The sequence below is a fragment of the Protomyctophum parallelum genome (assembly GCF_964188405.1).
Source record: "Protomyctophum parallelum genome assembly, chromosome: 10".
Classification (NCBI taxonomy): domain Eukaryota; kingdom Metazoa; phylum Chordata; class Actinopteri; order Myctophiformes; family Myctophidae; genus Protomyctophum; species Protomyctophum parallelum.
The window spans coordinates 3,790,797-3,934,975 of record NC_139704.1 but is presented as its reverse complement, the minus strand read 5'-3'; the positions used below and the strand labels follow the sequence as shown (position 1 = coordinate 3,934,975).

Below are 144,179 nucleotides of genomic sequence, written 5' to 3'. Positions count from 1 at the left end.
TTCAGATGGGGGTCCCTGGTACAACACATGTTCAGATGGGGGTCCCTGGTACAACACATGTTCAGATGGGGGTCCCTGGTACAACACATGTTCAGATGGGGGTCCCTGGTACAACACATGTTCAGATGGGGGTCCCTGGTACAACACATGTTCAGATGGGGGTCCCTGGTACAACACATGTTCAGATGGGGGGTCCCTGGTACAACACATGTTCAGATGGGGGTCCCTGGTACAACACATGTTCAGATGGGGGTCCCTGGTACAACACATGTTCAGATGGGGGTCCCTGGTACAACACATGTTCAGATGGGGGGTCCCTGGTACAACACATGTTCAGATGGGGGTCCCTGGTACAACACATGTTCAGATGGGGGTCCCTGGTACAACACATGTTCAGATGGGGGTCCCTGGTACAACACATGTTCAGATGGGGGTCCCTGGTACAACACATGTTCAGATGGGGGTCCCTGGTACAACACATGTTCAGATGGGGGTCCCTGGTACAACACATGTTCAGATGGGGGTCCCTGGTACAACACATGTTCAGATGGGGGTCCCTGGTACACACATGTTCAGATGGGGGTCCCTGGTACAACACATGTTCAGATGGGGGTCCCTGGTACACACATGTTCAGATGGGGGTCCCTGGTACAACACATGTTCAGATGGGGGGTCCCTGGTACAACACATGTTCAGATGGGGGTCCCTGGTACAACACATGTTCAGATGGGGGTCCCTGGTACAACACATGTTCAGATGGGGGTCCCTGGTACACACATGTTCAGATGGGGGTCCCTGGTACAACACATGTTCAGATGGGGGGTCCCTGGTACAACACATGTTCAGATGGGGGTCCCTGGTACAACACATGTTCAGATGGGGGTCCCTGGTACACACATGTTCAGACCTTGCCCTGGCTGGAGCATCACGCGGCACGCCCCACTGCCCCCCCCCCTCCTCCTCCTCCTCCTCCTCCTCCTCCGGCCTCCCTGGTCGCAGTGATGTCCACCTCTCCACCACCAACATTAGATAGTCCAGGAGATGTTTTGTCCTGCCCTGCTTTAGTGTGTGCAACAAGAAGGCATTGTACATTGCCATCTGAAACAGGCAGAGCATAATGCCTTCATCGATCGAGATGTTCTTCTCTGGGGTGCAGCAAGACTGAAACCGGGCCAGTCCCACACACACAATGTCAACGTCAATAGAACTGTTCTATTGCATTATTTATTTTCTATATTTATTATAATTTTATGTTTGTAAGAAAAAAAGAAATAAAACTTGCACTTTTCCAATCCGAGATACATCTCATGTCTATTTTTACACTATTCTGAGGTTAATGTTCTGACTAAGCGAGATTAAACTGTGATTTACTCTGTAACGGTAGATGGTAAGAACCCAATTTCTTTTTTTATAATACAGTATAAATTCAAGTCTATATTTTGATACATATCATAGGCACCAAGTCATATCAAAACAATGTCCTTCGATGTGTTTTTTATCAAAACTGTGTTTCTTCATAACAGGTTTTTGAGATACATGAATGAATAGACTAGGGTACTGGTAAAACTATATAAACATGGTATATATCAAAATGTGCGTTAGAATGTCAACTTTTATCAAAAGAAAACTTTGAGTTTCTATCGTCTTCCAGTTCAAGGCTATTCGCAGTTTTAGCTGGATTGGTCAGTTTGGTCATGACTGACCATGCTATTTATAGATGGCAAAATATCTACAGTGGTACATGTGGGAAACTTTTTATTTTTTTTATTATTGAACTAGACAACTCACCCTTTAAAATTAGATATGTCATATGTATGTGCTCCCTGTAGAAAAACAGTTATTAGGAAAATAAAACTTAAAACAGCCATAACTTTTTTTGTTGTCCTAGAAACACCATAAATGCAGGCTCTTTTTAAATGGCTTCCAACACAAAAACTAAACATTGTAACAACTCCGTTCATTTCTTTCCTTTAAGCAGACAAGTCAAGCTTTCTCTGAAGGTCTTTTATTGTCGCACAGTCACAACAGAGAATTTTCAATAAATCATTCAAGATCATTCAACATAGAGAAGTCTAACAACAAAGGGATTTGACTTGAAACCCTGAAAGATTTAAGCATAAGAAGAAGAGCATCATCAGTGCCCCTCCCCTTTCTATATGCAAATTGCAAGGGGTCCATTTCATGTTGCACATTATTAAGGAGGTTATTTAAGATAATGCGCTCCAAGCTTTTTATTAACAATGTTGTCAAGGCAACTGGCCGATAGTCGTTAAGGACTTTGGGATTGGACATTTTCGGCACTGGAACTATAAGCGAGGTCTTCCACGCTTTTGGTACATAGTGTGTATCTAGAGATACCTGGAACATGTGTCTCAGTACAGGGCTGAGCTGCTCCCTACACTCCTTAAGCACATAACCCCTTATCCCATCAGTACAGGGCTGAGCTGTTCCCTACACTCCTTAAGCACATAACCCCTTATCCCATCAGTACAGGGCTGAGCTGTTCCCTACACTCCTTAAGCACATAACCCCTTATCCCATCAGTACAGGGCTGAGCTGTTCCCTACACTCCTTAAGCACATAACCCCTTATCCCATCAGTACAGGGCTGAGCTGTTCCCTACACTCCTTAAGCACATAACCCCTTATCCCATCAGTACAGGGCTGAGCTGCTCCCTACACTCCTTAAGCACATAACCCCTTATCCCATCAGTACAGGGCTGAGCTGCTCCCTACACTCCTTAAGCACATAACCCCTTATCCCATCGGGACCCGGTGCTTTGCGTGGGTTCATTCTATTGAGGGTTCTATACGCACCTCCTCCTCTGTAATAGTGATCGACTCACTACTGCTGAACTGTTCCCTTAACAGATTGTGACATTAAAAAAAAAGTTTTGGAATTGTTCTTGTTTTTTTTAGGTTTTCTAATCTCAATTGCACCCAAAAAACATGAACTTTTAACATTCATTAGCTTTTCTGTGATCTGGGGTTTTCTGGCTCAAACAGGTGCTCTGATTTGCCGACAGTAAGTGACATCACTAACTGCAAATCCCATATATGTCAATGGGATTTGCCAGCAGATGTCACTGTTTCACTGTGTTGCCTGTTTTCATTGTAGCTCAAAAGGCCCAAAAAAACCCAAAGAAAACTTCAGACCACAGAAAATCCACTGAATGTTCAAAGTTCAGGTTTTTTGGGTGTAATTGAGGTCATAAAAACCTAAAATAAAAAATAAAAATAAATGAAAATGAAAATGAATGTCATATAACCTTCAACAGATTGCGTTCAGTGGAACAATCTGAAGTATCAAATCTGCCATAAAAGGTATTTAGCTCATTGGCAAAAGACATATCATCACTAGTGTTGATGACCTCTTTCTTTTCCTTTGTATACAAACCCCTTCCAGGCTTGACGTACGTTGGTATCCCTCATTTGACTCTCAATTTTAAGTTTGTAGTTATGTTTACATTCACTAGTAATCAGTTTGATCTCTTTCTGAACGAGTTTCACTTGAACTAGATCCCCTTGTTCAAAAGCACGTTTTTTTCCCTATATAATACTTCTTTCATTTCCTTATTCATCCACGGTTTGTCATTTGGAAACACTTTCATGCGTTTGGATGGTATAACGCTATTTATACAAAACTGTATGTATTGCGTTACAACAGAGTTAAGTTCATCAAGATCAGCACATGTGTCATTAAACATGTCCCATAGAGTGCAATCAAAACACCCCTTAACCCATTCTGAACGGGAACCCCTTTTGGTGTTAGCATCATGCTATGCTTTAGCTATTGAAAAACAGCAGATTTACAAGCTCGTAGCACGCCACCGAGTGGCGCGCTACGAGCTTGTAGGTCTGCTATTTTTGAAGAATCGAAGAACGACTGACATTTTTAGAATCTGATCTCAGGTCAGAATGGGTTCATCAGACCAGTGTGTGTGTGTCCGGTGGAAACCTCGTATGAATCTGATCTCAGGTCAGAATGGGGTTAATCAGACCAGTGTGTGTGTCCCAGTGGAAACCTCGTATGAATCTGATCTCAGGTCAGAATGGGGTTAATCAGACCAGTGTGTGTGTGTCCAGTGGAAACCTCGTATGAATCTGATCTCAGGTCAGAATGGGGTTAATCAGACCAGTGTGTGTCCCAGTGGAAACCTCGTATGAATCTGATCTCAGGTCAGAATGGGGTTAATCAGACCAGTGTGTGTGTCCCAGTGGAAACCTCGTATGAATCTGATCTCAGGTCAGAATGGGGTTAATCAGACCAGTGTGTGTGTCCAGTGGAAACCTCGTATGAATCTGATCTCAGGTCAGAATGGGGTTAATCAGACCAGTGTGTGTCCCAGTGGAAACCTCGTATGAATCTGATCTCAGGTCAGAATGGGGTTAATCAGACCAGTGTGTGTGTGTCCAGTGGAAACCTCGTATGAATCTGATCTCAGGTCAGAATGGGGTTAATCAGACCAGTGTGTGTCCAGTGGAAACCTCGTATGAATCTGATCTCAGGTTAGAATGGGGTTAATCAGACCAGTGTGTGTCCCAGTGGAAACCTCGTATGAATCTGATCTCAGGTCAGAATGGGGTTAATCAGACCAGTGTGTGTGTGTCCAGTGGAAACCTCGTATGAATCTGATCTCAGGTCAGAATGGGGTTAATCAGACCAGTGTGTGTCCAGTGGAAACCTCGTATGAATCTGATCTCAGGTCAGAATGGGGTTAATCAGACCAGTGTGTGTCCAGTGGAAACCTCGTATGGATCTGATCTCAGGTCAGAATGGGGTTAATCAGACCAGTGTGTGTGTCCCAGTGGAAACCTCGTATGAATCTGATCTCAGGTCAGAATGGGGTTAATCAGACCAGTGTGTGTCCAGTGGAAACCTCGTATGAATCTGATCTCAGGTCAGAATGGTTTAATCAGACCAGTGTGTGTGTCCAGTGGAAACCTCGTCTGAATCTGATCTCAGGTCAGAATGGGGTTAATCAGACCAGTGTGTGTGTCCAGTGGAAACCTCGTATGAATCTGATCTCAGGTCAGAATGGGGTTAATCAGACCAGTGTGTGTGTCCAGTGGAAACCTGGTATGAACCTGATCTCAGGTCAGAATGGGTTAAGACAGTGAAGTGACTCCTCACTCCACTTTAGAATGTCTTTCACTTCTTTGAGTCTCCGTTTGTAACGTGGGACCAGGTGGGCTGCGTTATGACCGGAGCTCCCGAGCTCCACTTTAGGGTCCTTTATGTTTCCTTTATGTTGGGTGGCTACCGTACGCGTCCTTTATGTTTCCTTAACCCATTCTGACCTGAGATCAGATTCATACGAGGTTTCCGCCGGACACACACTGGTCTGATGAACCCATTCTGACCTGAGATCAGATTCTAAAAATGTCAGTCGCTCTTCGATTTTTCAAAAATAGCAGACCTACAAGCTCGTATCGCGCCACTCGGTGGCGCGCTATGAGCTTGTAGATCTGCTATTTTTCAATAGCTAAATCATAACATGATGCTGACACCAAAATGGGTGCCCGGTCAGAATGGGTTAATGTTGGGTGGCTACCGTACGCCTCCTTTATGTTTCCTTAATGTTGGGTGGCTACCGTACGCCTCCTTTATGTTTCCTTAATGTTCAGTGGCTACCGTACGCCTCCTTTATGTTTCCTTAATGTTCAGTGGCTACCGTACGCCTCCTTTATGTTTCCTTAATGTTCAGTGGCTACCGTACGCCTCCTTTATGTTTCCTTAATGTTCAGTGGCTACCGTACGCCTCCTTTATGTTTCCTTAATGTTGGGTGGCTACCGTACGCCTCCTTTATGTTTCCTTAATGTTGGGTGGCTACCGTACGCCTCCTTTATGTTTCCTTAATGTTCGGTGGCTACCGTACGCCTCCTTTATGTTTCCTTAATGTTCAGTGGCTACCGTACGCCTCCTTTATGTTTCCTTAATGTTCAGTGGCTACCGTACGCCTCCTTTATGTTTCCTTAATGTTCAGTGGCTACCGTACGCCTCCTTTATGTTTCCTTAATGTTGGGTGGCTACCGTACGCCTCCTTTATGTTTCCTTAATGTTCAGTGGCTACCGTACGCCTCCTTTATGTTTCCTTAATGTTCAGTGGCTACCGTACGCCTCCTTTATGTTTCCTTAATGTTCGGTGGCTACCGTACGCCTCCTTTATGTTTCCTTAATGTTCAGTGGCTACCGTACGCCTCCTTTATGTTTCCTTAATGTTGGGTGGCTACCGTACGCCTCCTTTATGTTTCCTTAATGTTCAGTGGCTACCGTACGCCTCCTTTATGTTTCCTTAATGTTCAGTGGCTACCGTACGCCTCCTTTATGTTTCCTTAATGTTCAGTGGCTACCGTACGCCTCCTTTATGTTTCCTTAATGTTCAGTGGCTACCGTACGCCTCCTTTATGTTTCCTTAATGTTGGGTGGCTACCGTACGCCTCCTTTATGTTTCCTTAATGTTGGGTGGCTACCGTACGCCTCCTTTATGTTTCCTTAATGTTCGGTGGCTACCGTACGCCTCCTTTATGTTTCCTTAATGTTCAGTGGCTACCGTACGCCTCCTTTATGTTTCCTTAATGTTCAGTGGCTACCGTACGCCTCCTTTATGTTTCCTTAATGTTCAGTGGCTACCGTACGCCTCCTTTATGTTTCCTTAATGTTCAGTGGCTACCGTACGCCTCCTTTATGTTTCCTTAATGTTCAGTGGCTACCGTACGCCTCCTTTATGTTTCCTTAATGTTCAGTGGCTACCGTACGCCTCCTTTATGTTTCCTTAATGTTCAGTGGCTACCGTACGCCTCCTTTATGTTTCCTTAATGTTCAGTGGCTACCGTACGCCTCCTTTATGTTTCCTTAATGTTCAGTGGCTACCGTACGCCTCCTTTATGTTTCCTTAATGTTCAGTGGCTACCGTACGCCTCCTTTATGTTTCCTTAATGTTCAGTGGCTACCGTACGCGTCCTTTATGTTTCCAAAGCATAAATCAAGAGTCTTTTCACGTCTTGTTGGGCATGTCACGTATTGGTAGAAATTGGGCAGTGTCTGTTTAAGGGGACATCCGTTGAAGTCCCCCAGTATGAACTTGGGCGAGTCAGGAGAGATATTCTCCTGTTTGGATATTGTCTCATATATCATGACATCATCATGATGACCATGATGTCACATGTGGAGTAACCATGGCGACCTGATGTGACCGTCGCATAGAGACTCTATCTCTGCTCACACAGAAACGCTGAGGAGCCATACGACATCAACCTGAACCCAACACATAGCGGTTCAGTGGACGTGGTCTGGAAGGTGTGCAGGTGGGTCAGAGTGTCCTCTGAGGACACCTCATAGAAGGACAGAGTCCCAGTGGGACGGTCCACATACAGTGCTACTCTGAAGACCCCGTTGGAGCGTCCAGGGGGGACAGGGAGGAGAGTCACCTTCCCATTGTGGATGACAAAGTAACAGTTATTATCACACCCCAGACTCCAGGACATGACACAGCGTCCAAGCTGACAGTCATCACCATCTCCTTTCCTGCTGATTCTTCTGTCAGTCCCTGCTATCAGAACCCTTCCACTGCACTCTACCTCAGAGTAGCAGCGTTCGCTCACACTCTCTGCACTCAGAACCTGACGCCGGAAATCAAACCTCTGAGGATGATCAGGATACTGATGACTCTGTCCCTCCACCCATGTGACCTTCCTGTTGTCCTCAGACAGAGTGAGGGCACAGTGTGCTGTGTTTGTGTCTAGAGTGAGACGCTGGGAATCTGATGAGAAAACAACACAGTAAACATTAAATACATTATTCACTGACTGACTTACTGACTGACTGACACACACACACACACACACACGAAGATGTGCACGGGTGCACGCACGTACACACACACACACACACACACACACAAATATGTGCACGGACACATGCACGTACACACACACACACACACACACACAAAAGATGTGCACAGGCACACGCGCGTAGATGCACGTACACACACACACATGAAGATGTGCACAGGCACACGCACTCACTCGAAGATGTGCACAGGCACATGCACGTACACACACACATATGCACGTTGTGGCGTCTCACCACGGTACCACCAGACCAGTGTTGTTTTCGTCGACTAAAATTAAGACGAAAAATGTTCGTCGACTACCTTTTTCCACTGACAAAAACAAATGGAAACTAAATGAAAACTAAGCTATGATGACTAAAACTAAGACTAAATATACTGACAATTTCGTCGACAAATAAAAACTAGACTAAAATGTTAGGAAGGGACTAGTGGACAAGAGATCCAGTATAAGTCATTTTACACTTGGTTGCATGCTGAAAGTGTAAAAACACAGCATCAAGACCCGCCAAAATATATTTTAGTCGACTAAAACTAGACTGACACTAAGACATTCCAGGTGACTAAAATGTGACTAAAACTAAATGAAGTTTCAGTCCAAAGACTATGACTAAAACTAAAATAGAAATCTGCTGCCAAAAACAACACTGCACCAGACTAATGGGCGCCAAACACCGGCCTCGCCGACGGACGTGTCATAGATCCTGCACGTACACACACACGCCTAATGCACGTACACACACACAGTCACACACACATGAAGATGTGCACAGGCACACGCACGTACACACACACAGTCACACACACATGAAGATGTGCACAGGCACACGCACGTACACACACAGTCACACACACATGAAGATGTGCACAGGCACACGCACGTACACACACACACACACACACACACACATGAAGATGTGCACAGGCGTGCGCGCACACACACACACACACACACACACACACACACACAAAGATGTGCACAGGCAAACGCACATACACACGAAGATGTGCACGGGCACGTACACACACAGACATGAAGATGTGCACACACGCACGTACACACACACACATGAAGATGTGCACAGGCACACGCACGTACATGCACGTACACGCACAAATATGAGCACGGACAGATATGATTATTATGGGGGGTCCCCACAGGCAGGCAGGCAGGCAGGCAGGCAGGCAGGCAGGCAGGCAGGCAGGCAGGCAGGCAGGCAGGCAGACAGACAGACAGACAGACAGACAGACAGACAGACACTCACATCTTGAAAGGAGTCGAGGATTAATCCAGTGATCTATCCAGTGTTCTCCTCCATGATTCACACTGTAGGAAGAAATGATGAAACATTTATATTACCATTGAATGATACAGAGAGTATGAACATGCATCACTTCATTAAGACTCTTCAGCTCACATTCACCATTAAACATTTATTGAATAAAGCAGTGGTTCTCAACCAGTGGTCCGGGGACCACGAGTGGTCCTTAACCCATTTAGACCTGAGATCACATTCTAAAAATGTCTTCTAAGTTCTACATCCTGACAGTTTTCTGAAAAAGCTATGTTTCTATGTCAGTCGTTTGATTTTTCAAAAATAGCAGACCTACAAGCTCGTAGCGCGCCACTCGGTGGCGCGCTATGAGCTTGAAGATCTGCTATTTTTCAATAGCTAAAGCATAGCATGACGCTAACACCAAAAGGGCGCGAACCCCTTTTGGTGTTAAGCATTATGTTATACTTTAGCTATTGAAAAATAGCAGATCTACGAGCTTGTAGATCTTCTATCTTTGAAAAATCGTGAAAATGTGGTGCAAATCTTTGAATATATAATCTTTCAGAGCGAACGTTTTTAACTCAAATCTTTGCTTCAGTGGCCAATTTCATATACTTTTTGGGGTACTTGATATGAAATAGTTTGAGCACCACTGATATACTGTAGAAATATAGGTTTTTCAGAAAACTGTCATGAGTTACAAGACATTTTCTTAATTTCGACGTCAGGCCTAAATGGGTTAAGGGGGCTCCAGGTGGTCCAATCCAATCCACTTTAATTATGAAGCACATTTGTATACAACAAGGTTGAAACAAAGTGCTGTACACAAAGAAATACTAAAATATCAAAGAAAAAACAGTACATAAACAGGGCAACATAAGGACACAATGCAGTGGAAGCAGCAACTCTTAATCAGTATGTTCAAATGCCAAGGAGTACAAGTGAGTTTTCAGACGTGATTTAAACACAGACAAGGACTGAGAAGCTCTGCCATGAGGTGGAAGTTCATTCCACAGTGTAGACGCTACAACGGGAAATGACCTATTCCCCCCCGGGCGGGATTTCAGCTTTGATTTAGGGATCTTGAGAAGTGACTGGTCAGTCGACCTCAGGGCCCTTGTCGATACTTTGGGAGCTACAAGTTCCTATATATAGACTGGTGCCAACTAAATGATGGAGAGTTGGTAACAAAGTGGACCCTTACAGATCTTTAACTCTAGAGACCCTCCCGGGTGCATTTGGTTTCATTTTACGCTCTCAAGAGTTAAATTACTGTTAAACATCTGCATTAAGTCTGTCAAGAACCCACAGAATTATCTGTATTTGGCTGCGGACCCCCATCTGAAAATATGTTGTTTTAGGGATACCACAGAAGCAAAGATTTGAGTGAAAATGTTCGATCTGAAATAATATATATTCAAAGATTTTGCGCCGCATTCTAATGATTTTTAAATAGCTCATATAGTGCGGCACTCAGTGCAGCGCTATGAGCTTGTAGATCTGCTATTTTTCAATAGGTAAAGTATAACATAATGCTTAAAACACCAACAGGGATACTTTTAATTGGTTTCATATTTGTAAAGCCCACACACAGACGTACACAGTGTTCAATAGCACTGATGTATTGCAGAAAAAAGAAAAACAGAGATAGGTTTGCATCCGACATACTAAAATATGTACACCCAAAACTGCTGAGTCAATCTAAGGTCGCCTTCACACCAGAAAGCTTTACTGCGATTAAAACCAATCCTGATGCATTGTCGGGAAGTGCGCTTCGTTTGGCAGGTGTGAAGCCTCATTCGAATCCTAATCAAAGAACCGCATTCTACTCCGCCAAAAAACAGGGGTTTCTCTTTGCTTCCAATCGGACTTGATTTCGATTCGGTGCAGGTGGGAATGCAATCACATCAAATAAAGGAAATGAAGCAGACAATGTGGCGGATGAATGAGGAGTAAAGTTGGAGACGGAGAAGGGATATTTTACGCAGCGAGATGTCCCGTTACCGTGAATAGACGTGATCGAATGAGGAGGCCGAAAATATGGTCAGATGAGCACATTAAGGAAACACATAAAAACACTGCAGTGTACAGAGTAGTCAGTCAGTCAGAGTAGTCAGTCAGCCAGCCAGCCAGCCAGCCAGCCAGCCAGCCAGCCAGGAGGGCTGTCACTGTGTGCGGGGATCCAAGTGCTGGAGACTTTCTTCATCTTGTTTAAATGTAAATACTGCAAAATTAAACACATGCTTAAGCATGATCTATAAACTGTATAGCTAACATGGCATGTGCAGAGTAGCATACTAATTTAATATGATGATCGGATAGCCTAATCTATAAGTACAGATTGTAAACTAATTAAGGATCACTTTGCGCCATCTCCATGTGCCTCGGCCATGTGCCCGCAAAATAACAGTCAGTTTGTGGCGCGCGCACACGCACGCACGCACGCACGCACGCACACACACACACACACACAGACAGTTAGTCCATTCCCGACGACTTCTCTGCCCATTCGCAGCGACTCTACCAGGGTTATTTAATCCATTAATAAAATGTGCCCAGCGATTTATAAACACGGAGCACTTTTACCGACGGACCGGATGTTGCTGTAGCAGCTAAATGTAGCCAAAACACTCTAAACACGATTCTATCGCGACTAGCGACTGGACAGCGGGGGCCCGTCTAACACATAATCTTTTCTTAGAATTAGACGGAATGATTTAGATCGCTAGTTAGAGTATGTTGCGCAACATAGAGGATTGCGCAACAAGCGCTCCTAGGCTGTAGAGCACTCAGTGCAGCGCTATGAGCTTGTAGATCTGCTATTTTTCAATAGGTAAAGTATAACATAATGCTTAAAACACCAACAGGGATACTTTTAATTGGTTTCATATTTGTAAAGCCCACACACAGACGTACACAGTGTTCAATAGCACTGATGTATTGCAGAAAAAAGAAAAACAGAGATAGGTTTGCATCCGACATACTAAAATATGTACACCCAAAACTGATGAGTCAATCTAAGGTCGCCTTCACACCAGAAAGCTTTACTGCGATTAAAACCAATCCTGATGCATCGTCGGGAAGTGCGCTTCGTTTGGCAGGTGTGAAGCCTCATTCGAATCCTAATCAAAGAACCGCATTCTACTCCGCCAAAAAACAGGGGTTTCTCTTTGCTTCCAATCAGACTTGATTTCGATTCGGTGCAGGTGGGAATGCAATCACATCAAATAAAGGAAATGAAGCAGACAATGTGGCGGATGAATGAGGAGTAAAGTTGGAGACGGAGAAGGGATATTTTACGCAGCGAGATGTCCCGTTACCGTGAATAGACGTGATCGAATGAGGAGGCCGAAAATATGGTCAGATGAGCACATTAAGGAAACACATAAAAACACTGCAGTGTACAGAGTAGTCAGTCAGTCAGAGTAGTCAGTCAGCCAGCCAGCCAGCCAGCCAGCCAGCCAGCCAGCCAGCCAGCCAGCCAGGAGGGCTGTCACTGTGTGCGGGGATCCAAGTGCTGGAGACTTTCTTCATCTTGTTTAAATGTAAATACTGCAAAATTAAACACATGCTTAAGCATGATCTATAAACTGTATAGCTAACATGGCATGTGCAGAGTAGCATACTAATTTAATATGATGATCGGATAGCCTAATCTATAAGTACAGATTGTAAACTAATTAAGGATCACTTTGCGCCATCTCCATGTGCCTCGGCCATGTGCCCGCAAAATAACAGTCAGTTTGTGGCGCGCGCACACGCACGCACGCACGCACGCACGCACACACACACACAGACAGTTAGTCCATTCCCGACGACTTCTCTGCCCATTCGCAGCGACTCTACCAGGGTTATTTAATCCATTAATAAAATGTGCCCAGCGATTTATAAGCACGGAGCACTTTTAACGACGGACCGGATGTTGCTGTAGCAGCTAAATGTAGCCAAAACACTCTAAACACGATTCTATCGCGACTAGCGACTGGACAGCGGGGGCCCGTCTAACACATAATCTTTTCTTAGAATTAGACGGAATGATTTAGATCGCGAGTTAGAGTATGTTGCGCAAAATAGAGGATTGCGCAACAAGCGCTCCTAGGCTGTAGAGCGATGCGACCGGTTTTGAGATCATTAATCTCTGTCGTTTTTATCAATCTCCGTCTCAAGTACCAGGACGGAGATCTCCGTCATGACTGATTGGAGCAGAGTGGATTCAGAGGCGGAGCTACTTGGCCAGTAGAAAACAGCAACATGCATGTGTCTCAGACTCTCAAACTCTCTTTCAAACTTCACCGTGCATTGCGTAAATCTCACGTTAATTAAATTAACGTCGTTAAAAGGAATTTGTGTTGACGCACGATTAACATGTTAACTTTGACAGCCTTAGTAAAAATAAAATAAAAACGTATTTTAAACCAAGATGGATGGACACAGTCCAAGTCGACTCACTTGACAGTCTCCAGTCCAGCAGAGAGCAGCGTCTGCTCAGCATCTCCTCCTGGGTGGTTACGGCTGAGGTCCACATGCTTCAGATGGGAGGAGGGGTTGAGGGCTACAGCTGAAGCCAGAGAAGAACAGCCTTTCTCTGTGATCGCACAGCCTGACAACCTGCAGAGATATCCACACTTTAACAAACTGCTGTTGATGCTCCAGTACAGAGAAAACTCTATTTACCTCAGAGTCTGCAGTACAGATCCACACAGAATAAAACTCTATTTACCTCAGTCTGCAGTACAGATCCACACAGAATAAAACTCTATTTACCTCAGAGTCTGCAGTACAGATCCACGCAGAATAAAACTCTATTTACCTCAGAGTCTGCAGTACAGATCCACGCAGAATAAAACTCTATTTACCTCAGAGTCTGCAGTACAGATCCACACAGAATAAAACTCTATTTACCTCAGAGTCTGCAGTACAGATCCACACAGAATAAAACTCTATTTACCTCAGAGTCTGCAGTACAGATCCACACAGAATAATTTACCTCAGAGTCTGTAGGTGACAATGTGGACTCTTCACTCCGGCACATAGAAGCTCAATTCCAGAGTCCTGCAGGTTGTTCAAAGTCAGGTCTAATTCTCTCAAATGGGAAGGATTGGAGGCGAGAGCCGAGGCCAGAACTTCACAGCTTCTCTCCGACAACCAGCAGTTCTTCAGACTAAATGAAGAATACAACCAGATGAGAGGGGGGGGGGGGGGGAGAGAAAGAAAGAAAAAAGAGAGAGAGAGAGAGAGAGAGAGAGAGAGAGAGAGAGAGAGAGAGAGAGAGATTTTAAGACGAATAAAATACATATTCCTGCCATACAATTTCCGTTGGCAGCATAAGTTTTCCACGTAAAACCTTCTCTCCCACTGGGTTTTTAGATATTGATCCAAAGTTCATGTTTAGAACGTTTTGTGCATTTTGATCAAACTGTCGGGGGCTGACCAGCCTGCGCCGGGGCTTACTGACATCTAGTTACGCCCCTGATACCAATTAAGAATTAACATTGATATAAATATCATTCAAAACTAGGGGATGACACTCTGACAGAACACATTCAACCACTCATAGTGTCATCAGAGGTGTTTAGTGTTTTAATCCATTCTGACCTGAGATCAGATTCTAAAAATGTCTTCTACATCCAGACAGTTTTCTGAAAAAGCTATGTTTCTATGTCAGTGGTTCTTCGATTTTTCAAAACTAGCAGACCTACAAGTTCATAGCGCGCCACAATGAGTGCGCGCTATGAGCTTGTAGATCTGCTATTTTTCAATAGTTAAAGCATAACATAATGCTAACACCAAAAGGGGTTCCCGCCCAAAATGGGTTAAATGTAGTATCTCAGCATAAAGACTACATACATTAGTCACTGTATCTTATCAATATTAAGGTCAGTGTGAGTTACCATGATATCAAACCTTATCCACACTTCAAATAAAGTACCACCTCCATAATAACTGCATTATAATCACTTACTATAACAGAATGTAACCAAATAAAAATGGTAAATTAATCTGACCTGAGAATCTCCAGACAACAGTTTGGGCTCTTCAGTGCGGCACAGATGAGATCCACTCCGGAATCCTTCAAGACGTTTCCACTCAAGTCCAGTTCCTTCAAATGGGACGGATTGGAGCTGAGAGCTGAAGCCACAACTTCAATGTGTTCCTTCTCGAGGTCACAGCCAGCAAGTCTGTAATTACAGATTAAATGTAAAATCAGAGATGATCAAAACAGAACAGACCACGTTCACTGTCAAAGAGGTTCCCTGTGGAGCTGTCTGAAATGTGTGTGTGTTTGGATACTTTTCTGGCCAATATATAAGCAAATAAGAGGCATATTGAATTTATATGTGCTCATACATTTCCACTGTTTATTTGATTGGAATACAAACAATAAATAATGAAAATAACAACTCGCTGCTGTTGCTCCACTCTGACAGTGAAGTGAAGAAATGTTCTGTCAACAGATGAACAGCCTGTACGACCACATGACATTTGTTAAATATTTTGGTTTGCTTAACAAAGTCCTCTGTGAACGCTAAGCAGACCTAATGCAAACATTTGGTCCTTGATCCAGACCTTGTAAGCAAACGTTAGGTGTGAAAGGCACCTAAAAGATCTTCAATCTAGTTCTTCAGACATTAGCAGGATGTCAGTAAGAACAGAGAAGTGGAAGATAGATGGAAATCGTGGAACTTACATTTAAATGTATTAAGTAACGTGTAAACGTAATGACCAAGCGCATTGTTTAAAAGACCATCCTCTGTACACCCCTTCACTAATGGTACGGTCCATTTCTCATTTGGTATAGTCTGTTTTCATTGTAGAATAACTAATGAGGACACTGGTAAATAAACACACACACACACACACACACACACACACACACACACACACACACACACACACACACAATGAATGAATCATTCATTCATTCATAAATATGAAGTGAGTCTCACTGAACTGAAATAATGTTCTCATTTGTCATAATGACAATGTGTACATGTGTTTATTTTTATTTTGAATGAATGAATGAAAGCTGCTCTAACATGATTATATTCTTATAAGTACTAACCTGGCCGTTTTGCAGTTCCTCACAGCTGGGACCAGTCTCCGTTGCCCCTCCTGTGATGTGTTGTATTTCTGCACGTCCAACTCTTCCAGAACGTCCTCTGACATCTGCAACATGGAGGCCAGAGCTGAACACTGAGGCACAGAGAGTGTCTTCCCTGATCTGCTCTCTGACTCCAGGTACTGTTGGATCCCCCGACTGACTGACGGGTCGTTCATCTCCATCAGACAGTGGAAGATGTTGATACATCTGTCAGGAGAGGCATCATCATCATCCATCTCCTTCAGGTTGTCGATGGCTCTCTGGATCTCCTCTGGACGGTTCTCTGTCTGACCCAGAAGACCTCCTAAAGGACTGGACTGCAGTGAGAGACCATGAAGGAAACGGACAAAGAGGTCCAGGTGACCACTCTCACTCTTCAGGGTTTTCTTCATAACAGCCTTCAGGAAGTCAGACAGGGAAATGTCACTGTTGTCACCATCATCTTCCAGGAATGTCTTCAGGACCTCCGTGTTCTTCTGTGTGAAACAGTGGAACATGTAGACTGCAGCCAGAAACTCCTGGATGCTCAGATGAACGAAGCAGTAGACCGTTTGTTTGAAGTACAAGGCGTCTTCTTTGAAGAAGGTTGTGCAAAAGCCCGATATCAAGTCCTTGATCACATCAAGACCACACGCTTTCAGGTCTTTCTCATCGAAAATTATTCGTCCTTTGTCCAGTTGGACAAACGCCAGCTTTCCCAGCTTCAGAAGAACGTCTCCTGCATCCTTTATGAGCTTCTCTTTGTCTTCATCGTTTAGTGTAGGATCCTTCATCTTCTCCCGCAGTGTCTCACCCATCAGGAAGTGGCAGAACAGCTCAACCAGGGTTTTGGGCAGCTTTGTCATCCCCGTGTTCTGCACAACGGTAGCAAGGATCCAACAGAAGACTGGGATTTCACACATGGTGTGGAGCATCTTTGATTTCTGGATGTGTGAGAAGATTGAGCTGGCCTGGTTCTCATCACTGATGCTCTTCGTGAAGAACTTCTGGAAGAAGTCCTTCTTCTGGTCATCTTCAATGAAGCCTCGTACTTCTGTCATCCTGTTAACAAACGCCTTAGGAATCTGTTTGACTGCTGCAGGTCGTGAGGTTATCCAGATGCGAGCAGAGGGGAGCAGCTCTCCCTTGATGAGGTTTACAAGCAGATGTTCCACTGGGTATGAATCCATCACATTCACGAGGCCAAAATCTGTTTTGAAATCGAACTGGAAATTTTCTTCATCATATCCATCCATAACAATCATGACTTTGAAGGGGCTCTTGTTGTAGCTTACTGACTTCTGCAACACCTTGAAGATGTCATTAAGAACTTCTTCCTCAATGAATCTGGTTTCCTTGATGCAGTGGTGAATTAGCTGTGCCAAAGTAAATTTCTTTCCCTTGAGCAGATTTAACTGGCGGAACTTGAGTGGGAACACGAGGTGTGGACCTTGGCTGAAACGTTTCTTGGCCCAGTCAGACAGATACTTTTGTACGAGGAACGTTTTGCCAATTCCTGCACAGCCAGTGGTCAGTGCTGATCTGATCTGATCTCTTCCAGAAGGGTCTTCGTGAATTTCTTCAGGTTGGATTTGTGGTCCTGGCTTCTTCATCTCCATCTGTCTGACCTCATGGTGGCTGTGGATTTCTGTGTCTTTGATGTCTAGATTGTGGAGCGGGATGAAGACCGTTTCAACCTCAACCTCAGACTCTGTGCCCAATTTGACAAAAGTACTGCAGCTACTGCTCATGTTGTCCTTAAGCAGGTCTTCATAGTAAGTAATGGGACGCCCTGATGTTTCCACCAACGGACCTGAGAGAGAGAGAGAGAGAGAGAGAGAGATATATATAGAGAATGTGTACCTGTTACCAATAACAGAAATGGAGTTGGAACAACAGATGTTCAGGAGGCGGAGGAACACACCTCCACGCCATCCTCCGCCCTCCACACCGATCTACCCAAGCCTACTTATACCCGCCCCAGACAACCCAGCATCCTCTCTGCTTTTGGTATCCCGCCACCATCCCCATCACCACCACAGGACCAGCAGCATCTCCACTCTCCTCCATCTCTCCTCCCTTCCTCACAGTTCCCACGGGGGGATCACGCCTCCACTTGTACCGCGGGCTGACCGCCACACGACCCCCTCCCCAAAGACACCCCCCGGAACCCACGCCCCGCTACCCCCACTCTCCTCCTCATCATGTCATTCCTTCATTCAATAAAACCTTTAAACCTTCCACAATGGTGTGTTCATTCCAGTGAATAGAACATTTTCCACTGTCATTGTGGACTAGTTATGACAATATAGAGATGACAACTTAAGCCCAACACACACCGGCTCCGTCCGACGTGGCGCGACGCGTTGCCGCTAGGCATGTGGAAAATAATCGATACGTATCGATTCATCGATTATGACGTGCGCGATGCGAGTGAATCGGTTCATTCACTGTGTATCGGTAAAATTGACGGGTGAAATCTCGATGCATCGTTCGCGGAGTGCTTGCATCGGTAAAATCCGTTTGTTGCACCGTTTTTTCATGGTAAATTTCACCCTATCCTGTGTTTCCGAGGCGCATTGAACGTACAATCAGAAAAGGAAGACAAAAAAAAGGTCTCTCGCAGCGCACACAGTCAGTGAACAGAAGCTACCGTACGACGGTGCAGTCAGAGTAGAAACGTTGAGACAACAAACAGACTCAGACTATAAAGAGCACCCGCGACTAACAGAAGTGAGCCCCACGCATTAAACAAGAGGCACCACCTTTACTCTTTAGCTTTATAAAATAGCTGTCCGAGTAGCTTTGTCCGTCGATCAGTTGACTTTTCACTGCTGCGTGCTGGACTGCTCGTAATGAATCTGATCCACACTCCACAGCTGTGCTTGCTGATTATCCGACGCAAATCTGCGTTGCGATCATCATCAATTTGTAATTAAAGAAAGCTTCTGCAGTCTTCACACACGTGTAAAACAACAACAACGCCACAGCAGGGTGTACTGCTTGCGTTTAAAGTCGTTTACAACTTTCCACTGTCCAGCTTTCCCCTGCTGTTCTCTGGGATAGAAGCCTTATTTATATTCTGCAGCAAGACGGTGTCGCACGCCTAAAATTGCAGATCCACAAGCTCACAGCGGGGCGTGGATGAGACGCGTTGTGAGCTTGTACATCTGCTATGTATTTATAACGTTAATAATACATGCAGGCCAGGGTCTTCAATGTTTTTCAGGTCAAGCCAAGGACCACTTAGCTGAGAGTGAGAGATCAAGTAGGGACCCCCACTATACATAGGCAATTATATTATAAAACTGTTGCAGATTAAACTAGACATAGACTTGTTTGACAGCACTACGAGTGTGACCTGTGATTTTTTTGTTTGTTTATTTGTTTCTTTTCTATTTATATGTTGGTAACATTAATTGATGAACGATAGGCTATTACATTTTAATCTCTTGAACCCTCTATACTCAAAACCTCAAATTGACCTTTGAGATATAATAATTATACTATAGCCTATGATTATTAGTAATCTAACAATTCCACAATAACCAGCAGAGAGCAGACCCTTTGTTTACTTACAGAATTCTATAAGTTGGGTTGTTTGAGATGCAGAGCTATAATACTAACCTACAGTAAAATAAATTGCTTTGAATTTAAATGTAATGCATTTTTACATGTTTTGGGAAATTAATAGAGCTTTAATATAAATCCTTTCTATTGTGATGAATCGCCATCAAATCGCATCGTATCGGTAGAGGGGTGAATCGCATCGTATCGCATTGATTTGAACTAAATGGTTATCGCATCGCATCGGGAAGAGGGAGAATCGTATCGCATCGTATCGCCAGGGGATTCCATGTATCTCTAATTTATCGTATCGCTGGCAGTGCATCGAGATGCGTATCGAATCGTGAGATGAGACGAGATTCACATGCCTAGTTGCCGCGCAGCGCTGCCTGGAAAATAGAACTGGTTCTATCGGCGCGTCAGGCGAGGCGCCAGCGCGCGTCGGACGCCACCGGTGTGCAATATGGGTTTTTTTGGGCCCAATGACAGCGCCACAACAGGCCATTATATGAACTTTCAGGAAGTCCCGATTTCCTTAGTGGCTTCACAGAATATCTGTCTGACTGCCCCCCTGGTTGGGACGCTCGTGTTGCAGTCTCTCACAGGCACAGATCGACTTTTTACGGGGACAGGTTTTAGTTGGGTCGGTCGATCCCTGTGGGAGACGGCAGCACGTATTGTTCTAGTGCCTGGAGAATGGACAGGCATAGCAGCGAGTAGCTCTGGTTCATAGCCCACCTCCTGTCCCTTATTATCGTAAAGTCGGGTAGTGTACACTGTTTATCCCATGTGTCTGACTCTGTGTTGACTGTGTACGTCGCCTCGGCTAAAAACACAAGGGAAGCCTGTCTTATGTTTCGCCGTACGACCTGTTGCATCAGCATGCTAAAGAAAATAGCTGATCTGCAAGCTCACAATGTCGCCTCGGCAACACGTTGTGAGCTAGTAGTCTATTTTCAGCACGCGTAAAAATGGAGGACGAGACGTTCAGAAACCTTTGCCTTCACAGTACACAAGCTGGCTGTCACAAGTTGAAAAGAGATGTGGCCCATATGACAAGACATCATCAAAATGGAAAACGATTAGGCCTACAGATTCAGTGGCATTTCACATTGCATGGGTGGAGGAAGAGTGGGCACCTAAACGTTAAATTGGCTATTTTTTTTAAAGAGTTAATTTGGACGTATTGTAAACGTTTTCACTTGTTTAATCCCAAAGGGGATTTATCTTTCTTTGTTTAAAAGGATCCCTGGTCAGACAAATATGCCTTAAAACACTATACTTGCCCTCTATATCTAAAAAATAAAAACACCTTAAATATGTTTTATTTCTTTCATAAATAGAGAATCTTAGGAACTGCTCCTGTCCAAGTTGAGGATGTCATATGACATACTGTATGTCCATGTGTGGTCCAGCCCCAGGGAATGTATGGAATGCACATGCTAATAAAAAAGTATTTAAATATTGCTTTGATGCTCATATTATTCTTAGGCAGTATTAAGTTGTTTTATTAGCATATGCATTCCATAGGGCTGGACTAGCTCTGGTCCATAGCCTTACTGCTTCTGTCTGCGCAGGGCAGATAGAAGCAGTAAGGCTATGGACCAGAGCTAGGGCTGGACCACACATGGACATATCATCAACCTGCGATGGGTGCAGAAAGATTCTCTCTTTATGAAAGAAATAAAATGTTGATGGTGTTTTAAAATAAAAAATGTATTCATAGAGGGCAAGTATAATGTTTTAAGGCACATGTCTTATTAGCCAGGGATCCTTAAGGTTTGGAATTTATTCCAATAGGAAAATTCACATCGAAATCGAAATCGAGGTTTCAGAGAAAATAATCTAGGTTATTTTTTTAGGCAAAGTCGTGCAGCCCTAACAGATGGTATTAGTAGTAGTAAATGGAGGCTATAAACACAGTGTACAGATGGTATTAGTAGTAGTAAATGGAGGCTATAAACACAGTGTACAGGACTATTCTCAGAGGCTCTCTCTATGATTGCTGGCAATTAATCCTTCTACTAAACAGTTAGGAATCCTGTTTGGCAGCGCTCTCTCGTCTTGCCTTCTCTTCTAAAGCTGAGATGTGAGACAGTGATTGGTCAGAGTGGAGACACATCATCATATTGGGTCTGTGTGTGTGTGTGTGTGTGTGTGTGTGTTACATTAGACATTAAGATAAACTTTTCATGCTTTCAATGAATTATGCAGTCAAACGAAGTAGACGTTACATCCACCTGGCACAACAAATACAATTAACCACCTTTTCTTTACTTTCTTACCTGGCAGCGCAGCAGAAGGGTTCCATTCCTTGAGTTGTGGATACGTGTCGAGAATCTCTGGATCTTTGAGAAGTGTAAGGAACTGAGATGATGTTCCCTCTCCTCCACTAATCACTGTATCAATAAGCTCAATACAAACATCTTCTGGCTGCGCTATATTCTTCAGTCTTAAATAAACTCTGGCATCAATAATTCCCTCACACTGAGCATGCTGTAGAATGTGGAGATCTGATCTGAGCCACTTGATCAGTTCCACCTTGTTGGCCACCAATATGTCCACAGAGCCCTATAGAAATGAGTAGCAGGTATTATTATTTTCAATATGCAAATTAATTGTATTAATGAACCTTATTTTGAGCTGCTATTTGCCAGTAAACCAACCTGTAGAGGATCTACGTGAGAGGAAGCCATGGTCTTCTCTGGATGAGGCACAGCTGTTGAACAAAGAAGAAATGTAACCTTTTCTCATTGGAGGGAGTGTAAACTCCACCTCATTGGACAGAACTCACTGGTCCTCATTCACAACGGCGTGTACGCTCATAACGTGACGCTACATGAGCGGAGCGTGAGAGGACAGGCATTTACGTGGATTCTCACATTGCGTGGGAATTCATGGCCATCTCCGTGAACTTGACGGTGACGTTGGTTGGTCGGAAACTCTGCACATAGCTACGCCAGCTCTCATGGTAGTGTAAAGGCCATACGCTTGCGTAGAAGGCTTTAGTCTATAGCGATCATTGCTATAGAGTGTGTTCATTAACAGTGTTAAATAGCTCTATATTGTGACAGTAATCATTGCTATAGAGTGTGTTCAGTAACATTGTTAAATAGCTCTATATTGTGACAGTAACCATTGCTATAGAGTGTGTGTTCAGTAACAGTGTTAAATAGCTCTATATTGTGACAGTAATCATTGCTATAGTGTGTGTTCAGTAACAGGGTTAAATAGCTCTATATTGTGACAGTAATCATTGATATAGAGTGTGTGTTCAGTAACAGTCTTAAATAGCTCTATATTGTGACAGTAATCATTGCTTTAGAGAACAACATGACACATTGCAATGTGTTGAGCTTGTAAATCTGCTATTTGTGTATAATGTTCTCCTCAGAATAGGGAAGCTGAGGTTCAAATGGTTAATCAGTTTATTGAAGACTTCTATTCATAGTTTCAGCTCACCTTCAGCTTTAGAGACTCCTCCACTTGTTGACGTTGAACTTGACATTGTTGGGTCAGCGCCTGTAGCTTCAGGCTGGTCTGATGTCACAGCTACTGTTGAGTTAGAAAAGACAACAGCATTGTATAAGAAACCTGCTGTTACCAGGCAGTAATTAACTATTATCTGGCTATTAAACTGATGTTAAGTTATTACATTAATCTTTAGCAAGGTAATGAACTGTTATTGCAGCAGGGAAGAATGTACTAGTAGGTCAAGCGAGTACTCAAGTTCAAATGTTTCCAGAAAGCAAACATTATATTTGATTATTTCCTTGCTGTCTAACCACAATCTCCCCTTTGAAGTGTCTAAACACATGCCTTAGATGAGCGCACAATCTCCCCTTTGAAGTGTCTAAACACATGCACTAGATGAGCACACAATCTCCCCTTTGAAGTGTCTAAACACATGCACAAGATGAGCGCACAATCTCCCCTTTGAAGTGTCTAAACACATGCACAAGATGAGCACACAATCTCCCCTTTGAAGTGTCTAAACACATGCACTAGATGAGCACACAATCTCCCCTTTGAAGTGTCTAAACACATGCACTAGATGAGCGCACAATCTCCCCTTTGAACCATCTCTCATGTAAGACACTACAAATAATTCCTCCTTTGGCCAGGGATAGACCGTATGAGGTTCACCTACCTTTGGCCATGTGTGGGAACCTGTGCAGTAGATCATTCCTGTGGATCTTCTTCAGAACATTCACCATGATCTGAGGAGCATGACCGGGGTAGCTCAACACCATCAGATGAGCGATGCCCTTCTTGTTGTTCTTCTCAAGGAAGCACTGTGGGATTGGAACGTCTGGGGTTGGAAGCGGTGGGAGAGGAACGAGGCCTTCAAAGATATCAGGGAGAGGAACGAGGCCTTCAAAGATATCAGGGTGTTGCAAGTGAACCTTGAAGTCCTCGAACTCCCTGGCTTTCAGCTCCTTCAGAGTCTTCAAGATGTGTTCCTCAAGTAAATCCATGGATGGTTCCTGGGGCAAACGGAGAGAGGATGTTAACATCTCAGCTTTGTTCTCTAAAGCCGTGTTCACGATGAAAGACACAATAATCATATTTCTAGTCACTTGAATGGAGTTCATTCAATCACTGCACATGCTATGGGAACAGTACGGAATTCACACAGGGTGACGTGTCTAGTGCGGTAGTATAGTAGCATAGATAGTGCATAGTTTGTAGATGGTGCATGTAGCATGCTGCTTTCTGCTTGCTACTCTCTGCCGCCGCCAGCTAGCCACCCCCCCCCCCCCCCCCCCCAGTGTGAGCAGAGTGTGTAAGTCTCCTCCTGCTGGTACTTAGCCTCTCCACCACCAAGACTCCTGTAGTGCCCCCCCGAGGGCCCCGCATGGTAACTTAACTGGGTCTCTGAGACGCGGCGTATAGGCCCACCATTGCGTGGACATGCCCTGACGCCCGTCAACCCTGGTCAAAGACCAAGGACCGGGCAGCCTCTGACCACGGTGAACAGTACCAGGACCTTACAACGCGTTGAAGTCTGGCGACGATGGGGTTCTGGTGACGGGAGCAGGTGCGAATGACCTGGAAGCTCCTAGCTAAGAACCCTGCACGTCAGCAACACAGGATATGGGTCGCTAACAGAACCCTGCACGTCAGCAACACAGGATATGGGTCGCTAACAGAACCCTGCACGTCAGCAACACAGGATATGGGTCGCTAACAGAACCCTGCACGTCAGCAACACAGGTTATGGGTCGCTAACAGCGTGGATTGAGAAAAGCTGTTTTCGGGCAGACCCCTGTGTGCTTGAGCAGCCCTATTTAAGGGCCACACTGCTCACCCCAAGTGGGGAAGGGCCTAGAAAAGGTGGCCTAAAAATTGTCCACTCAACATTGCCTGGAAAGGATACTGCATCTATCGGGCCGTTCCGTTACCGCGGTCGAATTAAAAAACAAAACAGGAAATCATTAAAACTGGCAACATGGAATGTAAGGACTCTCCTGGACTCGTATGGCAGCTCTGACAGACCTCATAGGAGAACAGCTCTGACAGACCTCATAGGAGAACAGCTCTGACAGACCTCATAGGAGAACAGCTCTGACAGACCTCATAGGAGAACAGCTCTGACAGACCTCATAGGAGAACAGCTCTGACAGACCTCATAGGAGAACAGCTCTGACAGACCTCATAGGAGAACAGCTCAGTGCATTATGCACCAGCCCTGCCATCCCAGAGTGAGGTCAAGGATTCCTTCTACCAGTCACTGGACGAGCCTCTTCGTCGGATCCCCAACAACGACAAGATCTTCTTGCTCTGGGATCTTAATGCCAGAGTGGGACAGAACAGCAGGATAGTGATTGGTCCAGAGTGGGACAGAACAGCAGGATAGTGATTGGTCCAGAGTGGGACAGAACAGCAGGATAGTGATTGGTCCAGAGTGGGACAGAACAGCAGGATAGTGATTGGCAGTGATTGGCAGGCATGGAGTTGGCCAGGTTAATGCAAATGGGATGAGATTACTAATAGGGGATTCACACTGAGACGGACTGAATCCGTTTCATTGGAACCGTTTCCGAATACGGTTGCCTGGTCCCCAATGGCCATGATTCACATTGCCCGAGATTCAACAGCGCACCCGGGTACACTTGCATAACACACTTTAATCCTCCTGATGACGCTGTGCTTGATGGCTGGCGCGCACGGACACTGACCATCAACTGTGCGACAAATAAATCCAGACACACTGAATTGCATTGCCTCTTTGGCTTTTTGCCGTCATACTACTTCACTGTCAGCCTGCCTGCTATTCACTGTGTCAGTCAGTTCTGTGCTCCAGTGTATTAGTTTGCTATGGATTCTACTTTAGCATTATTATTATTTTTGTTTTACTTTGGAAACTGTGCGAAGCAAAGCCCAAGAGCCACGTGTAGTCCGCAGAATAAGATCAGCGCGGTGCTGCGCGTATAAGCAGATTCAACAGGAGAAGGGCGGCGTTGAGAAATGCGCTGGTGTTACGCATCGTGCAGCGGCTGTGTTTTTTTTGTTGACGCTTGGCTCGTCGACAAGAGATTATGTCACGTTCTTTAGGTACGCATGCATTCACATTGGAACGATCCGTATCTGAATACAGAGACCCAGAGACCCTCCCCCCATGCGGTCCCAGGGACGGTTGGGCGATCCGCTCCCGGGAACGGTACGCGAATAACACTACCACAACATCTGCCAAGTGGTCCCGAGTGCGCACCCGGGACCATAGTGTGAATCCCCTATTAGTCTCTGCTCTGAACATAACCTGACGATAACCAACACCATCTTCCAGCAGAAGACTAAGTATAAGACTTCATGGATGCACCCTCGTTCCAAACACTGGCACCTGATAGATTATATCATAGTGAGGCGTAGTCAGTGTTGTACCCAAACACGTTCAAAAAACGCTCACGAACTCGTTCATATTGTGGGTGAACGTGAACTGAACATACTGTATTTCTGTTTGATGAACGTCATTGTGAACACGTTCATTTCTGGCGTGTGTGAAGTTAACTGTGAACGTCACTTTTTCACGTTCAACTTTCGTTCCAGAGTGAGTGTTTCAATAGAGGCTTCCAGGCGAAATCCCCGGCATTAAAAAAACCCTAAACATGCCTTAATATTTAGCGGAAAACCCACCAATAAGTCCCTATCCGACACAAATTAACTAATCTTTCTCAGCCGTCACTGGAGCGCGCATCTAGCTACTGCATGATGATCATGCACGCTGACAGACAGCACGCTGACAGACAGCACGCTGACAGACAGCACGCAGACAGACAGCACGCAGACAGACAGCACGCTGACAGACAGCAGACACGGTTCCAAATCCTAACACAAACACTGAGGAAACCTGTTGTTGTTTGATTAAACATAATGTGCCACGAAAAATTGCTTAGTTGGTTATTATCGCGTCGAGGAAGTACGTGTCCATAATATCGCCACGAACGGCCAACAAAAGACATCTCTCTTCCACAGTGAATGAAGCGCAGTGATGCCCGATTTATTCTTCGTCGTACAATCATGTGTTCCGTGCTGAAAATAGCTGATATACAAGCTCACAACGCGTCGCGTCCGCCGTCCGGACACGTTGTGAGCTTGTAGATCAGCTATTTTCAGCATGCGGAGATGCAGACTCTGAGAACATTCAGAAACTTTTGCCTTCACAATAAAAGCATGCACGTTGTCACTTTATTAATCCCAAAGGCCTTCATTTGGAATAAAGTCTGCGGTTTTATATGGCTATGGGCTGTGGCAATAATAATAATAAAACTAAATAAAACTATAATAGTTATTTTTTGGAACGATGAACTTTAGTTCAATTTTTTTAATGATGAACTATGAACGGAACTAGTTCATTTAAAAAACAAATGAACTGTGAACTGAAATAGTTCCTAAAAAGAAAAACGTTGGAGGATGACCGTAACACAGATAGATTTCATAATCTTCATACATTTATTTGACATTGTAATGTATCAGCAAAATATTTAGGTAAAATATAACAACTTCAGATACAATAATGCAATATTTGATTAACAACTGATCTCTCTCTCTTCACCACCAATACTAATGGCTGCAGTCTTCGTCGTTCTTACAGTGAGTTTCTACAATGTATTTAAACCCTAACTTCAGTTAGTTTGGAGAGTAAATAAACAGACCTTGTGACGACTCCATCCCCGTGATCCGCACCTCCCCATCTTGATGTCGTCCTTGCTGCTTCTTCTGCTTCTTCTTCTGCTGCTGCTTCACGCTGACAGACGACAACAACAACAACAACACTTAAAGCGCAAATAAGATGCATTTTAAAACTGCTTTTAATATTTAATATCATATTGTCCATGTCCCTCAAAGTTATTTCTAATGGTTTGAGCCTCAATCTTTCTGGACTTTGAAAGCAGTTTTAGCTGCAGTACCACAATGTCCTGAGGTGGTGGGGGTGCTGATATGCAGATTATTTAATATTTGAGTCATTATAATACTGACGCTAGATCAAAACAGGCTTGTTTCCATTCCATGGCAGCTTGGGAAATCAACAATGGCCGACATTGTGAACAGAAAATGCAAATTTGGAACTGAAGACTGAAGAAGAGGAGGAATTATACAAAGTAGGGTGACATTAATGACATCACGATGAGACCAAAATCAGTTGAGCTGTTCCTGAGAGCAATTTCCATTAAAGCACCTGATATGATATGAAAGCCTGATTGTTCAAAATTGGTTATTTGTGGGGAGAGAAAACACACATGGGAGCGCCAAAAACACAAAATAAATTGAAAAGGTAGAATGTTATGTTATAGGTCCTTTAACTGTGTTCATGCACAGCAGTGGTTTTCAACCCTTTTCACATGAAGGCCCGTCAGTAAATGACAATTGAAAACCAAATGGTGGTCCGTGTCTCAAATTCCGACTAAATTTTAGTCTAAATTTGAGACACGGACCACCATTTGATGAGATTTAGACCCAAAACAAAAATATGCTCTGTTTTTGTTGGATACGATTTCTTACAATCTGTACAATTCTTAACAGTGTTAAATAGCTCTATATTGTGACAGTAATCATTGCTATATAGTTTGTGTTCAGTAACAGTGTTAAATAGCTCTATATATTGTGAAAAACACTGGTCTAGACATAGCATAGAGGAGACTGAGGAAAGTAAACCTTTCTCCTCAGATCCTGGGGAATTTCTACCGCTGCGCCATCGAGAGCATCCTCACGTACTGCACCACGGTCTGGTACGGAAACTGTACAGCCTCTGACCGGGTGGTGAAAACTGCCCAACGCATCACCGGAACATCTCTCCCTGTCATTAAGACTATCTATGACAGTCGGTGCCTGAGGAAGGCCCATAACATCATAAAGGACCCCTCTCACCCCAACCACAGTCTGTTTGCCCTCCTCCCCTCTGGGAGATGTTTTAGGAGCCTTGCCTCCAAGTCCAGCAGACTTAGGAACAGCTTCTTCCCCTCCACTGTCATCTACCTAAACTCCTCATCCACTCCTCTCCCTCCTCCCCCCAACCCCTCCACTGTCCTCTACCTAAACTCCTCATCCACTCCTCTCCCTCCTCCCCCCAACCCATCCACTGTCATCTACCTAAACTCCTCATCCACTCCTTTCCCTCCTCCCCCCAACCCATCCACTGTCATCTCTCTGACAGACTCGCTGTAAACCCTGGACCAGGGCTTACAGCGAGTCTCTCTCTGACAGACTCACTGTAAACCCTGGTCCAGGGCTTACAGCGAGTCTCTCTCTGACAGACTCACTGTAAACACTGGACCAGGGCTTATAGCGAGTCTCTCTCTGGCAGACTCACTGTAAACCCTGGACCTGGGCTAGTATATAAAACAGCACTTGAAAAGAACCGGTACTATGGTAAAAGCATTGGAGATGTTATTAAGTTTCTCTGTGTTAACGAGTTGGGGCTCCGTGGAACAAAAGAAACCTTATACCACACTCACCACAGCGATGCTGATGATGATCATGATGACATTGCTTCTGGTCTTTTTTTATTATTATTTTAGTACACCTTAGCAAAGGATAAGAAGCTAGCTGCTATTGCTAAGAGCATGAATAACAATGCTACAGTACATACACATCTAAGGGTATTCAAAATGAAATAATTGCAACATTAGCCAGCATGGTTCTTGCAGAGATCCAGACAAAATATTCAAAAGCTGACTCTGCAGGATTATTTGTACTATATATATATATATATATATATATATATATATATATATATTGTACTTTTACTCACACTATTTATTTGAAAACTTTAGTTACTAGTTACTTTGTAGATTTGGATTATTATTACAAAACATACATTACCCACTTCAGCCCTATATACATTTTGGGCATTTGAAAATAGCCAATCTACAACCTCACCATGTGTCACGGTGCGACGGATTGTGAGCTTGTAGATTAGCTATTTTCAAAAGATTATTATACATCTGGAAAGGGGACATTCTGCACAATTAGTAGGCCTACTGTAAGTACATTTTGAAGCCAATACTTTTGTATTTTTTCTTAAGTACATTTTGAATTCCACACTTTTAGTTCTAACAGAATATTTATATGTTGCAGTATTGCTACTTTTACTTAAAGCTGCTATAAGCAATACTACGGGGTTAAAGTGAGGTTTGGGGCTACCCCAGCATGATCTTCCTGGAATTGGAACAGACTACGCAACTCTGAAAAGGGAACTTATGTTGTGCAAACGAAACAGACCTGCATGCCACTGTGTCGAAACACATGAAAACATACGAGAAAGCATTTCCTGTGTTGCACCAGTTGTCCCAAGCCCGGGTCAATGCAGAGGGTAGTGTCAGGAAGGGCAATTGGGTTAGCATACCGTTGGTCAAAGAAGGAGAAGAAGATGATAGCATAGTTTTCTATGCATTTCGGGGGGTTCTGTCTGCCCACCTTAGTGGGGCTGGCTAAATCCGGCCCTGGTGTATGTGTGTGTGTGTGTGTGTGTGTGTGTGTGTGTGTGTGTGTGTGTGTGTGTGTGTGTGTGTGTGTGAAACTGAGTATGCACATGCCCCCCCCCTACACACACATTTTACACCGAGTGGACACGCCCCCACCCAACAAGCACACACACACACACACACACACACACACACTTTACACCGAGTGGACACGCCTCCCCCCAACAAGCACACACACACTCACACACACACACATACACACACACACACACACACACACACACACACACACACACACACACACACACACACACACACACACACACACACACACACACACACACACACACACACACACACACACACACACACACACATTCTCTCACTCTAAAGGCTGTGAACCTGCCTCAGTGAATCAAACTGTAATGCAGAACAAAAAGGGAAATAAAACATATCCGACTCAAACTTGCATGAGCTCAGTTTGGCTTTTCTGGCCTTTATCAGTTGATCTAAACCAGGGCTACTCAACTTAAGATGGCTCAGGGGCCACTCAGCAAAATACCACAAGTCCAAGGGCCGCAAGCCCAAATAATGTTGGTCCTAGAAATGTAGGAAACACACAGAAAACGGACTACATTTCCATCTAGGAAAGGCCAAACCTCATTGAACAAAATTATTGTCATGACATGGAATGATTATTAATAAAATTAAGTTACAAAATGAGGCTTTTATTCTCAAAATGTGATGAGAACATGAACAGACTACTGTTGCAAATAAATCAAATACCAGAGATAACCAAGAGGCCAATACTACTGAAATTAATAAGTCATATCACAGTCTCATGCACTGGTAGCCTACAAATAATAACATACCTATAAATTACAGTTTGGGAAACAAACATGTTTCCTACTTAATGGGTTCAGGCTCTCTGGATATAATGACTCCAAATCAAGAATCAGGCTTCATTCACCAAATGTGAACTAGTAACAGTGCAACAATGTAATAAGTGCAATAAGTCATTGGCTGATTGGCTTCAGTCAGTGGCTCACACACAACAGAGAATCATGAATATCTTCCAGTGACATTCAGTCACACTTTTCTTTACTAATTACTGCCTACAAATTAAAACGAATAGTTTCATAAATCTTTGTGAACAAAGTAGAAATGCAAATTTGGAACTGAAGACTGAAGAAGAGGAGGAATTATACAAAGTAGGGTGACATTAATGACATCACGATGAGACCAAAATCAGTTGAGCTGTTCCTGAGAGCAATTTCCATTAAAGCACCTGATATGATATGAAAGCCTGATTGTTCAAAATTGGTTATTTGTGGGGAGAGAAAACACATATGGGAGCCCCAAAAACACAAAATAAATTGAAAAAGTAGAATGTTATGTTATAGGTCCTTTAACTGTGTTCATGCACAGCAGTGGTTTTCAACCCTTTTCACATGAAGGCCCGTCAGTAAATGACAATTGAAAACCAAATGGTGGTCCGTGTCTCAAATTCCGACTACATTTTAGTCGAAATTTGAGACACGGACCACCATTTGATGAGATTTAGACCCAAAACAAAAATATGCTCTGTTTTTGTTGGATACGATTTCTTACAATCTGTACAATTCTTAACAGTGTTAAATAGCTCTATATTGTGACAGTAATCATTGCTATATAGTTTGTGTTCAGTAACAGTGTTAAATAGCTCTATATATTGTGAAAAACACTGGTCTAGACATAGCATAGAGGAGACTGAGGAAAGTAAACCTTTCTCCTCAGATCCTGGGGAATTTCTACCGCTGCGCCATCGAGAGCATCCTCACGTACTGCACCACGGTCTGGTACGGAAACTGTACAGCCTCTGACCGGGTGGTGAAAACTGCCCAACGCATCACCGGAACATCTCTCCCTGTCATTAAGACTATCTATGACAGTCGGTGCCTGAGGAAGGCCCATAACATCATAAAGGACCCCTCTCACCCCAACCACAGTCTGTTTGCCCTCCTCCCCTCTGGGAGACGTTTTAGGAGCCTTGCCTCCAAGTCCAGCAGACTTAGGAACAGCTTCTTCCCCTCCACTGTCATCTACCTAAACTCCTCATCCACTCCTTTCCCTCCTCCCCCCAACCCAGACACATCCTAGTCTATAGCACTATGTGGACTCATGCGATATGGCCACTGGACTCGTGGAATATGGTCTCTGGACCTTAGTTTAGCACTCTGTGCATTGGGCCACGTGCAATAAGGGCTATGTGCAATATGGACAGAACATGTTTTCTTCTTATTTATTACTTATTTAAATGACTACTGCTCAGTTCATTACTACTGTACCTACTATACCTCCTTGCTGACATGTTTGCAGCATTGGTGTGCTGTACTTTTACTGTAGGCCTACATTGACAATAAATTGAATCTCATCTCTCATCTCAGCATTGTAGAGTGTATATATACTTATAGTTTAATTGATATTCTACTGTTAGACAGCTGTTAGGTTCTTATACCTATATTGATCCTAGATGACTATTTCTACGTATTTTCTAATTACCATGTGTTGGTCTTGCTTACTGTAAATCGTTCTGGATTAAGAGCGGCTGATAAATGACTACATTATAAATTGTAGCTTCCATTAAATGATAAATGACTACATTATAAATTGTAGTTTCCATTAAATGATAAATAACTACATTATAAGTTGTAGTTTCCATTAAATAGTGTCAAAGCTAACCAAGTGGTCGCTCTACTGCTGAAACACTACAGCAGGCAAAAACAAGGGGTGTAGTTTTACACTGTGTTCAATAGATGGTGCACATGGACCACATTTAGTCATGCCTGGTACCGCACACGACCTAAAACACACAACTAAACCCAACCTTAACCTATGTCTAACCAATGACTAGTCTAAACTAAGTATGCACCCCTCACGCAGAGACATGTATCCAGCCACAATGATAATTATACAGACTGCAGCGACCTGGTCCAGAGAGGCGACCGGGGCGACAGTTGATACTATGCTGGTAGGTAAAATAGCCCTGGTCCATACAGCGAGTCTCTCTCTGACAGACTCACTGTAAACCCTGGACCAGGGCTTACAGCGAGTCTCTCTCTGACAGACTCACTGTAAACCCTGGTCCAGGGCTTACAGCGAGTCTCTCTCTGACAGACTCACTGTAAACCCTGGACCAGGGCTTACAGCGAGTCTCTCTCTGACAGACTCACTGTAAACCCTGGACCAGGGCTTACAGCGAGTCTCTCTGACAGACTCACTGTAAACCCTGGACCAGGGCTTACAGCGAGTCTCTCTGACAGACTCACTGTAAACCCTGGACCAGGGCTTACAGCGAGTCTCTCTGACAGACTCACTGTAAACCCTGGTCCAGGGCTTACAGCGAGTCTCTCTCTGACAGACTCGCTGTAAACCCTGGACCAGGGCTTACAGCGAGTCTCTCTCTGACAGACTCGCTGTAAACCCTGGACCAGGGCTTACAGCGAGTCTCTCTCTGACAGACTCACTGTAAACCCTGGTCCAGGGCTTACAGCGAGTCTCTCTCTGACAGACTCGCTGTAAACCCTGGACCAGGGCTTACAGCGAGTCTCTCTCTGACAGACTCGCTGTAAACCCTGGACCAGGGCTTACAGCGAGTCTCTCTCTGACAGACTCACTGTAACCCTGGTCCAGGGCTAGTATGTAAAACAGCACTTGAAAAGAAACGGTACTATGGTAAAAGCATTTGAGATGTTATTAAGTTTCTCTGTGTTAACGAGTTGGGGCTCCGTGGAACAAAAGAAACCTTATACCACACTCACCACAGCGATGCTGATGATGATCATGATGACATTGCTTCTGGTCTTTTTTTATTATTATTTTAGTACACCTTAGCAAAGGATAAGAAGCTAGCTGCTATTGCTAAGAGCATGAATAACAATGCTACAGTACATACACATCTAAGGGTATTCAAAATGAAATAATTGCAACATTAGCCAGCATGGTTCTTGCAGAGATCCAGACAAAATATTCAAAAGCTGACTCTGCAGGATTATTTGTACTATATATATATATATATATATTGTACTTTTACTCACACTATTTATTTGAAAACTTTAGTTACTAGTTACTTTGTAGATTTGGATTATTATTACAAAACACACATTACCCACTTCAGCCCTATATACATTTATATATACATTACCCACTTCAGCCCTATATACATTTTGGGCATTTGAAAATAGCCAATCTACAACCTCACCATGTGTCACGGTGCGACGGATTGTGAGCTTGTAGATTAGCTATTTTCAAAAGATTATTATACATCTGGAAAGGGGACATTCTGCACAATGAGTAGGCCTACTGTAAGTACATTTTGAAGCCAATACTTTTGTATTTTTTCTTAAGTACATTTTGAATTCCACACTTTTAGTTCTAACAGAATATTTATATGTTGCAGTATTGCTACTTTTACTTAAAGCAGCTAGAAGCAATAATACGGGGTCAAAGTGAGGTTTGGGGCTACCCCAGCATGCTCTTCCTGGAACTGGAACAGACTACGCAACTCTGAAAAGGGAACTTATGTTGTGCAAACTAAACAGACCTGGGGCCCGTTCCACGAAACTTGGATCAGAGATTAAGCCGGGCTTTAACACATATCCTGGCTTAATATATCCTGGATCAGTGATTAACCGGTGTCATGAAAGCTGGTTGATCTTGCCAGATTAACTTAACCAGTTAACCTGGATATGTTGAGGCTTGATTCGGTTTCATGAAAGTGATGCTACATTAGTTACCATGGAAACTAATGCTTTGGACTTAGCCTGCTCCGGGACCAGGCTAACAGCCAGGTTTAACCTAATCCTGATGTCTTTACTGTTCATTAAGCAGTCAAACTGATCACAAACCAATGATGTTTTCCAGATTTATTCAATTATTATGGGTTTATGTTGCCTTATTTGTATTGGTCTGCATTAAAGGACTAATTTAAGCACTATATAAAATCAAATAACCAAAATATATAGGCTGCACAACATCATGACAGCTTGTGAGCTTGTAGATCAGCTGCTTTTGGTGAATGTTCCCCATGAATAGGTTTGCTGTCGTGCAAGTGCACGGTTAAGAAGAATTATTATATTATATTATTATTTTATTTTTTTGTTAAAGTGAAAACCACTAAATATTACCATTACTCATTGTTTTACAACATATCACCATTGTAACGTTTCACCCACTACTAGTCCTACATACTTACACCTAGAAACCCCATTCAAACCTATTTAGGTTTATCTTACGGTGGACATGTGTGCCTGAAAAGGAATCTTTGAAATGTTTCATAGTTTTAGAAATATGGTGCTTTCAAATTTGAGACATTTATAGGCAGATAGTGGCACTTCAAAAAATCACTTTCACCTAGACGGTAACGGTAGCCACGCCCCTCAGAACATACGCGACTTTATGGTCATTATTTTAATTAATGGGACCATCATTTTCCAAAAAATATTATGACATTAGAAATGAGACTTTAAACTAGTGACTGGAAGAAGAAAGTATTCATGACCATGTTTATTAAGGTAATACAGTCTAGGTGAAGTTGGGCCAAAATACATGGGCCTCTATGGAGCTATGGGGCTTTTTGGGTCCAGTCCAGCGCCATTATATGAACTACCGATTTCAAATGAGGCTTCACGAAATATCTGACTGACTGCCCCCCTGGTGGAGACACATGCTTAGGGGTGTCACTACCGTGACGCAGACAACGGGGCCCATGACGCCTGAGGGCACACCCAGGTCGGGAGAAAAAAAAAAAAGAGGTGGCAAATTTTAAAAATAAAAATAAATAAAGAGGCGGCCGGGCCCCTTAACAATATATTGTTAACTGAGGTTGATTTTACGTCGCAAACCATTGTAGAAAAATACAATCACGATTTAACCTGTGAATTCCCCATTCAACGTGTATCATTCCGTGAGTGCCTGAGAGACGGCATTTCAAACGTGAAGACCATCCGAGAGCTCACAAAACTGCTTATTGTGGAGAACAGCAGCATTAGTGCTAGTTTTGGCGAAGTCTGCACTGTATTGCTGCTTTTCATAACCATTCCAGTCATCAGCCGAACGTTCATTCTCAAAATTAAAGCTGATCAAAAGTTATCTGAGTACAATGGGACAGGGTCGGCTCAGTGGACTTGCCACTCTGTCCATCGAGAATACCCATGCACGCCAGCTGGATGTGAAGGACCTGATAGATGATTTTGCAGAGAGAAAATCCCGGAAGGTTCACCTATAAGGTAATCAGAGCGCAGAGGCAGAGCCTCTTTATTTAATTACATAATTGCTGTCTAATTTTCGTGGTGCGCCATCACCATATTTTTATAGCTCAACTTCACCTCTTTTTTTTCTCTCTTTTTTTCTCCTCTCAACCCGCTGTCCAAGGTGCTAATTCAAGTGGCCTGCTGCCTGTGCGTGGTCTTCAAACGAAGCTTTTCATATGGAGATATGGAGATTTCATATGGACATTGTTGTGTTGGAAATGGAATGTTGCTGCATTTTACATGGAGGACTTGAGCATAACTAATTGTGCATGGGCGCATACAGCGCGCTGCCGCTGCTGCGCAACAACTGTCCATTCTGCCCATTAGGCCTAAAAAAAACAACTTTGGTTTCCGATTGGCTGTCATTTTTGGGCTGAGTAGGTAGGGAATTTATTTTATTTTATTTTTTTATTTTTCGTGGGAAGGATGGGTAGCAAGGAATTTATTTCATTTTATTTTTTATTTTTATTTATTTTTCGTGGGAAGGATGGGTAGCAAGGATTTTTTTTTTCCTACGGCAATGATGGATAGGCTTCTTTTTTAATAACTTCAATATTTGCCTGAAATACCATCTTTTAAATAATGAATGGTTCAAGTACACATAACACTGTATGCCTACAGCTAAAAATGTGAAAACTTTGAATAGAATGTCCACACACTGGTTGAATACTTTAGAGTTTTAATTCAACTCCAAACCAAAGTAAAGTGCTGCATCACTCACATACCAAAAATAAATACAAATGTAAAAAAAAATCTTCAAGTAATAAAGCTGAAACATGAACTTGTGTTTTGAAGCAGAGAGCTACTGGCTATCCCTGGATCAAACAAATTAACTTAAACCAACCAATGGCATGAGGAGTTGGAAAACCAAGAATACTGACTGGTGAATGAATTATACCAGGATTTGAAAATAATAAAACATTTTACCCCAGGGTATGAGATGAGCTCAATTCAGAATGAGGAGCTTTAACAATTAAGTCCATTCTAAATACTGATATACAGTATGCAAGTGAATAGTGTTAGAACGGTGGTTGGTCAAACAGATTAGAACGGTGGTTGTTGAACTTGCTACCGCTGTCTGGCCCCTGGTTTGCGAACCAAATTAATTCCTTAGTGTTCAGCATCAAAGTATATAACTTAAGTTAACTTATACCTTTAATAGAATAAACACTGTCTTCAAATGCAGTGAAATATAGTTGAACCAGCAACATGTCAGCCTATACAGCCTTCATCAGGCTATGTTTATATTTAAGACGATTAAAATATTAAATGTTTGTGACATTTTCTTCAAAAGATCAGGACTAAAAATAAATCCTTAAAACACCAAGATTAAATATGAATCCTCCTCTTATTGCATTAATTCCATATTTTTCCATTAAGAGCCACAATCCAAGTTCCATTCAATTCCATTCAAAGTAGCTTTTTGAGAAAACACACACTTGCATTGACAAGGAAACACACGCTTGCATTGACACACACACACACACACACACACACACACACACACACACACACACACACACACACACACACACACACACACACACACACACACACACACACACACGGTTATAATAGTTTTGGTTTTTTTATTATAGTTTAGTTTTAGTTAGTTTTGACATATTTTTTTCTAATTCAGTTAGTTTAGTTTTAGAGCGGGTTTGCTAGTTTTTATTTTGGTGAAAATGCTTAGTTTTAGTTTTAGTTTAATTTAGTTATAGTTTGTTTGTTTTTCGTACGTAAAACTTGCTTGAAAAATGAGGACATTAATGGAATGAATTTAAAAGGATTATATTATAAATATCCGAAAGGCATAAATATATATATAAATAAATATATAAAACTAATGGTGTTTTGTCTATAATTTCAGTTAGTTTTGAAGACACACAATAAATACAGTTTCAGTTTAGTTATCGTTTTTTCATTTATTTTTAGTTTTTATTAGTTTCAGTTAACTAAAATGTTTTTTAATTCTAGTTTTTTTGTTAGTTTTAGTTAACTATTATAACATTGACACACACACACACACACACACACACACACACACACACACAGTCTCTCACTCTAAAGGCTGTGAACCTGCCTCAGTGAATCAAACTGTAATGCAGAACAAAAAGGGAAATAAAACATATCCGACTCAAACTTGCATGAGCTCAGTTTGGCTTTTCTGGCCTTTATCAGTTGATCTAAACCAGGGCTACTCAACTTAAGATGGCTCAGGGGCCACTCAGCAAAATACCACAAGTCCAAGGGCCGCAAGCCCAAATAATGTTGGTCCTAAAAATTTAGGAAACACACAGAAAACGGACTACATTTCCATCTAGGAAAGGCCAAACCTCATTGAACAAAATTATTGTCATGACATGGAATGATTATTAATAAAATTAAGTTACAAAATGAGGCTTTTATTCTCAAAATGTGATGAGAACATGAACAGACTACTGTTGCAAATAAATCAAATATCAGAGATAACCAAGAGGCCAATACTACTGAAATTAATAAGTCATATCACAGTCTCATGCACTGGTAGCCTACACATAATAACATACCTATAAATTACAGTTTGGGAAACAAACATGTTTCCTACTTAATGGGTTCAGGCTCTCTGGATATAATGACTCCAAATCAAGAATCAGGCTTCATTCACCAAATGTGAATTAGTAACAGTGCAACAATGTAATAAGTGCAATAAGTCATTGGCTGATTGGCTTCAGTCAGTGGCTCACACACACAACAGAGAATCATGAATATCTTCCAGTGACATTAATTCACACTTTTCTTTACTAATTACTGCCTACAAATTAAAACGAATAGTTTCATAAATCAGGTTTGATTTGGGCGACATCTGTTAAAGAGGAGGCAGGAGAGAGACGACATACATCGGGGACGGTAAACAGTGAACGCCACAACTACGTGACGAGATAGCCCTGAAACATGACTGTCATGATAAGCAACTACAGCCTGTTTTACGCGGTCGCTACATTAACAACCAAAACGTATATATAAACATCCCGATTTCAAATATAAAGTACTCACAATTTGTCCCACGGGTGTTAATTAGTTGCTGCCCAGCGATTAGCATCGCTGCATCCCGCGTTGTTTAATGAAAAGCATTTTTATCCGAGCTCCCCGGCTACTTTTTTCAAACTGGGTTCGTTTGGGAAACCCACAGTTGCACACCGGGAGCGCACTCGCCTATTAGTCTGTATTGGCAGGGCGGTCAGCGTACCTATATCGAACACACCGAGTGCCACACTCCTCCCGACCGATAGGGGCGCGTAGTTGAAAGCCAATGGCAAAATAACAGCTCGGATAAAAAAAATGCTTTTCATTAAACAACGCGGGACGCACGTTTACATTTAAATCTAAACTCTCCCTCTGCGGGGACCACATTATTATCTGTTTACATTTAAATCGGGTTTAATTCCCGTTTATTTATTGAATTGATATTAGCCAGAAGCGTTTGCGTATGCACCATTAACGTGATCTCCAATAGATCCCATGCGCTGCAGTCAGTCCACTACGCGCATTCAAATCCAAATCAATCATCAATATGATCAAACATAGCAGTGATCAATATGATCAAACATAGCAGTGATCAATATGATCAAACATAGCAGTGATCAATATGATCAAACATAGCAGTGATCAATGTGATCAAACATAGCAGTGATCAATATGATGGTGAGGTTTGGGGCTACCCCAGCATGCTCTTCCTGGAACTGGAACAGACTACGCAACTCTGAAAAGGGAACTTATGTTGTGCAAACGAAACAGACCTGCATGCCACTGTGTCGAAACACATGAAGACATACGAGAAAGCATTTCCTGTGTTGCAGCAGTTGTCCCAAGCCCGGGTCAATGCAGAGGGTAGTGTCAGGAAGGGCAATTGGGTTAGCATACTGTTGGTCAAAGAAGGAGAAGATGATGATAGCATAGTTTTCTATGCATTTCGGGGGGTTCTGTCTGCCCACCTTAGTGGGGCTGGCTAAATCCGGCCCTGGTGTGTGTGTGTGTGTGTGTGTGTGTGTGTGTGTGTGTGTGTGTGTGTGTGTGTGTGTGTGTGTGTGTGTGTGTGTGTGTGTGAAACTGAGTATGCACATGCCCCCCCCCCCCTACACACACATTTTACACCGAGTGGACACGCCCCCACCCAACAAGCACACACACACACACACACACACACACACACACACACACACACACACACACACTTTACACCGAGTGGACACGCCTCCCCCCAACAAGCGCACACACACACACACACAGTCTCTCACTCTAAAGGCTGTGAACCTGCCTCAGTGAATCAAACTGTAATGCAGAACAAAAAGGGAAATAAAACATATCTGACTCAAACTTGCATGAGCTCAGTTTGGCTTTTCTGGCCTTTATCAGTTGATCTAAACCAGGGCTACTCAACTTAAGATGGCTCAGGGGCCACTCAGCAAAATACCACAAGTCCAAGGGCCGCAAGCCCAAATAATGTTGGTCCTAAAAATGTAGGAAACACACAGAAAACGGACTACATGTCCATCTAGGAAAGGCCAAACCTCATTGAACAAAATTATTGTCATGACATGGAATGATTATTAATAAAATTAAGTTACAAAATGAGGCTTTTATTCTCAAAATGTGATGAGAACATGAACAGACTACTGTTGCAAATAAATCAAATATCAGAGATAACCAAGAGGCCAATACTACTGAAATTAATAAGTCATGTCACAGTATCATGGACTGGTAGCCTACAAATAATAACATACCTATAAATTACAGTTTGGGAAACAAACATGTTTCCTACTTAATGGGTTCAGGCTCTCTGGATATAATGACTCCAAATCAAGAATCAGGCTTCATTCACCAAATGTGAACTAGTAACAGTGCAACAATGTAATAAGTGCAATAAGTCATTGGCTGATTGGCTTCAGTCAGTGGCTCACACACACAACAGAGAATCATGAATATCTTCCAGTGACATTCAGTCACACTTTTCTTTACTAATTACTGCCTACAAATTAAAACGAATAGTTTCATAAATCAGGTTTGATTTGGGCGACATCTGTTAAAGAGGAGGCAGGAGAGAGACGACATACATCGGGGACGGTAAACAGTGAACGCCACAACTACGTGACGAGATAGCCCTGAAACATGACTGTCATGATAAGCAACTACAGCCTGTTTTACGCGGTCGCTACATTAACAACCAAAACGTATATATAAACATTCCGATTTCAAAGATAAAGTACTCACAATTTGTCCCGCGGGTGTTAGTTAGTTGCTGCCCAGCGATTAGCATCGCTGCATCCCGCGTTCTTTAATAAAAAGCATTTTTATCCGAGCTCCCCGGCTACTTTTTTCAAACTGGGTTCGTTTGGGAAACCCGGGAGCGCACTCGCCTATTAGTCTGTATTGACAGGGCGGTCAGCGTGCCTATATCGAACACACTCCTCCCGACCGATAGGGGCGCGTAGTTGAAAGCCAATGGCAAAATAACACCTCGGATACAAATGCTTTTCATTAAACAACGCGGGATGCAGCGATGCTAATCGCTGGTGCAGCTACTAACTAACACCCGTGGGACAAATTGTGACTACTTTATATTTGAAATCGGAATGTTTATATATACGTTTTGGTTGTAAATATAGCGATCGCGTAAAACAGGCTGTAGTTGCGCCTTGACTCATGAACCATGGCTACGTGACGAGAGAGAGAGAGAGAGATAGAAGGAGAGAGAGAGAGAGAGGGAGAGAGTGAGAGAGAGAGAAGGAGAGGGAGAGAGTGAGAGATTTCTTACTTAATGTGAAATTTGAATCTGCATTTTCGCCACTGCTCCTCCAGTCATGCATGGGTCTGGTCGATGAAAGCGTTGCGCTGGTTTTACTTCATAATTCCCATTTGCACTTTCTCATCCAGGTAGATCCGAATCAAGCCAGGAGGATGTTCTTTGCACAAGAAGCACAAAACAAGCTGCTTTCTGTCCGCGCCCGTAACTAGCACTTCCTCATGATGTGTGGTTTACCCGTGCCGAACGCCAGCCGATATACAAGTGCACAACGCGCCGTGGATACATGCTGCAGCGGTGCTTGTGGACTTGTAGATCGACAACACGGCCACTTTTTGTCAGCAGGAAGAACAAACGGCTCAGCAGCGCTGTGGTTTAGAAACGCTAGAAATGACGTTTACTTGGTCAGTAGGCCTACAACGGACCACAATACAAACAATGTGTTGTTTATTAGCAAAACCTCTGTTAATCAATCAATCAATCAATCAATCAATCAACCATAGGTTGATGTGTGATACATTATTCAGTTTTGAAATCAAAAGGTGAGGAAACTCCTTGACACATTTTTTTATTGCACTTTTGTTTTGTTTAACCACTTTTACGATATTAAATGTCTACTGTATGTACAGTCCTCTCATATAGAGCGTCACAGCCCCGCCCCCTCTAGAGAGACCCGGAAAATAAATCCCCGTAAAATGTTCCTCGTAGACTTTTCAGAAACTCTTTATTTAAAGACGTTTTTACGCCGCGGACAAAGACAACTCTTGTCGTGACAAATCATGACAATAAACACAATGAACAAAGAATTAGAAAGTAGAAAGAAAACGGCAGGTTTATACAACACTTTTGTTTGTTGTTTTTCTTCTTTGTAATTCTTTGTTTGGTCTAATAAATATTGTGTTTGTTGTCATGATTTGTCACGATTCGAGTTGGCTTCGTACGGCGCTTAAAAGGTCTTTAACCCATTTTGGGCTAACACCTTTTTGGTGTTAGCATCATGTCACGCTTTAGCTATTGAAAAATAGCAGATCTACAAGCTCATAGCGCGCCACCGAGTGGCGCGCTACGAGCTTGTAGGGTCTGACATAGAAACATGGCTTTTTCAGAAAACTGTCAGGATGTAGAAGACATTTTTAGAATCTGATCTCAGGTCAAAATGGGTTAAATAAATACGTTTTGAAATGTCTATGAGGAAAAATGCATTGGGATTCATTTCCTGGGCCTGGCGTCGTCATGAAAGGGGGCGGGACTGGGCCTGGCGTCGTCATGAAAGGGGGCGGGACTGGGCCTGGCGTCGTCATGAAAGGGGGCGGGACTGGGCCTGGCGTCGTCATGAAAGGGGGCGGGACTGGGCATGGCGTCGTCATGAAAGGGGGCGGGACTGGGCCTGGCGTCGTCATGAAAGGGGCGGGACTGGGCATGGCGTCGTCATGAAAGGGGGCGGGACTGGGCATGGCGTCGTCATGAAAGGGGGCGGGACTGGGCCTGGCGTCGTCATGAAAGGGGGCGGGACTGGGCCTGGCGTCGTCATGAAAGGGGGCGGGACTGGGCCTGGCGTCGTCATGAAAGGGGGCGGGACTGGGCCTGGCGTCGTCATGAAAGGGGGCGGGACTGGGCCTGGAGTCGTCATGAAAGGGGGCGGGACTGGGCCTGGCGTCGTCATGAAAGGGGGCGGGACTGGGCCTGGCGTCGTCATGAAAGGGGGCGGGACTGCAACGCTCTATAGAAGAGGAACAAATTAAACTAAATGACATGTAAACAAGTAATCAACGTAAAGTAAAGATGCTCATGAATATTCATGTCTCTCTCTGGTCCATTCTAAATATTTAACCCATTCTGGGGCGGGAACCCCTTTTGGTGTTTGAAGCATGTTATACTTTAGCTATTGAAAAAAAAGCAGAGCTACAAGCTCATAGCGCGGCACTCGGTGCCGCGCTACGAGCTTGTAGGTCTGCTTTTTTTTAGACAAATCGTGAAAGTGTGGAACAAATCTTTGAATATTATTCTTTCACAGTGAACGTTTTTAACTCATATCTTTTCTTCTGGGGGGGGGGGGGGCCTGGAAGAACATATTTTCAGATGGGGGGGTTGGCGGTTTGGGGGTCCTTGACATGGAAATGTTTCAGAACCACTGATATAGAAACACGAGGGCTTTTCAAAAAGCTGTCAGGATTTAGAAAGACATTTGTAGAATCTGGTCAGTCCTAAATGGACCCAGACCCACCAATGTTTGTTTTGTCGACTAAAACCCAAGACGGAAAATGTTTCGTCAACTACCGGAAACTACATGGAAACTAAATGAAAACTAAGCTATGAGGAGTAAAACTAATTAAGGGCCGATTCATACTCCTATTTTAGAGCCGAATAAAATACAATGTGACGTCATTTGGCTCTGTAGAGACTACAACGTGACGCCATTTGGCTCTGTAGAGACTACAATGTGACGTCATTTGGCTCTGTAGAGCCTACAATGTGACATCATTTGGCTCTGTAGAGCCTACAATGTGACATCATTTGGCTCTGTAGAGCCTACAATGTGACGTCATTTGGCTCTGTAGAGACTACAATGTGACGTCATTTGGCTCTGTAGAGCAGTGTCTCTCAACCTTTTTTGTCCCGGGGCACACTTTTCATAGCCTAAAAATCTCGGGGCACACCTAGATATATGGTGTGTGTATATACTGTATATATGTACCGGTGTATGTATGTATATATATATATATATATATATATATATATATATATATATATATATATGAACCCAATATACTTTTAAAAACACACATGACAGCACTCGTCAAATAACTTTAAAGAGAAAGAAAAGGACAGACAGTGCCTCAGTTTCACCAATTTATTTTTGAAAACTCATACAAAATGTAGCACACACATGTTCAATTTGTCAATGCAAAGTAATACTTCTAAATAAAAAAAGGAGTTGTAAAAACAAGAACAAAAATCTTTTGCCACAATACAATGGTCTTAAACTTGAGCACTTTTGTACAAAGAAAATCGTAAAAAGTAATTGATAAAAAGAAAAGTAAATATCTTTGACAAGTTCTGTCTTAGTGTGAACCTTGAGCTTGTTTTCCTGAACAAAGAGTTTTTATCCTGGCTGAGACGCTGGACAAACAGACACGGAGCTCCTCATCAACTGCTCTCAGTCTCTCTCTGCGTTTGTTTTTTATGCAAGTCAGGCTTGAAAAGCTAAGCTCACACAGGTAGGTTGTGGAAAAGGGGAGCAGCACTGACATTGCGCTGGCTGTGATGGCTGGATATTCTTTGCCAACAGCCAACCAAAACCTGTCCAGACTTAGTTCTTTGAATTTCTTTTTGTATTGATAGTTCCCCCGTATTTCCAATAACTGCTCTTGCTCCAGCATTGGGCTGTTCTCATTTTCCGCGTCCAATGGGTCATGGACCCAGTCAAAGTCTTCGGTGGAAACTGGGGGTTAATAAATTGCAAATTTTTCCTCGAGAGTTTCCAGATGCTCAGAAATGACCCCACACAATTCACGATTGTTTTTGTATCCAGCGTTGCTGCAAGGAAACATTTCTAGCTTGCCCTTGCCCACAGCACGCCGCCACCAGGCGAGTTTGTCCCGAAATATTTTCAGTGTTGCCGTGCTTGTAAGAATGTTCTCATTTCGCCCTTGCATTTTCCTGTTCAGTTCATTCAGATGGATAAAGATATCCGCCATGTATGCTAGTCTTGCACACCAGTACTCATTTGGAAACAGTTCGGCAAATTTGGATTCCTCTGCAGACAGAAAGCACTTTAATTCCTCCCTCAGTTCATATACACGCGACAAAACTTTTCCCCTGGAAAGCCATCGAACCTCGGTGTGCAAAAGCAGAGTTTGATGTTCCGCCTCCATTTCCTCGCACAGTGTGGCGAACAGCCTGCTTTTCAGTGGTCTTGCTTTAATATAGTTAACGACGCTTACTGCATTTTCCAACAGAACTAACAGGTCTTTTGGTAAAGTCTTTGCAACCAGCGCCTCGCGGTGTAAAAAACAGTGTGTAGCCATGACGTCAGGATTAATCTCTTTCACTCGGCTAACAAATCCCTTGTATCGCCCGGTCATAGCTGCAGCTCCATCAGTGCACACACTGACACAGTCTTCCCAGTTTAAATTCCATTTCGCCAAATATTCAGATGTCAGATGGCTATAGCACATGGTCAAAAATGATGAAAAACAAGGATAATCTTTTTTTGCAAAAATTCAAAAAACGATGGGCTATAACCCATGTTTATTTTTCTTCATTTTTTAAAAATCCTGAAAAATTATGAAAAACGGCGTGCTATAGTATGCCGTACGGTATGGGCTATAGCCCATGGTCAAAAATGATGAAAAACAAGGATAATCTTTTTTTGCAAAAAATCAAAAAATGATGGGCTATAACCCATGTTTGTTTTTTTTTTGTTTTTTTTTTCAAATCCTTAAAAACGATTAAAAAACGGCGTGTATAGTATGCCGTACGGTATGGGCTATAGCCCATGGTCAAAAATGATGAAAAACAAGGATAATTTTTTTTTTTTAATTCAAAAAACGATGGGCTATAACCCATGTTTGTTTCAAATCCTCAAAAATGATTTAAAAAAAACGGCGTGCTATAGTATGCCATACGGTATGGACTATAGTCCATGGTCAAAAATGATGAAAAACGAGGATAATTTTGTATTTCAAAAATTCAAAAAACGATGGGCTATAACCCATGTTTTTTAATTCTTTCATTTTTTTCAAATCCTCAAAAATGATGAAAAACTGCGTGCTATAGTATGCCGTACGATATGGGCTATAGCCCATGGTCAAAAATTAAAAAAACGAGGTTAAAGAAGAAAATTAAAAAATTAAAAAAACGATGGGCTATAACCCTTTTTTTTTTTTTTTTTTTTAATCCTCAAAAATGATTAAAAAAAACGGCGTGTATAGTATGCCGTACGGTATAGCCCATGGTCAAAAATGATGAAAAACTAGGATAATTTATCTTTTTTCAAAAATTCAAAAAATGATGGGCTATAACCCATGTTTTCTTTTCTTCTTTTTTTTTAAATCTAGAAAAATTATGAAAAACGGCGTGCTATAGTATGCCGTACGGTATGGGCTATAGCCCATGGTCAAAAATGATGAAAAACAAGGATAATCTTTTTTTGCAAAAATTCAAAAAACGATGGGCTATAACCCATGTTTTTTATTTTTTCATTTTTGGTCATTAAAAATTAAAAAAACGATGGGCTATAACCCATGTTTTTTTTTTTTTTCATTTTTTTCAAATCCTCAAAAATGATGAAAAACGGCTTGCTATAGTATGCCGTACGATATGGGCTATAGCCCATGGTCAAAAATGATGATAAACGAGGATTAAAAAAAAATCTAAAATTCCAAAAACGATGGGCTATATAACCCATGTTTTTTTTTTTTTTCATTTTTTTCAAATCCTCAAAAATTATGAAAAGCGGCGTGCTATAGTATGCCGTACGGTATGGGCTATAGCCCATGGTCAAAAATGATGAAAAACAAGGATAATTTTCTTTTTTGCAAAAATTCAAAAAACGATGGGCTATAACCCATGTTTTTTTTTCTTCATTTTTTTTAAAATCTAGAAAAATTATGAAAAACGGCGTGCTATAGTATGCCGTACGGTATGGGCTATAGCCCATGGTCAAAAATGATGAAAAACAAGGATAATCTTTTTTTGCAAAAATTCAAAAAACGATGGGCTATAACCCATGTTTTTTATTTTTTCATTTTTGGTCATTAAAAATTAAAAAAACGATGGGCTATAACCCATGTTTTTTTTTTTTTTCATTTTTTTCAAATCCTCAAAAATGATGAAAAACGGCTTGCTATAGTATGCCGTACGATATGGGCTATAGCCCATGGTCAAAAATGATGATAAACGAGGATTAAAAAAAAATCTAAAATTCCAAAAACGATGGGCTATATAACCCATGTTTTTTTTTTTTTTTCATTTTTTTCAAATCCTCAAAAATTATGAAAAGCGGCGTGCTATAGTATGCCGTACGGTATGGGCTATAGCCCATGGTCAAAAATGATGAAAAACAAGGATAATTTTCTTTTTTGCAAAAATTCAAAAAACGCTGGGCTATAACCCATGTTTTTTTTTTGTTTTTTTTTTTTCAAATCCTCAAAAATGATGAAAAACGGCTTGCTATAGTATGCCGTACGATATGGGCTATAGCCCATGGTCAAAAATGATGATAAACGAGGATTAAAAAAAAATCTAAAATTCCAAAAACGATGGGCTATATAACCCATGTTTTTTTTTTTTTTCATTTTTTTCAAATCCTCAAAAATTATGAAAAGCGGCGTGCTATAGTATGCCGTACGGTATGGGCTATAGCCCATGGTCAAAAATGATGAAAAACAAGGATAATTTTCTTTTTTGCAAAAATTCAAAAAACGATGGGCTATAACCCATGTTTTCTTTTCTTTATTTTTTTTAAATCTAGAAAAATTATGAAAAACGGCGTGCTATAGTATGCCGTACGGTATGGGCTATAGCCCATGGTCAAAAATGATGAAAAACAAGGATAATCTTTTTTTGCAAAAATTCAAAAAACGATGGGCTATAACCCATGTTTTTTATTTTTTCATTTTTGGTCATTAAAAATTAAAAAAACGATGGGCTATAACCCATGTTTTTTTTTTTTTTCATTTTTTTCAAATCCTCAAAAATGATGAAAAACGGCTTGCTATAGTATGCCGTACGATATGGGCTATAGCCCATGGTCAAAAATGATGATAAACGAGGATTAAAAAAAAATCTAAAATTCCAAAAACGATGGGCTATATAACCCATGTTTTTTTTTTTTTTCATTTTTTTCAAATCCTCAAAAATTATGAAAAGCGGCGTGCTATAGTATGCCGTACGGTATGGGCTATAGCCCATGGTCAAAAATGATGAAAAACAAGGATAATTTTCTTTTTTGCAAAAATTCAAAAAACGATGGGCTATAACCCATGTTTTTTTTTCTTCATTTTTTTTAAAATCTAGAAAAATTATGAAAAACGGCGTGCTATAGTATGCCGTACGGTATGGGCTATAGCCCATGGTCAAAAATGATGAAAAACAAGGATAATCTTTTTTTGCAAAAATTCAAAAAACGATGGGCTATAACCCATGTTTTTTATTTTTTCATTTTTGGTCATTAAAAATTAAAAAAACGATGGGCTATAACCCATGTTTTTTTTTTTTTTCATTTTTTTCAAATCCTCAAAAATGATGAAAAACGGCTTGCTATAGTATGCCGTACGATATGGGCTATAGCCCATGGTCAAAAATGATGATAAACGAGGATTAAAAAAAAATCTAAAATTCCAAAAACGATGGGCTATATAACCCATGTTTTGTTTTTTTTTCATTTTTTTCAAATCCTCAAAAATTATGAAAAGCGGCGTGCTATAGTATGCCGTACGGTATGGGCTATAGCCCATGGTCAAAAATGATGAAAAACAAGGATAATTTTCTTTTTTGCAAAAATTCAAAAAACGCTGGGCTATAACCCATGTTTTTTTTTTTTTTTTTTTTTTTCAAATCCTCAAAAATGATGAAAAACGGCTTGCTATAGTATGCCGTACGATATGGGCTATAGCCCATGGTCAAAAATGATGATAAACGAGGATTAAAAAAAAATCTAAAATTCCAAAAACGATGGGCTATATAACCCATGTTTTTTTTTTTTTTCATTTTTTTCAAATCCTCAAAAATTATGAAAAGCGGCGTGCTATAGTATGCCGTACGGTATGGGCTATAGCCCATGGTCAAAAATGATGAAAAACAAGGATAATTTTCTTTTTTGCAAAAATTCAAAAAACGATGGGCTATAACCCATGTTTTCTTTTCTTTATTTTTTTTAAATCTAGAAAAATTATGAAAAACGGCGTGCTATAGTATGCCGTACGGTATGGGCTATAGCCCATGGTCAAAAATGATGAAAAACAAGGATAATCTTTTTTTGCAAAAATTCAAAAAACGATGGGCTATAACCCATGTTTTTTATTTTTTCATTTTTGGTCATTAAAAATTAAAAAAACGATGGGCTATAACCCATGTTTTTTTTTTTTTTCATTTTTTTCAAATCCTCAAAAATGATGAAAAACGGCTTGCTATAGTATGCCGTACGATATGGGCTATAGCCCATGGTCAAAAATGATGATAAACGAGGATTAAAAAAAAATCTAAAATTCCAAAAACGATGGGCTATATAACCCATGTTTTTTATTTTTTTCATTTTTTTCAAATCCTCAAAAATTATGAAAAGCGGCGTGCTATAGTATGCCGTACGGTATGGGCTATAGCCCATGGTCAAAAATGATGAAAAACAAGGATAATTTTCTTTTTTGCAAAAATTCAAAAAACGCTGGGCTATAACCCATGTTTTCTTTTTTTTTTTTTTTTTTCAAATCCTCAAAAATGATGAAAAACGGCTTGCTATACTATGCCGTACGATATGGGCTATAGCCCACGGTCCAAAATGATGAAAAACAAGGATAATTTTTTTTTTTTAATTCAAAAAACGATGGGCTATAACCCATGTTTGTTTCAAATCCTCAAAAATGATTTAAAAAAAACGGCGTGCTATAGTATGCCATACGGTATGGACTATAGTCCATGGTCAAAAATGATGAAAAACGAGGATAATTTTGTATTTCAAAAATTCAAAAAACGATGGGCTATAACCCATGTTTTTTCATTTTTTCATTTTTTTCAAATCCTCAAAAATGATGAAAAACTGCGTGCTATAGTATGCCGTACGATATGGGCTATAGCCCATGGTCAAAAATTAAAAAAACGAGGTTAAAGAAGAAAAATTAAAAAATTAAAAAAACGATGGGCTATAACCCTTTTTTTTTTTTTTTTTTTTAATCCTCAAAAATGATTAAAAAAAACGGCGTGTATAGTATGCCGTACGGTATAGCCCATGGTCAAAAATGATGAAAAACTAGGATAATTTATCTTTTTTCAAAAATTCAAAAAATGATGGGCTATAACCCATGTTTTCTTTTCTTCATTTTTTTAAAATCTAGAAAAATGATGAAAAACTGCGTGCTATAGTATGCCATACTGTATGGGCTATAGCCCATGGTCAAAAATGATGAAAAACAAGGATAATTTTTTTTTTTTAATTAAAAAAACGATGGGCTATAACCCATGTTTTTTTTTCTTCATTTTTTTCAAATCCTGAAAAATTATGAAAAACGGCGTGCTATAGTATGCCGTACGGTATGGGCTATAGCCCATGGTCAAAAATGATGAAAAACAAGGATAATCTTTTTTTGCAAAAATTCAAAAAACGATGGGCTATAACCCATGTTTTTTTTTTTTTTTTTTTTTTTAATCCTCAAAAATGATGAAAAACGGCGTGCTATAGTATGCCGTACGGCATGGGCTCATGGTCAGAAATGATGAAAAACAAGGATTTTTTTTTGCACAAATTCAAAAAATGATGGGCTATAACCCATGTTTTTTTTGTTTTTTTCATTTTTTTCAAATCCTCAAAAATGATGAAAAACTGCGCGCTATAGTATGCCGTACGATATGGGCTATAGTCCATGGTCAAAAATTATGAAAAACGAGTTTAAAAAAGAAAATTTAAAAATTTAAAGAACGATGGGCCATGTTTTTTTTATTTTTTTCATTTTTTTCAAATCCTCAAAAATGATGAAAAACGGCTTGCTATAGTATGCCGTACGATATGGGCTATAGCCAAAATGATGAAAAACGAGGATTTTTTTTTTTTATTCAAAAAACGATGGGCTATAACCCATGTTTGTTTCAAATCCTCAAAAATGATTAAAAAAACGGCGTGCTATAGTATGCCGTACGGTATGGGCTATAGCCCATGGTCCAAAATGATGAAAAACGAGGTTAAAAAAAAATTCAAAAATTCAAAAAACGATGGGCTATAACCCATGTTTGTTTCAAATCCTCAAAAATGATTAAAAAAAAACGGCGTGCTATAGTATGCCATACGGTATGGACTATAGTCCATGGTCAAAAATGATGAAAAACGAGGATAATTTTGTATTTCAAAAATTCAAAAAACGATGGGCTATAACCCATGTTTTTTCATTTTTTCATTTTTTTCAAATCCTCAAAAATGATGAAAAACTGCGTGCTATAGTATGTCGTACGATATGGGCTATAGCCCATGGTCAAAAATTAAAAAAACGAGGTTAAAAAAGAAAATTAAATTAAATTAATTTTTTTTTTTCAAATCCTCAAAAATGATTAAAAAAAACTGCGTGTATAGTATGCCGTACGGTATAGCCCATGGTCAAAAATGATGAAAAACTAGGATAATTTATTTTTTTCAAAAATTCAAAAAATGATGGGCTATAACCCATGTTTTCTTTTCTTCATTTTTTTAAAATCTAGAAAAATTATGAAAAACGGCGTGCTATAGTATGCCGTACGGTATGGGCTATAGCCCATGGTCAAAAATGATGAAAAACAAGGATAATCTTTTTTTGCAAAAATTCAAAAAACGATGGGCTATAACCCATGTTTTTTATTTTTTCATTTTTGGTCATTAAAAATTAAAAAAACGATGGGCTATAACCCATGTTTTTTTATTTTTTCATTTTTTTCAAATCCTCAAAAATGATGAAAAACGGCTTGCTATAGTATGCCGTACGATATGGGCTATAGCCCATGGTCAAAAATGATGATAAACGAGGATTAAAAAAAAATCTAAAATTCCAAAAACGATGGGCTATATAACCCATGTTTTTTTTGTTTTTTTTTTTTTCCTCAAAAATGATGAAAAACGGCTTGCTATACTATGCCGTACGATATGGGCTATAGCCCACGGTCCAAAATGATGAAAAACAAGGATTAAAAAAAATTCAAAAATTCAAAAAACGATATAACCCATGTTTTGTTGTTTTTTTTGTTTTTTTTTAAATCCTCAAAAAGGATGAAAAACGGTTTGCTATAGTATGCCGTACGATATGGACTATAGTCCATGGTCAAAAATGATGAAAAACGAGGATAATTTTTTTTTTCAAAAAATCAAAAAACGATGGGCTATAACCCATGTTTTTTTTTCCCATTTTTTTCAAATCCTCAAAAATGATGAAAAACGGCGTGCTATATGCCGTACGGTATGGGCTATAGCCCATGGTCAAAAATGATGAAAAACAAGAATATTTTATTTTTGCAAAAATTAAAAAAACGATGAGCTATAACCCATGTTTTTGTTAAAATCCTCAAAAATGATGAAAAACTGCGTGCTATAGTATGCCGTACTGTATGGGCTATAGCCCATGGTCAAAAATGATGAAAAACCAGGATTAAAAAAAATCAAAAATTCAAAAAACGATGGGCTATAACCCATCGTTTTTTTGAATTTTAGATTTTTTTTCAAATCCTCAAAAATGATGAAAAACGGCGTGCTATAGTATGCCGTACGATATGGGCTATTAGACGAGCGTCTAAAAATGGGATAGAAAACGTCTAAAAATAGACGTCTAAAACACGTCTATAGTAGCGGCTCCATTTTAAACCTAAAGCCCCGCCTACTGTATCCGGTTCTGTTGATCCACGTCTTTGGAAAGTTCGTCGGTGATTAGTTGTTCCGTCATAGTGAATCTCATCCGCTGCAGCAGTGTGTGGCGTGGATTTTGCACCATGCGTGCGCACACACACGCACGCACACACGCACGCACGCACGCACACACACACACACACACACACACACACACACACACACACACACACACACACACACACAGAGGCGAGTAGAAGTAGGCAGCCTGCATGCACTCAAAAACTTTTTAGATATATAAACATAGCCTACTCTGTTGTAAAGTATAGGAAGTAATAAATAAATAGACAGACAGACAGACAGACAGACAGACAGACAGACAGACAGACAGACAGACAGACAGACAGACAGACAGACAGATCTAGAATGGTTTGGACATAATACAGCAAATTAATGATATATGTGTTAAAAAAGAGGGAAGTCTGCACACAGGCTCAGATCCATATAGTGTTTCATTTAATTATCACAGGCTCAGATCCATACAGTGTTTTATTTAATTATCACAGGCTCAGATCCATATAGTGTTTCATTTATTAACACACAGGCTCAGATCCATATAGTGTTTCATTTATTAACACACAGGCTCAGATCCATATAGTGTTTCATTTATTTACACACAGGCTCAGATCCATATAGTGTTTCATTTATTAACACACAGGCTCAGATCCATATAGTGTTTCATTTATTAACACACAGGCTCAGATCCATATAGTGTTTCATTTAATTATCACAGGCTCAGATCCATACAGTGTTTCATTTATTTACACACAGGCTCAGATCCATATAGTGTTTCATTTAATTATCACAGGCTCAGATCCATACAGTGTTTCATTTCATTATCACAGGCTCAGATCCATATAGTGTTTCATTTATTTACACACAGGCTCAGATCCATACAGTGTTTCATTTATTTACACACAGGCTCAGATCCATACAGTGTTTCATTTATTTACACACAGGCTCAGATCCATACAGTGTTTCATTTCATTATCACAGGCTCAGATCCATACAGTGTTTCATTTCATTATCACAGGCTCAGATCCATATAGTGTTTCATTTAATTATCACAGGCTCAGATCCATACAGTGTTTCATTTCATTATCACAGGCTCAGATCCATACAGTGTTTCATTTCATTATCACAGGCTCAGATCCATATAGTGTTTCATTTAATTATCACAGGCTCAGATCCATATAGTGTTTCATTTAATTATCACAGGCTCAGATCCATATAGTGTTTCATTTAATTATCACAGGCTCAGATCCATACAGTGTTTCATTTATTTACACACAGGCTCAGATCCATATAGTGTTTCATTTAATTATCACAGGCTCAGATCCATACAGTGTTTCATTTATTTACACACAGGCTCAGATCCATATAGTGTTTCATTTATCACAGGCTCAGATCCATATAGTGTTTCATTTAATTATCACAGGCTCAGATCCATATAGTGTTTCATTTCATTATCACAGGCTCAGATCCATACAGTGTTTCATTTCATTATCACAGGCTCAGATCCATACAGTGTTTCATTTATTTACACACAGGCTCAGATCCATATATTGTTTCATTTATTTACACACAGGCTCAGATCCATACAGTGTTTCATTTAATTATCACAGGCTCAGATCCATACAGTGTTTCATTTAATTATCACAGGCTCAGATCCATACAGTGTTTCATTTAATTATCACAGGCTCAGATCCATATAGTGTTTCATTTATTTATCACACAGGCTCAGATCCATACAGTGTTTCATTTATTTATCACACAGGCTCAGATTCATATAGTGTTTCATTTAATTATCACAGGCTCAGATCCATACAGTGTTTCATTTATTTATCACACAGGCTCAGATCCATATAGTGTTTCATTTATTTATCACACAGGCTCAGATCCATATAGTGTTTCATTTATTTACACACAGGCTCAGATCCATACAGTGTTTCATTTAATTATCACAGGCTCAGATCCATACAGTGTTTCATTTATTTATCACACAGGCTCAGATCCATACAGTGTTTCATTTATTTACACACAGGCTCAGATCCATACAGTGTTTCATTTATTTACACACAGGCTCAGATCCATATAGTGTTTCATTTAATTATCACAGGCTCAGATCCATACAGTGTTTCATTTATTTACACACAGGCTCAGATCCATATAGTGTTTCATTTATCACAGGCTCAGATCCATATAGTGTTTCATTTAATTATCACAGGCTCAGATCCATACAGTGTTTCATTTATTTATCACAGGCTCAGATCCATACAGTGTTTCATTTAATTATCACAGGCTCAGATCCATACAGTGTTTCATTTAATTATCACAGGCTCAGATCCATACAGTGTTTCATTTAATTATCACAGGCTCAGATTCATATAGTGTTTCATTTATTTACACACAGGCTCAGATCCATATAGTGTTTCATTTAATTATCACAGGCTCAGATCCATACAGTGTTTCATTTAATTATCACAGGCTCAGATTCATATAGTGTTTCATTTAATTATCACAGGCTCAGATCCATATAGTGTTTCATTTAATTATCACAGGCTCAGATCCATACAGTGTTTCATTTAATTATCACAGGCTCAGATTCATATAGTGTTTCATTTATTTACACACAGGCTCAGATCCATACAGTGTTTCATTTAATTATCACAGGCTCAGATCCATACAGTGTTTCATTTAATTATCACAGGCTCAGATTCATATAGTGTTTCATTTAATTATCACAGGCTCAGATCCATATAGTGTTTCATTTAATTATCACAGGCTCAGATCCATACAGTGTTTCATTTAATTATCACAGGCTCAGATTCATATAGTGTTTCATTTATTTACACACAGGCTCAGATCCATACAGTGTTTCATTTAATTATCACAGGCTCAGATCCATACAGTGTTTCATTTAATTATCACAGGCTCAGATCCATACAGTGTTTCATTTAATTATCACAGGCTCAGATCCATATAGTGTTTCATTTAATTATCACAGGCTCAGATCCATACAGTGTTTCATTTAATTATCACAGGCTCAGATCCATATAGTGTTTCATTTATTTACACACAGGCTCAGATCCATATAGTGTTTCATTTATTTACACACAGGCTCAGATCCATATAGTGTTTCATTTATTTACACACAGGCTCAGATCCATACAGTGTTTCATTTAATTATCACAGGCTCAGATCCATATAGTGTTTCATTTAATTATCACAGGCTCAGATCCATACAGTGTTTCATTTAATTATCACAGGCTCAGATCCATACAGTGTTTCATTTAATTATCACAGGCTCAGATCCATACAGTGTTTCATTTAATTATCACAGGCTCAGATCCATATCCGGGCGCTTTTATCTTCTTCTTTATTCAAAGTAAAGTTTCAGAGTAAAGACCAGAGTGGGATTTTAACCCACAACGTCTGGATCATGTAGACAGCCACTTAACACATTGCACTACCAGGTTGTCTGTGAGCTGTCATGGCTTCTCCACTGTATTATCTGATTAACATCCATGATAACACTTAAAAGCACTAAAGACACATTTGATGCACAGCAAACAGCATTCAAATGCTCTGTACACGATCCCAAGGCCCCATTTGAAAAGTAACACCGAGAAGAGCAACTTACAACTTCAAATCAAAGTGAGCTCAGTGGCACCCTTCTTAACCCATTCTGAACGGGCACCCATTTTGGTGTTGGCATCATGTTATGCTTTAGCTATTGAAAAATAGCAGATCTACAAGCTCATATCGCGCCACCGAGTGGCGCGATACGAGCTTGTAGGTCTGCTATTTTTGAAAAATCGAAGAGCGACTGACATTTTTAGAATCTGATCTCAGGTCAGAATGGGTTCATCAGACCAGTGTGTGTCCAGTGGAAACCTCGTATAGAATCTGATCTCAGGTCAGAATGGGTTAAGATGACGTCCATGTGAGCCAGAGGTTGTGAGTTCAAATCCAGCTGAGTTCCTCCTACTTTCACTATGCAGCACGTTTTGGAGAAGAACACAAGAAAGAGATGGAAAGCTGAGGAGACCCTCAGAGAGCATGGTGGCACTCTGGGATAAGCTGCTGTCTATATGTGAGCCACAGGTTGTGGGTTCAAGTTCAGCCTATAAGCCTCGGACGGCATATTATAGCATGCTTTTTTCATCCTTTTTGAGGATTTTAAATAAAATGTGAAATTTGAAGAGCTGCCCTGGTCTTATCTCCATACACGGGGGGTTCCAGGATCGAGATAGTCGATGATGTCAGACCTGAGTATGTCGATCTGGCGATGTCGGGATGAATAGGACAGTTATCTCCGTATATGGGGATTTTGGCATCCTGAACACGGTCTATAGCTCGTGGTGGTATGCGTTCATGACTATTTGGGACACCCTGACCTATATAGTACAACCAGTTTCAGTTTAACACACAGTCACATTAGTTGTCAACGTGTAGTGCAGTGCATTTCCAAAACCTTGCCTGGGATGTGGTACTATGATGAGATCCAACTGGTTTTGGCTCCACGGATTGGCCAAACTTTGCGTGACATACGACATTTCTTCCGCTAAAGCAAAATAAGTAAGTTGCAGCGACCACAATATTACTACATTCATTTATTTAAACTAACTCCTGAGAGAGATCTTGCCCTCTGGTTTTTAGGAAAACGATGGCACACATCACCATAAACCAGTACCTCCAACAGATCTCTGAGGCCATCGACAACCGAGACGGCTCCGCCTGTGCCGAGCTGCTGTCGTTCAAACATGCGCACGTCGCTAACTCGCGCCTGCAGCTGGCCAGTCCGGAGGAGAAATGCCAGCAGGTCCTCGAACCTCCGTACGACGAGATGGTGGCGGCTCACCTCAAGTGTGCGTACGCCGCGGCCAACCGTGACTTCGTGGAAGCCTACGCCTTCCAGAGCCTGGTGGTTCAGTCCTTCCTGAAGGCCTTTCAGTCTCACAAAGAGGAGAACTGGGCCCTGGCCGTGATGTTCGCGGTGACCCTTGACCTGCGGGTGTTTGCCAACAACGCGGAGCAGCACCTGCGGAGGGAGGAGAAGGGCCAGCCGGGGGACATGCAGGAGAAAGCTGCCGAGCAGCTGCTGAGCTGCTTCAGGGTGTGCGCCAGCGACAACCGCGCCGGCATCGACGACTCCAAGAAGTGGGGCATGATGTTTCTCATCAACCAGCTGTTCAAGATCTACTTCAAGATCAACAAGATCAAACTGTGCATGCCTCTGGTCAGGGCCATCGACGGCTCCAACCTGAAGAACGAGTACAGCATGGCCCAGAGGGTCACCTTCAAGTACTACGTTGGGCGCAAGGCCACGATCGACAGTGACCTGGAGCTGGCCGACGAGTGCCTCTCGTTCTCCTTCCGCCACTGCCACCGCTCCAGCCAGAAGAACAAACGCATGATCCTCCTCTACCTGCTGCCCGTTAAGATGCTGCTGGGTCACATGCCGTCTCAGCAGCTGCTCGGGAAGTACGACCTCATGCAGTTCTCGGACGTCACCAAGGCCGTGAGCGAGGGCAACCTGCTGCTGCTGAACCAAGCCCTGGCCAAACACCACACCTTCTTCATCCGCTGCGGCATCTTCCTCACCCTGGAGAAGCTCAAGATAATCACCTACAGGAACCTCTTCAAGAAGCTCAACCTGCTGCTGAAGACACACCAGCTTCCTCTGGACGTGTTCCTGGTGGCGCTGAAGATGATGGGGGTGGAGGACGTTGACATTGATGAGGTGCAGAGCATACTGGCTAACCTCATCTACATGGGGCACATCAAGGGTTACATCTCCCATCAGCACCAGAAGCTTGTCGTCAGCAAACAGAACCCCTTCCCCTCTCTGTCATCTATGTGTGGCTAGTGATTCAGAGCCCCTTCCCCTCTCTGTCATCTATGTGTGGCTAGTGATTCAGAACCCCTTCCCCTCTCTGTCATCTATGTGTGGCTAGTGATTCAGAGCCCCTTCCCCTCTCTGTCATCTATGTGTGGCTAGTGATTCAGAGCCCCTTCCCCTCTCTGTCATCTATGTGTGGCTAGTGATTCAGAACCCCTTCCCCTCTCTGTCATCTATGTGTGGCTAGTGATTCAGAACCCCTTCCCCTCTCTGTCATCTATGTGTGGCTAGTGATTCAGAACCCCTTCCCCTCTCTGTCATCTATGTGTGGCTAGTGATTCAGAGCCCCTTCCCCTCTCTGTCATCTATGTGTGGCTAGTGATTCAGAACCCCTTCCCCTCTCTGTCATCTATGTGTGGCTAGTGATTCAGAGCCCCTTCCCCTCTCTGTCATCTATGTGTGGCTAGTGATTCAGAGCCCCTTCCCCTCTCTGTCATCTATGTGTGGCTAGTGATTCTCCCAACCGTCCATGTTTTCATTTGTACAGTCAGAAATAGATGTGTAAGGATCCATTTGGACCACTGTGGGACAGGGCATAATGCTTATTGTGCTTATTACTCCTGTCAGTTTGCATACATACATTAAATTAAATTGTCATAGTGTTGTTGCACAGTGCACACATGCATACAACCCTCTTATTTCCAGCTCTTTTCAGGTCGTGACCCCCAATATAATCATATTTGAACTGGGGCCCTCCCCCATCCTGACCGGCACTAATATAGGGGTTGGGGCATTTAATGTTGTTTAACTAAACATAAATATTGTCGCACATTGTTAGAGTAAACTCCTGTGAGACACCTATGGTAACATCATTCTACAGGCCACAGGTTTCTGCGTCACACTGCCATGCTTCGCTCCTCTCTGCTTCCATCTGGTGCTGTTGAACAGGAGTAACTTCCACTGATATTTATGACATATATATTATATAGCTTCTTTTTTAAATTATATTATTTTAATTATATGAACAAATGTCTTGCAATGCCTTAAATTATCATTTCAACAAGTTGAGAACCAATACCTAGGCAAAAACTTCTCTGTCATCTACTATCCCCTAAACTATAGCCTACATTACCCACAACTCCACTAGACATACAAACAACAAACTAATTTAGGTTACAAAGCTGTAAGTATTTAACTTTAAAACACATTTTAACATCTACTCTGGCTTTTGTGTGAGAGTTAAGTTGTTTGCGTTGTTTGGTTCAATATTGACACATTTTATATTAATTTGATCAGGCATCTATTGACATTATCAACCCAATAGGCAGTAAGTGTCCTTCGGTCTTAAAATGAACATTAGCAGCATTCTGAATATAGATATGGAAATGTTGCCTTAAGGAATCACAATAATTCCAAACGGACTTGTGATGCAGCTATGTTTATAAAGTGGCGGAGCAAACCTCCAAGTACTGTGCTGTGGCTTTTCATTGAATGATAGAGAAAATATAAACCTACAGTCATGTTCTATGACAGTCATTTAAATAGTATAGGATATTGTGAAAACATAGCCATGAGTTGAAGTTCAAATATGACTTCAAATAAAAGAGGGTTTCACTTTAAAACACACTTGTGGAGTCTTTTGTGGTGAACCCCAGACCATATTTAAGTTAGTTGATTCAATATTTAGATAGTTAATTTGACAGCCCCCTCCCATATAAGCCCATTCTACTTCAAAGTCCATGTTAACCATGTTAGATTAGTTTAAAACACACATCTGGTAGGAAAGGATTGACACTTAAATTTAAATGAAAACAATCACACTTGTGTGAATTGATGTTCAACACCCCACAGGGTGTATAGAGGGTATGCGCCTGCTTAAAGTGAATTTGTACATTGAGTGGCAAAGCAACATGCAAAGTGAGTTTAACGAATGAAATCAGATAGGACTTTTATGTTTCGATGTCTGGGCCGTCAAGGCCAGAAAGTAGTTTTTTGCCACCCATTAGGTATTCCTGCATAACTTCCGGGTTTGGTGATGTCACACGCATACCCTCTATTTGGGTGTACAGTAGATCTATTATATTGACCTTGATGTCACGTGACATCATTTGCCATTGATTTGGCCTAAATGTTTGTACAAAATTCATCATAAAAGGTCCATCTAGACTTGGCCACATGACGTCATGGGCAGAACACACAAAGCCAGACGTTGGAGGGGCGCTGGCGCCACTCAAGCAAAATAAAAATCACACTCATATGAAGTGTTGACCGTCCACTGTATTCATATGTCTCACGTTGTCAATGTTTGTTTAAATGCTGCTCTAAACAAAGAGCAGTGTAATGTAATGTCATTTCATTGGAGGGGCACATGAAGGGCCTTAGAAGGCTAATAATGTACCAAAAGGGTTTTCAATGAGTCTGACTGGACTGTGACATGGTTAACATGGACTTTATGAACTTCTTACAGTAGGGGGGGCCTTTTCTGATCAAATGAAAATCAATGCAGTAGCTTTAACCTTTTAACAAATGCTTATTTTTTTTATCAGATAATATCACTTCAGCAAATTCAGCAGCTCTAAACATGCATTTTAAAATGATAGTACATCTACTGTACTGACATACTCACTTGAATGAATGACTTGCTTCAAGTCTATGAAAGGATGAGTAGGCTATGCCTACATGTTTACTACAATGTTACAATGGATGGACGTCAATGGGGCTGTGATTGCGCTGTGACCTTGCCCAAATTTGGAGTCACATGTGGGATACAGTCTGCCATAGATGACTGACCACATCTATTTAGTCTGGCCACATGGAGTCTGAACAGCAGACACATTCTAGATGGCAAACTTCATTACTGGATATCTCTGCTGTCGGGGAAAAACCACCAAAAAACTAATATTTTGAAAACTGCAATACTGCCTCATCAAAGATGTTATTGTGACATTATATATATTGTATGTGAGATATTGTATATGTTTTTTTTTTCATGTTTTATGTTTTTCTCTCTTCTGTTTGTTTCTCTGTCCATTTTATGTCCCCCCCACTCTCCCCGGGGATAGGCACAATACGCCATTGGTCTCTACAAAATAAAATAAAACACCACAAAATGAATACCGTACATGTAATGTAATGTAATGTTGTTGTTTTCTTTGTTGGCCAAAATATAACTGAACTGAACTGAAGAGAGGTGGTGGAGTTATAGTTGCTTTAGCAGAAAGCAGACAGTTTGAGGGTCCGATGGATTAAGAGGTTTTGTCCAAAGTGTTTTTTAATACTTTTCATTGGTTTAATATATTTTTTAAACACAAACAGACGTAAAGGGTGTTCAAGAACATTGATTTATGGAGGGGAAAAAACTCAAAAATGGTATTAGGAGGTTTCCTCCTGACAGCGACGATATGATTTACTGGCACAGAATTGACCCATTCTGTAGCTAATGCTCCCTTATATAGTCTCAGTGCAGATTACTGTGATGAACGAGCATTAGATTGTGCCAGAAAATGATATCCACTAGTAGAAGGTGCAGTCGTCTGTCCATAAACACCACTGCCACCTTGAGGTCTACTGCATGGCTGGATTGCCAAGGAATGAACTGCACCTTCACTCATGTAGGGGAGAGAACAGGCACGTTGATCAAAATAACAATTATTCTACATTCTCTAATTGTGTAAACTTCTTGTAAATTAACTAATTAAGTAATGCAGACGCATTAATCTTTTTTTGTCTTTATTTAGGGTAGTAGCTGAGTTCTCATTTTCAGCAATGCCCTGCACATAGAAACACAGACACACACACACACACACACACACTAAAACCTGGGAGCTGATTATTACAACCTCAGTCTTATTATACTGTAGGCCACTAAGCAGCTCCACTGGAGCAGTTGGGGGTTCAGTGCCTTGCTCAAGGGCACGTAGGCGCTGTTGGGTGAGTGATGACCATTCACTTCCCGACCCAGATTTTCCTGCCCATCCTGGGGAATCTAACCAGCAACCTTTCGGCAACAACGGCGCTCCACTAACCCTTAGGCTACCGCTGCCCCAAAATATATAGCTAGGGACCACCTGGAACCTCCTCAAGGCCCACTCACTGTTGGCCCCCGGACCACTGGTTGAAAACCACTGCCCTACAGATATTACTGGGGATCCCATGACCATGCTCTCTGTCTAGCACCACCCTCCGATTAAATATCCTACCGGTATAAACTTTGCTCATAATCTCATAATACAATGGGAACAATACAGGATGAATCCAACTACTTTGGTGACGCCATTCAATTTTCCTTGTGAAACGTTTTGTTTACATTTACAATGTATTAATCTGTAATGTTCAAATCCCCCCTGCAGCGAGAGTGCAATACTTTGTTAGTTTGATGGCAATGTCAGTCAGTTGAAACTTTCTGTAGTACCATATTGTGCCGAATATAAGAAGACTCTGAAAACGACCCCCATTTTTAAATTCATTTGTGGAAAACAAAACATTGAATGTCAAATAATTATACGACCCTGTTTTTTGGGATATTTCCATTGGAAAGAAAGTCTTACATTCAGGCCAATAGGGTACAACATCCTGACATTAATTTCATTGATGTTAGATTATAAATTGTGCATTTTGAATGGTTTCTTAACTTCTTATATTATGGCACTTATTGGGAGAAGATATAGGACCTAGTATCATGTTACATACCGTATTGTGCCAAATATAAAACAACACCCATTTTTTCAAAAATAATTTGTGGAAAAAGAACAGTGTAGTTTGTCGATTACTTTTGAAGTAGTAATGGTCTTTTACATTGAGAAGGTTTAAATGCTTAAATTGTCTCTTCACTGTCATCTGGGGATCCGCTCCAATTACAGGTTGAGAACCACTGGCATATTAGGGTATAATCTTTTTTCATTCAAAACATGTCATTCAAAACATGTCATTCATTCGTGAAACAGTTTGGCATTATTTCAGTCAAGGGAATGAGAATCTCAGCTAATGGTCAAGAGAAAGAAAAATACCACAAGATGGCGCACTTCATCTAGAAGCTTTATTGGTAATTGTTTATAGTTCACAATGCATTCCACAAACACTTCTCCCAGTAGGGAGTTTTTATCATCACAATTGAAGTATGAAGTATCATTCACAATTACTTGCATAACAAACAAATGCTTTAAAGTTTCCCAAGTTACATCATTTTGCAGCTTTTTAGATAGATTGGGTCCACAGACAGTATGGTTACTTTTTTTTTTCTTTCTATCCCTCCCAGCCCCATTTCTTTTTTTTTTATATGTTTAGTTTTTTATATATTTCATTATGTCATATGTTTGTAAACATGGTCATTCCTCTTTAGAATATTTCCAACTAGGCAGCTGCAATGGATGAATGAAATGACAACAGGTGTAATAATAAATGTACTTGTATTGTAATTGTACTGGCAAACGCTGTTTACTAGCTAGATACTCAAAAGCGATGAACTGCTTATGGTATAGTCCCGTCCCACCCCCCCCCCCCCCCCGTCCCACCCCCCCACCCCATTCCCCTAACGCTTAATTTATTGTCCATCGTATATGGTGTTGTGTGCCGTAAAATAGTCAATCTAGAAGCTCAAAACCCGTCCGCGCTGCGAGCTTCTGGATCGGCTATTTCACGGCACGCGACAGCCATGCGCGACGAGGTATAAACCAGGCTTTAAGAGTCAAAGACGGCTCCCCACAAAGGAGTCGTAGAAATAGTCATTCGTCAAGTTGAGGACCGCTGCACACTCTCAAAGAGACACGGAAGAGAAAAAAATGGCTAGAAAGCTTTTGTGACACTACACAGTCAATCAGTAAAATCACAAATACCACTAACTTAAGAATTATACCGGAGGAAAAAGGGAGAAAAGAAAAAACAATCCCCACAAAAAGTCCCAATCCCCTCCGCACCGACCCCGCTCACAAAAATAAGGTGAAACCAACAAAGAAAAAAACAAATCTTTCAATTGGCTAAACTGCTTGTTGGGCGAGGTAAAACCCTTGAAAGCCAGCCCCAGCTCAAAGAAATACTTCACTTCCCAGAGTGCATCTGGGCAAGGGGAATCAAGCTTTTAAAAAATACTTTGAGACTACTTTGTGAAAGCTCGATATGGGCGAGATGGGGTGGTGCTGCGTGGTGGTGGGGGGGGGGGGCTGGGACTTGAAAAATACATAAAATCTCTTGCTGCATCAAAGTGAAGGGCACAATATCAGCTGTGAGCTGGGGTTTTAAAAAATAAAAACATAAGTACTAGAAACTCAAAAGCCCAGGGGTTGTTGTTTTTTTTTTTTTCAAACTCCAGAGAACACAATCAGGAATTCTGAACTGGAAAAGTGTTTTTCTGTTTTTATTTATTGACAAAACGTGATACCATTGAGGGTCTCTCGCACAACACTAGAGCACCCTTCACCTCGCGCCTGACCTTCCTTCAAAAATGTCGCCGTGATGGCAGCATAGTCTTCAACCCTCACTCCCTCCCTCCGTTCGCCAGTCGTCATCTTCCCAGGACTTCCAGAAAACCTACTTGCGGACGTCGTTTCACTCGGCTTTGCGTTTCAGTCCAGGTACCTTGTCCTGAACCCTGCAGAGGACACCACAACCCAAGGTTACAACTACAATCTGACCAAAAGCTCCACACGACTGCAAACGCATTTTAATACAATAAATGCTATTTGAACCGATAAATAATACCCTACTTTCAATACAATTTTGGTGAATTTACCATATTACCCAGTAAGATCTGTATATAAATGTGAATATTACAGTACACAGATATTATTAAATATGTATGAAAGATACTTACGTCCCAACAATATCTTTAACCTTGTTGTTGACCAAAGCCAGGTAGTGGTCGATTTGTACCTGCACACAGAGTTATTGGTGGGGTTTAAAACAGAGTTATAATAAAGAACACAGCACAGTGACAGCAAAACCGTAGTTACATGTCGCTTGCCGACAAGGTCAGTTGCCTTTTCGGCAAGCGACATCGTTGTGCGACGGCCTATTAACCCTTGGCCTACAATTCACGGAAAAAACTGAATTAATCGAAAAATCTAAACCTCCCGTTAACGGAAAAAACGGAATGACAATCAATATCAGTTATCACAGGGTCAAAAGAGCAAAAAATATTATTTTTTCGCTAATATCACTAATGTTGGATGTAATTTACCAAAAAACGGCCGAAATCCGCGTGATCGTGCGCTATCGTGCACGCGCGCCGTCTCCATGTGCGTCGCTGTAAAAAATGTGATATTTTGCGATCTTTTGGGGTTGATTTGAGGTTAATTTGACTTAGTTATGAAAAATATAGCATTAGCTTAGCAATCCGGACCAGCCAAGCTATTGACTAGGGTCAAAATACTACAGGATGTTGTTGATCGTTCAACCGGAAGTGACTTAGGAAGATCCGTCTATTTTAGCCAAAATCAGCATGATGGTGCTTTCCCGCCATCTGGTGGCGAATCGAGAGAATACATTTGCAATGAATGAAGAAAATAAAACATCTCTTCAATCCGCCAGATCTTTCTTGTATGTTAAAACGATGAATTAAAAATATGCCAATTTGTTACCCAAACAAAAAAATTGGGACTGGCATTCCAAGGGTTAAGCTGTACAAATTAACTGAGACATACAGAGCAAAAAGTCTGACTCATGCGATACTGCTGTTGCATTGTGGGTATTGCAGTCCTACCTGGTGTTTTTCATAGACTGTCGGAAGGCTGAACGCTCCAACCAGAACTGTGGAAAAAAATAGATTTGACAGTTAATTTTCCTTATCTGGAGATGGTCGCCGTCTAAAAGAGGCCTAAGAGAATGCGAGCAAAAGTCTCAACATGTCAGTCTACCGAAATACAGTAAAAGGTACCCCAAGGAAATGAGTGCTGGTGATTTGTCTGTTAATGATCCAATCAAGCTTATTCCTTACCCAGAATAATAAGAGTGAGTCCGTTGAACAAGGCACCAATGTAGGTCAGAATCCACATTAGCACAGCAAACTGGAGAGAGAGAGAGATGGGGGGGGGTTGAGACATGACATTATCAAAGAGGAACACACATACAATGCCATCTCATCTTTACTTAAGTTCTATCAGTACAACAAGCAAACTCAATTCAAAGACTTTTCTTTACCTATCCCAAAGGGAGCCAGGTAAAATAAGAAGCAGTGCCACCATGGGAACCTTTGTGCCTGGTGGGGTGAGCAGCAGCGCTTCCCACAGCGCCAAATATTGATTTGTGCTCAACATCAGCTGGAAGCTGGAAGAAGAAGCTAATGTGGCAGCTGTGCTTTTTTTTTTTACCCATTCTGACCTGAGATCAGATTCATACGAGGTTTCCACTGGACACACACTGGTCTGATTAACCCATTCTGACCTGAGATCAGATTCTAAAAATGTCAGTCGTTCTTCGATTTTTTTCAAAAATAGCAGACCTACAAGCTCGTATCGCGCCACTCGGTGGCGCGATATGAGCTTGTAGATCTGCTATTTTTCAATAGCTAAAGCATGACATGATGCCGACACCAAAATGGGTGCCCGGTCAGAATGGGTTAAAGAAGGATGAAACCCTACAGTGATTTTTAAGTTTTTGGTTTTTCCATTTCAGTTTAAAAACCAGACCAGGGTAAAACATGCCAGGTTGATTTTTGTAGTACCCCCGTGATGTAAACGACACGAGCAAGGCAGCCAATCAAATTAATAGGTGCGTTAAGATTTAATTTGTGTCAAAAGGGCATTGACAATACTCTTGACTGACATCTACACTTGCACAGTGGCTCAGCCATAGTTCTGGGGACACCTCAATCTAACACACAAACACATTATTGATTGATTGTAATTAGCTGCCGCTGTGTTGCCGAATGGCCTGCTGTGTATTTAATCTGCTGTAGTTTTTTTTTTTCCTGGTGGAAAGCAAACTACAAAATCAGCCAAGTCATGCCCATTAAATCTTTAAGCAAGTTACAGCAAATAAAGCAACAATCCAGGTGTTTGTTTTTTTCAATATTATTCCCAGGGCATGTGGAGAGAGATGACGTGATATAGCGCAGAGAAACGGGAGTCGGAGTTGAACTTGGTCACAAGGATCCATGTGGTCACAAGGAGCTACTAGCTTTTTAAATAGTGAATTATGAACGGTCAATTACTGCATTCTGCCGTTCAGAAATAACAATGTCTGCCTTCAGGCTACAGTGTTCATGTTGTTATGGAAACAGTTCTAATCTCAGAATCAAATGGTACCATTTATTTTAACGAGGCGTGTAAGCCAATAATAAAAACATCACTTTTGAAGTTGGTATGGTGTGTCAAATTGTTGATTTAATTTGCAAGTATGCGTTTGTAAAGTATAGCTGACACGTAGTGGTTTCCAAACGTTTTAGCCCGTGACCCAAAAGAGAAATTAAGACATTCGTCCCGGAAGCCAACTATAGTGAAATTAGGTGATCTACAAGCTCGCGTTTGTAGATCGGCTAATTTCACTACTTCTTAAACATTACAATTTTCTAATGAATTTCTTTGATTTGTATTTTATATTTTCATGAAATTACAGGGAGAAAAAAAATCAGATTTTGATTTAATTTCATGAAATATTTAGCTTTTTTTAAATGTTTTGAAATAACTAAAAACTAAATGTACGAAAGAAAAGAATAAGGGACCCATAAAAATGTGTCCGCGACCCACAAATGTGTCCCAACCCAGTGTTGGGGAACCAGTGACATACAATCGTACGTCATTGCAAAATGTCTTTTAACAACGTTCATCTGAATAGAAATAAAGTATCCAAGTGCATTTAATCAAGTACTGCGTTTACATTTTTCGATACTTTGTACTTCTACTCCACTGCAGCAGGGCAAATATAACTTTTATGTGCATTTTTTTTAATACAGGGCCTTTACTTGAAACAGCATTTTACTACTTTTACTAGTACATAAATCAGAGTTCTTCTTCCTCCACTGAACTATCCTCAAGTGAACTTCTATAAAAACCTCACTAATCCATCTATCTATATATATACTGTACTTTCTATAATGAGGAGACTTGATGAGAGCCACCAGTCCATCCCTCTCTCTCCAATACAAACACACATTAATAGCAGGAACAGCTCAGTCACAGTGGCTGTGGGTTATTAATAATGCATTTCATAACAGTGTTGTAACTCAAGATATTAGTCTGTTAAAATGCAGACCCTCAATGGCACTATTGTGCTGTCCATAAGCATATTGATTGGTTAATACAATCAATAGAGCCTATATGCAGGAAGATTTATCAATCAAGATAGTGTAAATTTTAAATTTTAAACATTTGACCCCAGTGGGTGCCGTTTTGTCAAGGTTGATCATATCCAAAATTAAAACCAGACACAAGAAATGATGAATGAACGAGCTTGTCTGTCAACGAAGCACACTCTCTGCTGGCAGTAGCCAGTGTCGTACCAAGACTGGCAACCTAGTATCGAAAAATTAAACCAACACAGCAGTATATCTTTTGCAAAGTATGTGGGGTTGATGTTTTTTTTAACAAGCGATTCACAAGCAATTCACTTAACCTAATTAGACCCGTGGCCAAAATCCCGACCCATGGTATTCATAAAAACATCAATGGGAAATGGAAACTGTACCAATATGGCAACATTATGGTACAAAACATTATTTAAGACTGAGTGAGGGTTTCATTCATCACTTTGAAACAATAAAAAGTATCAACAAGAGCTTGGGACTAAATAACTAAATGGGAACACAGGTTGCTGACAAACTACTGGTTTTTGGACATACAAAATGCACAAGTACATCTCCCTTAATTATTGCTACACAAGGTGACTTGAATCCTTGTCTTTTGCCCAGCGGTCCTGTGGGCCCAGGATGCTGGGTGGTAGTAGAAGTGTTGACAGGAGTGCAATGACCTCAACAGCTGCACTCCTCTAAAAGGTCAGCCACACAGGCACACCCAACATCATTAGACTCCACCCACCAGCACCCCTAACCCCGCCTCTACCGGCGCCCCTCCCGTCCCGGCTTCACCAGAGCTGAACGGCATGTCTCCAAAATGTACGGGTGCTTTTTTCAGAGCACCTTGCATCCTTTTTTTGGATTAAACGTACAACCTGTTATTCAATGCAATCCGTCTAAACTGTCACAGCCACAGATAAGATATTCAAGGACATACGGCTGGCCATTTCAAACTCTTTTGGAATATGAGATCTCATGGTCATCTTGGTGTGATGTAATTCACGGCTTCACATGGGGTGACTACTCTACTGTAAAAAAATAAAAAAAGAAAACATTTTGGGGGGTGAAGTATATCTTTAAAAGCAGCACCAAATCAAATTAGATTTAGTGGTGAGAGAGAAATCTGAAAGCGTTTACAAACTTTTTCATTTCAAGAACCCTGCAGGTTGATATGCATTTAGGCCATGGGCCCCCATTTGATGTGATTATTTCTCTTGGACCTCAATATACACGGTAAAATCCTCAGTGTTATGTAACCGACAGTGTATGAATGGAACCAAATGAACCCGTAAGGCATGGGTCCATTTGTTTCCACTCATCAGAGTTACAGAACCGTTAACGGTCCGTCCATTCCATTTAGTTCCTAATAAGCACCTGGAACCTTCCCAAGGACCCCTGGGGGTACTTTAAGAACCACTGCAATAATCTACATGAAAGCCTCCTGGCTGTGCGATGGCACATGCTCTATCAGCGCTATGGCAACCAGTGGGAATAGCAGCTCCACTGCTGCAGCTCCCTGTATTCATGCCTCTCCAATAAGAGTCTGGCCTACTCCAGCCATATGTACCAAAACGCAGTTTGAAGTCCTTGGACAAAGCTCTCCTAATCATGCTTTTGGATTTAGAGCTCTGACTCTCTGGAATGCCCTTTCCCCCCCTATGGTGTTATGTGTACTTTTGAAAGGTGCTATATAAATAAAGCATTATTATTATTATTATTATTAAATCAAAGTGGTTGTGTCAGAAGGGATAATGCATTCAAACCCAGTATAGGAGATACTACTGGGTCAGATATTACTCGACTACAGTGAAAGTTTTATTGGTCATATTTGTACTTCAGCGAGTTCTCACCTTAATGGAGTCCACCAGGTCTTCTACCAGGAAGAGACGTCTCAGCTCCCCTACCAGCTTGTTGAATCTCTCCAGGCCAATATCACCGTACTTATGAACCAGCTCATCTGACAGAGCTACGTCCATCTCCAGGTACTGCCTGCAAGACAAACATTATACCGTACAATGAACCAGCTCATCTGACAGATGTGTGTATGTCCAGGTACTGCCTGCAGGACACGCAAACATTATACCGTACAATAATAGCCATGCAAAGTCAGGCCCGATACCAATGTTTGACCACATGAACCTAGTGTCCCAGGTGAGGAGATCAAAGGCCGCGTCAACTCAAGCATTATGTACAAAACAAAATCCACTTTGGAACCCACTACTCCATGCATCCATCGCTGGGCAGAATTGCATCCATATCGTGATGAGACTAGAGATCATTGTGAGCTTGTACTAGTAGATCTGCTATTTTTGGAAAATGCGAAGGAAAAATAAATACATATATTTATAGCCACGGTAACAATATTGATATTGTATATACAGTATAGTCTCATTTGATTTTGTGCATATTGCCCAGCTCTCCCTCCATTCATCCATCCATGGGAGTCTGGAGTTTATCCCGTTTACAGTCTCGACTTATCAGAGAAACTTCATCCACTTTTCAAAGTTCAAACTAGACAGAGACGTTAACATCAGCTGTACAGTGTACAGGCTACAGGAGCCATTGAACACATGCATCTGTTAAATGTCTCCAGTGCCAACATGCAGCTCAGGAACACATGAAGGGTAGGTGAACTCGGCACTTGGCAGAGATGTTAACGGACACGCCTACACCTTCCATCCATGCCAATGGAGCCCACTGAACTAAAGATCATGAGATGTGAAACCTGATACAGTCAGTGTGTGTGTAGAGAATATGCGACGGTCAGGAGTAACGTAGACAGGTGTCATGTGCCTCTGGTACAGGATATCGATGACGCATACGTTAACATGAGGAAGCGTTTAGCATGGAGGAAATGAGACTGTGTGTCATTTGACCACCGGTCGGTGGTCGAGGCTGCAGGCCCCACCCCCGGAGAACATGCACCCACAATATCCTGCCATAATCTACTGTAATACTGTATGCTATATTCTAAAAGTCAAGTGCAACATATGTGGTTGCACTTGCATAATGTGGTTGCAAGTGTCATTGAAACATTACATTTATTAACAATTAAAATATGAAACCCTTTCCCCCCCCCCCCTATAATGACATGGCCAAAACAGGTTTAAAGTGGTTCACCTCAACCACAGAGGTCAGGGATATCAATGTCAATGCGAATTACGAAATCCCTCAGTCCTTTAAAGGACCTTAACACTAGAGCGCAGTGCGCACATTTAATCAGCTTAGCGCCATGACTTTCTGAGCTCAGTCTCCCGAGCTGGCTAATCTTGAACTGGGACCTACTGACCCTAAACGTGTTGCAGATTGGCCTGGCTGAGAGCCAAAACCTCAGAAGGCTCAGTTGGGTTTTTTTTTTTTTTAACGGAGGGAAGTCAACTGTGCACCGGAGACACCGGCACACAGCGGGCCGTACAGTTACAGTTATATGCATGGATATGCATGGATTACAACTCTGCAGAAGGCTCTAGACGGGTGCTACACCAGAATGTTACGTGTAGTGCTCAGCATTAGCAAGAGTACACATGTTACCAACGAGAATCTGTATGCCGGAATATTCAGGGTGAGCAACAACATAGCAGCCAGGAGAATGAGACTCGCAGGACACTGACAAAGACACCAAGAGCTCCCCAGCCAGCAAACTGGTGCTGTGGGAACCAACACATGGGCACCGGTCACCAGGACGTCCCATATTAACATATGTGGATGTACTCAAGAAAGACGCAGGAGCGTAAAGCACCAACGAGCTGGCCGGATGTATGGAGAAGCGGGATGACTGGAAGCGACGATGGAAGGCTCGTCTGAGGACGACCTAGAGAGATTAAAGCTAAATAAAACCTCACCACTGAACAAAATGTATGGCCACGTCCTATTGTGGGATTTGTAAGAAGGAGCCTGCCACACTAGCGCCGTTTCCTAGACAACAACATAATTATGTAAAATGACGATGTTCTACTATAAATATTGTTCCTGCCGTTCATGGGGCGACTGTGGCTCAGGAGGTAGAGCAGGTCGTCCAATGATCCATGGGTCGGCGGTTCGAATCCCGGCTCCTCCTGTCTACATGTCGAAGTGTCCTTGGGCAAGACACTGAACCCCAAATTGCTCCCGATGTGCTGGTTGGTACCTTGCATGGCTTCCGCCGCAATCGGTGTATGAATGGGTGAATGTAATGCACAATCTATGTAAAGCGCCTTGGATAAAGGCGCTATATAAATGCACCATTTACCATTTACCATGTATCCAACCAAGTTAATGAATCAGACTGAGGCTCTGGAATTTAATTTCACAAATGAAAAGTAGACGATCTACAAGCCGACGCAAATGACTGATATAGTGCAAAATACTGACCAGTTAAAACCCATTCTAACCTGAGATCAGATTCATACGAGGTTTCCACTGGACACACACTGGTCTGATGAACCCATTCTGACCTGAGATCAGATTCTAGAAATGTCAGTCGTTCTTCGATTATTCAAAAATAGCAGACCTACAAGCTCATATCGCGCCACCTAGTGGCGCGATATGAGCTTGTAGATCTGCTATTTTTCAATAGCTAAAGCACGACATGATGCCAACACCAAAATGGGTGCCCGGTCAGAATGGGTTAAAGGAGAATTCCATACTAGAAGGCTTTCTTACCTTTATTTGTAGTCGTTACGTACCCACCAAAGAGGTCCAGGTGTTATTTTGCGCAAAAGTACATTATTGGCTATTTCCGCAAATATATGGGGGGGTTGGGTTTTTGTGCTAATTCGCTTATTACCATCTAAATAAGTAGTAAAGTGTGCCACTTGGGATACTATTTATTTACATTATGAAGAGAGGCTATATACCGTAATTTCCGGACTATAAGCCGCGGCTTTTTACCCATGATTTGAACCCTGCGGCTTATACAACGGTGCGGCTAATCTATGGATTTTTACAGCTAACGCAGAGCCATCTCAGGCTTTGAGCTAACGTAGCTGCGGCTTATAGTCCGGTGCGGCTTATAGTCCGGTGCGGCTTGTATATGGGATTTTCCCTAAATTTGGCTGGTGCGGCTTATATTCAGGTGCGGCTTATAGTCCGGAAATTACGGTACAAAAGATAGATTTTTGAGCGATGCAAATAAGTGAATTAGCACAACACCCCCATTCAATGCAATTCAATGAGGGCTTATGGTAGGGCAAATAGCCAATAATGCACTTTTGCACAAAATAACACCTGGACCTCTTTGGTGGAGACGTAACAACTACAAATAAAAGGTAAGAAAGCCTTCTAGCATGGAATTCTCCTTTAAACAGTCTTCTACTGTTTACCAGTGGGAGCTGACCAGTATAACCACAGTAATGCTCTGTTGGTCACTGGGAGCTGACCAGTAAGTAAGTCCACAGTACTACTGTTAGGGGGAACAAGCAACCTTCCAGTCACAAGTTCATGCCTCTTGAGAGGCCCAGAAACGCGTGATCTTTTTATTTTATTTTTTCACTATCTGGATGTTCAGCAGAATTGTGAAATTGACAATTGTGCAACAAAGTGATGAGAAGTACTGTGTGCTTGCCTTCAGTTTTGTACTTTTGTAGCAAACTCTGCAGTTAACCCATTTTGAGTTTTTGACGTGAGATCAGATTGTAAAAATGTCTTCTACATCCTGAGTTTTCTGAAAAAGCTATGTTTCCATGTCAGTCGTTCTTCGATTTTTCAAAAATAGCAGACCTACAAGCTCGTAGCTTGTAGATCTGCTATTTTTCAATAGCTAAAGCGTAGCATAATGCTAACACCAAAAGGGGTTCCTGCCCAAAATGGGTTAAGACAATAAATGAATGAATAAAAACAAGCCACAACTTATTTAATTCTACTGTTAAGATGGATGTTAGGTTCTTAACTTGCTTAAAATCCTTGATGACTATTTCTACATATCTGATGTATTACCATGTGTTGTTCTTGCTTACTGTAAATCGCTCTGGATCAAAATGCCTAAATTGTAAATTGAATAGCGCAATACAATATTTAAGATGATGTGTGTTCTGCACATAAGATAAGTCTACGTTAGGTATAGTGTTCATTGATGTGTTCAACGTGACGTCGATGTGTGTGCATGAGAGAGAGCACAGATAGTGAGTAGTAATTGTGAAAGGAGAAAGACTTAACAGTACAGCAACATTTTAATATTCTCGTTTTGTTTCGTTTTCATAACGTCCGTTATAAAATCGCATCGTATGATGGTTCCACGCAAAAATATGGAATTGGTAATACCCATCTCCAAAACTCTGATTTGAAACAAAGTGATGACATTTTCATTTGTTCATCAAGATATGCCCGCTGCCAATGATCGGGTTTTATCAGGCATGACTTATTTTCCAGCGCTTAAGCCCAATTGATACACCGCAGTATGACGGCATCGCTTGCCAAAAAGGACAGATCTACAAGACTAGCAAACGGGACCCGTCCCTCCCTTGTGCGATGGGGCATAAAATTAAGCTTTAGCCGACCACCAACCAGAAGGCCCACGTGTTGCTCAGTTCTGGCTGTGGGTGACAAGTTTGGCCTATTTCACCAGCAACCGTTGGCAGGTACCCAACAATCTATCGGAGGTCCTTATAAGTTATTCCAAAAAGAATGACTCACTTTTGGCAACACAGTGAATGTGGCTATTAAATGATGAGTCCGCCAGGTGTACAGTAGTTCACACACAAAGAAAAAAAACGTTGTTTAACGCAGTGTGAAAACACCATATCACATCACAGCGCTACAATAAAGCAACAGTAGAACTGGCTGTAGTTCAAGCCGAGCAAGGACACTATGTATTGATGTTTGCTCCTGGCAGTCTGTTCTCCACTGCGGCAGATAGGGGCCAAGACAAACCGCAGTAATCACTTTGACTTCAAAGGGCATAGTAAGTCATTTGTCAATTGTTGTTTTAAATAGCAGAGCTACATGCTCACAATGCTGCAGCATGTTGTGCTCCGCTATTTTGAAGTATAACAAACGGGACATAAGGGGATGTTGATATGTACTCCATTTTTCCTCCTTGCCTCCGAAGGGAAATACAGAGGTAGAGGTGTGTGTGTGTGTGTGTGTGGGGGGGGGGGGAGGGGGAGGGGGGGGGCAGTGCTTGCCTGCCATCATCACTATGCGTTCGACCTTGTTCCACTTATAACTGCTCACTTGTAATACGGGTATAACCACAGTAATGCTCTGTTGGTCACTGGGAGCTGACCAGTAAGTAAGTAAGTATTGTTAGGGGATTGAAACAAGCAACCTTCCAGTCACAAGTTCATGCCTCTTGAGAGGCCCAGAAACGCTAGGAATTGTTTAGCAACCGTTTATTTTCTGTGACTTGTCCTTGGTCAGTGGCTTTCTTCAGAATATGTCTGATGTCAGTGATTCACTACGACACTATATTAGGAGTCCACTAACTTATTTTTCCCCCCCAATACTGGAACCAAATGAACCCGTATCTTCGTAAGGGTCCATTTGGTTAAATATGTGCACTCTCAGAGTTACAGAGCTGTTAAGGTCATTTAGGGCTACATCTCTTTATGCGTTCTGGTAATATTATTGTCCGCTTATTTGTAGGTCTGTGGCAAAAATAGAATTGATAAAAATGTCCGTGTCTTTATTTAAGACACTGGATGACAACAGCAGTCTCACATATTCAGATGATCCGAGATCTCCCCCTACCACCAATACGTCTGGTGACATTCAATGAATGGGCTAAAACTGTATGGAAACATTTCAGAGATTTAAAAATATAGAGAGAAGACTTCCGCACACCCGGCAGGCAATTTGGAGCAGGTGCGATGATGACAAAGTGTATACAATGTGGAAGAAGGGACATCCGCACACTGCCACTTGCTAGTTCAGAGCAATTTTATTAATTGAGCAACGTTTCGGTCTTGCGACCTTCCTCAGGCTTCCTGCCTTTAGAACAGTCCTTCATATTTGAGATGTTATCAGGACTGGTTTCAAAGCAGTAGGTGTTGTGGGTTTCTTCGATGTTCTAATCTAGACCCTACATTTAATTTAGATTTCCCTACATGTATTGGTCGGCAGAGACCTCTGATCGTCTCTTACTTGAAGACTAGCAGCTAAAAACACTAAGTGACTTAAAAACTCAAACTGTTTGTGCACTCTGGGTTTCCCAAAGTGGGTGCCATGACGCAAGTCCAGGAATGCCGCAGGCGCTGAATACTTTGATAATATTTTGAATTTGTCAATATCACTTCAGTTTAACCACATAGACCATCTAGACTTAGTAAGACCACTAAACCTCCTCGCCTACTTAGTAAGATGGACCACTAAACCTCCTTGCCTACTTATAGCCAAAAATAGCCATTAGTCAATCTACGTTGTGAGCTTGTAGATCTGCTATTTTTGGTGAATGTTCCCCCCAGAATAGGGATACTGTGGTTCATGTGGTTAAAGGTCAAGTATAAACTTATTTTCAATTCAATTGAAAAACATTATTTACAGGGGCTTTGAGAACAACTACTGTTCTAGAAATGTGAATAATATGTAAAAACTGATTTGATCTCACGGTTAGTCATCTATGAGGTAAAACGCTGTAACGGAAGAGGAGTGCTTCGTAATCTTTAAAGCCGATGGGGTGAAAGTTCCCCCCCGCCCCACTCCAAAGCTCGGAGTCATCCGAGGACTCACTTGAAAGGGTGTCCATCGTCGGACTTCTGGATGGCCTGCAGCACACCCTTGTATATTCTGAAGGTGACGGTGACGGACAGGAGGGCCAGGCCGATGTAAGAGGACACGCTGACGATGCTGCACACCGTCAGGGACAGCAACAGAAGGAGGGACGCCCCGAATACCACGCCGGTTGTCTTCAGATCGCGCCAGTACAGCAGATCCACCACTGGGGAGGGAGGGAAGGAGGAAGAGAGAGAGGGGGGGGAAGTCATTAATAACAGTTAATTGCCCTGGCATGTCTGTGTATCTATCAACCATAAGTGCAATTACAACGGGAATACCCTGCACAGAAGGACTTCATTGTGGAATATTTGTTCTTTACATTTCAGCTTTTAACTTAAAACCCCCCTCTAGTAGCTTCTCTTATTTTTTTAAAGCATTTTAGAACTCATCTTTGAAACCTTTATTTAGCCAAGTGATGTGATGATGATGAGCAGCCTGATCCCAATTACTGTCTACGAACCGGATGGATGGTCATGCTGGGACAACTTGTATGTACTGTACATAGTGTACATGCACATACGCACGCTGCAGCATGAATGTAGGCCATGTACTGTACTGGTATATATGATCAGTAGTACTGGGGTACAGTATTGGCATTAAAAATACTTTGTGAATGGGGTATGTTCATTGTGCCAATGTAGCATGTGGAGGCAGTACACACACACACACACACACACACACACACACACACCAATCAAAATGAAGAATCAATAAACTACCGTAATGTGCCGAAAATAAGACGACCCCCTTTTTTCAAGACTCATTTGTGGAAAAAGAACATTGAATATATTATATATTATCCAGTCTTATATTCAGGCCAATGGATTATTAGGATTTATTAATATTAGGAGGATGATTAAGTGTAGATATAACCATGAAGCCATCATTCTGCAATGTAAGCCTCTCAGCCAAAGGTTATTTCTGACCTTTAGTTTTCTCAGCTGTCACTTACACCCAGAGAGCAAGCGCAGGAATGCTACAGTGATTCAGCAGGTAGCCCTCTGTCCAGATTCACCCGCAGGGAGTCATAAAAGGGTACGGTACACTATGTACATTCTAAATGCTCCTTTATTAAAAGGTTAACAGGTCAGAGTGTGAACTTTGCCCTGCATATTGACGGTGTCGGATACAACGCCTAAAAATGCCGGGGCAAAGAGTCACCTTTCAGTCTCTCAGAGAACAACTATGCCTCTTTGACATATGGAATGACAACGTACTGTAGGGTTCAAAAGATGAATGAGTACACAATATAAAATACTGGTAACGCCCAGTCAGTCTCTCAACAGCTGCAGTATTACATTCACATGGGCCACCTAGTAAAAGCAATCCAGCAGGTGTGGTGATACAGAACAGAAATCCATGCCATCCTGAAAGAAGACCAGTCTGTATTTAAGCTGCAAAAATGATCATCTCGCTAGCCTAATTAATGTCTGGGGAAGGGGGGGGGGGGGAGGGATCCTTCTTTCTCTTAGGGGGATAGACAGGGACTGGCGACTGGAGAGGGAGTGACTGAGGTTAGGAGGGGGTTGGGTGGGTCGGTAGTCTCCTGCTAGACAGCTGATCTCGGGTCTAAGGGTACAGCACCTGACTGTACTTATGTTTCACTAAGAATTCCAGGCAGGTCACTGGACAATATTAGACACGTCCTGGTACGTTTCTTTACTGGTCCTGACTGCAGTGTGAACCAAAGACTCGCTGCACCCCTTAACATGACTTTTAGCCGATAAATGCAGCCTCGAGACTGCCATGTTGCACGCTGCCACGGGCTAGACTGAATAACCCACCCCGACTGCGACACATCTTGGCAGCCCACCAAAACCTCCCCTGAAATGGCTCATGGCCGGGCAATGAATGAGAGCTTGTACAGGCCTGGGAATCATAAACCCACATTTCTAACAAAGAGTGATTGCTTTTTGAGGCACACGGTCTGGTCCAACAACAAAGTACAAACACGTGAATCTTAACCGATACACAAGAGTAAAATGGATGCATGTTGAACTTGAAATAAAAGCTACCCCAACATCCAATAGTGGGGGTAGGGCTCCAGGGGTCCCCAGCTAAATGTGGATTAGACTTCACCACTGTTAAATACACATAAATACAACTTCGGGACATACAACAGCTTTTCTGATCAGATAATGACTATTATCTATACAGGACTATCTATACTGGTGGAGATTTTTTTTTAAATTCTGGACCAAATAAAGATCAATATCAGATCAAAATTCATCAGTCACTAATAAAATAATAATCATAATATTGACTGGGGTCCCAGAGATATCAGAATGAGGGTCCAGGTTGATAAAAATCAATCACTGGTCTAATAAAAAAATAAGTACATCCGATCAGCTGCACCTCACTCTGGAAGGTTCTGTGCTGCTATGGCGGAAGGAGGTGGGTAGTAGCGTTGACAGCGGCCAACCCATGCCGACCTCAACCACACCGGCTACCACGCTGCCTCATCTCCCGTTCTGATGATGATCCCCGACTCCCCGTGAAGTCCTGAACTAGGCAAGACAAGAGCCGCGGATCTACAACAACGCACACAACGCGGGTAGATCGGGGGCTCTTGTCGGGGAGCGACACCAGTCTACACACACACGCACACACACACCATTGTGTGTTGGTGGGGAACCGACAAAACAGCAGCGCGGATGAGGAGGGGGTGTGGGGTGGGAGCTGACTGGCTCGCTGTGTCTCTACCCGTTCTGTCTACATATGGTAGCAAAAGCATGAGCTAGCATCGCTATAAATAGCACCTGCACGTTATTACCGGTATCCAAGCCCCGAGGCTTGATACATTAAAGTGTATCAAGCCGCGGACACACGGCACGGGGCTGGCTGCTGTGTCCGTGGTGTGATCACCTCCACGGGGGGTGATGACAGACGAACGGACGGTGCAGCCTCCATCATCACCAGCACACCAGGCTGACACACACTCACCACACACACGTACACCACACACAGTCCAAAGGCTGCGTTTCAATCCCCACAACAAGCCGCCTCCTCTCTCAGCCCCGCTCCGTTCGAGACTGAGACACACACGATGGTTGTATTGTCCTTTAAAATGGCGATTTTAAAAGGACAATCGTGCTAAAAAAAGGTCGTTAAACCAAAGAAGAGATTATTATGTTTGGAACTAACCCTGTTTGGAATCCATCTTGAGGCTCCCGATATTAAGGCTAGGCTAGCTCCGCCCGGCTAACGTTAGCACGGTTAGCTCTGAGAAACGAACAGTCAAGAGAGACAGAGAGGAGAGAGCGGAGAGAGAGCAACCTGCAGCCTGGCAACACAGCACTACTGTGCACAAGAACACTTCCTGTAGTGCACTTCAAAATAAAATGCACTACCTTTCCCTTCTTTTTTTTTACATATTAATAATAGCATGAATTTATATACTGTAGCACCTATCATGAACACAAGGACGCTTTACATCAAAGCTTTGAGCTTGTAGATCTGCTTTAAAAATACACACTTTCTACCTGTAATGTTTTCTAATACAAGATTATAGGATGGATGGATTTAATTTAATTACTATATATTGTAAATCTTAAGATCTATGCTTAACTTTGGAGCAGTATAAGTCTATGGGACAGCAAGGTCAAAGTATACACATCTACACAATGTTAATTTTTAACTTTTTTTAAAGTTAATTGAGGTGGAAAACCAACATGCAAATGTCTGCATGTTATCAGCCAGCTATACGGCAGTAACTAGGTGTGGGCTTGCCTTACACGACTGGGTTGTAAAAGCATTGCACGTTGCCTCATTCCAAAATGTCCCTAACCAGAAAAGGTGAAGGTATCAAGACTTCTGCTGTTTATTTCTATATAATGTAATCTTGTAACGTCACTAATCTGTGACCACTGAATAAACAGACATTTAACCTCCCTAATGTGAACATTTTCATATGCCATAATGAAATGCCCAGAATAGTGGTAAAAAAAAATAGCAAAAATGCACATCTACAAGTTCAGGGGTCAGAACGCATTGGCGGTGGCACGCATTGTGATCTTGTAGATCAGCTACTTGTAATATGTCAAATTAATTAGGGCTTAACCCATTCTGAACGGGCACCCATTTTGGTGTCAGCATCATGTTATGCTTTAGCTATTTAAAAATAGCAGATCTACAAGCTCATATCGCGCCACCGAGTGGCGCGATACGAGCTTGTAGGTCTGCTATTTTTGAAAAATCGAAGAACGACTGACATTTTTAGAATCTGATCTCAGGTCAGAATGGGTTCATCAGACCAGTGTGTGTCCGGCGGAAACCTCGTATGAATCTGATCTCAGGTCAGAATGGGTTAAGTGGTTTTGAACAAGTGGTCCAGGCGCATGCCACATATAGGCCCTGGCCTGACAGTGTGCCGCGTGTTCGAGTCCCGTTCATGACGACCTTTGCTGCATGTCTTCCCCCGTCTCTCTCTCCCTCTTTCCTGTCAGTATTCACTTGTAGTATCAATAAGGCAGAAAAGCCAAAAAAACTCATCTTAAAAAAAAAAAAAAAAAAAAAAGAACAGCCCCATATCCATATGGATGTACTGCAGAAGGCAGCGTAAGTCAGTAACAGACATGTTTGCTGCAACTGCCACACACACACACACACACACACACACACACACACACACACACACTTTTTTGTAGCGTTGGCTGCATTTCAAAAAGACCTCTTCAATGCGGAGTTGCGGAAGCTGCACGCTGTACAAGACATTCCATAATGTTGTACAATAAGGGTTGTCTTTATTACCCAATCTGTCAAATGCATAATATTGTACAATAAGGGTTGTCTTTATTACCCAATCTGTTAAATGCGGTATGGGTAAAAGAGCAAGGGGCGTGTGTGCGTTATCCCAGTCATGTACTGTATGTGTGTGAGAGGTCACACAATCCTCCATTCTGATTCTAAGCAGCTGGCGAGTACTGCTGAGTAAGCTATACATTTTAAGTCCAGATTAAATGGCATTTTTCTAGGGTATAACTTCCTTGGTGTGATGTATTTCTGAGTGAAAAGTGATAGGTAGGCCGGGGAAAAAGCATTCAGAGCAATCAGGTTTGAGTGTCGGGGACTGCCTGTCATGATAATCATGGATAATTTACACACACACACACACACACACACACACACACACCAAAATGTGCTTAGTCACAGAGTACATGACTCAGCATCACACACAAGCAGCTCTTTCATTGTAGCATAGAATAACAAACGCACCATGCCAGATAACTCCATATACGTTAGGCTGAATAAATGGCAGATTTGACACTGGGTCATAAAGCCTGGCGGGGGTGGGTGGTCAAGAGAGAGAGAGAGAGATACAATAAACCTCTCTGTGTTGCAATGTGTTCCACAGTCAACTGTAGACACATGACAACCAGCCCACACTGCATCGACCTGGGCTGGGAAATATATTTTAATCAATATGGCAAAGTCAATGCCGCTATATAAATATTTGGATTTAGAAGCATTTTTAGAATCGGCCTCAGTCGAAAATGGGTGAAACCAGCAAATGGATGTCGAGGGGTGCGAGGTAATGCAGATCTTTGACATAGTTTTTCTCCGATTCTTGATTTGAGGTTTGACAACATTCAATTACTATTTTCAAATGTCTACATCCCAACACATCATACAAAAGGAATGGCCGTGCCCTACTAGATTAGAACATTCCATCAGAAAAATAAATTTGTCCAGGTCAAAGGTTGTGTCAAACCAGAGACACAGGATCTAAATGTCTCAATAGAAGAGCAGGGAGACCAAATACAACCACCCCATGAATGGACATTATATAATTCTATTCAATAGGAAAAAAGAAGTTACACAATACAGCTTCAAGTATGTTGCTCAAATTTAACCTCATCCCAGACATATCTAGACAGATGTAAAACACCCATGCTAGCCAAATTAAATACTGTACTTTAATGTACAGTGGCTCCCAACCCCGCTACTCGGGGACCCATGACACTGGGGAATGGGGATGCCCCTCGTCAGTCACAGTGAAACACATTTAGTCTAACGGCCTATTTGTAAAGGGATATGTATAGCTGGCTGGCTGTACATAGTGATATGTAGGCTTAGTCTATAACACGCATTGTGGACATTTAGCGATCAGTCCAAGTTGTAAGTGATATGTACTGTAATAAAATAAGACACATATTTGTGTGGTTGCGTCTGGATGGGGGAACAGGTGCGCTTCCTGTGGTTGCCTACATGGCTCTGTGTGTTACATACCCAATACCCATATGTATCAAACTAATTGATTATGAAACATTTACATATTCTAATAAAATAATGTAACCTTTTTTTTTTGGTTGAAAAATAAAAAACGTGCTTAAAGATATCTAAATTAAATCGGAAAAAGTCATCGATAGAATACCCGCTGAAAAAATAATTTGATAATGTGATCCTTAAGTCAAGTGTGATGACTGGTGTATAATGCATGTACAGTATGTACATTGTGTCACGTTGCACTTCATTGCATAAAGCGCCACATGCTCCGGTGATCCAACGCACTGGGTTAGTGGGTTTCCCTCACTGTTGCTCGTCTAGCGCCGCTTGAACCCAGCCTGCTGCATATGCTGGGTTCACGAGGTCACGCACAGATATAGGTTACAACTGTGGCTTCTCAACCTTTTCTGCTGCACAGCCCAGAAATAGAAGCCGTGTCACACGTGGCACATGCATGCAGAGACGAACGGCCAACTTTGACACCGAATGATGACTCCTGCAGTCCTTCAGGGGGCCGGCTTTAAGGCCTATTCATAGTCTGGATTTTCAGTGGTGAGGTGACCACCGCTCCGGTTGGTGAGGTGACCACCGCTCCGGTAACAACGTTGAGCGGTGGCGAGTAAAAACAGAGAGAAGGGCTGGATCGGTGGCGGTGGTTTGCTCTTGCACCGCGGCTTGTGACGTCATGTTGTAGTTCGGTGGTCACCTCCTGGTGGGAGGGAGTTCCCAGCGTCCGAAACGGTGGAGAAATGACAGAGTTACCATGTGGGGGGTGGGGGGAAATGACAGTTAAAGTGTGGCAGTCCCTCTACTGTACTGTACTGCGTACAGTTGAAAACAACCATGCTGTTTTCGTGCTCATACCCAGACACCCAGCCACCAACATAGCTCCGTAAGGGAGTGGTTGCACCACTCAAAAATGACACAAAAGTGCCAAGTGTAGGATACTAGGGGATGTGTAAGTGACATACAGAGGTAGGGGAGGATACTAGGGGATGTGTAAGTGACATACAGAGGTAGGAGAGGATACTAGGGGATGTGTAAGTGACATACAGAGGTAGGGGAGGATACTAGGGGATGTGTAAGTGACATAAATAGATTGATGTCTAACAGCAGTAACTCTAGCTCTTAATGTTAAAAATCACTAGAACTCACTGTACATACAGCATGGTCGAGTCAATCTAGAATATATTACAAAGAATGTAAAATCAATACTGCTCTTGCAATGCCACACCTCGTTGGAAAAGCCTTCACTGAATCTGCTAAAACATGGACATTTCTCACTGAATCTGCTAAAGCATGGACATTCCACTCTAAAAAGTAGAAAATGCTGTGATTGAAGACCTAAATACTTTGTAATGTCACTCAGAATGTGAGACCGATATTTACCAATATCAAAAAGCATACAATGACAAAAGTACAGTCACGTATCTACCTGCTCATTTACATTTACACACACAGCTTGGTAATAAGAGTTTAGTGGATTTACAACGTTATCACGCAGACCATGTTGTTCCTCCAGCCGTCTGCGAGGAAGTAGCCAATCGGGTGCAAGCCGAATCAGCTGCAAACATGCAACTACAGTATATTGCATACATACAACTTGATAATAGAAGCATGCAAATCTCTTGTTACACCAACATTGTCGTATGACTACCACTATGTATATAAGGGCTGGAGCGATTTAAAAAACCTAATATTTATACAACCGCACACGTGCACACACACACACACACACACACACACACACACACACACACACACACACACACACACACACACACCCCTTATTAGGTCACTCTTACATAGTGTGACTCAGCTACAGTTAGTATAGCATGCATCATTATCACCATGGAAATGGGCCAAACAATCCTATTCAAATACGTCTTCATATTGTCAGTTGTTTCTAAACTTCCTCTACGTTTCTGAACAGCACATTTAAAGAACAAGCCACGAGACCCTAGGAGAGATTATTATTTATATTTATAAAGCTGAATTAGTTTATCCTCCTTTCATACTGTTCAACAATACCGTGAATGAACTACAATATGATTAATCGCATATCGTCTGTCGAGTGGAAACGTCAAATGTCCAAAACTGTTACTTTTCAAGATTCAAATTCAAAAACGACAAAAGTAACAGATCTACAAACTCAAAGCGTGTTACTTTGCACAGACTTTGGAGTCTGTGCATCTGCCATTTTGACGCTGTAGTATGATCAAGTAGGGCATTCATTTACCAACATAATGCAAAATGTTACAGAGATAACGATATAGATATAGACCATAATAGGTTAGCCAATGATTAAATATATGTCACCATGCTCAGACCGCGCACACACACACACACACACACACACACACACACACACACACACACACACACACACACTTTTGCTCAATCAGTAATCGTCCAAAGGTTTCTGGAGGACTGAAAAGAGCTGGCAGCTACCTCAGTTCCCTTAGCAACAAGCTCCATGGACATTCCAGAATATTCCACAATGACAATGCTTTCAATACTCTTAAGAATTCTAAAATGCAAAGTTCTGCAGTCACATTTCAAAATTGGAGCCACTGTCCCACTGTTGTCAAAGCCATGACACCATTGAAGGAATGAGTCACAGAGGAGGGTGTGCTGCGCATGAACAGCCAGACGGTAACCTACCAACGACCCAGCAGTGCTGACATTTCCTCATACAATTAACGATTAACCAATCCAACAATAACTGTCACGGCTGCAGCCCAATGTCAACAGCCAGCTTTGACCCGTTACCTAAAATCAATTTGACAAAACAGCCATGTTATCAGCACAACAGACTAGAGCCTGTCTACCAGCAGCACTACTTGAAAAAATGGAGCGTGTCATAAGTGACAAAACAACAAGAGCCGTGTGTGTGTAGTGCTCAGCAGTACCGAGATGCCTCCAGGTTCTGGGCGAAGGCGCGACATGGCTCTTATGGTCCACTCCGTTCGTGACACCGTTACCGTTGGTCTCCATTCTTGTCAGGGGTTGGGAAATACAAGATTCCACGCGGGGTAAGAGAGAGACAGAGAGCTGTGGAGAGTGCTGTGCTGAGCTGAGCTGTGGCGTGGTGCTCTGTGCTGTGTGGTGCCCTCCTTGTGAGTGTGTGTTGGAGGGAGGGTGAAATGTGGGTAGTGAAAGTGGAGGAGGAGGGGGGGGGGGGGGGGGGGGTACACTGACACTAGCCTAAACCTTCCCCTGGAGACGACTGCAGTAAGCAAATCTCACTTTTCTGTCCATGAGATCCACACACACACACACACCTTTCTGTCCCAATCAAACCCAGTACATCTATCTCTATCCCCTCTTTCTTTTCATACAGCGATCCCACAATAATTATTGGCTGCACGGAAATGCAGCCTCTGCTTCTTTACACAGAACCAAACAAAGCCAGCAGCATAATGCCGCCCCCCTGTGGAGTGCTTTTACATAGCATGCCAGCCTTTCAGAATCAAGATGTGTGACGTGAACCACCTAAGGCCCATTTACTTCATCATACGATGATCAGCGGAAATAGCCGATCTGCAAGCTCACAAACAATGCGTTGCAACTGGCATTGCAATTTTGTCACAAAATGGGGACACGAGGGTTACGTTGTTGAAACAATATTGTCAGCATTTGTTGAGATGGGACTACTTGTCAGAATTTGAACCCGGACATTTTGAGTACCCCAACGTTTTATGCCAGAAATGTTGAGTATGGGTCCCCACTTAGAAACTGCTGGATGCCAACTTGCATATGTTGGGCAATTTTCATAATTCATTCCCTGAAGAAGGCAACTTGTTGCCGAAACGTTGGAAAAATAAAAATGTGACGGCATTCGTGACTACGAGCTCTCTCCTTTCTCAGTCATAGTTTTATCTCCTGCGGTCAGCACCTCCCCACTACTGGTGTGCGCTCCTACCTTCCTGTTTGTATAATATGTGACTATACCATTAAAGCATGATGACATTTAGATATATTTTTTGCCTTATATAGGTTGTTAATGGAATGGTCACATATTATGCTAATTATGAAAATTGCCTAACACATTAAAGTTAGCATCCGGCAGTATCTAAATGCTGGGGACCCATACTCTAGCATAAAATACTTTTCTAGCATAAAACCTTATGGTACTCAAAATGTCGGGGTTCACAAGTGGGGGTCTGGCAAGTAGACTAGTATTTCTACTTGTACACATTTAAATACCACTCTTAGTTCAAAGTAAGAAAAGTTGCTGTGAATCAAGTTACGACGGCAGATTTGTGCGAGCGGTGTGTCAGTAAGTATGTTGGAGGAGGAGCGGAACATAGACGCTGTGGAGTAGACGGATATGTTTGCTTGGGTTTAATGCCGTTCTCTGGAAGAAGAATGTGTGGGAGAGAGACGGGGAGCACATTTAGTGCCTGCTGTCGATTCAGCTCCGACCCACCACTGCTGGGCTGGCTTACTGCTGCAACAACACACTCCTCCCGTGCCTTCTATGCCAGTGTTGCTTCCTAAACAGTGGGTCGGGGCCAAATGTGTGGGCCACGGACCCATTTTATGGGTCACGTTATTTTGGAGTTTTGAATTATTCCAAAAGATTCTCAAAACTACAAGCCGATCTACAAGCGCAGATGCGTCGTGGGCTTGAAGATCTGCTATTCTCAGTAGTTTGGGTGCCAGGGAGACTTTTCTCTTTTGGGTCTCGAGCTGAAACATTTGGGAACTAAAGTGTTCACAACTGTGAGGTGGAATAATAACATTCTCACCTTGAACGGTGTGTACTTTGTGCTGAATAGGGCCGCCTCTCCCCCCTCTTTCTTGCAGGAGACATAAAACCTCTGCCCGACTCCATCAATCATCTCCGTCATTATCTTGATCCTGCAGACTAGGGCTGCATTAGGGCAGGGATTCTCAGCCATAGGATCACGGTCCATAGGTGGGCCTTGAACACCCTCTATTGATCAGCGGAATTTATCCCATTCTGACCTGAGATCAGATTCTAAAAAATGTCTATTACATCCTGACAGTTTCATTATTAACCCATTCTGACCTGAGATCAGATTCTAAAAGTGTCTTCGATTTTTCAAAAATAGCAGACCTACAAGCTCGTATCGCGCCACTCGGTGGCGCGATATGAGCTTGTAGATCTGCTATTTTTCAATAGCTAAAGCATAACATGATGCCGACACCAAAATGGATGCCCAGTCAGAATGGGTTATACATCGTTTAGAACTTGAGTTCTCAACGTTTTTTTTTGGCTGGGGATAATCATAACCACTATAAAAGACCAATTGCCGTAAATCTACAGCAATGGTGGTAAAAATGGTTAAGTTTGTTTGCCATTTAGGCGTCATAAAAAATTGCACAAATTGCTCAAGATTTGACAAATACCTGAAGTATCCGAAGAAATGACTTGTCTTTAATAATTAAATAATTCAAAAAGACTCAAATATAAAATCGACAAAGTTGGTAGATCTGCAGTTTGTTTCTTAAATTGTAATGTCCATGCAAAGGTGATTATGTAATATCCCCCCCCCCCCCCCCCACACACACACACACACACACACACACACACACACACACACACACACACACACACACGTTCGTACAGTACAGACACATGGAGGGTTTAGAAAGTGAACTTCAACATATGATTCAGCATAATGAATCCATTAATAGGTTCTACAACCTCTGCCTTTTACTGCAGTGGTTAAACCAGTGGTTCTCAAATGTTTCCAGGTCAAGGAGCGTCACCCCAATCTCAAAAATACTTTTGTTCCAGGGACCTCCAGAAACAACGATTTGAGTTAATCAGGAGCAATTAGGGGTTCAGACTTCAGTCTTGCTCAAGGACACTTTGACACCAACTCTGGGGGAGCCCGGGATCGAACTGGAAACCCAGTGCTGATGTAAGTAGCATTATGCAAGTCATAATGCTACCGATCATAATTCATAACCACTATAAAAGACCAATTGCCGTAATCTACAGCAATGGTGGGGGACTGTGTTAATTTCATTTGCCATAGATTTACGGCAATGGTGGTAAAATGGTTAAGTTCCGTTTGCCATTTAGGCGTCATAAAAAAAATAGCACAAATTGCTCAAGATTTGACAAATACCGTAGAAATCTTTAATAAATTCAATAAAGCAAAAAGACTACAAAATAAAACCGACAAAGCTCAATTGTAGATCTGCCGTTTGTTTCGTAAATTTTAATGTTCATGCAAAAATAATTGCGGATATAATTGCGATTAGGTGATTGTGTAATAACCCCCCCCCCCCACACACACACACACACACACGTTCGTACAGTACAGACATGAAGCACATGGAGGGTTTAGAAAGTGAACTTCAACATATGATTCAGCATAATGAATCCATTAATAGGTTCTACAACCTCTGCCTTTTACTGCAGACGGCTCCAATTACCTAAATGGAACTGGAACGCAGCCAAGTCTGACACAGATGCAAAAATCAGCTCTAAATGGACACTACAGATGGGATTATGACTGGAAATACTACTTGGAACACGCTGAGTAGATGTGAATTAGACTGAACTGGACATTTTAAAACTTAAATCATAATGATTGTCCATCAATGAAGTAGGCGGTTGTTATAAAACACTACCTCTACCGGCAGCGACGTCGAGGGGCACTCTGGGATCCATTTCCGCCCTTAGCCCTAAACGTCTTTGCCTTTATTACCATTTTGAAAAAAAAACATTTTGGAATAGTTCCAATAGCTCTACAAGTTCACAATGTGTCGATGTAGATTGACGAAATTATTAAAAGTTTTTCAAAAAAGAAAAGAAAAAAAAGGCAAACAAGTTAAGGGGTAAAGCACTGGCAAAAATAGGGCCCTCTGTCCCTCTCAGCTTCGCTACCGTCCGTGATCAGTCTCTCCTACACAGTCTCCCTCTCAGCTTTCCTACTGTCTGTCTCTTACACCGTCTCCCTCTCAGCTTTCCTACTGTCTGTCTCTTACACCGTCTCCCTCTCAGCTTTCCTACTGTCTGTCTCTTACAGTCTCCCTCTCAGCTTTCCTACCGTCCGTCTCTCCTACACTGTCTCCCGATCAGCTGTCTCTTTCACACTATCTCCGCCCATCTCTCCTATTCTTGTCTACCTCTCGGCTTCCCTACTTGGCATTCCTCCTATACATTTGAATACTTCTTTTTAGTATGATTTAAGCTTGTAGTGAACAAGCTTAAATAATGCATAATACCCATGGGGAATTGTGATATAACAACACATTAAATAACACTTGCAATAATGAATAAGAACTGATAAGAACTACTAGGTGCTTCTACAATTTAACATGTGGGGATAGAGCTGTAATTACAATGTGTGCCCACTAGAGGGCACCTGTCTCATTTGATAAAGACATCAGCCTTCTGTCTCTCCTCACTATTCACAGACACACACATCTGATTCTTTTTTATGATCACTTTTACCCATTCTGACCTGAGATCAGATTCATGCGAGGTTTCCACTGGACACACACTGGTCTGATGAACCCATTCTGACCTGAGATCAGATTCTAAAAATGTCAGTCGTTCTTCGATTTTTCAAAAATAGCAGACCTACAAGCTCGTAGCGCGGCGCGCTATGAGCTTGTAGATCTGCTATTTTTCAATAGCTAAAGCATAACATGATGCCAACACCAAAAGGGGTGCCCGGTCAGAATGGGTTAAGCCAGTGGTTCTCAAAACATTTCCAGGTCAAGGACCATCACCCCAATCGCAAATATTGTTTTGTTCCAGGACCTCCAGAAACAACGATTTGAGTTAAAAAATTGTTTGCTTTAAAAAGATATAATATAGAAAGATTTACACAAATGTTAACGATCTTTCAAAATAGCAGATGACGGTCAGGCTATGAGCTTGTATATCTGCTATGTTTTTTTAAATAAATAAATGCATTATAAATGCATTATAAGTGCTTTATAAATGCATTTATAAAGCACATTTATCCAAAGCGCTTTACATAGATTGTGCATTGCATTCAGAGGAAACCATGCAAGGCACTAACGTGCTCATCAGGAGAAATTAGGCCGGGGTTCGGACTTCAGTCTTGCTCAAGGACACTTCGACACCAACTCTGGGGGAGCCCGGGATCGAACTGGAAACCTTGTGGTTCCCATCCGCACACTCTACCCCTGAGCCAAAGTATAAAATATGGTTAAAGTGGTTGTGACACTATATTAATGAATTTAGCTGGGGACCCCCTGGTAGATTGTATTGCATTTCCCTCTACACACCAAGGGACATATCTTACTCCCGAGTCCCTTATGCATGAACCTTGTAGGCATGTTTTGGCCATTTTGAAAAACAAAAATAGTTCAAATAGCTGATCCACAAAGTCACAACATGTAGATCGGCTATTTTCACCATTTTAAAAATAGTTTTTCAAAATAGAAAAATAAATGGCCAAGGAATTCGGGCATGAGGGCCAGGGGGAAGGTAGGGCACCACATCTCTTTGCTGAACACAAATACCCCCCACCCCCCAGAATAGGGATGCCAGTGTTCACGAGTTTCAGCTCCAGTCTAACAAACAAGTACAGTAGGTGCTGACTGGGTGCTGGGTGCAACCAGAGCTACAGTTTGATGGGACGCCAGTGTCGCAATGCAGCGATGACGGTCTTTTTTTCCCTTTTCAAATGGGAGATTCCTCAAAACACACACGCACAACTTGGCAGCCGATGCCAAAGAGCAGAGTCCCACTGCTCCACTTATGGCGACTGCCTGCAACCGTGCAGATGCTTGTCTGTCCGTGAGATAATGGGTCAATATTGGTTTGAATAAAACATAGTCATCCTCTAAAGTAAAGGCTCAGCTGAACAGAGAGAGAGAGAGAGAGCGAGAGAGAGCCACGTCAGCAATCTAATCACTTCCTGAAAGGCCAGCTGAAGCAGGCAGGTCTGGCTTTGTTCTAAATCATGATCAGACACATCTGGGTGAGTATTACCAGTGTAAACTGGATGTCATTATGCAGACATATTAAGGCTGGGTGATAGAAATCAAATATCACAATAATTTTGTACCAAACATCGATATCGATTATATTATAACATATATTCAAATATAATATTGCAGTTTACTACACGGTTTGGTTGAATGCTTCATTCTGATTGGTCAATCGCCAAATTCAGCGGTGTGTTATTTCTGGATAATGACCGCTCCGCTCTATAACAGACCACTGCCTAATCAAAGGCTCAGAGCACCTGGCTGCAGCCGCTGGGCTCCTTGGATGTTATGCTGTACCCAACATGACAGCCATGTAAACCAACACACAATGGCATTTGTCAACTAAACAGCATGCTTTTTTTTTTTTGGAGAACATTTGAAGCGAGAAATAGCACTGAAACTAAATATGACTAAAACTAAATGAAAACGTAGTCAAAAGACTGATTAAAACTACATTAAAATGTGCTGTCAACATCAACACTGCTGCGAGGACGCATGTCCAGAGGGGGGTGGTGTTGTCCAAGAGGGGGGGGGGGGGTGTCCACAGGGAGGAGGGGGTGTGGTCTATAAGGTGGTATCAGGTTTCAGCCAGACAACTCTGGTTATTTCCAGTGTCGCAGAGCAGAGCTAAAATCAGTATACAAGGTAATCCAATATTGAATTCCAAGGAGCAAAAAGGCTTATAGAGGATATCGACAAGTCTAAGAGACAGAGAAAGAGAAAAAGAGAAAGAGAGAGTGTGTGTGTGTGTGTGTGTGTGCGTGCGTGCGTGTGTGTGTGTGACCCCATAGTGCGGATAGCGGGGTACTTAAGCGTTTATATTTTCTATGAATGGTTTTAAAGCTTAGAGCAAGAGGGGGGCTTTTATGTTGTGTGAAGAGTTACATTCTACTTACCGCATCACAAGATTAAAAAGGAGCAATAAAACATATTTTAGTGATGAATGAGACACTATTCTACTGAATGAAAATGCACACGACACAAATGGAAATCTCAGGCCACAATGAAGCAAGGACAAAATTAAATTAAAATGTAAAAAGAAAAAAAAATGAAAATCTCAAACAAAATGCAATGATTTCAAATTTCAAAGGAAATGCGAAAATTAATGGTGCAGAGGAGAAAAGTCATGCAAAATGAGAAACTCGCGATTTAAAAGAAATGGCTGGTTGACTGGGAGAAGATATTTTGTTGACAAGGAGATGATGTTTGGTTGACTTGACTAGAAGATGGCTGGTTGATTTGTAGAGGATAAACAATGAAAATGTAAGGCTTGATTTATGCTTAGTTGTGCACCAGTGGCATGCGTCGAAAATAGCAGATCTACAAGCTCACAACGTGTCGCATCGAGCTTCTAGATTGCCATTTTTGAAGAGCGACGCGATACGCAACCAAGTTTAAAACAGGCCTAAGGGCGCTGAGGGAGTTGATGGCAACGAAAACTGAAGCGTCAAGTGAAAACTTAGGATGATGTAGGGATGTATTCCATGCCAACATCGATTTTTAGTTTTTTACCTTTGAGGTTTGGCATCTGAAACATTTTGCACCCCTCTGTGCTCTCGTTAGCGATAGTCTCCTCTGGTTTGCCGACGGGTGTATGGATAAGCGGAGCTTGGGATGGGGCTGGGGCCTGTGAGGCTTCAGACTTCTCCAACTCTGCCTTTCCCTTCTGCGGGGAGTCCTGAGTCAGGAGGAGGTAGGAACTCTGGCTGGTCTGGCTTGGAGACTCTTCCTCAAATTCTGCTGGAGCAGAAAGTTCCTTCTTTCCAAAAAGGAGGTCATCATCGTCCAACAACTCTGGAGCCCTGGAAGAGGAGGGGAATTTGGAGTTGTCCAGAGCCTCCAGGAACTCGTCAATGATGCCCCTTGGTGGCCTCTCAATGAACTCAAATTCCTCAGAGGAGATTTCGGGCTCAGACACCTCCTCAGCAAAATCGTCATCCATCTTCAGTTCTGCCTTCTTCTTCTGCTCGTCCGTTTCCACCTGGAAGATGGCAGGGTTCTTGATCATGGCCTCCAGGACCGGAGAGAGAGAGTCCACTGTTGGGGCATCGGAATCTGAATCGTCTCCAGTGCTGGGGGGCTTATGGCTCTGGAAATCTAGAGGCTTAAATTTGTCAGCCATCTTGGGGGAGTCGAGGCACGAGAACCAGTCCTTCTGCTCAATCTTGACTGGCTCCTCCACCTTGACCTTTGCTGGGGTGGTTTCCTCCGCTTCCTTGACTAGGTCGAATGCGCCAAAGGTTTTCTCGGCAAGTCTGGCCTCCGTTTCTTCGGCCATCTCTTTCAGCAGAGAGACTTTGGAGTCGAAGGCAAAAGGATTGTTGGCCGACAGGTTGATGGGTGGATTGGGCGACTCCATCATCCTGCGTTCGAGCACGGGACTCTGCTCCTCAGGAGTTCCCTCGGTGGAGGAACCAGAGTCCAGTTTTTCTGGGTTGAGAGGAGAAGACTTCAGGATGTCAGGAAGAGACGGTGGAAGGGCTGAATCCTCATCGTCTTCATCTTCTTTAAGGCCAGAGAACTGACTCACAAGGGAGTCTGTGGTGGCCATTTTAGCGGACTCAAATGCCGCTTTGCCCTCATTAAGGAACGATGGTAATGTGTCCTGGGAATCTCCAGTCTGCCCGTACTGGACCAAATCTGGAGTTGGACTCTCTGACATTTTGCTGGCCTTACTGTCAGACTTGCCATCCCCGAAATGAGAGTAACCTGCGTCTGCCACCGGGCTGAATCCCTGGAACGTATGGCTGCTCTTCTTCACCTCATACATCAAGTCATCCTCATCTTCATCCAATTGCTTACCGTGCATGTCTGGCTCATACCTGGAGGAGCCAATGGGAGTGGTGTCCTTGGAGAAGGTATCCATGGAGACACGGGAGTTATCTTGAGAGGCAAGGCGTGTGGGATCCCAGGGCTCTGTTGGGTTAGAGGAGGCAGGGTGAGACTCTGGGAATGCCTGAATCTGGGGGCTCAGGGGAGAGGGGCCGTCAGTCGACTGACTGCCTGAACTAAGAGCTTTGTCTTCAGGGGAAAAGGACACTCCGCTGTCCTCACACAGATTCTTGTGCACTGGGTCTTTGCCTAAACTCAGATATGGGCCCGCTAAGGGATCTAGATCATCTTCCCGATTCTTACTATGCCCCGTTCCAGAGTGACCCTCTTCACGATCCCAAGGCATGTCCTTGGACTTAGTTTGGGGTGGTACAGTAGAGGAAGAGGAGGAGTAGTACAGTGTAGCGGATGCCGAAGTAGGGGGTTGGTTGGGACTCTCAGTCAGAGACAGCTCTTCCAGAGAGTCGGGAGAGTGGAGAGGGGAAAGAGGAGAGATGGGAGCAGGGGAGTCACCCTTCTGCCCAAGTGCTTGAGTAGAGAGGGAGGGGGGAATGCAATACAGTACATATCAAAGACACACTCCATTCCTTCAAAGTGCTCACCACACCTGGGTAAAATATGAACTGCATTTTGAGCCACGGTGGAATATTAAGTACTAGCCACCGGCCTAATGCTGCATTATACAAGACACTTTAGCAGGTAACAACCAGTGTCTTTTTCTATTCCAAGAATTTGTCTGGTCAAAATAAAAAGACCTCAAGTACTTAAATCCAAATCAAATGTGTTCCATTTTCTTTCCCAGGTCTGGTGGTGGCAACAGGTCAAGGGTCATGCCTAACGGAACCTCATTCAAGCTCAAACTCACACAAGCTGTCCATTGAGGGAGATAATGATTCCTCACAGGTGAAGCACATTCAATTCCAAAACACTGGAATGTTTCCTTTAATAGTTTAAATCACTGGTTCCCAAACACTGGGTTCACTCACTGCAGAATATTATTACCACAGTGACGTGACATTTTAACATGACCGAGACTACACATACATATATCATTTAAACCAGTGGTTCCAAAACGTTTTAGCCCGTGACCCAAAAGAGGAATTAGATGTTTGTCCAGGACCCAAACTAAAATAGCAGATCTACAAGCTCAAGGACCATTTGATTTTGTTGAAAATTTATGCAAATCTTTAATATATGTATATATTTTTTTAAGCTAACAGGGAGTCCCTGGAACAAAATATTTTGAAAATGGGGGTCATGCAGTAGCCTGGGTTCCAGCCTGATTCGCTGCGTTCCGCGGATCTGAAAATGTCACTGGCCTATTCAGTCTGGAAAGTCTCCTATTCTCCACAGGTAGGCGGGACATATGAAGTGAACCGTGGCTTCCGATTGGTCTGAGGTGTGGGTTGAGGAAAAACACCAGTTCGACGTTGTATTAATGCGCTCTGCGCAGCTACTGCTGTTGTCCTGCAACGTCCCCTTATCATTCACTAAACTCACGCCACACAGCCGTCATTTGTTTTGTACTACTGAATAGTTTACTTTTTACTGTAGGTTTTTACTCCAACGGCGCTATTTTTCAACAGCGAGAAGCATGGACAGAGTGGCGTTGGTTGATGACGTACACTAGTATCAGCAACAACATGGCTACGTAACAGACTAGTTGACGTTATGAAATGCGAGTCAAGCAGCCACTGTCCAGACCGAGTAGCGAGTAACAATTCAGAATCACGGAACGCAGCGATTCAGGCTGGAACCCAGGCTAGTCATGCAGGGCTCCAGCATGCGACTTAATAGGTCGCATTATGATACTTAGTTTCTTAACGTGCGAGTTACATTTTTACCCGGTCATGGCCAAATTCATATCACTTTGGGGGTCTTTACATGGAAAAGTTTGAGCTCCACTTTCAGAAAACTGATAGGACTTAGGACTATATATATATATATATATATATATATATATAATTATATATATATATATTCCTATCTTCTTAGGACTTCGAAGAGATATAATAATAACCCTCTAGTAGGGATGCACCGAAAGATTGAAATTCTTGGCTGAAACCGAATACCTAATATAGGAAACAGTTGGCCGAAAACCGAATATGATTAATATTATATATCTTTTTTCCTACCATTGCTGTCATGGCCGTACCTTAAAGCTACCTGATTTATGGCAAAATAAATGGTTATGGCAAAACTTAACTTAAATAATAATCACTTATGGGTCCATAAAACATTTATTCTGCTCTTTTGAATGCATTAATTGCATACACTATTCGGTGATATATTTTCCGCCTATTCGAGCCGAAACCGAATAGGCCGAAAATGACATCACTACCCTCTAGCGGCAGTGATGTCAGACTATTTTATGATGAACAGGAAAAATTGCCGTCAATCAATTCATTTTGGCTATTTTGCTAAACATTTGAACTAGATGCCAGGAAAAAATTTGGTTAAAGTCTCAAGTCTGAAACATACTGTGGCTAACAAGGAAGATACCAACAATGTGACACGAAGAATCATTATTCCAATAGACATTGCTTGTGTATTCCAACTCAGTTCATTCAGTCTAGTCTACTATAACCACAAGGTCACAAGGCAGAGCAAATACAACCAATTTAAAATGCAAAAACGTCTCGCAAAATTATAATAATGCTACAACTCCCATGCATTTGTTTTGTTTAGTTTAATAAACAAAACTGATTTAAAGCTGCTATAAGTAAAAATGTCAAAGTTATAATGACTTTTTTTGTCAAAGTTATAATGACTTTTTTTCACAGACCGCAATGAGTAAAACGCTCCCAAAATGAGACACAATCTGCATTCAAAGATGTTCCTAGAAGCTTTGTCATTGGTCGAAAAAAAAAAAAAACAGGTCGAAATGAGTAACCAACCAGGAAGTAGACAGGCAAATCGACCAATAACAAAGCTTCTAGGAAAATCTTTGAATGCAGATTGCAGCCCCTAGATGTGCCACAGAGACTAAATATGTTTGGGAACGTTTTACCCATTGTTGGCAGTCTGAATTAACCTGACTCCGCCACATGGGGCAGCAGAGAGTACACTGGGTTCCCTCCCCCTCCTCCTGCTCCCATCTGGGAACTCTCAGGCAGACTTGATGCTCCGGCCACCAAAACGGCCTGGCCAATCAGCAGGCAGCTAGAGGTGGGATCAAGGCATACACAGTCCTGCCTTGATAAAAAAATACATTAAAAATGTGCTTTTTTTTGTTGCTTATAGCAGCTTTAAAAGACAATGAGGAATGAACTTAAGATGATGCAGGAAGGAGGAAGAGACGGAGGAATGGAGAGGACACAGCGGTAGTGGACAACTGGACACAGTGACACAGAGGTAGTGGACACAGCGACACAGGGACACAGTGACACAGTGGACACAGAGGTAGTGGACACAGCGACACAGAGGGAGTGGACACAGCGACACAGTGGACACAGAGACACAGAGGTAACTTGCCTGTGGGGAATTGCATCAGAGTTTTAGACGGAGAACGTGCATCTGTGGAAGAGAAGACCAGAGTTGCAGAGACAGAGACAGAGACAGACAAAGAGTAGCAGAGACAGAGACAGACAAAGAGTAGCAGAGACAGAGAGACAGACCAGACAAACAGAGACAGAGAGCGAAATCAGTTGGTTAGTTTAAAGATGGGAAAAGGAAAAGACCCCATTGCCAAATGAAGCCTTCAGGGACGTAAAGTCTCACATAGGCAGATGTAGATCTCTGCCTATCTCTGTCTGGTGACATCTAAATTCAATGTACGGGCTTGTTTACCACCCAGTTCAAGCCACTACGGTGACTTTAGAATGTAGATGTCACCAGACATATTGGTAACATCTGGCTATGCCTAGGATCAGCACGTCCCAAAAAGCTGAAATTGTCATATCATTTATATATATAGGCAGCTCAATGTTTTATTTGGCAACAGGTTTGGGACAGAACAAGTCAGATAAACAATTTATTATTGTAAGTGGCAGAATTACAACAGACACGTTGCCGCCGCTACAGTCCTGTACAAAATGCCCCCCCCCACTGCCCTATGGGGACCTCCAGGACATGCTCCCTCCACCTTACACCAGACGGCGAAACACCCGCCGATGCACAGCCACACTAGAACATGCTCTCGACCCCCCCAGGCTCCAAAACACGCACATTGGACAGAACTCTTCTTCACACTGCTGTAGTGGACTCCATCACAGACAATGGGACAGCCTACCAGAGAGCATGTAGTGGACACCTTTAAATTTAGTGCCGGAAGTGCCTTGAAAATAGAAGCTCTGGGTGCCAGAGTTGTCTGATCGCTTTTACTCTGAAAGCCATGAACCGGAAACACTTTCCTAAAAAAAAGTTGACTTTACAAAGAGACCGATCATCACCGATCATCTTAATTTATTTTTTTTACGCTCCAAAAAGCGTTCATATTTTGCGGGAGAGACGGATGAGGAGCAGAAATGAAGCGCCAGCATATCGATCCATTCATCACCACGGAGAAAATAGGAAAAAATCTTAATATTCTTATCTCGCCCCGTATCACTAGGACGTCGCTAGGACGTCCTCACACGTCGATGGCACTAATTTTTCGGGATCCTTATGACGGTCTCATACGTCGTATGAACTGAAACGGTTAAACGCAGAGTTCTCCTGACCACCCCGGGCCCTCACACTGACTGTTGATTTGATTGTCCAATGGATATGCATCTTATCTTACTTGGATATTGTTCACAATTGCGTCGGAGAAAAAACCCAGAAAAAACCCAGAAGGTTGTCTGTCAGTGTCAGAAAAGACAAGGCAGGTATTAAAGCATTAATTACAAATATAGATACATTCCAGACATGCCGCAGAAGAATGGAAAGAAAGCAGTCATCTTTATAATTAGGAAACGGATGAAACAAAGGGCATTATGTTTAGTCTTGTATTTGGAAGTGTATAAACAAGAGAGCAAAACTGATGTTATCTGCCCTGTGCATTGTCTTTTGTTTACTAAATCTAAAGTGCCCATGTTGAATGCCAAAAACACAATCAATCATTAATCGTTAATGTTAATGTTAAGTTACATGTTGTGTTTGCAGCTATCTGAATGTGTGAATCTGCAATGTTTATTTTTATTTTTATGATATGGCCAACATAGGGACACCAAGTTGAAATAAGCATAGAGTACATGCTCAGATTCCCTTTCTAATGAACAAAAATACCTCAAGAATATAATAAACATTTATCAAAATACGGTTATATAGAGCATAGCTGTTTTGCAGCCATTTTGTTTACTGGCTCTGGTTTCACAGATAGAAAGCCCATGGATATTTCCGAAGATATTCATATTCATTAATTATTTTAAGCCTGGAACCAAGCCATCCAGGGCCAGGCTCCTGGTGAATCATGACCAGACGTACCGTTAACTTTATTGCACTGTAAACCAACAGTGAATCAGAAAGGATTAACATGAAGTTATGAACTATGTTTGTTGGCCGACATCAAAGACATCAGTGTGAAGCACAACTCAGGGGCTTCAATTACAATACACAAAGTAACCCTCTCATTCGACACTAAATGACTGCAGCTGTGAAATGAATACCAAAATCAAACGGGACACTTTGCAAGACATATCTGAGGTTTTGTTAATTCCGCTGATGTGATAACCATTAGATCACACCCAATGATTATTCAGAATAGATTAGGGCTGTGAAGGTACGGGAGTTTTACTGCATGGTTCTTCCATATATACGAGGGACTGCGTCTGTGTGCCTGGAGCCAATCTCACAAACTGCCCGACCAATCAAGAGAGCCAAATGTGTCTTGTGCACACTGCCAGTAGGTAGCCTCAGTCCCAGCCTTACTCATCTGCGAAAACAGATGAAAACACCACCAATCCGAAATTCTGAACTGAGTCATTACTTAAAGCCACCCACCTCCACCCACTTTCACATCCACCCACTTTCAACCACCTCTACCCACCTCCACAATCACCCCCCACCTCCATGCACTTTCAACCACCTCCACGCACGTTCAACCACCTCCACGCACTTTCACCCACAATCACCCACCTCCACCCACCTCCACCCACCTCCACCCACAATCACTGAATCACCCACCTCCAATCCACAATCACCCACCTCCAATCCACAATCACCCACCTCCAATCCACAATCACCCACCTCCAATCCACAATCACCCACCTCCAATCCACAATCACCTACCTCCAATCCACAATCACCCACCTCCAATCCACAATCACCCACCTCCAATCCACAATCACCCACCTCCAATCCACAATCACCCACCTCCAATCCACAATCACCCACCTCCACCCACAATCACCCACCTCCACCCACAATCACCCACCTCCAATCCACAATCACCCACCTCCATCCACAATCACCCACCTCCACCCACAATCACCCACCTCCACCCACAATCACCCACCTCCACCCACCTCCATCCACAATCACCCACCTCCACAATCACCCACCTCCACCCACAATCACCCACCTCCACCCACAATCACCCACCTCCACCCACCTCCATCCACAATCACCCACCTCCACCCACAATCACCCACCTCCACCCACAATCACCCACCTCCACCCACAATCACCCACAATCACCCACCTCCACCCACAATCACCCACCTCCACCCACCTCCATCCACAATCACCCACCTCCATCCACAATCACCCACTTTCACCCACCTCCACCCACAATCACCCACCTCCACCCACAATCACCCACCTCCACCCACAATCACCCACCTCCACCCACAATCACCCACCTCCACCCACAATCACCCACAATCACCCACCTCCACCCACTTTCACCCACAATCACCCACCTCCACCCACAATCACCCACTTTCACCCACCTCCATCCACAATCACCCACCTCCACCCACAATCACCCACCTCCAGTCCTCCACCCACCTCCACCCACCTCCACCCACAATCACCCACCTCCACCCACTTTCACCCACCTCCACACACCACCTCAATGGAGTGTACAGGGTTTGAGGTCAGATATAACATGGAATGTCAGAACAGGTCAGCTCCATATATGGAGATCTAAGGGTGGCAGCGGGGACAGTGTCTTGAGTGTAAATAATCCGTTAGAATATTGAGATGCACAACAGCGACAAGATCGAAATATTAAATAAGCCAGTATAAGCTAAGTGAATGTCTCTGATCGGGCTGTACCCTCGCCCAAATGTGGGGTCAGACATCATAGATTAAGTCAAAGACGACCGTGTGTCACAACTCACAAGCTGGTCACATGGTAGTCCTAGATCCACATTAGTCGGGATCCAGAGATTCACATGATTCAATGCATTTCTTACAGCGGTGGGGAAAAGCAACATGTCCCTGCATTTCAGCAGTTAAATAATAGCTGATAACTGCTAATGTTGCGGCGTTCACGTCGTTTTCACTGTCGATAGTCTTACACATATTACATCTATTAATGGACCATAGACGTACTGTACGCAGGGCTCGACAGTGCGACTAGGTACTCGCATTTGCAACTAAAAATATCACCGTGCGACTTGTAAAATTAAATTTGTCGCACAGGTGCGACTACAGGATTTGACCATTCAATCGTGATAAAGACAAGTCTCTGTCTACAGCAAGTGCACATTCTATAGTCGCGGTTCTATACCTAAATTTATATTTCTGAACGGCGGTGTCGTTCGCCAAAAAGGGAAGAGCTACAAGCTAACAATGTGTCGAGGCTCAATGCGGTGTTCATTTGAAGATCTGTTCCCTTTGCTCCCACCGCCCCTCCCCTCACTGTGTTGCTGCTCCGTGCTCTTCCGCATCACTGCTTGCTGACTGTCAGCAGCGGCAGAGTCGGCAGACAGAAAATAAGTCAGAGTGAACTCAGCGGGATAGCATTAGCATGATAGCACAGATTCAGAAGGAATTGCTTGTACCCCGACACGTTATTTGCAAAGTTTGTTTGTAATGTTCAAAGTTCAAACGTAACTTACTTTTAACCAAACGCGGGTGAAATAGCATGCAGCCGTGCACGCACGCGCGCACACACACACACACACACACACACACGGAGTGGACGGATTGATGTTTATCAAAAACAACCCTTGCTTAGCGTTTTCTTACAAAAGCGTGTGCCCAGCATAAATGATAATGCGAATGACCGAACTGGCTGGATTACCGTATTAATATCAGTCAGTCAGTCAAAGCCAAGGAGAATGTTACAATACTAATTCACCATCGAGCAGCCTCTGCACTGTCTGAATGTCACACTAACATGATAAAACAGCAGGATAAAAACGGATAGCCTGTCTATCCATCCATGAGCAACATATTATCTATCTAGCTCTGGCCCATAGCTCTAATGTGTTGCACGTATTAGAGGTATGGAACAGAGCTACTATCGATCTATCTACAAAGTATTAGCATAAAACAAATTGATTATATAGATTATATGAAAACAAACATAACAATGATATCATGATGAATATCACTATTTTGTGATAATTGCTGAAAAGATAGTGATATAATATTTTGACATATTATGTTCCACCCCTACCTCATATCACTTCATTAAAGAAAAATCACACCCATGTTAAGTGAGGGGCGCTCTTGTCGTCATACATCATCAGAAATCATCTCATACTGGCCAATCAGAATGCCTGTTGCCTGTGATTGGTTAGCTGATTTGCTCGTTTACATATGACATACATTTTCCCTTCAATGTCAATGGCGTTTAATTTATGTCATATTTAGCAGAAGTTTGACGTAATTTCTCTGTTGATTGTCAATGGCTCATTTTGAGATGTCTGGGGACAAAGGCTGCAACCTTGCAACAAAACCGTTTTAGGGGTGCTGATGTGCGCTGGGTGCCTAGTGGTTAAAGCGCAAAACGCATATAGGCTCTAATGCAAGCATGACAGCGAGTCGTGCGTTTGATTCCCGAGCGAGTGTCACTACTAGTTTTAATGACCATTGCAGCGGTCAGGACTTACCAGTTGCAGACTGGTGCCTTTGGGGATAATGGTAACTTGCAAGGAGTTGCATTAGTGTGGACTGGCCTTTAGTTGTAGGCCTCTACTCAGAGCCTGCTATGACACCCTACATTTCTCCTCTGGTCAAATAAAGGCCTGTCTGTCTAATGTAGTTATTGTCCCATTCCTAATCAAGGTTCCTAATCAAAGTTTTTGTCCTTTTCTCCTGTCTAGGTGCCAGCACTGAGCAAACCTGCTAGAATTACACCAGTAACAGAGAGAGACGTTTGACATTAGGATATAACAGGCTGCAGCAGTTCCCAAACATTTTTGACCATGCACCCCTTGTTACCTCCAGACCTAGCTGACGCACCCCCCCCCCCCCCCCCACATGGAAATAAAAATTGCATAAGCTATATAGAGACATATATTACCTATATATCCACATATATGCACATATGAGCCTGAATATGGAATATATGTGAAGCATAGGCTATATTATGCATATATTGGCATAATATGTTAACATATTTAAAATAAAACCATAGCACCACCATTAGCCTTTTCATGTCACGCACTCCCTAGAAGGCGCTCGCACACCACAAGGGGTGCACGCACCACAGTTTGGGAACCACTGGGCTAGGGCCAGGACTCAAAATTCACGATAATTTGACTCAATGTATTAAAAAAAATGGAGGAGGGGAATAAAATAGCAGATCTACAAGCTCACAGCATGTCACGTCATGTGTTTTTTGCAAGCATAGTATAATTAAGTGGTTACTCAGACCTAATCGATTTAGTCGATTCCAAAAGATCCATGTGTCGATATACTGTAAAAATCAATTTAAAGAAAAACTTAATTCCCGATAACCTAAGCAAGATAAAGTACGTTATTGATTCAAAATGTCGGTTTCAATATGTTGAATTGCTCAGCCATATAAAAGAGGCACATTTCTACAGCATGGCTCTGCAGAAGGCTAGGTGTATTTGGTTACAGCCCCATTTAGACCCGAGGCCGATTAAACTATAACATAATGCTTAAAACACCAAAAGGGGTTCCCGTTCTAAATGGATTTAACAATTTGACTAAAATCCGATTCACTCACTCCTGACTATGGATGGGATGGATGCAGAATAACATGATTATCAAGCTCTATTGAAGCCTAGCTCAACAAGATAACCACATGACAGATCACTCACAACAGTGGTGGACACATTGACAGAATAAGCCTTATATTTTGTTGCGCACCATAAGTAGCTACAAGGCCGTTCCAAGCGACAGCGTGGAACAAACTTCCAGTGTACCTTCAACAGGTAGCCTCTGTAGACATTTTTAAAGCGCAGCTCATGACCTACTTCTACACTCTTGCTTTTAATTGATCTTTAAATTCCTTGTTATCCATGTATTCACTGTATTATTTTAATGTTTTATGCCTTGCTTTTCTTTTTCTCCATTGCTCGGCAAAGCACTTGTCATGAAAGGTGCTATACAAATAAAGTTGTATTATTATTAGCATTATTAAGTTCACAACAAGAACACACTACAACGTAAGCACCTTGGATAAAGGCTCGGTTGATCTTTTAGCTCCGCCTTCACTTTTGAAAAGCTCTTTGCTATCTAGAGGTTCACACCCCTATATAGCTTGCTCAGTTTCCACCCTCTCCACCATCTCTGACGCCATCTCTTTCCACCATCTCTGACGCCATGTTTAGACTGTACACATGGCGCCAGCGTGACTTACGCTGAAGAAGGCTCTCGGGCCGAAACGTCCTTACTGTTGTTTGTTGCTGGGGGGGGAAACAAAATAAAGCTTTAGTTTATTCCTTCCAGGATACTACGCGAGTGCTGGTATTCTTTTCTATAGACTGTATCTTCCAGAACAGTGCACCCGTGACATTATGACGTGGAAATACTCAACAGAGTGCTTGCTTTTGCTTTCTTCTTCAAGTTACAGTGTAAACTTCACACTGGCAGCCTGCGGAGCACCAGATCTTATTTCTGGTGCATCCAGTTTGGGTGGAATCCGATTTGAGCCACTTTCCCAGATGGTTTGAAATGCCATTTGAAATGCCAAATGCCATAAAATCCCATTTCTAAAGATGTGTCTCAGGCTGGCAGCTTGTAGATCAGCTATTTTCGTCATAGTATAAATCAAGTCAACCATGACTCGCATGTCTCACACTCATGTCATTACAGAGTTCCCGTGGCAACGCATGTTATTTTTCTAATGCGTTTCCCCTATCATTACCATTTTATTTAGTATAGCACCAAATCACTACAGAACATAACACAATTTATCTATACTGACACTTTTCATTTAGTGCAGTAGAGTAGACCTATGTTATTTATTTATTTATTTATGCATAATTGTTTTCATTTTCATTATCCCTGCTGGTTTCTCTCCTCTGCTCTGCCCCATTTCAATCCAACACACAGAGCAACTAAACGTACTCGTCCAATTTCAATAAAATATCAGGTTATGAACAGCCTAAAATGTAATTATTAATCGACAGATGGAAATTCCAAATGTTTGAAAATGTGCTTTTTATGTACCATCTCTTGTATGCATACTGTAGTATAGCACTTCCTTCAACCTTAATGCATGTGAAGCTTAAAATAGTATGAACTTTGACTTAGATGTACATTGAGCAATTGTGTCGTGTCTTCACAGTTTCCTTCCTTTAACAGCACAACACAACTTCATCTTTCAAAACACATCTTAAAACTAGGATTGGGTATCTTTTGGGTTTCATCCAATACCGGTGCTAAACAGCGCCTGAACCAAAAAGGCACAAAACGATAGTATGAATGCAACATTTGCAAATTGCAATCAAAATGAAGCACTGAAATCTACAATGGATTCACTGCAGGTGGAGAAGAACAGGGTTAAGCAAATATCACTGGGACTGCAATTTAAGATGCCCTCAATACCTTCATACCTGTCAAACTACTTCTCCAAAGTGAGCGACACCCACTGCCACAAAACTATAGGGAACGACAACGATCTGGTACCAACCACAGCCACAACACTAGAGGGAGGAACCATGATCTAACTGCTACCACCCACATTTAGAACAAACATGGGACACGTGCTCTCTGCCACCAAAATGTGGAATGTGGAACTCAGAATTAAACATCAGGAGACTGCTGAATTACCAGCCAGTGTCTTATTCAACATGGCAATTTACAATACATCTAAGAAGGAACTTATCAAAGATTCACCCATTTCTAGTGCATAGAATAAGAATAGACCACTTCACAAGCAAAATAGATTATAATTAGACCCCAGACCCCGCTTTGAGAGCCAGCGGTCAGCATGACTCCAACCAACACAAGACTTCTCCAAACATTAAATTCACAAAATGCAATCGCTCTCATTTTCATTTAAAAACTATTCTGAAACTACAAAACGGGGATTGGCGAATGGTGTGTTGCGTAGAACTGGGACAGAATGTGCCTCCAATGAGTGCAGTACAGTAGAAGGGAAGGAGGTCAATTCCTTCATCACCACCACATCTACATGACTCAATTGTAAAAGAAAGAAAGTCTGTCTCCTAGCTGGCTCTTTGAAACTCTATAGGGGCTCAAATGGGTGTGCGGCTGAAAAACGTGAGCTAATGTTTCACCTGCTGGCTGCTATCTGCCCATCAGGAGAAAAGAACTGCATGTATGTTTGCTGTCAAAAGGCGTCTCCACTCCCTCTCGAGTCTCGACCATACCAAAGTAACCAAACTATGACATAACATGTGCTGAGAAGAGTACAGACAGACAGCCTCACAGCTCACACAAACACACACGTTTGTATTGCTATACTTTTGTGAGGACATCAACATTAGGACAGCGATATTTATTTTTAATTTAACTCCAACCGTCAAGTAAAAATAAATAGACAATCTACAAGCTCACAACACGTTGACACGTTGTGAACTTGTAGATCAGCTATTTTCAGTCGGCAACACCCAAGTATAAATCATGCATAACTACAAAGCTGACCCCTAAACCCAATATCTAAATGGCAAATGCTAAATAATGCCTACCTGAATTGTAATAGCTGATCTATAAGCTCACAAGTCACAACCAGCCAGACCACAGATCAGCCATTAACATTTTTGAGGTTATCTTTGACGTGACAACACCATCATGCAACGAAGTCTAAAATGGGTCTTATGTCATAGTGGTTACTGCGAGAAACAGACAGTGAAAGAGGTGGTGAGAGAGCGAAAGATAATGAAAGAATGTACGAGGCCAAAAGATAGAAGAGAAACAAATAGTTAAGAGGCAGAGGTAAACCAAATTAAATGAATGGAGAGTAAGAGTGAATACAAGATGAATTAATTAAGTTCACAACTGTACCCGGGAGGGGAACCAGAGAAAGGTTATTATAGTTTTGCATCTTTTAATTAAATTCAGTTTTGATTGAATTAGCTTTTTAAAGCGGGCTTGCAGAGGCATAGTTTTATTTTAGTTTCATATTACTAGTTTTTAGTCTTTGTAAGGGCTCCTTTTAAAATGGTCAGATTTTCTTTTTCTCTTTCTCTCTCACATCAAATCTTCAGTTTTACATAACTACGATGTCCTTGGCCGGCGGCCAGAGAGCGCACAATGACATTTGAGCTCCATGACATGACATGGCATAGGAGACATGGCTTGGGGTTATACATAGAAACATACATATACATAGAAGTTGTTAACCGCCAGCCTCTCCCAGGCTGGCCCCTGAAAACAACCCAAGACACTCGCCTCCCCACTTAACTGGACCCTATGGAGGATATCCTGTGTTTTATGGACTAACCCCAAAGGGACCACTTCACCCATTGTCAACCCATATTCATATTGTTGCTGTCGGGCAGACACCTCTGATCTCCATGATCTAACCTTGTGTTTTTTCATAAATTAACGCCATACTTGATCATAATACTACAACATCACAAAAAAAAAACATTGAAAGTATCAGATCTACAAGCTGGAAACACGGCGCGAAGCGACAGGTGTTTGGCTTGTAGATCTGCTACTTTTGAATTTCATTCCTGAAAAGTAACAGTTTCCACACGACATACATTGCTGTGTACTCACTTTGTGTTTCAGAGGGCTGTGGGCAGTTTAGAAATCTGCCTATGTAACCAGTGACTTTTCAAACAAGATTTCAAACTTTAAATGTTTTATGAATGCAAAAAAGAATGGCTTCGATTTCAGCATGCCAATATTCCAGGAAGATAAAGGCTGTAGTTTCCATTAGGAAATAATGTGGATTGATGAGTACCAAATACCAATTATAGGAACATAAGGTTGAAAATGGGTGGTACTTTAAGCATATTCCCATTTCCCAATAAAAATAATCAATAATATACACACACACCACTGTGTTTAAATCACGTTACGTTAACTTGAGTAAGACAACTATGATACCCAGAGAATGTCCTTCATACCTGTGTGTGACAACTATGATACCCAGAATGTCCTTCATACCTGTGTGTGTGTGTGTGTGTGTGTGTGTGTGTGTGTGTGTGTGTGTGTGTGTGTGTGTGTGTGTGTGGTGTGGTGTGTGGTGTGGGCATGAACTGGGCATGAATTCTGAGCTCTGTGTTGCTTCACTCAGACAATGCAATACAGGTCTCACCCCGAGAACAAACAAAAAATCAATGCAGCACAACCAATGCAATCAATTCTAAACCAACGCAGTTTCACTTTTTATACAGTGCTCTGCATTTTTTCTCCCCCATTTAGTGGTTGTCTACTCGACTGTTTTGACTGGGTGCGTGAACCACCAGGGGTCCAAATAGAACTTTACGGTTTGTTACTCTGAGAGTGAGGGTGTCAACAAGAATTGTTCAAATTTGAATTTGTACACTCAATAGTTACATTAACACTGAGGGTTTTTACAGTGTAGATTGGGGTCCCTGAAATAACCAATTGACCATATGCACACCGCAGCCATCTCACGACCCGGAAACAATCTACTCAAAAAATGTTTACTTTACATTGCTAGCTTACATTGCGATCGTTTTAATTTATACAATATATGATCCAAAAAGCGTTCATATTTTTGCAGGAGACGGAAAAGCTTGAATTAACCTCTATCTGCAAAGTGTGTGTTTCATAAAAATCCACTGTAGACATGTTATGACTAGCTACTTTCTGTCCATGCAGATGATTATGTTGTAAGTGTTGGTGTTTGGAAGTGCTCGTTGGATATCACTGAAAGGCCTTACGGCCACCCATTTTGAATTTGCACATAATGCAAGGCAGTAGGACGTTGCTTTGCTGAAAGCGAGTGCTTCCAAACTGATGGCAAGATGGTTGCGGTCTGCAAAAGGTCAGTTGCACACTTTGAGTTACAGACCTGTTCCAAATCAGATGTTGAGAAACAGTGGTCTCTACTCGCCAATGTGTTCTGTTCTGCCAACCAGTGTTGCTATATCTTTTAGGGCTTATAGGGCTTTTTTTGGTTTTGTTGTAAGGTTGCTTGCTTGCCTTGCTTGGGCTTGTTTCTAAAGTGTAGAAGTAGATGCTTATTTTGGGCTTGCTGTGAAATATTAAACCAGTGCTTCTAAAACATTTTCATGTCAAGGACCCCCAAATGAATACGTACCATTTGTCTACAGACGACCCCTACTCGTTTCTGTCGCAAAACGTGCCAACACTGCTGCCCACCCCCACTTCATGGTCTTGGTAGGGTGGATGCCACGTGTCTCCTCCTTTTCCAGTTAACAGTTAACAGCTGCTGCTTTTCACCTGACAGTGAGTGGCTTTCACACCATCTCTCCTCTTCTCCCCCCCCCCCCCCCCCCCCCCGCAGAACAGGTGTCCTGACATGAGTAGAGCGATGTTAAGCATACTCATATTATCTTAACAGTACCCTGTAACAGTTCTCAAGGTGGGTGCCATGGAACCCTACCCATCAATATCACTTCAGTTTAACCACTTAAACCCTCTATACTTAGTGAGACGGACTGCCAAACCTCCTCGCCAGAAATAGCAGATCTAAAAGCTCTCACAGCGCGTCATGTTGTGACGCTTTGTGACCTTGCAGATTTGCCATCTTTGATGAATGTTCCACCCAGAATAGGGATGCTGGGTTTCAAAGTGGTTAAATGACCCGAGACAAAAAAAGATGGAGCACCACTGCCTGACGCTATGGGAGGGTGGGTACAATGAGTGGCGCTCCTTGGATGTCGCCCGTTATATAGCTCAGAACATACATGACGCTGTATTTGCCATAACCCATTCTGACCCGAGATCAGATTCATACGAGGTTTCCGCCGGACACACACTGGTCTGACGAACCCATTCTGACCTGAGATCAGATTCTAAAAAATGTCAGTCGTTCTTCGATTTTTCAAAAAATAGCAGACCTACAAGCTCGTATCGCGCCACTCGGTGGCGCGATATGAGCTTGTAGATCTGCTATTTTTCAATAGCTAAAGCATGACATGATGCTGACACCAAAATGGGTGCCCGTTCAGAATGGGTTAAGGGCGGTGCTACTACCCAGCCAGACTATTTTAGTTCCTACAGGACTCCTGGGAATCATCAAAGTAATAATAACAGATCGCTGTAATGACCAGCAGCCTGTTGCACCAGCCAGCCATGTGCGACTTCTCTCAAAAGCGATATTTCACTTTCAATGTTTGGGACTCATTTTAACTTTACCCTGGCTTTCATGAGCTCCCCAGATTTTTTCTTAAATTGCAGATACAAGTTGTAATTTAAGATTAAGTTATAAGTAATTGATTTAATGTGTCTGATTTCATCAGACACGCTGCTCATCCTATACAAACCCATTGAGACTTTAAACTCCATTTTAACCATGTTAGACTGAGACTCATCAAAATCTTGGTTCTGGTAACTGGTATTGGCCTTTTAATGTGTGGGGTGGCAGTGCTTTATAAATTCATTTTTTCCCCCTACATTTGCCGCTCAAACAATAAATGAAAAATATAATTGAAATACACGGTCCTCTCAAAGCATTGTTTTGAAGGCCAATATCAGTCACCAGAACCGAGGACGGGTGTTTTCAATTAATCTAGCCTGGTAAAAATGGAATTTGAAGTTGCAATGGGTTCATAATATATGGTTTATATAGGAAGGTGGGGTGTCTGATCAAATTAATATCAAATGGCTAAATACTGATTCAAGCAAAAAAATACGGGAAAAACGTTTGGGGTGTAACAGGTCAGAATGCAAATTCCACACTTTGTTGACACTTAAGGTGGTTCCACACCGGCCGCGTTTTTCGGAAAACCGATGGAGAAACGCCACTTACAAATCCGAATTCGCGCTTGGTGTGTGTGTGTGGAGACCTTTAGTCTTTTGTTTGGATGCACCATGGAGATGCAAGTCACACTGGTGTAAAGTTCTGTCTGTGAAAATGCAGTATTCACTTTCTGTGGTGAGTCAGTGAAAAGCACTTGTTTTTGATGCAGTGTTTAGTGCCGTGTTCAGTGTGTTGTCAAAGTACATCGACAGACTTTAAACAGTCAGGATCAATCTGCCATAACGTTGTTCGCAACGAACAACCTTATGCAACCTTTAGCTGTTGTGTGCAACATACAAAAGAACAGCAAATTAGGGGATCCATATTTTATTAACACTTCGTTAAATGGATCTGTTCAGGGCATAGACTGTTGGGTTACATATGGCAAGCCATTTTCATTGCCATTTACCATGTTATAATCCTCTCAAAGAATAAAGTACTAGAGTTTTAAACAATTTTATTTTATGTGATGTCATGTAATTTTGTAGGCTACAACCTGAGTCATGCTCAGTAAGTGCTTTGTCACCAGGGATGTATACAGTAGGTCGTTTCATAGAGAAAAACTTCGTGTGAAACATGTTTGAACACTGACATGAATGATTCTGAATCTTCCCACGTTGGGACAATTTCAGCTGGTGCAATCCTTATAAAATGTTAAATTATAAATGAAGTTCAAAAACTAGGCCATGTTTGAACTTCCACACAGCTGATGCAACCTAGTGCAGGTAGCTACCACTGGTGTTGCCCAAAAAGACTACAGAAATCGATTGCAAGTTACACACTGACCTGACCTCGTGACCTCAACTGAAACCTGAAGCTCGTCGTGTATTGGGTGTTGCACGCCAAAAAATAGCAGATATGAGCTTGTAGATCTGCCATTTTCATTGTTGTACAACAACAGAGTATAACCTGAACTTGGGCGTGGTGATAGCATCAGCTGGGGAAAAAACATTGGCCAAGATGCCATTTTATATCAGCAAAGCCATTGCCCTGACCAAGCAGTAGGGGTTGCTAATGGATAATGCCCCCCCCCCCCCCCCGCCCCAGCAAGATCCCCACACACACATAAATGCTGCCAATTGTGTTGTAGCACTAGCACCGACTCACTGCTGTAGGCACTGCTTCCGAGAACCGAGTCAGCAACTCTGTGGTGGCGGTCGAGTACCTCTACACCAGTGGTTCTCAAAATTGGGTCTTGGGACCCCCACCGGGGTCCATGAGGGGGTTCCAATCCAGGGGGTCCCCAGCTAAATGAGGACCAGTTTAAACACTCGCCCGAGTCAATCTACAAAACTGTAGATTAGTTGTGTGAGCTCTTTTCTTATGGCGGTCCCCGTCACAAAATATTTGATGGGGTCACAAAAATGTCCAAAAACAACCACCAGTCCTGCTGTAGAATAGTACAATTAAAGGTACACATGCTTGGATCCTCAAAGCAACCAACGCTTGGGATAGGGAGTGATTCTCTCTCTCGGGTATAAACCACAGAACCCAGACGGCAGTATGTCACCAAGATGTACGACCTGAAACTCAATGTGTAACATCTGCATTCTGCACAAAACAATCATCGTTTTGCACAGAATAGACTTTAAATTCTTGTAGATGTTTTCCGTAATCAAGCATATCTTTTAGACCAACTAACGAAGAAACTACGTGTCTCCTCCGATTTTCTTACTCTTACCAAATTTTTGGCACTATTATATGCTATGGTTTTTACAGGGTTTTTCAGGAGAAACATCTGTACATTGCGGCTCTGCTCTTTTTACTCCTCACTAAATCAATATGTATAAGAAAGCCTGCTGAAAGTCTTTAACCCATTCTGACCTGAGATCAGATTCATACGAGGTTTCCACTGGACACACACTGGTCTGAATAAACCCATTCTGACCTGAGATCAGATTAAAAAAATGTCAGTCGTTCTTCGATTTTTCAAAAATAGCAGACCTACAAGCTCGTATCGCGCCACTCGGTGGCGCGATATGAGCTTGTAGATCTGCTATTTTTCAATAGCTAAAGCATAACATGATGCTAACACCAAAATGGGTGCCGGTTCAGAATGGGTTAATATAAATAAAATCAATACGGACTACAGTCAAATCAATGCAGTATGAACAGGTTATCGTTTACTGGAACTGGGCATTTGTGAGCACACTTTCATAAGCAGTGAGATCTATGTCTGCTTACTCACTTTCAACCTGGTGTCTTTATTTTGGGCATGGTTTCTACAATGTTACACCGATTTTCTAAATTGTGACAATAGCAGGCCTACACACACTTACATGTGAGCAGTGATATTTCTTTAAAATACTGTAGGTTTTTAAGGTCAATATCAAATTCAGAAGAATCAGGGTGTAAATGCTGCTGTGCTGGCAGACAGACAGACAGACAGTGGGTGTCTCAGTGTCTGTAAGAGACAGATGAGAAAAGACAGACGTGCGTGTGTTTGTGATATTGCTTAGGGGGAAGGCAATCCGACTGTTGTGACACAATTAAACCGCTTCACTAGGATACCCGATCAAAACCACAACACTAGACGGAACTGCTACACAACGGCGTACACACACACAAGCAAAACTGACCGACACAAGGATATAGTTATACACGCAAGCACAATAGCTTGTGCCCAGAGAGAGACAAGCCTACACAGTACACACACACCCACACAGGCTCAGGCAGTGTAAGCCGACTGTCTTTCCACGGCATGACACTGGCCCGCTCCTCTCTAATCCACCTGACCACATTGCCAGCAGTAAACAAAAGGCTGACGGGCGTAAGGGACTCAAAATAAGATGTAGGCCAGTACAGTAGTGGACAATTAAAACGGGCCGTCACTCAGCCATTACGGCTTAGCACTGACCGCCTGCTGTGGGCCTCTCTGCCAAACACACACAGCCCCACCCTGCCCCTCCCCTTCTCTCCTCTCCTAGCTTCCAAGCTATCTTGCACGTCAGGGAAATGATAGGCCTAGAACGTTACTAACGTATACCGGTATCTACCTAGATATCGGAGATAATAAACAATATAAGTTTTTAAAAACTACGACTTAAAACACAGCAACATACTGTTACTAAGTGTTTCATAATGTTAAAAGAATAATGAGACCCGATTCGACCGTTAACACAGGCCAAGAAAAGGCCTGGGGGAGGGGGGGGGGTCTTAAATTATTTGCGGAGTGGGCCGGCATAGCAGCCAGCCGGTCTAGGAGCCCGTCAACCCGATGATGATAGATCGGAACTACCATTGTATTACAGTCCTGTCATAGAGGTCTGACACATCCAGGGAGTGGACCAGGGAGCTCATTAGGAGGCAGATTCCTTTGTGTGTGAGTAATCAGGGGTGTATCTGTGCTGTGGTACACGCTGTGCTAGCAACACAGCAGCAGCACAGGCACAAAAGCAGACGGCTACTGACATAAAGCCATCTCTTCCTCACCTTAATACATAGCGTTATTATAAGTAAAGTCAGCCCCCCCCCGCCCCCGAAACCCATAGACGCTGTGTTATGGATGATGATCCAGGTTGATTGTAGTGAACCAGTCCAATTCATCCGTTATTAAGCAGACCCCCTCAAGGTTTGTTTATTTATTTGTCAAAAACAGGTGGGCCTGCATTAGCTCAAGACGCTAGCTCACCATCCTTCTTGGTTCCTCATCCCCATCATCTAAGAAGAACAGCCATCCATGTCGTTGTTTATTACATAAATAAACCGAATTTAGCTTGAATAAAAATGTAAGGGGAAAGGCTATTTTAGAATATGTATATATTATGCCATTTAAATGTCATTTTGCCTCAATTCACTGACAGTGGCTACACAGCTAACACCTATAGCTTCTGAGGTAAAACAAACAAAAAAGGTTAGGGGTTTAGATGTCAGGGAAAATATTTTTAACAAATATAATAACTCCAGATTTACCAACTTTCATCTAGTGCAGATGATCAAGTCGCTTTATATAATACATAATAGCCTAATAACAACACTTTCAATGTTTATAGATATCTGACACATTTCCTCTGGTGGACACTGGACAGATGCTGGCTGTTATGTCCCTCTCTCATCTCATATTCAACCAAATTAAAAAACGGGGTCGCTCGCCGAACAAGCCCAGATCTGACAGGCGTCGCGTTGAGAGCTTGCAGATCTGCGCTTTTTTTTGTCGGCTAGCGACAGTCACCAGCCAGAGCCTATAAAATACCTAGTAACGGAGCATCAGGGAGGTATTAACGGTACATTTTAACGACACAAGCATCAATTACATCCTCCTCCATTAATAAGACACCAAAGGCGCTCATGCACCGTATGCACGCTGATCGGTGCTGGTTTAGTGTACTTACACGCTGCCGGAGCCGGTACTGGTTCGGATGCTGCTCGTGTTGTCACCGCCGGAGCCGGTTGTTCTTGTGGGAGCGGTTCTGCTGCTGCTGGAGGAGAAACAACAGGAGGCTCCTCCTCCTCCGCCTCCTCCTCTCTCGGGGGTTCCACGAACGGCGAGACCACCGCGTCACCGTGGATTGGCTCCGGTTCCGGCTCAGGTGAGCTCTCCGGCTCGGCTCTGGGTGCGAGGAGGAGAACCGGCGGTTCGGGCTCGGCGGTGGTGGAGTCCGGAACATCATCCTCTATCTCCTCTTCGTCCTCCCACGCGTGGGCCGGTGGTGCCGCCGGCGGCTCGGGTTCGAATTCCTCCTCCTTCGTCAGCGGCTCCGGTGACGGCGTCATCGCCTCCTCGAGCTCCGTGACGCGGATGGGTTCGGTGACCGGCCCGGTGGGCACCGGGGGCGGCGTGGGGACCTCCGCCCGGGTCCAGCCGTCGGACTCGTCCTGGTCCTCGGCGATGTGTCTCTCGATGGCGTCCTGCGCGCCTCCGACCAGGTCCACGATGTCGTCCAGCAGCAGAGCCGAGTCCTGTTTGGCCGCCATGGCCTCGCTGGAAGCTCCGAGGAGGTGGTTCGAGGCGGAGGAGTCCTCGTCGTAGTAGTGAGGTGAACTGGAAGATACTCCGTGTTCCTCTGCGTCTGCCATGTTGTTCTGAATACAAAAAGAGTTCTTTCCACACTCCAAAAGTTCCTTAAACAGCCGCTTTCTGGTTGTTTCTCAAAACTTTTGTTAGGAGTCCGACGTGAAGTTTTAGCTGGAAGAAGTGCGCCACGAGCACCAACGGAGAGATACACACACCAGCCAACAGACACGCAGTCACGCACACACACACGCACACTACTTCACAGAATGTTGAAAAGAACACGGCCAGGGGAAACTCCAGGGAGAGACCAATCACTGGCCGGTAAGTCCCTGATCGACGCCACCTGTGGCCAATGGGCGCGCGTCAAAGTCAAGTGTAGCCCCGCCCCGCTCGAAAAGGGGAAACGCCGAAGTTTAAAGTCGACCCCCCCCCCTTCCTCTGTCCACAACACACACACACACACACGCGCGCGCGCGCGCACTTGCACAAAAAAACAGAAGGAGCATTATGTCAGTTTGCTGTGACAGAAGTTCAGGCTAGCACTTCAAATGGCTTTATTGGTATGAGGAAACATACATTTACATTGCAAAAGCAAACAGTGGAACAATACAATCAAAACACAAGTCAGAATTTCCAATAGCCTAGTATGTACCTCTCTCTCAGTCAACATAACTGTGTGTGTGTGTGTGTGTGTGTGTGTGTGTGTGTGTGTGTGTGTGTGTGTGTGTGTGTGTGTGTGTGCGTGTGTGTGTGTGCGTGTGTGTGTGTGTGTGTGTGTGTGTGTGTGTGTGTGTGTGTGTGTGTGTGTGTGTGTGCGCGTGCAGAGTGGGTGTGTGTGGATTACATAACTTCGAACCATACTGTTCTGTCTGTCTCTTCACAGCACCGCCCCTCCTCCTACAGTTAAGTAACAGGCCTCCAGCCCATATAAACTTTAAGACCCAGTACTGTGCAGTATAAACACAAGACATGTGTACTCAAATCCTGAGGGGGGGGGAGACTCTAGATGTTAAAGGTGGATAAGCATAGGCTTTTTAATTACTTTTTAGCCATTTATTTATCATGGGAACGCACTGCATGCTTCACATTCATATATGCACTGTATACAGTAGGCTATACTGCACAGTACAAGAACATGCAGTTCTAGTTTGTCCTGCACTGCAGCACTTTTTGGTTTAAGGGATATTTCTCTTTCAAACATGTTTGGGGTCGTTTTAACATCTATTGTGGATTTTGTGAACACGGCCACGCCGTTTTCCAGTTGCTTGATTCAGCATTTTGGATATTTGATATCTATTTTATCAGACAGACAGACACGCCCCCTTCCTATATAAATCATTGTGGTGACTGCTACAGTCCTTCTAATACATGAGGAGACCGTGATTTATCAATTCGTAGTTCGTAGTTTCAATTATGTTTTTTTCAACTTGCAAGTTGTCGAGCTGCCACCTGGCACACAAGTAACAACTGGCACACTGTGTACAAATAGATACTTGTACGCAAGCAGAGCGTGCAAGTACTGCTACTAACTAATAATGTCTATGCTGTTCTAAATCCTTTAGACCTGTTATTGACCTTATACAGTACCAACCTTGAAATGTACCGTCACCATCAACAGCCAATAAGGGACCACCATTCTTACCCCGAGATACATACATACATACATACATACATACATACATAGGCCTACATACATACATAGTACATACCCAGCCAATCACCAAAGTTACGTCATCAAGAATGGTGGTCGCTTATTGGCCGGTGGACAACACCGACATACATGCAAGTAATAACTATGCAATCGTTCATTTCCCATCAGTCACGCATTATCCACCTACATGGGAATGCCCCCAATAAGCCCAGGTCTCGTGACATCACGTGACGTCATAAGGGATAGAGATCCCTGATGTCATAGTAAATGTAGCCTCGGTACCCAGGCTTTCATTTTCGTCGACGCAAAAAATGAAAGCCTAGGGGAAACGCATTGGCCGCTCTGGTCTAGAAGTGGGAGTCAACCCTTCCGGGTGGGCGTTGCTCCAAATGATGTGTCGTAGTGCTGCACTAGGGGGGGAGAGGAGGGACCGGGGCTGATGGACAGATCAGTGAACCAATCAAGGCGTGCACAAATCTCAGCCGTGACACGCCCCTCTAGACCAGAAACACGTTAGCTCAGGCTACAGTAAATGCGACCTGCTGTTGCAATTGCCCCTATATGGAGATCCCTGATATGATCCCTGATCAATATTGGCCAGCAACTCGACATCTGACCTCAAACTTCGAACCCTTAGATCTCCATATATGGATATATGTCAGAACCTGTCCTGTTGATCCTTCATCCTTCCTCTTCGATGTCTACAGTCTATGCTTTTGACTGATACCTGTCCATTCAAACTCTAGACAGGCCTGTCCCAACGTTATTAGTGCAGCCGCCCCCGGCAGCCGGCAAAAAACAGAGTTCTCAACAGGCCCTCTTGAGTGTACAGGGTTTGATGAGGGCCCAGGCCCTCATCAAACTCTGTACACTCAAGAGAATGTCACCACTACCACCCTTAGATCTCCATATATGGAGCCGACGACCTTCTGACATTCCATATGTTGATCTGACCTCATCAAACCCAGTACACTCAAGACATGCTCCTTATATGGCCAGTACAGAATATATATAGAGAGATGAATTTGTTTCGACATCAAACTTCATGTTTAGACTCATCGTAAACACAATGTCCAACCAGAGCATTAGTCGAGGTCTTTTCAGACTATGCTATAACATAATTATTCCCTGCATGACATGCGCACATATAGGATATACGCTTACGCATGCATGGTCAATCGATGAAATGGTTAGCAGACGGTATTTTTTTTTTTTTTTTTTTTTTGGCACGGCATAGCCTACTATACGTATACTGTAGCCCGTATAGAACACACCACTGTGTCCAACTAAAGGCCTATTCATACTCCAGTTTTAGGTGATAAGCTGACCAGTGAAACGGTGGTTAATAAAAACAAGAGACATGTGTTTGGGTGAGCGGTAAATGGCTTATGTGCGTGACGACATTGTATAGTTTTCGGCGGTCACCTCATCACCTAAAAGTGGACTATGAATAGGCCTTAATTAACATGAACATTTATTGTTCAACGAAAAAAAAAAAAAAAATTGACATTCCACATCTCTCACACGACCAGCCTGCACATTAACCCATTAAGACCTGATGCCAATTGCACAAAAACAAAACCTATCATCTGCATATTGTAACCTTTTGTGGGATTTTCTTTTCGTATTAATGCCCTACTTGATCATACTGCTGCCTCTCACACAATTATTAAAGGTAGCATATCTACAAGCTGGAAACACGGTACAAAGCAAGTGTTTTGAGCTTGCAGATCTGCTACTTTTGGTCATTTTGAATTTGAATCATGAAAAGTAATCTTTCCATGCACCCGACAGAGATAAAACAAAGTCTCCTTCACCTCAGACATTTGCGTTGTTACCTATTTCTTTACAGTCTATGGTTGTTACCCATGTTGAGCACTAAATTGCCATGGGTCTACTACCTGTATTTGTAAAAGAAAGCATGCAACAAAACTGCGTAATATATAAACATAATGAAATAAATAACGAATGGACAAATGTAGTTTGACACATTTATTAGGAGGACAATATTAGTCATGGGAATCATGAACGGGTGTTTACAATGAGTCTAACTCAGAGTTTGATGTTAAATATATATAGGTTGGAGCTAGGGGGTTTGGTCAAATTCATATCAATAATATCAAAACAATCAATGACCCCAGAAGGGTTTAAAAGTGAATTTGGGGGGGCACGGTGGCACAGTTGGTATCGCTGTCGCCTCACAGGTAGAAGGTCACAGGTCCCAGCAGCACTGGGAGGCGTGTTCTCTATCAGCGCCCATACCCTATAGGTGCGGTTGGCGAAAGGTCCTTTCTGTGTGGAGTTTGCATGTTATCCCGCCCCCTTTCATGACGACGAAAAAAGGAAATAGTTCCCAATGCATTTGTCCCATTTCAAAACGTTTTTATTTAAAGACCTTATAAGCGTTGTACAAAGCCAACTCTTGTCGTGACAAATCATGACAACAAACACAATATTTTGGACCAAACAAATAATTACACAGAAGAAAAACAACAAAAAAAAGTGTTGTATAACCTGTCATTTTCTTCTTCTTTCTAATTATTTGTTCGGCCCAAAACATTGCGTTTATTGTCATGATTTGTCACGACAAGAGTTGGCTTTGTCCGCGGCGTAAACGTCTTTAAATAAATACTTTTTTAAAAGTCTATGAGGAAAATGAACGGGGAATTATTTTCCGGGACTGCGATGCTCTATAGGCCTAGAGTTTGCATGTTCTCTCCGTGTCCCATAGGGTAGCTAACCCTCACAATAAACATGCAATAATCTCTATATTGCCTCCCCCTGGTCAGCTGGGATAGAGGGTTATAACGTGTTCATAACGTGCTACGTCCGTGGAAACTATACCCCCTGTCAGGTGATAAGAAGCGGCCTTCTCACTCCTCATGCACTGAAGGAAGCATGCCGTTCGGGGCTCTCCCCAGGTTGGGAGAGGGAGAGTATAGCGCCCAGGATTACAGTTTATAGGCATTAGCACCGAGTGAAAGATGGGTTACGAAAATCGTGGGATAAAAATATTAGTAAAAACAAAAAAGTTGGCTTTTGCCTTTAAATATGTTGCTCAAGGCCATGTTTGCAGTTGTTGTGTTATCAGTAATTGTTGAGGGAGGGGAGGAGGCCAGCCATTACTCATTTAGGTTCCGTGGCCAGTTTTACCTGCCAGGTGAGGGATGTGATCACACACATCAACCTCTTTAACCCCATAGCCTGCAGTCACACAGGTTCCAGTTACTGCCTAGAACAGGAACTTGTTCAGACAACACTCTGAGCACTGATGTTGCATGAAATGTGTTTCACGGTCATTAGCCTTAGATCAGTGGATCTCAAACTTTTTTGTGTCAAGGATATATATCTGAAAATGCTATTGTGGCAGGGACCCCCAGGAGAGAAGATTTATCTTGAAAATAATTCAAAATGATTCAAAATCTTCCAAAAACAAAGGTGAATTGGGGGAAGTCTGAAGCCCTACCTCTGACATCCTACTGCCCTAAAACGCTATTTCAAGGTGACAAATTTAAATGGCCTACAAAGGGTATTACTTATTTGGGCATAATATTTCCCTCCCTTATTAAAGACATCATTGATGTGAATATGGTTCCTCTTTTGGATAAGTTTAAAAATGATATAGAGAGGTGGAACCCTCTTTATATATCTTTGTGGGGAAAAGCTAATATCCTTAAGATGAATGTTGTTCTTAAATTAAATTATCTCTTACAAGCCCTTCCAATTAATATCCTGCTGAAATACTTCAAACAATTTGATAAATTATGTAATACATTGTTATGGAATAACAAACGCCCTAGGCTTGGATTGAAGAAGCTGCAGTGGCCGGTGGACCAGGGAGGTCTGGGAATCCCAAATATTCTGCTCTACCATTATGCTTTCAGCCTGAGACATCTAGCTCACTGGTCTCTCCCTCCTGAACGAGCCCCACCGTGGTCTCAGATAGAGAACCACTTCTCTGATAGCCTACCTTTGGTATATTTTACCACTGCTCAACTACCTGAGGTTGTTAGTGACCATCCCATTTTTCTCCACTTACGTTGGGTGTGGAAGAGAATGTCGCTTTTTTTCAAATGTAACTTATACCTTAACCCATCTTCCAGTATTTGGCTGAATCCCAAACTCCTTATTGATAGAAGACCATTCATTTGGAATCTATGGGTAGAAAGAGGTATTCTGGCTCTGAAAGATTTGTATGAGGGAGATACATTTAAAAGTTTCACAGAACTTGCTGATCAATATGGTCTTCCGCGTAATCACTTCTGGAAATATCTTCAAATTCGGCATTTACTATTGACAAATGTAAGAGATCACCCCAATATGCCGACAGAGTTTGACCTTTTGAAAACGGTGTTAGCAATATTTGGAACTGGGCATGAGGCGTCAACATACAGTATTATTCAATTATGATAGCACACCAAGGTCAGCCCTCAAGCGTAAATAGTGTTTGGGAGGTTGATTTAAATCAATCCTTTACTGACGGTGAATGGAAGATGATTCTACGGAACTCAAAGAAGATGTCCCGTGAACTTAGAACCAGATTAGTTCAATTTAAAATAATAAATAGAGTCAACTGGTCTCCGAGAAGATTGTTCAAGGCTATAAGCTCAGAGATAGTCCGGTTTGCTGGAGGTGTGATGAGGACCTCGGTACACTTATTCATGTATTATGGGAGTGCCCTAGGGTACAGACGCTATGGTGTGCTATTCATGAGAATATAATGCAAATCACAAACCAAGATATTCCTTATACACCGGCTCTCTTTATTCTGGGTGATCCATCACCACTAAAACACCTCCCTGCACCTCTAGCTGACTGGATTCAAACAGCATTAATGGTGGGCAGGAAGATCATTGTTAAGGAATGGAAGTCTGAGGTTTTACCTCCAGCACATGTATGGTTCACTCAGCTCGGTATTGTGGCTGCTTTGGAGAGGTTATCCTTTAAGATGAATAATCAGTTGGATAAATATGATCTGAAGTGGGACGTGTTCCTCAGTCATGTCCCTCAGTCATGTCCCTTGGTGTGATCCATGGTCAGGCAATGCCTTCTTGATTGTTTATTGTATTACTACACATTATGATACGGTTGATGATGCTGCGTTTGGTCGTGTAAATAATGTAAACTATTTTCACATTTTAATTTGATTTTTCCTTTTTTTTCCTTTATTTTTATTTTTATTTGTTTATATTATCTATCTTAATTGTCTATCCATGAATACGTACTCTGCTGTTGTTGCTTGTGTTTGTATTGTAGGTTTTCTGTTTTATGTGTTTGTAAAAAATCTAAAATAAAGTACTGATCATAAAAAAAAATCTTCCAAAAACACGCTCGTCCCGGGTCAAATCCAGCAACCTCGGGAGTCGGAACGTGACCTTAGTAAGACTATGTCAAAACCTAACCTTATTCCTAAACGTAACCTCAGTAAAACTATGCCTAAAACTAACCTTATTCCTAAATGTAACCATAGTAAAATTAAGCCTAACCCTAAACGTATTCCTAATCTTATCCTTAGTAAAACAAATGCAACTAGAAAAAGTGCCCTTCTGGGCACAGGTCTCCACCAGGATAGGAATGTAGGACATTGCAGCTTGCCTTCATCTGGTGGTTGGATAAAAGGGCAACAAAAGTAAATTAGAGGTAAAAACACTTTTCGGCCAGTTATAGCGCCACCTTGAGGCTGAGTTGAAATTGTTCATGTGGCATTTCTTCCTCGGCCTAGTGGGAATGTGGGTGCACAATTTCACGGAAATCACGCGATGTGTTCATGATTTGCAGCATTTTGTTTGAAACTGAGCACTCCTGTGAACTTTGGAAGCCAATCTTAACCAATCAGGATGGAGTCTGAGAAATCTGAAAGACCCGTTTCGTTGAATGGCTCTAGAGAGACTGTGTACCAATCTGTAGGTGTACTGTGCAAAAACTTGTTTTGCACAAAGCGGCCTCCTGGTGGCGCTATAACAGGCCGTTCTGGAAATTTTGGGGCAGAGGTTCATCGTTGGCATCCAGGGAGTGTGTGTGCAAAATTTGGCATGCAAAAACTTGTTTTGCACAAAGCGGCCTCCTGGTGGCGCTATAACAGGCCGTTGTGGAAATTTTGGGGCAGAGGTTCATCGTTGGCATCCAGGGAGTGTGTGTGCAAAATTTGGCATCGACCGGGTTAACGGTGGCCGAGATTAGCTGCTCACGGGGACACACACACACACACGGACGGACGGAGTGCAAAACATACTCTCCCCCCATGCCTTCGGCCTGGTGGAGACAATAATAGTACAGCTGGGGGCGAACCGAGCGAGCGGCCGGTCCGTGAAGAAAAAGGGGGCAAATCTTTGTTGTTTTTGTGAGTGTTCCAGTTACCGCTAAAACCCCTGCAGAGGAATACAAAACAAACAAACCTTATTCCTAAATTATGTAACCTCAGTAAAACTATGCCTAAACCTAACCTTATTCCTAAATGTAACCTAAGTAAAACTATGACAAAACCTAACCTTATTCCTAAACTTAATCTCAGTAAAACTAAAACCAACCTTAATCCTAAACTTAACATCAGTAAAACTATGCCTAACCCTAAACTTGATCCTACCTTATCAGTAAAACAAATGCAAGAACAGAAGAACCCCTGGGGCGAGTGGTCTGTGGAAACAAATGTGGGCGAGTGTGTTTTGGTGCGAGCATTCTGGTTACCATGCAGAGACATTAGGGTGCTGACTCTGACAGACCCATGCAGGCCATCTGAGTAAGGACTAAATAAAGTCTGTTTTGATCTGATCCGGTCATGAAACTGTACCTCTTCTTCCCCTCGTATATCACAGCTTCTCCTCCCACTATAAATTTCCTCCTACCTAAACCCAAATCTAATATTAAATTACTAGGCCGATGCCAGCTGGGAATGATCTGCCCGTTATGGAACACATGCCCATCTGTTTATGCAATACCCGTACGCATGTATGTACTCGTTGTACGCATGTATGTACTCGTTGTACCCATGTAGGTACTCGTTGTACCCATGTATGTACTCGTTGTACCCATGTATGTACTCGTTGTACCCATGTATGTACTCGTTGTACCCATGTATGTACTCGTTGTACCCATGTATGTACTCGTTGTACCCATGTATGTACTCGTTGTACCCATGTATGTACTCGTTGTACCCATGTATGTACTCGTTGTACGCATGTATGTACTCGTTGTACCCATGTATGTACTCGTTGTACCCATGTATGTACTCGTTGTACCCATGTATGTACTCGTTGTACGCATGTATGTACTCGTTGTACCCATGTATGTACTCGTTGTACGCATGTATGTACTCGTTGTACGCATGTATGTACTCGTTGTACCCATGTATGTACTCGTTGTACCCATGTATGTACTCGTTGTACCCATGTATGTACTCGTTGTACCCATGTATGTACTCGTTGTACCCATGTATGTACTCGTTGTACGCATGTATGTACTCGTTGTACCCATGTATGTACTCGTTGTACCCATGTATGTACTCGTTGTACCCATGTATGTACTCGTTGTACGCATGTATGTACTCGTTGTACCCATGTATGTACTCGTTGTACGCATGTATGTACTCGTTGTACGCATGTATGTACTCGTTGTACCCATGTAGGTACTCGTTGTACCCATGTATGTAGTCGTTGTTAGAGTACCTGCCCGTTGTAACCACAGCATACCCATGCTACCCATTAATTGTCAGAGTAGTGCAGTAACCATTAAAACACAGGCCTTCAACTGGGGGACCACCGGGCCAGGACCCGTAAAGGGTCCCCAGAGGCACGCACCGCAAGGTGGGCCACCAAATATTTGTGTGACAGGACGGACGGTCTGTCTCCATATAAAAGAGACAAGGCTCTACCCGCTCTGCACGTCACCCCCTCCCTCGGATCTTCGGCAATCCACACGCCACGTTTGAAAGGGGAATGGAGACGCATGCACACAGAGATTTCGTGCGTTTATAGAAGTATTGCTATTTTCACTATAGGAAGCGTGCCCATCACTTACTGTATATAACCGTCTGAAGGTTAATTTGAGTTCAGGTTAGTTCAGAGAAGATGAAGGCTGTCTTTAGCACAACGGCAGCATTATTTCCTTAATCCTTAACGAAGAACAATTAAGCCTGACATTCAAAAGAATAGTCTCTCAAATTGCATGTATAGATAGGCAATGATGACAATAATAGACAGACAACCTGCATGCTTTGGCTTGCCTGCTGATGAAGGTGTTATAATGCATAGCTAGGCTGTCTGGTAATTTGCCTCAGAAAATCTCTAAATGTCTTTAAAAGTTGCATGTGAACACACTTGATATTAATCTTTTGAAATCCAGCTTTATCCCTGACAAGTTTTAGTTTGACACATTCCTTGAACATTGATTTAAAGGCAGGGCAACAAATCATTTTGAACACAACTCAATTCACAATACAATTCAAATTGTAATTTGGCATTCTCAACAATAATTATTCAAAGCAAATTTGTGTTTCAACAACTATGCCCCAACATTCAGAAAACATCCAGTAAATGTTTTGTGACATGCGAGGAACGGAAGATTTCCACCAGTCCCTCATATAAACAACATACTTTATAATCAGGATCATACTTCAGTGCATGGTTTTCAACCAGCTAGAAACCAACTAGAAAATAACCAACCAACCAAAAATTCAACCCACTAGAAAATATGACCATATTACACCAATCCTAAAATCCTTACATTGCCTACCAGTGTCCCAGAGAATTGATTTTAAAATGTTATTACTTGTCTATAAATCTGTTTGTGGCTTTGGGCCCAGCTACATCTCAGACATGCTGAAGCCATATGAGCCCTCCAGAACCCTTAGGTCATCTGAGGCTGGCCTACTGATAGTTCACCCGATAATTGGAACAAAACATGGTGAAGCAGCATTCCACCATTATGCACCACAAACCTTTCCAACATTCCAGGTTACATTAGAAAATCCCCAACCATAGCCGTTTTTAAGTCCAATTTAAAAACGTATTTATTTAACATTGCATATCCCAATTAACTGTTTCTATTAAAGGTGGGAGTATCTGTTGTATAATGTAATGTAATTGTATCTATTATAATCTGTATTCATTTTAAAGTGCACTGTTGCACTCTGTGTTTGTTTTCATTCTGTAAAGCACTTTGAATTGCCTTGAGTATGAAAGGTGCTATATAAATAAAATTGCCTTGCCAGTGGTCTGGGGACCACCAGGCGAGGTTAGTCCTTGAGAGAGTTCCAGGTGGAGAGTTTGTAACCAAATGGACCCTTTTAACCTTTACTCCCGTAAAATGAAACCAAAGGAGCCTTAACCCTCTAACACCCGCATTAATTTCTACTTGCAAAAAATAGATTTCAACCTTACTACTACTTTGTACTACTAGGACTAAGACTAAAAAATATGTTAAAAAAATAGAAAAATAAAGTTTGATGAAAAACTTATAATAATTATATAATAATTATATAATAATATAATAAATTAATAATTTACATTTTGGGGATATCTTTCACAATAATGAATAAAACATGTTCTAGACATTCTAATGATCACAAAAAAAAACATATATTACAATTATTTTACCTACTTTTATTAGGGTAAAGGTCAAAAGTCTTAGGTTAAAAAAAATTCAAAATTGCACAGAGTCCAGACATTTTTTATTTGTGTGAATTTCAGCCTCTGTGGGGGGTATTTATATGCAAATATCACGACCAATGGCATTGAAATGGCATTGCAATGAACATCACTGATGACGTTTAGGTGAAAAAAGAACAGAAAAAAAAGCAACGCTGGGTCTTAGAGGGTTAAGGGTCCATTTGGTTTCATTTTACGCTCTCTAAAGTTAAATTATTGGTAACAATCTACATCAGTTAACCACTGCTTTGCATCATCAACATTCATTTTTATTGTACTGGGGATATGCTGCATGTCAAAGCATTGCAGTTGTATACCTGGGCTTTGCAAGCAGACATTTACAATGTAGAAGCGAGGTCCGGATGGGCTCTGTAGTGACAAACAAGGCTCACTGTAGTATGTGTGCTATAGTATAGAGTTTCTCAGGGTGCACCATAGCAATGCTATGGATAGACCTGCCTCTAAAAATAACATGAAAGTATACCATGTCCGTCCCACGCAGGGGGCTGCTGTATTTGCATCCCAAAGGTCCTGCGTCGGTCGAAAAGGAGAACGTGACAACTTGAGAGCATGTGTGTGCATGTGTGGGTGCGTGTGTGTGCGTATGTGTGCATGTGTGTGTGTGCGTGTGTGCATGTGTGTTCGTGCGTGAGTGCGTGCGTGCGTGTGCATGTGCGTGTGCATGTATGTGTGTGCGTGTGTGTCTCTGATCATCCATAAAAAGAAGCAGGTATTTTGGACATGGAGATATTCTCACTCACCCCCAACACGCACGCACGCACACACACACGCACGCACAAATATAAATCACATGACCAAGAGATGTTTCATTTCTTTTACATATACTGGGCCTACACAGGCGTAACACACTTACAGTAGGCTTCAGTTCTGCAGCAATGGGAACAATAACGAAATAAATCATTAAGAACAACAAGAAGAGAAAGATGATTATGATTATATCCGATGCATCGGCATGCAGTCCAACAGCAGGACAACTGGAAACAACCATCCCCCCAACCAGTTCCCAGTGTACTGTACTGTACTGTACTGTACTGTACTGTACTGTACTGTACTGTACTGTACTGTACTGTACTGTACTGTACTGTACTGTACTGTACTGTACTGTACTGTACTGTACTGTACTGTACTGTACTGTACTGTACTGTACTGTACTGTACTGTACTGCTGTGGTTCTCTAACTAGATTCTGGGAATCCCTAGGGGTCCTTGAGGGGCATAATTCCCCCAGCAAAATTAGTTAATATATAGCATACAAATCTGTTCAACCACTGTGACCCTATATTATAGGCCTCCAAAACAGTAGGTCAGCTTTTTTGAAGCATTTTGAAAAATCTTGAAAATTATGAACCTGGCACAAAATCTCTTCAAATGGGGGTCCGCGTTCAAGTACATAATCTACATTTGGGAGTCTTTGAAATGAAGATTTTTGTGAAGCACTGCTGTGCTGTGCTGTGCTGTGCTGTGCTGTGCTGTACTGTGCTGTGCTGTGCTGTGCTGTAATATTGCACTGTAGCACTCACAGCAGCACACAGAGTATACAATGAATAAGGAACACTTTAACTTGGACCTTTGCCAGGGCGTGACTCAAGAGGCCCATGGGCTGTTTAGACTCAGATTGACTTAACCTCTTAAGCCCTATACTGTGTATACTTTGTTGCACGATGATAGCCTGCATATTAACCAATCTACAGCTGATTTGAGCTGTTTTGATGGCATTTGTATCATATTTCTTTTAATTGCTTGGAAGCAAATCTGTCATTGAGACGTTTTGAACTTTTTCATTTACTTGAGTATTCGTTATGATTTTATTCTATTTTTATTTATTATTTATATATCTGTTTTTATCATATTGTCTCTGTCTAGTGGAAACTGTTACTTTTCAGGAATCACATTTAAAAAGTATCAAAAGAAGCAGTGCCACCTTTTGAGTTTTGTGGATCTGCTCATTTTGTTACTTTTGTGTGACACTGTACTGTAGTATGATCACGTAGGGCGTTAATTTACAGGAAAGAAATAAAGTTAGAATGTGGAGAGGTTTCTGCCCGACAACAGCAATATTAACCAAACGACCAAATTATGGACGCCAGCAGTGTTGGCAAAATATTACTTTAACACTAATATACTACTTATTACTTATTACTTTAAAAAAAAGGAATAAAGTTACACTACTTATTACTCCCTGAGAAAAGTAACTAGTTACTTATTACTTTACTTATTACTTTTTTCTCTCGCCCCCAGTAATTGCATATTTTGTCCCCAAAAGTCTTACTTTGCATTTTCAACATTAGCAGTCCCCCCTCCCCTATTCTGCAGTGTTTATTTAACTCATGATGATGGATCCATTTGTACACATAGATTAGAAGTAGATTTTTTCCGGAATATAGCTTCTTCCGTATGCACAACTTGCAGCAGACAATAATGTTCATCTCGTCTTGATCGCGGACATACTCAAAATAATGCGAATACTTCCAAGTATTGAATGTTATAACGCTTTGTTGTGCCGGGGTCTGTCTCCTCCACCTCCTCCATGCTTAGTTTGTTTACGTCTCTTCTCTCTAACAGTGCAGTCTAACGAGTTACACACACTAGTTTAGGTTGTTGTTCCGTGTTCCGGACGGTTTAAGGCCCGCCCTTCTGCATCCGATACTTCACACATATGTACCGACGAGTGTGCATCGTTTCTGTATCCGCTCTAGAGTCTAGTCTAGATCTAGAGCGGATCAGCAGTCTGCAAAGCAACTTGACCCCTATCCAGTCTACCATTATAAATAAACACTCAAACCCACAGTTCCACCAAGGCTCGTGAAAATAGTAATAATATTACTTTTGGAAAAAAGTAAATGTAATATTATTACTCAAAATGTGAAAGTAACTAGTTAAGTTACATATTACTGGGATTTTTTTTTTTTTACTGAAAGTAGTATATTACTTAAGTTACTTGCTAACACTGGACGCCAGGTTGAACCTTAGTAACTTGGACTTCAGCCAGAGTGTGACTCATGACAGTTTTCCATTCCCACACAGTACCTGGATCCAGACAGTCGCGTCACGAAGATGCAAGATGCAGCTATAAGAGTATGGAGTCACTTCCTGGTTCTTAATCAGCTGGTGTATGGAAAATGAAGCTTGTGCGTGGCTGCAACCTGCAGCATGGGCGATGCTTCCCAATAGCACCGCCCACAAGCCCTACAAGCTCACAATGCATCACACCAAGCTTGTAGATCTGCCATTTTCAAAAGCTTTGTATACATTTGATTTGAAAACGTATGAAATGGGATGTTCTGCATAATGAGTAGCCTACTCTTACTTTTGGTACAATCCCGTTCTACTTTCTACATACATTTTGAATTCCATGCAGGTCTCACTTACCAGAGTATTTCCACATTGCAGTATTACTTAAGTAAAACATTTGAGTACTTTTCCCACCACATGGTCGCTTATAATATGCGGACATGGCAACTGCTCATGAGGCTCTTAATTCGCACTGTGAAACGAATGACTTTTGGACACACTTCCTCTGATGAAAACAGCCACTATGAGGAGAGCGGGGCGGCGCGTCCCAAACAGCCACTATGAGGAGAGCAAATTGATCTGAATGATTCACTATACGCTCTCTTCTGCTCTGCTGCCACTCGCTGCTGCTGGGTAAATGTTTTCAGAAGCAAGCGGATGCTGCATTAAGGTCAAACACTGTGCGTGCGTGCGTGCGTGCGTGCGTGCGTGCACAGTGTGTACAGGGGGACAGTTTGCCTGCAGTGCCTGTGTTGTTCCTCTTACTGCAACTCTTGAGTTACAGGAACAACATGTATACTGGAGATACTGTTACCAACACACAGCAGCACAGCTACCTCACTCATGACAGAGACAGGAGACAGACAGGGAGGGAGGGAGAGTGAAAGACAGACAGACAGGGAGGGAGGGAGGGAGGGAGAGTGAAAGACAGACAGACAGACAGACAGACAGACAGACAGACAGACAGACAGACAGACAGACAGACAGACAGACAGACAGACAGACAGACAGACAGACAGACAGACAGACAGACAGACAGACAGACAGACAGACAGACAGACAGACAGACAGACAGACAGACAGACAGACAGACAGACAGACAGACAGACAGGGAGGGAGACAGACAGACAGGGAGGGAGGGAGACAGACAGACAGGGAGGGAGGGAGGGAGGGAGAGTGAAAGACAGACAGACAGACAGACAGACAGACAGACAGACAGACAGACAGACAGACAGACAGACAGACAGACAGACAGACAGACAGACAGACAGACAGACAGACAGACAGACAGACAGACAGACAGGGAGGGAGGGAGGGAGGGAGGGAGGGAGGGAGGGAGGGAGGGAGGGAGGGAGGGAGGGAGGGAGGGAGGGAGGGAGGGAGAGTGAAAGACAGACAGACAGACAGACAGGGAGGGAGGGAGAGTGAAAGACAGGGAGGGAGGGAGAGTGAAAGACAGACAGACAGACAGGGAGGGAGGGAGGGAGGGAGAGAGAATGAGAGAATGAGATACAGAGTGAGAGAGACAGACAGGGAGACAGGGAGAGTGAAAGAGAATGAGATACAGAGTGAAAGAGACCATGAGAGACAGATACAGTAAGAGTGAGAGAGAGAGAGAGAGGCGTGAGGGACAGCGAGAGACAGGCTCAGAGTTAAATCGAGGTATAGTCTCGACGCAATGGCAACGGTGCCCCACATGATGTGAGCAGCCCATGGTCCTGGTAGGGATGTGCAATTTGTTGCCTTAAAATAAAGTAAGTCTCGGAGCTCTACAAACTGGTGTGCGGATGTTCTTCCTCTTCCTTGAGGTTTGCCTTGATGCCTGACATCCAGACACAATCTTCTCTGTGACCTGGCAGGGATGTGAACAGGCATGCTCTCCACTGGCCTGTTGATGTGAATGTGCTGCCCAACAGGGACCGATTGGCCTAACCATTGTGCATGCTGCCCACAAATGGGCAGTCAAGCGACCACAATGCTGGGCTTTTAAGGCACGCATGTGTGGGTTACGAAAGCACTTATACACGAGTCAGAGTCAAGGGCCCACTGCGGGCACCGATACGACTCCACTGGCACAATGACTACAGTTCTTGCTGCTATAGCTACAACCAAGAACCGGCTACAATAACAAATACGACCATATTGCACCCACCCTCTGTTCTCTTCACTGGCTCCCCATCTCCTTCAGGACTGAATACAAGATTTCCCTCAGTCACACATTACCTCAAAGAACTCATCGCCCCTATAAACCCACTACTCGAAGCCTCCGCTCTTCCAACACCCACCTTCTGCCCGTCCCCAAGACCCAAACACCAAGCTCTGCCACACAGCCCCATAGCTCCGCACCATGGGCGGCCGGGCCTTCGGCCACACAGCCCCATATGTCTGTGGGAATCAGAGAGCACCACAGCCCACTGATGCTTTTACAAATGGACTAAACCTTTTTAACAAAGCATTTTCTTATTTTCTTTTTTTACCTATTGTTTTTGTCAGGTGAAACCTGACTAATGAAAGCTCATGAAATGTAAGCAACCTAGTCGTCAATGGGAGTCGACCCCATGCCGCCTAAGCAAATGGGAGCCGCCTATAATGCCGCCAGCCAATCGCGTAGTAGCGACCTAGTCATGATTGGCTGCCTCCTATAAGCTATGACACGGGCATGGCAGAATTCTGCATACTGCAATGCCCAGACCACACTCTCAACCATAGACATAAACACCACAGCGGAGCGGAGTGCCTGCACCGCCTAATGTTATGAGCAAACTGGAGAGCAGCAAAGATGCACAACAGAGACATCGTTTGTTTCACCTGACAAATATGACTATATGTAATATTTCTTATTTAACTTGACCCTTTTAGTTTAGCCTAGTTGGGTCCCATGTCATTATATGTTTGTTGCCTACAGTATATGCTGTTTCTGCCATGCTTTTTATTTTATTTTTTAAATAATTTTTATCCCACGATTTTGTAACCCATTTTTCACCCCTGTGTCAATTATCTAATGTGATCCTGGGCTCTGCCATGCTTTTAAACCCTGTAGCACTCTGAGATTTTAAATAATGTACGCTTTATAAATAAAATGCATTATTATTATTATTATTAGCCTTGTAGTCCATGATCATCTCCTTTGTTTTGCTGACATTGAGATGAAGTTATTTTTTTATCCTGACATCACAATGTCAGGACTCTCACATCCTCTCTCTCTGTAGGCCATCTCATCTTTATCTGTAATCAGGCCACTGTATAGAGCACACTGACCGTCTTAAAATACCATTACCATTCCTGGACTTAAAACCCATGCGGGGAAGCATCTGTGTCATTTCAGATTTTAACCACTTTAACCATTATTTAATACTTTGGCTATTCAGAAATAGCACGCTACGAGCATGTAGATCTGTTATTTTAGTGCAAATATATATTTTTTGAATATAATGCCCGAGATTTGGCTCATAGTTGTTAAAGATGGAGTGCCGTGATCTTTGTATTTTTTACAGTTTTTCATGTGTTTATGAGGTGACAGTACTTCATTAGATCCCTTGGTGTGGTTGTTATGTCAATGATGTCTTCCCTTCTTTTTTTTTTGACAGGGACAGCACTCATTAATCAACATGTCAGTTTTCACATCAATGTAAATGGGCCAGAGTTAACCAAAGCTACATTTCATCTGTAGTCCCTGGGCAGGCTCTTAAAAAGTAAGTGATGAAATAAAGACAGAGTGTAGGGCGCCTGCACACAACACCATGCGTTGATGCCATGTGTGCATATGTGCAGGCACCCACCACCATCCGGATCTTTTCGAAAACCTCCACTTATTTATCCGTTTCCAAAAACCTCCGTTTGAGTGGCCGAAAACGCCGTTTGCGTCTGGCTGAAAGGCCCAAACGCACATAGAAATGTGCGTTTGAAAAAACACCCAGAGTCGTGTAGCCCAGGCCTCATTCTCTACAGATCCATAACCACCAGTGTGAATCCAGCAGCCCTCATTGGCCAGCCGTTGATTACCTGGCTCCGCCTTTGACCAATCACACACACCTGTGCCCTATAAAAGGGCTGTGTTGGGCTCATTGCAGGATCTCTCTCTTCAACAACAGCAGTCTTTGTTTGTAGACCACAGACCTGTTCTTATTGTTCTGCTACCAATGTCTAGCGCATATGCCCTGCCTTGGGATAGGTAAGATGGGGGCCTCTATACATAGACTACACGTAGGCAGAATCTATGTTAAACCACACTAGGTAAGGGATGGTTGCCACTTTTGTATTTATCCTCATTGGATAGTGTAGTTAGGCAGTCAGGCTTTTGTTTTCTTGTCAGTCAGTTAGACAGCATTGTGTTCACCTTAGCTGCTTAGTTTATTATTTTGGCAACATCCGTGTCCCCTGGCAGTGGCATACTTTTGTTTTGAACTCTCTGAACTATTTGTAAAACTTGTACATATTCACTTGCTTTAACAACACTAAAATGCCATAAGGTAATTTTTGCCTCGAACCTTGTGTTTGTCTCCATTTATTTGCACCTTTTTAATGCTTGGTATCCCATACAAACTATGTTGTGTTACTCTAGCCTCTAGACTCTGCTGGGTTTCGTAACATAAAATTGGGGGCTCGTCCGGGATCTCTGAGCATTTGGGGGTGCAAATATATTGGTATTTTGTATTTTGTTGAAAAAGTATTTTGTGGAAAAAGTATTTTGTGGAAAAAGTACTTTGTGGAAAAAGTATTTTGTTTTTGCAAATACTTTGTACTCTAGTTAGCAATTAGGATACTGGTATTACTGGACGTTTTGCACTGCAGGAGAGGTGGTATTCTGCTTGTGTGCAGTGTGCACCATGGAATCCGTTTTGATTTGAACCAGTTCGTTGCAAATCCTTCCCGTACGTCATTCGAATTGTGTCGCAAGGCCGACTTGATTTCGGTAGCCAAACATTTTCATATAGTGGTTAACAGTGGTGCCCTTAAAAGGGACTTGAAGCCAGTAGTGTTGGAGGGGCTAGTGGACCAGGGGGTCCTGGGCAGGTCTCCGCCACCACCTGAAACGTTGGCAGGGGAGGGGTCGCCACCGGCCTCGCAGAAGGAAGGCCCCATGGCTTTCTCTCCGACCTTAACGGGGTCCTTGGATGGCGCTAAGCTAAAGTTGCGCTTGGCCCGCCTCGATAGAGAGCGGGAGGAGAAAAGCGAACTCAGGAAAGCTGCAGAAAGAGCTCAGAAAGTTGAGCATGAACAACAGTTTGTCATCCGCAAGCTGGAGCTGGAATTCCAGCTAGAGACAGCCATCAGGCTGCGTAGGTTGGAGCTGGAGGCCTCGCCCCAAACTGTGGCACCGTCCACAAGCTCTGCCGTTGTGCCGCCATCTACTGCGGCGGCCCCTGCCTCTACTACTGCCACTCATGGTCCAATCTACTGCACTGCCTCGACAACACCACCTGGTAAATATGATTTATTTTCGGCACATAGAACTTCCTCCCTTCCGGGAAACGGAAGTGGATGCTTTTTTCCATACTTTTGAACGCCTTGCGACCGTTCTTAATTGGCCAAGAGAGAACTGGTCCACCCTGCTGCAGTGCAAGCTAACCGGTAAAGCGCAACATGTAATTGCTTCATTGCCTCGAACCTTGTGTTTGTCTCCATTTATTTGCACCTTTTTAATGCTTGGTATCCCATTCAAACTATGTTGTGTTACTCTAGCCTCTAGACTCTGCTAACATAAGGGTTTCGTAACATAAAATTGGGGGCTCGTGTCGATAGTCTTGATTATGATTTGTGTAAGTCTGCCGTACTCCGTGCCTACGAGCTCGTGCCTGAGGCCTATAGGCAGCAATTTAGAAACTACAGGAAAGGTTCCACTCAAACTTTTGTGGAGTTTGCTAGGGAGAAGGGAGAATTGTTCGATAAGTGGTGTGCTGCTAGCAAGATCACCGATTTCGTATCCATTCGAGAGCTAATCCTCTTAGAGAGTTTAAGAAGTGTGCCCCAGAACGCTGTGTCGTTCACTTGAACGAGAAGAAAGTCTCTCAACTCAGTGAAGCAGCTGTCTTTGCTGATGAGTATATGTTGACCCATAAGGAGGTGTTTGGGACACCTCGTGGTAAGGGTCCTGGTGCGTCTGGTGCGCGCCCAGGTAATTCCAAATCTCCTGTAGGTTCTAAGGAGGAGAGGGAATGCTATTATTGCCACACCAAGGGCCATGTCCAGAAAGATTGTTTTCAGTTGAAAAGAAAGAACTCTGGGTCCCCCAAACCCGGCAATGCAAAACCGATTGGTTTTGTTGGGACAGTGCCTGAGCAGCAGACTGCAAACAGCTCTGTTCCTACTTGTATTGATGGCTTCAAGCCCTTCACGTTTGAGGGCATGGTGTCCTTGGTTGGAGAACCCAGTAGCAGGAAGCCAATTAGGATTTTGAGAGACACTGGGGCAGCTCAGTCCTTCCTGCTAACCGACGTTCTGCCTCTCTCAGAGGCGACGTTCTCTGGTGCATACAGCATCGCCCAGGGAATTGATATGAGTTTCATAAAGGTTCCCCTGCACAATGTGCATATTGACACAAAACTGGTTTCTGGCTGTTTTAAGGTAGCTGTGCGCCCTGCTTTGCCTGTTCCAGGTATAGACCTGATTATGGGAAACGACATTGCGGGTGCCAAGGTTTGTCCAGTGTTAGAGGTTATTGAACACCCTGAGGCACAGGATATGCCATGTGGCTCAGATGTCCGCCCAGATATCTCTCCTGCCTGTGTGCTTACACGAGCTCAGAAACGCAAGGAAGGTGAGTCTGTTGACTTGTCAGACTCTTTCTTGTCCACTCCACTTTCTACTGATGTTCCTCCCCAGCATTCAACTAGCCCGGCAAAGGTAAAAGCACTGTCAGCCCATATGCCTTCAATTAAGCTTCCAGTTACTCGTCAGCAGATAATGGCTGGCCAGAAAACCGACCCCACGTTAGCTCATTGCTTTGAGTTGGCTATTAACCCTGCGGCTGCAAAAGATAAGCAAATAGCGTATTTTGTGGAGGATGATTTGCTAATGCGAAAATGGTCATTGCCTGCTGCAGCTGGCATGGATTGGGGTGTAGTGACTCAGGTCGTTGTGCCTGCCCCCTTTCGCCACCAGGTGCTGCTGTTGGCTCATGAGACCCCTTGGTCTGGTCATTTAGGAATTACGAAAACTTACAACAGGGTGTTGAAACATTTCTTTTGGCCTAAGTTAAGAACCTCTGTTGCCCAGTTTTGCAAAACCTGTCATCACTGTCAGGTCACAGGAAAACCTAACCAGACCATCCCCGCAGCTCCTCTCTGTCCTATTCCAGTGATGGGCGAACCTTTCAGTCATGTCATCGTTGATTGTGTGGGACCACTACCCAAGACCCGTAATGGTAATCAGTATCTGCTTACTCTAATGTGTTCTGCCACCCGTTACCCGGAGGCTATTCCTCTTCGAGTAATTACTGCAAAAGCGGTGGTGAAGGCCATGACAAAGGTTTTCTCTACTTATGGATTTGCTAAGGTGGTCCAAAGTGACCAGGGTACTAATTTCATGTCCCGTGTGTTCAAACAGGTTCTAGGGTCCCTAGGAATTGAGTCTCGTCAGCCTACCATCCTGAGTCACAAGGAGCCCTAGAACGTTGGCATCAGACATTCAAGTCAGTATTGAGAAAGTATTGTCTGGGTGAAGGTAATAGCTGGGATGAGGGTGTGCCTTTTGCCTTGTTTGCACTTAGAGAAGCGGTTCAGGAGTCACTGCGCTTCAGTCCATCGGAGTTGGTTTTCGGTCACACAGTGAGAGGACCACTCCAGGTTCTGAAGGAGCAAATCCTGTCTCCTGAAAAGTTCTCTAAGTCCACAAACATATTGAAGTATGTGAGCCAGTTTAGAGAGCGCCTACACAAGGTTTGTTCCCTAGCTAAAGAAGCACTTGTCACCTCTCAGAGTGTCATGAAGAAGCACTATGATAGGAGAGCTGTGGCACGCTCCTTTTGTGTAGGAGATCAAGTGTTGGTATTACTGCCTATTCCAGGATCTGCATTGTCCGCTCGCTTCTCAGGTCCTTACTCTGTGGTGCAGAAGTTGAGTGACACAGATTATGTTATCAACACTCCTGACCGCAGACGTAACACCCGTGTTTGTCACATCAATATGCTCAAGCTGTACCATGCTCGAGTCCCAGATCCATCTGAGAGTACTGTTGCACCTATGGCCACTGTAGCTTCAGTGTCTGCTGTGTTCAACACTGCTCCAGATGAGGATGGTCTGAAACTTAGGTATGTTCCTCAGCAGGGTGCCAGACTAGCTAATTCTGAAATGTTGGCTGACCTGTCTTCTCATCTGGCCCACTTGCCTGTAGAGCAACGTGCTGATATTACCCAGTTGATTTTAGAATACCCAATGCTTTTCAATGACACCCCTAGTTGTACCTCAGTGATAGAGCACGATATCGTTGTGACTAATCCTGCCCCCATCCGGCAGCATCCGTACCGTGCCAATGCAGCCAAGCGGGCAGTGATGAAAAAGGAAGTACAGTACCTGTTGGATAATGATTTGGCTAGACCGAGCTCCAGCCCTTGGTGTTCACCCTGTTTGTTGGTGCCAAAATCTGATGGCACTCCTAGGTTTTGCACTGACTTCCGCAAGGTTAATTCAGTCACTGTACCCGATTCCTATCCACTCCCACGGATGGAAGATTGTATTGATAATGTTGGTTCAGCCCGGTTTGTGAGCAAACTGGATCTGCTGAAAGGTTACTGGCAGGTCCCCCTAACAGCCCGTGCCTCTGAGATATCTGCATTTGCAACCCCTGATGATTTTCTTCAATACAATGTGTTAGCTTTTGGGATGCGAAATGCTCCAGCCACATTTCAAAGGTTAGTTAACACTGTGTTGTCTGGTGTTCCCCACTGTAATGCTTACTTGGTCATTTATACTGACACTTGGTCTGAACACATCCACATACTCAGGATGGTGTTCGACAGGTTGACAGCGGCTACGTTGACTGTAAACCTGGCCAAATGTGAATTTGGAAAAGCAACAGTTACTTATCTAGGCAAGGAGGTTGGCTTGGGAAAAGTGCGGCCTGTGCATGCTAAGGTTATGGCTATTGTTGATTATCCAGCCCCAACTACCAAACGTGAGTTGCGTCGTTTTGTTGGAATGGCTGGCTACTACCGCTCGTTCTGTCGTAATTTTTCCTCTGTCATGGCTCCTCTGACTAGCTTGCTCAGTGACACCAGACAGTTTATCTGGTGCTCAGTGTCAGCAGGCCTTTGAGAAGGCCAAAGCATTGCTATGCAGTGCTCCTGTGCTTGCTGCCCCAGACTTTGCTCTGCCATTCAAAGTAGAGGTGGATGCAAGTGCCTTGGGGGCTGGGGCTGTATTGATTCAAGAAGGTGCTGATGGAATTGATCACCCCGTCTGTTTCTTCTCTAGAAAATGTACTAAGCCACAGCTTAACTATTCCACCATTGAGAAGGAAGCACTGGCCTTATGCTGGCCTTGCAGCATTTTGAAGTTTATGTTGGATCAAGCTCTGTACCTGTTATTGTATACACCGACCATAACCCACTAACATTCCTCCACAGAATGTATAATCAGAACCAGCGCTTGATGAGATGGGCCCTCATCGTCCAAAACTACCACATAGAAATAAAGCATAAGAAAGGCTTGGACAATGTCATGGCCGATGCGTTGTCCCGCGCCTAAGAGTACAGTATTTTTTTTCCTTTTTTCTCTTGTTCTTGTGGATCAAGCTACTGTATACTATAGATATGAACAAACTTAGGGTAAGTTTGATCTTGTTGGTGGGCGTGTTACGTGCCACGTAGGTAGGGTTCTCTGTAGGGTCTCTGTATTCCTCCCCTGTCCCTCCTTCCCTCTCCCCTCTGCCTCTCTCATTCTCTACAGATCCATAACCACCAGTGTGAATCCAGCAGCCCTCATTGGCCAGCCGTTGATTCCCTGGCTCCGCCTTTGACCAATCACACACACCTGTGCCCTATAAAAGGGCTGTGTTGGGCTCATTGCAGGATCTCTCTCTTCAACAACAGCAGTCTTTGTTTGTAGACCACAGACCTGTTCTTATTGTTCTGCTACCAATGTCTAGCGCATATGCCCTGCCTTGGGATAGGTAAGATGGGGGCCTCTATACATAGACTACACGTAGGCAGAATCTATGTTAAACCACACTAGGTAAGGGATGGTTGCCACTTTTGCATTTATCCTCATTGGACAGTGTAGTTAGGCAGTCAGCCTTTTGTTTTCTTGTCAGTCAGTTAGACAGCATTGTGTTCACCTTAGCTGCAGCTTAGTTTATTATTTTGGCAATATCCGTGTCCCCTGGCAGTGGCATACTTTTGTTTTGAACTCTCTGAACTATTTGTAAAACTTGTACATATTCACTTGCTTTAACAACACTAAAATGCCATAAGGTAATTTTTGCCTCGAACCTTGTGTTTGTCTCCATTTATTTGCACCTTTTTAATGCTTGGTATCCCATACAAATTATGTTGTGTTACTCTAGCCTCTAGATTCTGCTAACATAAGGGTTTCGTAACAAATAGTTACTCATGATTACAGATTT

General features: G+C 42.6%; 4 protein-coding genes across 4 annotated transcripts; 1 reads left to right on the top strand and 3 right to left on the bottom strand.

Moving 5' to 3' along the window:
• Window positions 1-7,187: 7,187 nt before the first annotated feature.
• LOC310865257 (uncharacterized protein) lies at window positions 7,188-17,965 on the bottom strand (the record flags this gene model as incomplete). The annotated part of the gene is made up of 7 exons (XM_083774282.1): window positions 7,188-7,763; window positions 9,122-9,183; window positions 13,583-13,741; window positions 14,121-14,294; window positions 15,139-15,312; window positions 16,197-16,300; window positions 16,457-17,965. 7 exons carry the CDS (start codon window positions 17,963-17,965, stop codon window positions 7,213-7,215), a joined length of 2,733 nt encoding a protein of 910 aa, XP_083630408.1. The 3' UTR covers window positions 7,188-7,212.
• Window positions 17,966-21,813: 3,848 nt separating this feature from the next.
• On the bottom strand, window positions 21,814-28,054 carry LOC310865256 (uncharacterized protein; the record flags this gene model as incomplete). Its single annotated transcript, XM_083774281.1, has 7 exons — window positions 27,938-28,054; window positions 24,157-24,268; window positions 23,932-24,126; window positions 23,244-23,336; window positions 22,448-22,500; window positions 22,067-22,352; window positions 21,814-21,863 (listed from the first exon to the last, which is right to left on the bottom strand). Exons 1-7 carry the CDS (start codon window positions 27,974-27,976, stop codon window positions 21,814-21,816), a joined length of 828 nt encoding a protein of 275 aa, XP_083630407.1. The 5' UTR covers window positions 27,977-28,054.
• A 30,968-nt stretch (window positions 28,055-59,022) lies between these two features.
• On the top strand, window positions 59,023-60,239 carry LOC310865410 (PCI domain-containing protein 2-like; the record flags this gene model as incomplete). Its single annotated transcript, XM_083774509.1, has 1 exon — window positions 59,023-60,239. The coding sequence occupies one exon, from the start codon at window positions 59,023-59,025 to the stop codon at window positions 60,223-60,225; it is 1,203 nt and encodes a 400-aa protein (XP_083630635.1). The 3' UTR covers window positions 60,226-60,239.
• A 4,972-nt stretch (window positions 60,240-65,211) lies between these two features.
• Window positions 65,212-119,550, bottom strand: LOC310865255 (uncharacterized protein). The gene is made up of 11 exons (XM_083774280.1): window positions 118,673-119,550; window positions 100,463-100,636; window positions 95,801-97,648; window positions 90,088-90,212; window positions 88,246-88,540; window positions 79,064-79,271; window positions 72,271-72,409; window positions 68,126-68,195; window positions 67,892-67,938; window positions 67,004-67,062; window positions 65,212-66,781 (listed from the first exon to the last, which is right to left on the bottom strand). Exons 1-11 carry the CDS (start codon window positions 119,355-119,357, stop codon window positions 66,739-66,741), a joined length of 3,693 nt encoding a protein of 1,230 aa, XP_083630406.1. The 5' UTR covers window positions 119,358-119,550; the 3' UTR covers window positions 65,212-66,738.
• Between the last annotated feature and the right edge of the window lie 24,629 nt (window positions 119,551-144,179).

Coding starts and splice junctions, on each gene's coding strand:
- LOC310865255 (XM_083774280.1), bottom strand. CDS start 119,357: ATGGCAGACGCAGAGGAACACGGAGTATCTTCCAGTTCACCTCACTAC. Junction 100,637..118,672: donor AGTACCGGCTCCGGCAGCGT/GTAAGTACACTA, acceptor TCTCTTCCACAG/ATGCACGTTCTCCGTCTAAA. Junction 67,063..67,891: donor CAGTCTATGAAAAACACCAG/GTAGGACTGCAA, acceptor CTCTGTGTGCAG/GTACAAATCGACCACTACCT.